At 44.2% G+C, this 142,175-nt stretch overlaps 6 protein-coding genes across 18 annotated transcripts in view; 3 read left to right on the forward strand and 3 right to left on the reverse strand.

Annotated features, from left to right (window-relative positions):
* Positions 1-4,135: 4,135 nt before the first annotated feature.
* On the reverse strand, positions 4,136-14,195 carry ube3d (ubiquitin protein ligase E3D). Its single transcript, XM_057044246.1, has 10 exons — positions 13,918-14,195; positions 13,122-13,330; positions 12,637-12,727; positions 11,811-12,033; positions 11,107-11,179; positions 10,945-11,023; positions 10,190-10,298; positions 9,564-9,730; positions 7,622-7,760; positions 4,136-4,365 (listed from the first exon to the last, which is right to left on the reverse strand). The coding sequence occupies exons 1-10, from the start codon at positions 14,007-14,009 to the stop codon at positions 4,345-4,347; spliced, it is 1,203 nt and encodes a 400-aa protein (XP_056900226.1). The 5' UTR covers positions 14,010-14,195; the 3' UTR covers positions 4,136-4,344.
* A 449-nt stretch (positions 14,196-14,644) lies between these two features.
* Positions 14,645-33,209, forward strand: dop1a (DOP1 leucine zipper like protein A). Of its 4 annotated transcripts, none has more exons than XM_057044230.1 (38): positions 14,645-15,008; positions 15,825-16,022; positions 16,240-16,421; positions 16,507-16,677; positions 17,437-17,626; positions 17,775-17,873; positions 18,143-18,242; positions 18,787-18,896; positions 19,673-19,787; positions 19,909-20,029; positions 20,252-20,371; positions 20,465-20,582; positions 21,258-21,287; positions 21,950-22,189; positions 23,167-23,680; positions 23,762-24,045; positions 24,120-24,272; positions 24,370-24,470; positions 24,682-24,947; positions 25,034-27,155; positions 27,377-27,488; positions 27,611-27,793; positions 28,460-28,585; positions 28,673-28,807; positions 28,924-28,979; positions 29,075-29,179; positions 29,386-29,452; positions 29,555-29,699; positions 30,041-30,120; positions 30,664-30,773; positions 30,921-31,070; positions 31,221-31,282; positions 31,483-31,635; positions 31,741-31,877; positions 31,957-32,012; positions 32,103-32,267; positions 32,406-32,535; positions 32,613-33,209. In XM_057044230.1, the coding sequence occupies exons 2-38, from the start codon at positions 15,885-15,887 to the stop codon at positions 32,913-32,915; spliced, it is 7,449 nt and encodes a 2,482-aa protein (XP_056900210.1). In that variant the 5' UTR covers positions 14,645-15,008; positions 15,825-15,884; the 3' UTR covers positions 32,916-33,209. The 4 variants fall into 4 exon arrangements, with proteins under 4 accessions (XP_056900210.1, XP_056900211.1, XP_056900212.1 ...); XM_057044231.1 differs by having other exon boundaries at positions 18,814-18,896; XM_057044232.1 differs by lacking the exon at positions 21,258-21,287.
* Positions 33,210-33,649: 440 nt separating this feature from the next.
* snap91a (synaptosome associated protein 91a) lies at positions 33,650-56,224 on the forward strand. 10 transcript variants are annotated; one of them, XM_057044235.1, is made up of 29 exons: positions 33,651-34,000; positions 34,114-34,405; positions 41,772-41,917; positions 43,508-43,583; positions 43,893-43,995; positions 44,266-44,359; positions 44,456-44,567; positions 44,642-44,748; positions 44,832-44,873; positions 45,827-45,888; positions 46,543-46,555; positions 46,670-46,854; positions 46,951-47,042; positions 47,962-47,976; positions 48,075-48,290; positions 49,341-49,418; positions 50,163-50,420; positions 51,175-51,258; positions 51,541-51,609; positions 51,888-52,013; positions 52,196-52,267; positions 52,389-52,625; positions 53,583-53,765; positions 53,867-53,885; positions 54,090-54,180; positions 54,317-54,361; positions 54,445-54,579; positions 54,686-54,774; positions 55,011-56,224. In XM_057044235.1, exons 2-28 carry the CDS (start codon positions 34,276-34,278, stop codon positions 54,764-54,766), a joined length of 2,871 nt encoding a protein of 956 aa, XP_056900215.1. In that variant the 5' UTR covers positions 33,651-34,000; positions 34,114-34,275; the 3' UTR covers positions 54,767-54,774; positions 55,011-56,224. The 10 variants fall into 10 exon arrangements, with proteins under 10 accessions (XP_056900216.1, XP_056900219.1, XP_056900221.1 ...); XM_057044236.1 differs by having other exon boundaries at positions 33,650-34,405; positions 53,598-53,765; XM_057044239.1 differs by having other exon boundaries at positions 33,650-34,405; positions 49,362-49,418.
* Positions 56,225-56,400: 176 nt separating this feature from the next.
* Positions 56,401-60,817, reverse strand: prss35 (serine protease 35). Its single transcript, XM_057044245.1, has 2 exons — positions 60,607-60,817; positions 56,401-58,755 (listed from the first exon to the last, which is right to left on the reverse strand). The coding sequence occupies exon 2, from the start codon at positions 58,734-58,736 to the stop codon at positions 57,474-57,476; it is 1,263 nt and encodes a 420-aa protein (XP_056900225.1). The 5' UTR covers positions 58,737-58,755; positions 60,607-60,817; the 3' UTR covers positions 56,401-57,473.
* A 7,173-nt stretch (positions 60,818-67,990) lies between these two features.
* Positions 67,991-115,738, forward strand: me1 (malic enzyme 1, NADP(+)-dependent, cytosolic). Its single transcript, XM_057045295.1, has 14 exons — positions 67,991-68,207; positions 87,374-87,507; positions 89,976-90,125; positions 104,027-104,102; positions 105,155-105,316; positions 108,879-108,982; positions 113,535-113,644; positions 113,738-113,835; positions 113,914-114,027; positions 114,575-114,680; positions 114,744-114,886; positions 114,952-115,125; positions 115,253-115,351; positions 115,424-115,738. Exons 1-14 carry the CDS (start codon positions 68,079-68,081, stop codon positions 115,589-115,591), a joined length of 1,767 nt encoding a protein of 588 aa, XP_056901275.1. The 5' UTR covers positions 67,991-68,078; the 3' UTR covers positions 115,592-115,738.
* Positions 115,739-142,061: 26,323 nt separating this feature from the next.
* Positions 142,062-142,175, reverse strand: part of prdm13 (PR domain containing 13) — a 6,034-nt gene continuing 5,920 nt past the window's right edge. The window contains exon 4 of the mRNA XM_057046272.1: positions 142,062-142,175. This exon is cut by the window's right edge and continues 2,407 nt beyond it. The gene's annotated coding sequence lies outside the window, so the exon portion shown is untranslated.

Below are 142,175 nucleotides of genomic sequence, written 5' to 3' on the forward strand. Positions count from 1 at the left end.
AAAGTCGACACAAAAGCGCCACCAGCTCAGCAGCTGTTTCTATAGCCGAGAGGGCGGCGGAGAGCAGCCAAGACCACATTCGGGTTAAAACACCTGAACACAGCAGCTTGGATTCCACAAACCACATACACCCATGCAAAGATGCCTGTGCTCTCATGGAAATGTGATGTTATAAGTATGTTATAATGTATTATACTGGGAAGTTTTCTGTGGCTCAAAGTTGAATTTGAAAAGAAACTTGGAAAACCTGGAACAATTAGGATGAGGAAATGCATGAAAAGGGGGTATTTTTCTCTCTGAGCTGCAGGGAGACATTAAAAGAGACAAAAAGCTCGCTGACAAAAAGATGAAATGAAGCTTTCAAGTCGTCAAGTCGTCCCGCACCTGTCCCCTCGGTGGGATACCGGGGGTCTTTGTTCCACCTCTCCAATAAACCCTACTTTGATTAAAGCCTTCTGTCTAATGAAATGAGCTGCCTGAGAGACTTTGTGGAAGAGGAGCTATCATTTGGAAGCAGCTACGGGAAAGTGGGGGGGGGGGCTCTCACACCTTGAATTCCTCAGAGTCACAACGTGAAGTCCTGGAACCATTCAGAAAACAACGAATCCCATCTAAAGATAGATCCTGTGGAATATGATTTAACGGACAAAAAGCCTTTCTTTGGCAAGACGCGGTGGGCAACGTACAAACTGGCACAGATGCACACGGGAACAGTGGAAACCGTCCCGGTTGGCCACTGGGAATATGTCTCAGCCCATTATTCACTTCCCTTCCAGATTTCTACTCTCCTCGGCTTCATCGTGTGAGGGTCACCCTGCAGGGGTCAGGTCAGCCACACAAACAGAAGGCATCTTCATCCTGAAGCAACAATCAGTTGAAGCCCTCCCCCCTGCAGAAACAGGGAAGGTCGAGACAGGAGAGAAATGGGAGCAGTAGTTTTGTGCCCCAGTCGCACTTCTGTCCTTTTGTACAATTTTCTTTGGATTCCAGAAATGGCGGAAATAACGATGCTCCAGCTTTAGCCGTAACTGGTTTTGTAGAGAATGAAATGTTTCATCTATTCCACATTCCAAGTAATATTTTCCAGCATCACTTCAGGACAATTTAAAAATGTTCAGGTATTTCCCATCAGCCTCAGCTGCGTAGCAAGAAATGAGGACATTAGCCCCATCAGCACCTCTGCTACAAGTAAAGTGATGCTAATATGTTCATATCACCAATGTTAATATACAGAAAGCTAGAAATGTTCTGTGATACTACAAAGAAAGGAGCATTTGCAGTTGATGCTATATATTTATCTGTGTTGGACAGCTCACACACAGGAGACTTTGAAGATTGGTCCATTCGTCTTATCTGTAAGTGCCGTATCGTTAGCATCCTCACCGTCTCTTCCGGTTCCCACATCTATCTGGCTCTCCTCTAGATCCTCCCTGAAGAAGCACTCAATGGCAGCGCGCTTGTTAAAGGGACGAGGCTGAAACATGAATCTCTGCTGAATAGTTGTCAAATGTTCCTGACGCCACAAAAAAACAAAAACAAAAAAAGCCAGTCATTGTTTTTATGACCAACCAAAAGTTGCAGTTGAAGCCCACACGCTCTACACCACCTCCCCCGGCAGAGTCCGGATTAACCACCAAAGGAAATGTAAGTTCTCATTTTCCCATAATACACGTTGAACATATCCTCCGATAAGCGTTTTGCCCCTGAGAGCGAGCTAAGAACTCCTCTGTCTCTGCGCTCTGACGTGGCGGCTGATTCATCTTCCCAGAGACGGGAGGAGATAGCGGGCTGCAGTTATCCGCCTGTCAGCCCGTTTCCAACAGGGTGTCGCGCTTCTCTGTCAGCTGTCAGCCCCAAAAGTCTGCTGCCAGTCAGACCACGTCTGACACCATCCGAAGTCTCAGTGACTGACTGCCAGCAGAAGTAGAATCTGGGTTTGAGATAATAGAAAACAAGAGGGGGAAAAACTAGATTATGTCCTCTAAACAGGAATATTGCTGACCAGTTCTCACACTGGAACTCATAAATAGATTTTCCATGTCATTGTGCGATTACAAGCGTTTTAATTTTCAGCTTAATGTCTGTTTTGGCCTGGCGCCGCTGAGGCAGCTGGATCATTCTGCCCCGGGAACGGCTCGATCCCGCGGTCTGCGTCTGATTAAAACTGCGGTAAAGATTTGGCTCCCTGTTGCAACAGTGGTTTGCTGAAACCAGTGGATGTGCTAATGAGCCCCTGAAGGCCTCACTGATATGCCCCATGGCCTTGTTAGAAAGCCAAGATGGGGAGAAGAGCAGAGGGAGCGAGGGGGTATTTGTCGAAGTTACGGGGCAGCTGAGGCTGAAGATCACTTTCTGTATGTGTGAAAGTCGCAGAATAGCCACACTTTTTGTTCACGCACGCTGAAATGCCGCGTTAGCAGCGGCGCCTCTGCCTGTTGAACCACTTGAAGGGAAGCTTAAAATGAAAGAGTGAACTTTTCCCACTTCCTGTGAACGTCGACTGCTGAATTTGGCCTCAGGGCGATGATGCGACAGTGGATTCAAGGCCAAACATGAAATCCTTTTAGAACAAGTTTTCACAGCGATCATTCTGCTCATCATCAAAATAAAATGTCTCACCACATGTCAGAAGTGCACATCTCCTTAGAATTGGTTATTAAAATGACAGAGAAGTCAGTGATCGAGGCCTAAAGACTGCCTACCGCACCTTGAAACTGCAGTGGAAACGCTAAAATATGCTGTGCATCTGTATGGAAATGATATTTTATATATATATAAAGTTACTATTTTTTTTCACATTCATAGTTGAATTGCTGAGCTAAAAAAAGGAAGCCCGAATCGTGCAGCTTTATGGGATAGACGAGCCATTAGGCGTGGGTGACTTAAACAGCGACTCAATCTAATGCCTCATTTCCTCTCAGAGATGAGACGAGCTTTGTGACTTGACCTCGCCAAAATGGATCTCTTTCTTCCCACGACGGGCCACCTCGTAATCTCACACATCACCGTCCAGCTTAATCGGAAAATAATATCAAAAGGCGTCAGGAAAAACGAGGACCTGGAAAAATCCAATCTAGCTGGGAAACTGTGGAGCTCCCGGGCTTGATCGCTCCATATGTAGGACGTAAATAAGTAAGGTCACATGTCTGGAAAACCGTGCAAAAACAATGCAAACGAAGTGAAAGACTTAAGAGTAACAGGGGGAAGCAAGACAAAGTTGTGAAGAATCAGGACTGTTGAATATGTAGCAGACCTGTGTGGATATTTTCCTCATCTGAAAAGGCTAATGAGCTCCACACGGCCTAAAGAATCGATCTGACAACTCCGTTGTCGATCATTAAGAGGAGGACGACTCCTGCAGGCTGCTGGGCGGCTTTGCTGTTTTTGAACCTGCAGCAGCGACGAGGAGTCGCCCCTTCTGCTCAGCCGACTTGAAACAAATGGGTTATTTAGAGCCGACTTCATTTGCACTTGTGGAGAAAGGGCAGCGGGGAAATGAGGGCACCCCCCACCACCAGCGGTTCAGCATTGGGTAGCTTTAATTAGCCAATTCACACTATGCTTTGCTGCTTCACTTGGTACAATGCGATATGAAGTAATTGTCGCTGCCGCCTCAGCGTTCAGCACGTACAGGCGACCAGTCAAGAGCGGGGGACAAAAGAAATTGTGGTACCCAATCAAGACATGACGCGGTCGAAAGGCAGGATGCTGCTGATCATCTGGATTTTAGGTAGGAAAAAAAAGCCTTTCAATGTTATAGATGCTTATCTTTTCAAAAGCTGAATTTTACTTTTTAACGTTATTTTTAATTTGAATAGTTTTAGATTCATAATAATAAAAAACCCAACAGGATTTAAGAGATTTTCTAAAAACTGATGATGAGTCAAGTCGCCAGCTTGGTTGACAGTGATGATGCAATTCTGTGAGAACTCTTCAAAGCTGTCGGACCAAAGTAATAGTTTTACCTGATATTTCTCCTCGTTGTGAAATACTGATGCTAAAATAATCATTCTGGAGAAAACAAAAGTATCATCAGTCATGGACACATAAACTGGACTGAGACAAAAAACACAACAGGAGTTCAGATTGTAATTACAGCACCCTGAGCTAGCACAGAAATAAAACAGATCAGATGTGTCTGACTTTAAAACTGTTTATTCTAGTTCTGTATGAACAAATACATAAACTATCAATCAATAAACATTCAAAAAGGCCTCATTTTTTCCAGAATCCTATTCATAAAAAAGAGGAAGTCATTCTGGAGATGAACAAGTGGAGGTAACGTGGTTCTTGTGTTGAAACACGTTGAATAACCAGTCACGCTTCAGCTTCATCTCCTCTGGCTCAGAGTCTCAGGTACGCCACCTAAGAAAGGCAGAAAAGGCCAAAACCGGATCAGCGTCAGGTCTGAACAGACTGGAGAGAAAAGAAATATATATTTACGTAAGACTGCTTCCCCCAATCAGCTCAGAAAACCAATTAGTGTCACGGAACACCAAAGCTAAAACAGCTCATGTGGTTGAGATTAAATCACGTTGAAAAAAACATATTCGTATAAGCAGATCAGAGAGAATAATCGAGCCCGGCGCTGTCCGCGCTCCTCCATCTGCTCTTCCTGGGTGTCTGCCTGCTGCAAACAATGGCTCCGCTCCACTGAGGGCTCCAAACTGGGATGATGGATGAGGGCATTTGCCACACTCAAGGCCCGGTCCGCTCACTCTCCCTGCCTGCTTGGCGCTCAAGCGCGTCCACGCTAATTCAAACAAATGATAACAAACAACAATGAGACACCAGCTCCTTCGAGCCCGACTGGAGAGGACTCACAAAGGGCCCGAGCTTAAAAAAAATAAATAAAAAGGAACCCCAGGTTGAAAACGGGAATATAAGTTTAGGAACAGCATGTCTGGAGTTCCTGAGTCGATGAAGACTTATCTGTGTGGCTGCTACAGATTTCCTTTGTGTCCTGGCACCAGCGCAAACGACCACACAAACCATTGCTTTAATTAAGGATGTAATATGTGGGAGTTAACTGCATCAGCCTTTGTGGTTGCACCTACTCGACATCTGCTCGCTATGACCTTCCCCTAAATTTACTGCTACAAATATGAAAGGTCCCGGTTTATAGATTTGGTTTGTTTGCTCGGAGCTTCTGTGCAAACACTGAGGGGCTCCATAAAGGGCTCATTCCTAACAATGGTTACTTAAATACATTTGCCATTTACTTAATAATCTAATCGTTCTTAATACTTTAAAACCTCCAAAAAGCAGAAATAGGATAAATGTTATAAATTGTGACTTTATAAAGCGTAACTCCAGCAATCACCTAAAAGGCCATGCTAATTGCTAACTCTGATAGCTGCAAATATGCACTGCAAGAACAGCTGCACCAACTCATAACTGCAACTGTGCTTACAAAAATAAAAATCTAAATATTAACATAGCTCACATGTTATCCCAAAATAGGCGTACACAGTGCAGAAACATGTATGGCTAGTTTCAATACGTGCTAAATCAGGCCAGTGTGCTCAGACTGTAAGCAAACAGTCTGAATATTGAGGTACTGCCGCAACATTAAACACCCTATATATCACATGTATAAGAAGGTGGTATTAGTGCACCAGATTGCCATTTGATTCCATCTACTTGAGGCTACTGCATCGGTGTGGTTCCTCACACTGAACATCTGCTCATAAACTGCTCAAAAATGACAGCAAAGTAAGAACAAAAAAGCTGTTGTTCTCCTGTGCGTTAGAGAATAGGCAGCATTGTTCATATCTGCGGTAACAGCACGACAGTGATGGACAGGGGGAGAAATCAGGGCTGCCGAAACAGAGGCAGCTCTAAAACCAGACATTATCCATCCGATGGTGAAAGCGGTTGCGGCACTCTAACGACGTGTCACAAATTGACACACATTAACACTTTCTGATGGCAGCAGCCCGGGCTACGGGCGACAGAGCGTAATACGATCGCACAGGCAGTCTCCGCTTGCTGGAGTCGGGCTGGCAGGATCACAGGGTGAAAGAAATACTTTGGCCGTTCAGAGCGCAGAAGAGCAGCATGCGGGGAGATGACAGGCTGCGTCTCTGAAGAGCTCGGCAGGTTCTGAAGGCTCCACTGAAGCGTTCATGGACAGCGTCTCAACCTTGCTCATATTTTCACCAAAACAAGCTCGATAAATTCCACTCACCAGCTCTTAATCATTGTTTTTTTTTACAGAAATTGAAGGGTCCTCACTCAGCCGTTGTGGCTGATTAGAAGGAGCTGCACTAATACTTAACTCTAATAAATGTAACTAAGTCTTCTGAACCCACAACTGCGCATGGTTGCCTTTCTGCTGTGTTTCCCATCATCACTGATCCTGACAGCATGACAGCCCCACGAAAGCCACGAAAGCGATCACTTCAGTGGAGAAGCGGGACATATCGATCAGACATCGCCATGGTTGTCCTCTGCTCCGCACCGCCGTCCACTGTGACCCGTTGTGCTTTGCCAAAATAAATTACTTCCCCCGCGATGCATCCGTCTGGATCCATCAAACGTGGACCAATGGGTGAGATGAGCCATTTGTTAACAGAGCAGTAAGTCCGTGGTGCTGTTCCCCAGCTTCCCTCCCCTTACCTATACAAATGAGTTGTTTCCAGCATGCTTATTAAAGAATAATAATAAAGAATCCTTCCTTATAGAGCACACATTTGCCCTTTCACGGCCAGTATGTTTCACTTTGCAGCCGTTTCATACTCTGTTAAATCATGATTATGTGAGCACTTGCAACAAAATGTGCACTCTCAAAGATGAAGTCTTTTTTCATTTTCTGCTTCATTATCTTTGGAAACAGCTACACTGTACCGAGCGACAATAAGCCTGGAGATACACAACGCGTCATCATCAGGAGTTCTGTGCAATCCTGCTGTCTACATTACAACCACTTCAAACACTTCCTGTTATCTTAAGACTTTTAAACACCAACTGTCTCAAAGCCCGATGTAGAAATCATGCTGCCCAACATGATCGAGTGGAAGCATTAGAAGCAAAAAAAGTTGCTAATCTACACGCATTTGTTTTTACTATTGTTATTAAGGAGCAGCTAAAACAAGCTCAGCACACCAAGAATGTCGTTATGAAGCTGAAATCAAAATCGAAAACTTCTAGTACAGTTAAAGTAGACAATTAATTGTTCCACCTCGTAAGTTTAAGCTGCGGATGAAGGAGTCGCTAAACCGAGCCAGGAGGCTTGTTAATTGCACTTTAAAAAAGACCCGGAGCACCGTGCTGTCAGCGACAGTAATTGTGCTGATTTTCTAGTCAGGATTTTCTTTTAGCGCTCTGTGCTACATATCACACATAATTTGCACATTCCTAGCTGCACAGAAGTTGGACTAAGGCTGAAAAAAGTAAAAAGCCTTTTTGTGACCCACATAATCACTAAAGCGAGCTGTTAACGAAAAGCTCGGAATCACAAAAGCAATTAATGTATGATTAAAAATGTTGTCACGCCTGGCTGAAAGAAGGTGCTGAAGGTGAAGGCTGCAAACATAAGTTGCTGCTATGTTGCTATACAATAGTTTTACAAGAACAATAAAAAATGTGGATTCCAACATCTTATTTGTAAGTCTCTCACCTCATAGGACCTCATGCAGCGCATGGACGCAGGAAGTGTCGAGTTGCTTTCCTCCATCACTTCCAGCAGCTCCTCGCACACCCGCAGTGGCAGAACCACAGGATGTCCGATGGCGCTGACCTCCCAACTAGCTACAATGCTGAAAACACACGACGTGGGAGTGATTTGTAGTGGCACGGCATGCGAGAGCGTTATACAACCAAAATTAAGCCGAGAATAGCTGCTGTAAATCCCAGAGTGAGACATTCATCTTGACAGTTTTAATCAGGTATTCTCTCCTGGAGTCGCAGAACTTGATGAACGGACAAATAAAAGTGGATTCATGGGGGAAGGGTGTTTAGAAAATAAACAAACAGGGAGGAGAGAGTGAGAGGAAGAAGACTGATGCTCTGTCAGGGAGTGGTGCTGATGCAGTCTACGGTATTTGGGCAGCGTTCAGCCATCTGGGCAGCTCCTGAGAGCGAACCAAAGTTCTGGCAGTCCTTCTAAAGACTTCACCCTGAAGGAGCTGCTGCTGGAGCTCTGGTTGATGCAGGGAAACTCACTTTCACAGTAAATTTATTCACGTTGGAATGTATACGCAGATGCTTCTACCAAGGTTTTGAGTAAAGAAAAGTATACACATCAAAACACAAAGTAGACTATTTTACCACTGTTGTATTGTGTGAGCTTTAAACAGTCACACAGCAGGTGATGTTGAAGGTTTACCTACTCGTGTGGCCAAATTAATTCTATGGCCTGTACATTTTCCCATTAGATTCAATTTCCATATCTATGAGCCCTTAATTCCATTCTAGTGGACTCAACTCATAATCAAGTCACTGCCATTAGTGACAAGTGTAATCCACTTATGTAGTGGCCCACTGATTCTCCAGCCAATTATTGGCACTTTTAAAAGCACATCCTGCAAAATCCCTGGCTGCTGCCGAAAAAGAGGGCAATCAACCAGGGAGTCGGGCTCCCCGGGCGCAACACTTCATTTAAAATGTCAGAGAAGAGTGACGAAGGATGAATGGCAAATGACGTAAGCGAAGGGGCTGGTGGGAGTAAAACTGGTGTTTAACTTTGCAACTCTGCGGGGAAATGTCAGGAAACGCCACTGGAATCCCAGCTGCTGGAAGGTGAAGCATTTTAAGGGCAAGGTCACATATAGAAGGGACGTTAACGCTGGTAAATGCCAACGTACACATGCCGACTTCCTGGAAGGAAATCAAAAGGAGGGCCCCTCCCCCCACCATACTTACTAAAGACAAACGCTGCCTTGTCTGCAGCACTCGGCGGCTGGTGGAGCCCGTTCGAGCGGGACGTTTTACCTCGTACCGGCGTCCACCTACAGTGAAACTCGGGTGTTGTTGTTGTTTCTCGTGCCATTTAAGTGCGTGCGGGCCGCTTCGCCTGAGAAGACAAGCCTCTCTTTTCATTTGGCTTTTCCCTCTAATTACCCTTTCTCCATCAGCTGGTGGGGGCTTGTCAAAACAGCAGAAACATCAGAACTTCTATGTTCTCTTCGGCTGCGGGGGAGAAAACGGAGGAGGGGGAGGCGGGGGGTGTGTGAGTGCAGTTGAAAATAATGAGGGTGGAAGGGTGCTCCGGTGGGGCTGCCGTGCTGCACGTGGAGAGGCCCGGACGGCGTGTCCACCTACACCTCTCGGAGGCATCGCAGCCAGGTTTGCTCTCAGTCAACATCCTCCCGCGCGTGCAGCACAGCCAGCGCTCGGAAGATTAACGTTCCTGATGGCAATCTCATTTGCAAAATAATTGAAAGACTCCCGCTGAACAGACACCTCGGCGGAAAGCGTTCCATTAAAATCTAAAACCTGCGCGCCGATAACGCAATCTTTCATCCCTCGCAGTCAGCTGAGGCAGGCGGTGATGGAGAGGCTGGGATGGAGAGATGATTAAAGGGAAAGCAGGGATCGAGAGGAGGGGGGATGAGACTTACTCTCTCTGCTGGGGGCCGGGGTGGGAGCAGGCGGTGTACAGGAGTTTCAGGGCCCTGACAGCTCTGAGCGATGGGCCGCCAGGCGCCACAGCAGCGGGCGACCTCTCAGCCTCGACGCACGTCTCTGGGACCGACGCTACCACGGAGTCGCTGTTGAGCATCCAGAGCTGCAGGAGGAGCAGAGGGGTCACGCAAAACCGACTTGCCAGAGCCGAGGCAATAGCTGGGTGAACTCACTGGAGCGCAGCACGCAGAGCATGTGATGAGACGGTAATGTGGTTTTAATGAGCCCCCTGCTATTTTACTCGAGGCCCCTCAATATACGTAGTTAACATTGTTTTTATATTGCTTTTATACCTAATGGCTTTCCCAGACTTCATTAAAATCGGAGTCATCACAGACAATGAAACATTCCATTTGTAAATGGTTTTGTTTTGAAGCTGTTATAAAATTTAACTGGATCGGATGAGAGGTAATAACATGACAAGTGTAAAAAGGGCAATGCAGAGCGCCATTTAGCAGTAAAGGTGGTTTAATAGCATATTAATGGAGTCTAAAATCATTGAGTGTCTAGTCTATTTTTGGAAAATGGTCTTAAATTTGTCTGATTACAGAGCTGGACTTACCAATAAGAAGGGTTTTCCATCAGGAGTCTGGACAGAGAAGTGGAAGGTGCTCAGAGAGCTGGACAGCTCCACCAGTCTGGCTGCTATTGTCCTCTCTAGGAACAGAGATCTGTCAAATCAAACGCAAATTAACCCATTAACAAAGCCTGGGTGACGGCCGCTTTAGAGGTACACGAAGAAAACAGCAACAACTGCAACATGCAAGAATATGGTGCAGGCAGCTTTGAGCCTGCCGGAATTGCTTTAAAACTTGACTTTAAATGCAGCATGGCAGCACCAATACACAGCACTTTTTCCACAGGTGGGAGTTCAGCAGCTCCTGGGTGATGTCAGAGCCAGGCTACAGTTTGGAACTGATGGATTTTCGGACTTTTTTCAAGTGAGCTCGAGGTTCAACCATCACAACCCTGCAGCAAGTAATCACTCATGACCGGTGGAACCAGGCACGAACGCTCCGGAAATAGCAGCGATCAACACTTGTTCCTATTTGCAGAATCTCCTAAGATTGATAGCCAGTTATTAAAAGGTTTATTTCAGCCCTGCATTTGCAATATTTGAAATTACACGTCGCTGATATGTATTACTCCTCAGTGTTGTAGCAGACGTTGGGCAAAAGTGAGGCAAATTATGCTTTTCTTACATTTCATTGGCCTCCCAGGAGACGCGTGTATTGCAGTCTACACAGGAGAGATTCACAGACAGCCTGTATGGTGCTCAGCCTCTACATTTCCATAACAGTGTGGACAGAAACCTGCCTGCTGAGTGAAGCCTCTGGATTCCTGTCCCCCTCAGCGGGCTCCACAACCACCTGTGTGATGTACAGCTTCAACGTCTCTGACGCATAGAAACAAGGAAAAACAATACAAAAATCAAACGTTCATTTCAAAACTCCGAGCATCTATCAAGGAAAGGCATACCTGGTGAAACGGCCTCTCCTACCCCCGACGAGCAGCTCTTGCAGGAGACGAGTGCCAGCCGGCGGCAGGTTTTCTGTCGGTAGCGGAGTTGTAGACAAAAACACTTCTTCACATCTTTAAATTGGCTTTTGTAAAAATCAGCCATCAGCAGAGGAGAACGATGTTTGACAGGTGTCTGTTGTCATTCGCTCTGCATTTCTCTATCGCAGTCAGGCAAAAAATGTCATAGAATGAGTATTTGTTGCGAGTTATGGGTCTACAGCTCCAACTTTTTAAAGTGCTACATTATCTTACATTACTTGTTTAATGCATTTGGTTTTTTACTGTGTGACAGGAGTGTTTAAAGGATAATAAGCCCAGGAGGACTGTCTCCACCGGGAAAGTCATGTCTCTCAAATTATCACTAGAAAGTCATTATCAGGCTCTGTGACAAGGTGATGGCTTAAATTAGGCGGAATGGGAACGAGGCAGCCACAGTGTGAAGCAGAGCTGGGTGTCCAGCACGATGCCTGATGAGCTATAAGATGTTCATGTGGCATCGCCAGAGGCTGCAACTTGTTAGCTCGGCTACTGAGAGCTTCATCTCACTCAGCCCCCCGCAGAGAGACAAATCAGCTGGATTCATGCTATTAGAACTTCTATAAAAGGTGAATTGCTAAAAAAGTTCAGATGAAATTGTCCCAAAAAGGGCTTTCACGACCAACCTTTGGATCTTGAACATCTTCTGAGCCAGCGGGCTTCACTTCCTCAGTCAGAGTTTGTTCACAGCTGCCGTCCCGGTTCAGGAGGAAGAAGGTGTCACCCAGTAAACAGTCGTCTACGCGGGGCAGCAGCTTCCTGTTGGCGAACGGATCAGCGTGGCAGCACCAGTCATCTACCAGGGCGCTCCAGTTGCCGTTGGGAAGGGGAAGAACCCGCTTAAACTCTCTGTAGGAAGGAAAAGCAATTATGGGTGATCACGTTATCCCTGTCCAAGGACATTGGGGATTTGAAATATGTGAACAGTTTTTTGAGGGCTAGAGAAGCTCAGAAATCACAACAACATTTTCATAATAAGGTTTTTGAGCCTCAAAATTAAAACAAAAGTATTGTTTTGGCCTCCTCAAAAAATACTCCAGTGTTCTAAAATGGATGAAGCCAATGTTTGAGAAGGAAAACCAACTTTTCAGGAGCTTTTAGTGAGAAAAGTCCATGAGCCTGGGTAATGGAGGTACGGCAATTTTCAGGACTTCACAACACTGACCAGAAAGAGCTACAGGCTTAGAGCAATAAGAGCAATATTGTCCAGGTGAACCACCTCCAGGGTAGAAACACAATTGTTTTCTAATGGGCAGCACAGACTCAGACGTCACACCAGCTCCAAATCTCTAACCCAGTCAGGTTTTCAGATGAGGACCTCTCCTCCATCCATCAATTTCTCTTTTTACTGCTGCACCGGGTTAATAAACAGAAGCTCCTCTTCCTGCAGAGGAGGGAGCAAATAAAACCCCATTTGCTCTGAAGCTGCTCTTTGTCTTGACTGCTCCTCACCTGTCTTCCAGCAGTCTGGTCATGCAGCTCTGGCAGTAGAAGCAATAAGTCCGTTTAGCCCGAAGTGTCTCCTTTGCACTGTCAGAGGCCTCTATTACCAAAGACAAAGACACAAATGACCCAAGAATATCAGTATACTTGTATCAAAAGCAGCAAATGTTGGGTAGCAAAGCTGATGGGGATGGAGTTCACATCCATCAAGAAAACTTCACCACAGCAGCTGTAGGTTAGCGCGTGACAAAAATGAAGCGTCCTCATGACTGATCGGTTATTTGTAGGCCGTTGGAGCTCCCATGAGCAAAGTTTACACATTCGCTGTCTCAGATGACCAAGTGACTCAGTCCAATTAATTCAGAATAGACAGCAGGCTTTAAATAGAGACAAGATCAAAAGACATCCTCGGCTCAGGGGGGGCGCACATAAAGCTGAGGGAGACTGCAGAAGTCTGGGCATACTTTTCCATCCGTACCCTGGATTTATCTTACCTGGATCCATGCTTTTAGAAACAGTGATGCGCAGTCTGAAATGCAGCTCTTCACATGATTCCCCTGCAGGAGTTGGAATACAGGATCCCTGCTCAAAGGCGACCCCTTCCGGGAGGGCGAGACTCGTCTCCCCTGAAGAGGTCCGGATGTTGAGGCAAGAATCTTCACCAGTCACGGCTACATCTCCAGGATGTGTGGTTACTTCTTTCCTATAACCACAAAACAATGCATTGTGGGTTTGTTGTGTTAGATATTTTTTTTTAAACTATAAATCTCCATCGTTTAGCCGGTTTTTTCAACCAATGCTAGCTTAACACCCAAATCTTTATTGTTTTGTTTGAAAAACAAGTTAATAATTTTTGTGGTGCTGTTGAAAGACCAAACTACACGAAAATCGTCCCTGCACTAGTTCCACAAACGTAGTTATATAGAAGATACGTATAAAATAGTGGCCCATTTTGCACGCTCTCGCATCTCTTACGTATGATTACCCCATCTAGTGGTGGTCAAGATGTATTACACATTTCCTGAAAACAACAGAAAGCGTTATTACACGCAATTATTATAAAAATACTTTTCGAATATAAGGTTTTTAAACACGGAAATTTGGAAATACTACTAAATATCTTGTATATCACGATATGAACTAAAAAGCGTCTGAACTGGGGTTAGATGATGCTCATAGTTGGTGAGCATCAAGCTAGCAATATTAGTTAATGTTTTTGATTAAACTAAATAGCCAACCGATTAACACCATTTATCTAAATCTATTAAAATATTCACAGAAAATAGTTACCCAACAATAATTAGTCCAGTCTGAAGCCTTTTTCTTAACTCAACGAACACTCCGAGTCTTTGGCTTTTAGCTGGCATCTTTAAATCTGACATCCAAACGGCACGATAAACAGAAGATAAACCCACAAAAAGAACTAGTGGATGTTAGAAAAACGCTCACTCCGTTCAGTTTATAAGATAGTATAATTTCTCCAGCAAACAGCAAAAAAACAAGACTCCATATTTCTCTTTCAGCACAATTGCTCTTCTGCAACGTGACTGCTTCAGAAAACACAAAAGTTTTAAGAAAAGAGCATCCGGTGAGACATTTCAAAATAATACATTGTTCTCTGACACGCTTCACCGTTAAAGGTGCATGACGTCACCTATTGTAAAGGATTTGTAAAATTTTATCCAATTTAGCTATGAAGACTGTGCATTTTACATCACCCTCATTATTTGAAGAAATCAGTTATAATTATTTGAGTTACAATCATTATGACTGCAAGTTTAGTCTTACTGTTAAAGTATAATTTTGCATTCAAAACGAAGAGACATTGGGCATTTTATGTTAACGACACAAAGAATGTTATACCTACAAACATATATCAGTGAAACATTTCAGTTATATAGAATAAAACATGCTGATTTTGATTGGGGAATCAAGTTTCAGGGACAACAAGCGTTTTATTTTGAAGGTGAAGAAATGGGAAAGAAGACGTCATATCACTCTTCCATGCGGAAGTGCTGGCGGAAGCTGTGGCCGGACGTAGACGGATCTGCAGTGCAGTGTGGGAGCTGTCAATCGTCTCTTTTTGTATCGGTGACTGGAAGCTACCGATGCGCCTATCACTGTTTATTTACATACAGCAGTTTAGCACTACGGAAAAAAACCCGAAACCCATAGACCACCATTATCTGCTTTCAAGTGCGTTTTGTCGTAAGACGTGACTGAAATTAATGATTGACATCAAAGCCGGGGCCCTGCATCATCTCATTTAAACAAACTGACATTAGCTATAGCTCGCTAGACACCCTGTATACGCCAAGCCGCTTTTCCCGTCTAGCCGACTACAAAATCGATTGACAGTAACCGACATGAATGGTGTGAAGGTAAGCTTTTGGAACCTATTATACTTGCATCATTAGCAGCTACCCGCTACGTTAGCTGAGGTAATCTATTGGCAAGTGATAGCTCCAGCCTCTAAATAACGCGATAATAAACTGTCATCTCCGTGCTGCGTTTACAGTTATTATCACCGTACGTGTGTATTGTGGCTGAGCGTAACAAAGGAAGGCAACAAGCAGGTCTTAAAAAAGACATATAACCCCAACCAGCTCCGTTCTGTGTTGTTGTTCCGGGTGTTTTGCTTGTGATTTTTTTTACTTTATTGACAGTGAACGCTGACGACAGACTAGCTAATACATTCTAGCTTTCCTACATTTTTGTGACTGTGAATAGGTTTCCAACTGCTAGGCTCTGTTCATTTTTCTATCTGCCTGCGCACAGGTGTGTATGAGAAAATCTAAAAAGGCACGGTCATGGTTTTCCTGTAATCTGACTTTAATCGTTATCTTAATCTTTAGTGTACTGGGGTGTTTTGGAATCCTGATAACAACAGGCCATTTGTTGATAAAGGTTGTAGGACTGTCTTGTGATGCTGATAACCATAATCAGACCAACATTTCTCCCATTCAGCTTCGGACACTGAAAGTCTTTCTCAAATATTCCTGGAGCTACTCTGTTGTTTGCAAAACCCCAAATGGGAATTATGTTCCTTTGGAATTTTCTGAATTTGTTCTGGGTGATGAATCAGCTCCACAAACCTGACATGGGGAAGGACGCACCTCATTGATAAGATGGACTAGGACTTTTCACTCTGCTAAATAAGGAGATAATGATTTTATTTGTCTCCTCTTTCCTTACAGGTGTCATGCACATACACGTGCCTGGTGTTTGATATTAGTGTGTAATAACCACTCAAGAGAATGAATACTGAAGAGGTGGAGCTGTTGAGTGATTCCAAATACAGGAACTATGTTGCAGCTGTGGACAAAGCCCTTAAGAATTTTGAATACTCCAGTGAGTGGGCAGATCTCATCTCTGCACTGGGCAAACTCAACAAGGTAATTGTTGGCAGATACGCAGCTTTCCAAGACTAACTACACCATGTTGTTACAGGCTGTGTAGTTCTGACACATTTTTGCCCAATTTCCTGCTGAGGCCAAATTTAGGAAAGCTGCAAAACTTGTATTTCTTTCTGTATGAGCACAACCATGGCTTCTGCTACTAATTTTGTAATCGTAACAGTGTAATTGCAACATCCTTCATCTCTTACCCCAGGTTTTGCAGAACAATGCAAAATATCAAGTGGTTCCCAAAAAGCTGACAATAGGCAAAAGACTGGCCCAGTGCCTCCATCCTGCACTGCCCAGTGGAGTCCACCGCAAGGCCTTGGAAACATATGAGATCATCTTTAAGATCATCGGACCAAAGAGGCTGGCCAAAGACCTCTTCCTTTACAGGTAATATGCTCACTCTTCTTACAGTCATCTGGACACATTTTTATAAGTATTAACAGACCTCGTTGTGACTTATTGTTTCCTGCAGCTCTGGACTCTTCCCTTTACTCTCCAATGCTGCTATGTCAGTGAAGCCTGTGCTACTTGGGCTCTATGAGACCTACTACTTACCACTGGGAAAGACCTTGAAACCAGGCCTGCAGGGGCTGCTGACTGGTGTATTACCAGGGTTGGAGGAGGGCTCTGAGTATTACGACAGGTAACATGAGCCCAGATGAAAGGAGCAGCACTTTCGAGTGATGCACTTGTTGGCTCAGCATTAAGACAATGCTTCTACCAGATAATGTGGAATGAGATTGATTTCAGATCTTGTGAAATATATATGAGATGATACATTTTAAAATGGAAATGGGAAAAAGGAATGGTCTGGCAACTTAGTTTAAGTCATACTTGACAAAAGGAATAATCTAGACTTTTATACCGCACAGTTTTACAAATGTATTTATTTTAAAGTGGAAAAATAATGAGCAGAGGCCCTATGTCATCAGTGCTGCCATGTACAATGTTGAACAACAGAGGGCGCTCTAGCTACATTATAATGCCAGGGTGACGTTGAAGAGTGTGTGTGTGACTAAAATGGGATTCATTTCATGACCCACTGTTAAATTGATTAGAAGGTGAGGCCCAGGTGTGACTAATGATATAAATGAAAGCTCTACTGGAAATGTCAAATTTAATAAATGTCATACGGGACAGCTGTTATCTTCACAATATGACATCAGATATGTTCAGATGTGAAAACAGCCTGTTACAGGTCAATATGTACTGAGGCTGGAGACAGTGGTGTCAAAAGAGAACGTCACCTTATCTGTGCTGTAGTCTGGAGTTTTAGTTTGTAACACTTCTATTTGACATCTTCAAAAGCCCTCTACTTGTAGGGACGAGCATATCCTGTCATGTCAGGAGCCTTAAATGCTGAGCAGTTGACTTGATGTCTGCTGTGTCTTGTGTGCCGAAGGACAAACACCCTGTTAGAGAAGGTGGCTGCAGCAGTGGAACAGTCGGCCTTCTACAGTGCCTTGTGGGGCAGCATCCTGACCAGCCCCGCCGTGCGTCTCCCCGGGGTGTCCTTTGTTCTGCTGCACCTCAATCGCAAGCTCTCCATGGAGGACCAGCTCTACGTCATGGGCAACGACATTGAGCTGATGGTATTTGACAGCATGCTACCAGACAACGTCAACAATACTTTGCTGTTTCATTTGAAATATTGCAGAATAAAAAGATGCAGTTTTACTGTGTTTCGTCACACTTTGACCGTACTAAAGCTGAATGATGATGTCTCTGGGTTCTGAACAGGTGGAGGCCGTCAGTACCTCGGTCCAGGACTCGAGCGTGCTGGTACAGAGGAGCACGCTGGATCTGATCCTCTTCTGCTTCCCCTTCCACATGAGCCAGGTACACAGAAAATTCAATCTACAATCACCCTTGAATAATAATAATAATAATCTTTACATTAGTTGGCGTAAACACTGGTGCGCTCGCTCTGTATGAATGTGCATGAGTACTGTTTGGCGGTAATTGTTTTTATTATCAGCTTTATATATGATACCTGTGAAAACACACACACACACACACACACACACACCACACACACACACACACGTGCTTGTAATACTGTGAAGTGTGAACAGTGACAAACGTTCTGCTCTGTGCTGTGTCCTCAGGCTACTCGTCCTGACATGATTCGGATCCTGTCAGCGGCTTTGCATGTGGTTCTAAGAAGAGACATGTCCCTCAACCGCAGGCTATACGCATGGCTGCTGGGTACAAACACACTCTGACAGTGACTTTATGACCTACCAGCATTCCCAGTTGCCACATGATCTTTAGAATATTGTCAAAATGAAAGATTTTGCTATTGGAAAGCAGGTTGATCATTACGTTAATTTGCTCAAATATCGATTCATAGGTGTTGCGTACACCTGAGCTCATAAATCCTATTCCAATTCAATCTCATAAACACTTTATTCATTCCTGGGGGACATTTTAAAAGGAGTATCAAAGTAGCTTTAAAGGCAGCACATGTCATAGACTTAAGGGACACTGCAGTCCAACACAGGTAATACACAATCACACACGCTAGTTGCCTTTAAGTTGTATTGTTTACAGTACTCTTGTAGTTGCTCTTGCCAATTTCTTATTTCTTCCTTGTTTTCAATTCACACGGATGACCACGCTGGTAAGTGTCTGCACAGCTCAAGATTTCAAATGACAAATTTGTAGATGAAGTTCAAATCTGGAATAACATCATTCTAGCTCGGTTCTCTCACTCTAATCTCTGTGTGTTTATGTCTTTGTGTTATTTCAGGATTTGACAATAACGGGGGGGCAATAGGACCTCGCAGTACTCGGCAGAGCAATCCAGAGGAGCACGCAAGCCAGTATTTCAACATGTTCTCTAAAGATATGTTGGTCCAGGTGAGTCTTTGCGTAGTTTAAAATAACCTCAGGTTTTATGGTGAGAGAAATGAGAGAAATGGTAAAAACACCAAATCAAGTAAAAAAATGCATCAATCATGAGACACTAGTGCTGCTATCTCTGGTGAATATTTGAAGTGAAGCAACTGAATCACGTGTAACATAAGGTGGAAGACAGTATTTGTGGGGGGGTATTTGTGACTTTTGGACTTAAGTCTGACAAACCCCAGCCTCAGTTGTCTTTCGCTTAATAGTCCCTTTTCTCAGCGTTCTTTCCTGTACCTCCCACGTCCTCTCTGGGGTGTCATACTCCAGCTTGTCCTTTGAAGACAGCATCCAGTACTTCCAAAGACTTTCATGCACACACACATAGAAAACTGCCTTTGTCCTCCAAGCGTCTGATGAGCGGTGGTACCCTAGGGGTTGAGGGAAACAGGCCCACAGAGCGTTTTGGAAGGGAAGTTTTGGGTTTTGAAATGTTTTTGTTTTATTTTTGTGTTTGCTCTCCTGCCATCTGCTCTGTCGTAGCTATTTGAGCTCCATCCACTGGGAGTGTAATGGGACAACAGAGACCGTCTGTTCCTGTTTTAGCCAATTATGTGGCAGACGAAGCGTAAAACAGATGAGAAAACAAAACAGACTTGATGCCGATATGAAGTCGGGCGCAAAATGGTTATGCCAAATATCACTCGGTGGTGATAAAACGGTTTTCTGCTAAAATTAGCTTTGGAACGTGAATATCGGTTAATTTATTCTAATATGTTTATGCGTTTTAGGCAATGGTGGGGATCTTGCAGGGCAAGGCCCGAGGTGGGGAAGAAGAAAGCATCCTGATGCATGACCTGAAGCCATTCCGCATCCTCATCAGTCTTCTGGACAAACCGGAGCTCGGTAACCTTCCTCGATACGTAGTCAAAACTGTGTCGTGCGCTGTGAATGACGTGTGTTCGTCACACAGGTGTCGCACATTCAGTCCAATCTACTATAACTATACTGTATATGTGTGTTAAAGGTCCAGCAATCCTAGAAGATGTGCTTATTGAGGTGTTTCGAACCCTTCACACACAGTGCCGAACAGAACTTAACCTCCAGAACCAGAGTCCGTTCAGTAAAGACCACACACACCTCAGCAGGTCGGTGCATTCCTCTGCTTTTATCTCTCCTCTATTGACTGCAGTACAAGTATGACACGAAAATGAATGTCTTGATGCTATTTTGGTTTTTTGGATGATGCAGCTCACCCTTCCTTTACCTGCACAGTAGCCAGAGGCTGAAAGAGGAGGAATGATATAAATGATTTATTGTCATCTATTTATAATATCTCATTGAGGAGATGATTTTACATTCTGTTTTAGTAAACTCAGAGAGAATAAGAAGACAGCCGAACTGATTAAAACAGCCAACCTCCTGTTCAACTCCTTTGAACCGTATTACATGTGGGACTACATTGCTCGCTGGTTCGAAGAGTGCTGCAGGTGTGTGCAAATGTCTGCAATTTAAAGGTGCCATAGTTTCATGTGAGGGCGCACATACATTTGAAAATAAACACAAATATGGCTTTGTTTTAGGAGGACAATGAACGGCAGCACTCGTGGACCACGGCATGCTGGGAGTTTAGATCCTCTCGAGTTCTCACTGGTGGAGTTCTGTCAGCTTGTTGATTTTCTGTTAGATATTGTTTCCTTGGTGAGTTTCTTTCCTCGTCTATCTGGCTGTTCCATTTCTTTTTTATCTCTTCATTTTCCTTTTGACTGTTGCTGTTGCTTTGTCTTCACTTTTTATTCTGATCAGTTTTTCATTATTTTCCTCACTTCTTTCAATGGTTTAATTGCCATCTCATTATTGGTTTCATCTTTTAGCCACTTCCCTTACTTTTATAGCCCCCTTTTCTTTATTCCATCTTATTTGTTTCTCACTTTTGGGTCAGACACACATCTTGAATCCCTCCCTCTATTTCCATTCCACCATTGGATCCATTTTGAGATGTGTTACCCACCATTAGGGGAGTGTGTCAGTGCATCACCTCTCTGCATCTTGCATCTCTCTGTCTGTTTGCAGTGCCTCCACAGGCTCAGACAAAGCTTGTGTTTAGTTGTTGTTCTTTTCTTTGCTGAAATTAGCATTTGGATCATCTCAGAAATGTGTTTGTTTTTACAATATTTTCAAACTGATGAGTTTGGAAATCCCCAACTCCTCTATTACCCCGTTTAAATGCTTGTGTGTGTGAGAGAGAGATAGAGTGTGATAGTGTGTTTGTGAGTGCTGAGAAGGACGTGTGAGGTCACCGTGTGTTTCTGGAAGGTATGGCCTGTGCTCCGCTTGCTCCTGTCTGTTCAAACTATCTGCTCTTTTTCCTTGAAGCCTACTAGAAGCATGAGGGTAATCTGCCAGGTAAAGTACTGCTCTTTCCTGCTTTTTCACCTCACTCTGCTTCACTGAGGCTATGATAACATTTCTGCAACATCCTGCCAGCATCCCTCAGGTCATCCTGGCCTGCTTTGAGGGATCATTTCTGACTAAGAACCTGTTACAAATGATCCAAAGGATGAAGAGGGATTATAACTGTAATTTCACATGGTATAAACTCATTTGGCTGGTGTTTTGGTGTGGATCTTGTGAAAATGGAATCTCTGCCCAGTGTGTGTCCCTTCATTTAAGCTTACATGCATTTATATGCTAATGCTGACATATTTTAAAGAAATATGTTTTGTTTTTTTAAAAATCACTTCATGTTTTAATGCTAATTTTATAATAATGTATTCCTTTTTGCTCATTTTACTTTCATAACAATTTTTGACTGTTAGGTCATAATAATTGTATAGAATAGCACAACTATACAGAGCTAAAGAGCTTTTCACAGTAAGGCCAATAAGTCTGTTCTGTTCATTTGTCATAAATTCAAGTCATAAATGTAGCAAGCTGTGTAAGAAATTACCAAAAAACATGTGGTTAGATGAATAACTGAGTCATAAAGTATAAAATGTATCATTCTCACCTTCACCCAAATGCAAGATAATCACATCTGAAATGTAAATGTTTACATACCCATCCAGGAGACCTACATAGAAATCCAGACAGAGCATCTTCCTCAGCTGCTGCTGCGCATGGTGTCGGCTCTGACCTGTCATCTGCAGGTCCTGGGCCTTGCAGAACTCACCCACTGCCTCCGTCTTTGCTCCAAGATCCTCAGCAAGGTGCAGCCACCGCTGGTGTCCCCTCTGACCCTGTCTGGCCCCCTGGCCAGCTCCACCAGCAACACCTTGAATTCAGCAAGGGAGAAGACCAAAGAGAAGGTGAATAAATAATTATTTTTTTGTAACTCTTTTGTATAATAGATTAAATAGAAATTGCTCACAGTCACAGGAACACAAGTGATGGCACTGCCTGGTCAGTCTCTTTGTAAAATACTGCCAGCTGATGAGTCTGTTCTTGCTCTGATCCTGTACAAGCTTTTGATGGGACATGACACATGTTTTTGCCATTATCAAACAAATCCCAGTTTGACCAACTTCCTATAAAGTAACACTCTCATCAGTCCCTGGTCGAGGGGTCCTATCACAACCTCAGCCAGCCGCCAGCCTCCTGCCCTGTGATGCTGTTCGCTGGTTGAGCCCATGACTGTCCCTGCCATTCCATGCCTTTTACATGTGTTCAAAGAGTGATATCAAATATTTATTTAATATCACTGTCCTGGTTCTCCCAGTCCCAGTCCCCCAACTTAAATGTGAAGTGTTCAGCAATTCACTGAGGTGGAAAAAAACTGGTCAGTCAAATATCCCCAAGCCTGAAGATGTAGAGCAGCTCAGTTCTTTGAGATGAGGCTCGTGGGGTAGGAAAGAGAAGTAAAAAGACAAGGTACTCTACTAACAGCTGAGCCCAGTGTACAGTTTCTTTTTTAGGAGGAGTAGGCATGCCTGAAAGGTCTCCTGGGTCAACCAACTATTGTAGTGGAAAATATTCCTCATGTATCAACTGAATATTATTCCACCCCCATACAGAGGGGCATATAGAGCGTGTCTTGTCTAGGCCATCTGAGTCCGCAATCAAAATTGTCAGGCTCCCAAAGGACTGCCACAAAAATGAGTAAAATGGATCAGTCTACATAAGTTTCTCATTCAAAAGCTAAAGGAATGGAATACCAATAGATACATCCTGATGACCAGCTAATTCAGCACATAGCCTTCTTGAACCTCTTTGGAAATACTAATCTACATTTATTTCTCATAATCTTTTATGTCTTCCTTTTCTGTCTCCCTCTACCCTCCTGTAGGCTTTGTCTCCACCTCTGGAGGTACCTGGCAGCGAGGAGGTATTTGAAGATGTGGAAAACCAAGCCAGCAGTCGCTCCTCTGAAGGTGGCTTCACAGATTTTATACAGTACCAGGGAGAGGGAACAGAGGAGACAAGTGAGCAGGCTTCTAATCCTCACCCAACAGTCAAAACAGGCCGCAGACCCTCTTCAGGGCCCATTCATAAAAAGGACAAACTGGTGATGCAGTGTTGCCTTGAGAACTTCCAGCAGTTTCTCTCTCGACTCATCACCCTGTATATTACCCCTTGTCACGTGGATAAAGTTGGAGGTGCTAGAGATGAACTCATGCTGCCAGGGCCTCTGGTGGTAGACGGCTGCCGGCCTAGTGGTCACACAGAGCCGAGGCCTGTCCAGTGGGAGTGTGTTGCTGCTTTTACTGCTGCCTGTCAGCTTTTCTTAGAATGCTCCAGTTTCCCTGTCTACATTGCAGAGGGCAACCTCAAATCATCACCGACACAGGAAGAGCCGTTTGGTGAGTACTTAATGCCGCTTTATGGGAGGTTCAACAACTTTTGAATGTTAAATATTTACCTACTCCCCTTATTCATTACAGACAGTGAGCAGGTCTGTTTACCAGCATGGCTTCAGACCTTGATGGATGCCTGCTGCTTTGCCTCTGACTTCAGCCTTCAGGGTGTGGCCATTTCCTTACTCATGGATCTCGTAGGGCTGACCCAGTCAGTTGCCATGGTGACAGCTGAAAGTGCAGCATCTGGCAACAGCTCTGAGCCCGTCCAGCCCATGAGTCCCAGTCAGGGTCGGGTAGCTGTCATCATCAGGCCACCACTCACTCAGGGAATCCTAAAGCACATCGCTGAAAAAACTAAAGTCTTCAAGGTAGAAGCTTTTGTTTGAGCTTGTAATACTTGTGGTATTTTTGACATCAACATATTCCTAAAACTTGTTCCCAGAGTGTAGCACTGATTCTGTGGAACCAGCTGAGTGAAGGAACACCTCAGCACCATCAGCGCAGTGTGGAGCTCTTCTACCAGCTCCACAACCTGGTGCCTTCCTCAAGCATCTGTGAGGACGTCATCAGCCAGCAACTCATGCACAGAGACAAGGTTACAACAATGCCATAGCAACACATATGCCATGTTTTTAGTTTTTTTTAACAGTCATACAGTCTGGATGAAATTCTGAAGCCTTTTTTCCTTTCAGAGAATACGGTTGGAGGCCCATGTTAAGTTCTCAGTGTTATGGCATTTGACAAGAGATTTGAACATGAACAAGTCCTCTCCCTTCATTCGCACATTTGACAGGTGGGTTAATACAATAAAACTCCCTAATTTAGTTAAAATCAACCAGCCTTTCACTACTTTGACGACAAAACCTGATGTTAGAGTATTATAAGACAATGTCATTCAGTCAACAGATTGAAGTCCATCAAGGCTAATTATTATTATGTTCTACGTAATACTTACATTTTCAGGACTTTAGGACTTTTGTGTTTCTTTTCACTTTGTCTTTCAGATCTCTTTACATCATGCTGGACAGTCTGAGTTATTGGGACCCATGTACCAGCGCTGTTGGTCGGGCATGGCTGAATCAGGTTCTTCAGAGGCATGACATTGCTCGGGTTTTAGAACCACTTCTCCTTCTGCTTCTCCACCCCAAGACCCATAGAGTATCCATTCAGAGAGTACAGTCACAACACCACTTAACCCATGGCTTCCCTGAAGCACCTGAGCAGGGACCATTGCAACCCATTTACAACAGGGACTCGGGCCTCTCAGACAGTGAGTTACAAGCAACACTTCTGTATTTTGACCCATTCTAAGAAATACTCAATTTTATTTATTTCCTTCCTTTGTCTTTTCTTTAGATTTTAGTCGAATCCATGGGGTGTGCAAAGCCAACCAGGATCTCCCAGGCCTAGGGATGGGTGACATGGAGCCAGTCTGTCTCACTGTCAACCCACTGAGTGACAGCCTTTCTGTTCTCAGCCTGAGCAGTGAGAATTTACAATTAGTGGGTGAATATCAGCCTGCCGAGCAGCAGGGGGAGCTCCAGAGCTGTGATTCCAGTGCTTCACGTTCATCAACATTAGAAAATGGCAGCTTTGAAGAGGCAGAGGGTTTGAGCAACACAGTCAATAGCTCACACCCTCAACCTGGTTGCACAAATGATGTTTCTGAGGACTCAATAGAGGAGGTTGTGTCAGCTGTAATGAAAGAGGTTATCGATAGAGTTTTGAGTTTAATAGATGAGGCGCCTCTTGACATTTCCCCTCCATTTGAAGTCTGGCCCCAGACAGATACGGACAGCACTTCCTCAGATACCTCCACTGGTCTCCGTCTTGATTCTGATCTGCCTCTTATCCCCCACCATCAAACTTTACCAGAGCTGTTAGCTGAAGGCACATTGGAGTTACTCTCTGTTACACCAGTGGACACGTCTAATGGGCAGCAGCACAAGGAGGGTATCACTCGACACAGCTCATCACCTTCCATCGTCACTCTGCCAAATGGCACCGAATCGGCCAACTCGGATCACTTGCTTGTGGATGATCCTCAGGCACGCAAACGTAGCCATAGCAGCACCCAGCTCAGCCTTAAAGGGAAGATCATGGAGAGGCTGGCAGACAAATCTCCAGGCGCCAAGCCCAAAATCAAAAAAGCCAAAAGGAAAGAGGAGGAGAGGCAGAAAAAGATGGCAAATCAAGCCGAGAAACTTCGGCCACCCAGCATTTTCTTTGGGGACAGTCTGGATCTGGAAAATTGGTATAGTTGTGGGGAGGGTGAGGTGTCAGAGATTGAAAGTGACACTGGCTCACCCATTGGGGGAACCAGTGGGGGAGGTGTTCGGGTGGCGGCACGCAGATCATCCTCTGCCCCGCCCCGTTTCAACATCCATCCGCTCTACCAGCATGTGCTTCTCTACCTCCAACTGTATGACTCCTCCCGAGCCCTCCACGCCCTCTCAGCCATTGTAGCAATATTGAGAGCTGCACCCTCAGGCTTTGTCAGTGCAATCTCCACTACCAGCATCAACAACACATACACTCCACAGCTCTCTTTGCTCCAAAACCTCCTCGCCCGTCACAGGGTCTCTGTCATGGGCAAAGACTTTTACTCCCCCATCCCGCAGGACTCACACTCCCATACATTCCGCAGTGCGATGTACCTTGAGATCATCATCTCACTCTGCCTGTACTTCCTAAGAAGCTATTACTCTGCTCATGTGTCAGCAGGCCCTCAGGACCTGGCAGGGAACCGGGCTATGCAGCTAACAAGTGTCGAGGTTTTAACTCTCCTGTTCAGCGAACTAGTCAAAGTCACGGGTGGCTCAGCTAAGGGCTTTGCTAGTTTCATCAGCGATGTCCTCTCTAAGTGCAAAGTTCAGAAGGTGGTTCTTCATTGTCTGCTCTCTTCCATATTCAGCGCCCAGAAATGGCATGACCAACGGGTGGCGGGCGTCAATATGGCTTCAGTGGAGGAAGGTCTGTCAGAGGACAGCATTATCAACCTTTCAGAGGACCAAATAGACAGTTGTAGCTCTGTCCAGTCCCAGCTTCTCAGGCTGCTGCAAAGTCTTGTTGTGTTGGAACACCGGGTTTTAGGACCAGCTGATGAAGGAGTAGACGGAGGGCCAGCCACAGGAGTAGCTGGTGGTGGGGGGACAGGAAGTGGTGCTGGGGCTGGTTTCGAGTTTTTGGGTGGAGAAGTGGAGCATGTCAACCCTCAGCAGCCAATGACATCCCTGCAGTACCTGCACGGACAGCCAATCACAGCACAGGGTATGTTCCTGTGTGCGGTGATCAGGGCTTTACATCAACACCATGCATGTAAGATGCACCCCCAGTGGATTGGACTCATCACAGCCACCCTTCCATACATGGGCAGGGTGCTCAGGAGGGTGGTGGCCTCGGTCACGTTGCAACTCTGCCGAAATCTGGATAATCTTCTCCAGCAGTACCGCTATGAGACTGGAATAACTGACAAAAGGTATCAGCATGAGTTTTCCCAACACGATGACTTGTTTTAAGTAGAGTGTAAGCGTTTAATTTCTTAGTCAAATAAAATTGTTGAGCCAGGGTTACATCACTAGAATGTGATCTCAGATTTGTATGGCCTCATCAACTTCCTACCTACCAATTGTGATTTCCTAGACCCAGTGATGCATTTAAGAAATTGTATACTTCAATAACTGTTATCTTATCTTGTAGGCCCCAGTGGATGGCCCTCTGCATCCCTCCTGACCTGATTCTGACGGTGCTGGAAGGGGTGACGGCCATCATCCATTACTGTCTGCTTGATCCCACTTCCCAGTATCACCAGGTGAGGGCACCATAACACCGGTTTTAGAAAATCTGACCAATTCGTTTAGCATATAACTTTTTTCCATTGGTGTGTGATTTGTATTGATTTTTTTTATTGCTCTTGTATATTCAATCTTTCAGTTACAAGTGAGTGTTGACCAGAAGCATTTGGCTGAAGCTCGACTAGGGATTCTGTCCATTCTCCACACCATTATGTCATCTGTGACCCTGCTGTGGAGCGTTCTCCATCAGGCTGACAACTCAGACAAGCCAGCTGCTGCCTCTGCTGCTTCCACTTCCAATATCAACTTGGGATCCACTAAGGTACCACACACAACAAATGTACACTATGTTGCCAAAAGTAGTCTCTCACCCATCCAAATCATTTAATTCAGGTATTCCAATCACTCCCATGTCCACACCTCTGTAGAATCAAGCACCTGGGCTTCCAGGCTGCCTCTACAGATGTTAGTTAAAGAACGGATCGCGCCCATGAGCTCAGTGACTGTGCAATTAGTCCATTTGTGAAATTTTCTTGCTGCTTATATTATTATATTATAATATATTCCACAGTCAGCTTTAACAAAGTGGAAGTGATTGGGAACAACAGCAACTCATAAAAACTAAATCTCAGAGCAGACTGGTCCTTGTCTGGCTGCACTGTGCCAAGTGTAAAGTTTGGTGGAGGGGTGGATTATGGTGTGGGGCTGTTTTTCAGGAGTTGGGCTTGACCCCATAGGAATTCTTAATGCTTCAGCCTGCCAAGGCATTGTGGTCATTTTCATTATCCAAACTTTGTGGGAACTGATTGTGGATGGCTCTTTCCTGTTCCAACATGACTGCACACCAGTACACAAAGCAAAGCCTTCCCAGAAGAGTTGGAGCTAGCAAAAACACTATTCCATTCTCACACAAGCCCTTGTCAAAGCGATCACAATAGCAGTTAATATAAATCAACCTAAAACTTCCTTTCTTACATCTGTTTTAAAGAACCTCAGGCAGCAAATCCTGGAGCTCCTGGGTCCAATTTCCATGAACCACGGCGCTCACTTCATGGCAGCAATTGCGTACGTTTGGAATGAGAGGAAACAGGTCATGACGGCTGTCAGAAATAAGGTTGGCATTTCAGCAACTTATTTTTAATATCATGAATATCCCTTTAGAGCTATTTGCCATTTATCACATTATTCCCACATATTCCAGGTAATTCCTTTAGCCAGTGAAGAGCAGCTACTGCTGGTGGAACTGGTTCGTTCGGTGAGCGCCATGCGCACTGAGACGGTCATCCAGACAGTGAGAGAGGTCCTGAAGCAGCCCCCGGCCATCGCAAAGGATAAGGTAGGTATTTGCTTCTGAACTCTGTTCCCATCTCCTTGGCCTTTAGCAGCTACTGTATACTAACTTAGGACTGTTTGAACATTTTACATTTAAAATTTCTTTTTCAAACGTCCCAGAAACACCTGTCCTTGGAGGTCTGTATGCTGCAGTTCTTCTACGCTTATGTCCAGCGGTGAGTCCACTTCTTCCTAACTACAGTACATGCCAGTATCTGGTGTGATGATAGTATTTTAATATACCGGTTTTGTTCTTGGTTTTGTTCCCTAGAATCCCTGTGTCCAGTTTGGTTGATAGCTGGCCATCTCTGCTGGCCCTACTTAAAGACTCAGTGCCTTTAGGTCTGCCTGCCCCTGGACAGTTTCTGATACTGGGGTCAGTTTCTCTTCATTCTCTCATAAATTGTCTTTTTAACTTAATGCTAACTGGGGAATAACTTAAAACAGTTCTGGTTAATGGAAGTCAAAGTCTTAGTGAGACTCTTAAATGATCTTATTGATCTGTGGAGGATACTCCTTCTTTTTTGAACCTTTTGTTCCTTCATTTATTTAACACAGTCCATTTGTCTTTGCTTCCTTCAGGGTTTTGAATGAGTTCATTTTAAAGAATCCGAATCTGGAGAGCAAGAAAGATCAACGGGAGCTGCAGGTCTTCTTCTCATTGAGTTTATTCCTGGATAATGGAATTTTGAGCCGCTTGGGGGTTTTCGATCTACTGTCATACGTAATTCCAAATTCCTTTTTTCTTTAGGATGTAACCCATAAAGTGGTGGAGGCCATCGTCACCATTGCAGGCTCCTCTCTGGAGCAAACCACATGGCTGAGAAGAAACCTGGAAGTCAAAGCTTCTCCACAGATTATTGTGGATGGAACCAACCTAGAAGCTGATGTAGAAAGTAAATTTATTTTGATTTTAAGTTGTATGTTGAAAGTGCTTTTCCTTTGTTTTGGTATCATTTCAGGCAACTTAAGCTGCCAGTGAGGAAATGTTCCATGTTTTTTATTGTGTTTTTGTTGGATATGTGTTATAATGTAAGGGATTATTATAATCCAGCTAAATTGCTTGTGACAATAATCTGCAACTTTGTGATTTGTGATGCTAAAACTGAATACAGACTCCTTGCAGGCATAAAACTGAAGGCAGTTTACAAACATCTACCCCGGGTGTTTCAGTATTAGAGTATTAGTGTTTCCTGTATTGAACATGCTGTTAATCTCTGCTAATCTCTTTTTGTAGATTTAATGTTCACAGTGATGGAAGCCTCCAACTTCACTCCGTCGGTCTACAGTGTTCACGCTCTCACACTTTTGGCTGAGGTAAAACATTAACCCATCTGTTGTTTATCGGGCAGCTGTCAGCAGGTGGTCCTGATGTTGTTTTTTTCCTCTTCATTATGTCCCAAGTTGCTCTCACTCATATTTAACAGCAGTGTTAAGGTCGGTTGTGCCCAGACATCCCTCTGCAGGGTGATAACACGCCCTTAGCGAGCAGTTTAGAGCTGATTTATGACCTGATTGCCTCCCACTTCAGTCATTATCAGTGAAACGATGAATCAAAATCTTAGAATCATTGACCATTTTGTTCTTTTCTTTGCTACTAGTGGGATTGCGTTTTAAAAAAAATTATTCTAGATCACGTTATGAATTTTAACAGTTCATGCTTTGGTTATCAACCCTCTGATCCCAATTTAATGATGTGAAATATCTATATTGATATCACGTCATTGAATCATATGGGACTGCTGTATCTTAACTGTCACATGTTGATTTGCATATTCTGCACCATTATTACGTCTCTATAATAAATGCATCAGAATTGTCTGTCCTGTTGAAAATTGGCTGATTTTTTTTTCCCATCAGGTGCTGGCTCATCTGCTGGACATGGTGTTCTATAGTGATGAGAAGGAGAGAGTGATTCCCCTCCTGGTTAATATTATGCACTATGTTGTGCCCTATTTGCGTAACCACAGGTGAGAATAATCACAAATTCTCACAGAGTATTCACATTATAACAGCTTTGATCTATATATTATAGCTTACAGCAGGTGAAATGTTAAATGCAAAGATGAGCAGCATGCACTGAAATCACAAGTCTGTTTCCCTGCTCCTCCTGACAGCACTCACAATGCTCCCAGTTACCGGGCTTGCATCCAGCTGTTGAGCAGCCTCAGCGGGTACCAGTACACCCGCCGTGCCTGGAAGAAGGAGGCCTTTGACCTCTTCATGGACCACACCTTCTTCCAGATGGATTCCTCCTGCGTCAGCCAGTGAGTGGACAGAAATGATGATGATGATGATGATGATGATGGATTGCTTTTGTCAGTTCTGGATTGGTCGTAGAGTTGTGCGTGCTGTTGGCTTTCTTACTCCTAGCAATGCTGACCAGAGTTTGACCGTTGATTGTTGTTTTTTTTCAGCTGGAGAGCCATTATTGACCACTTGATGACCCATGACAAGACCACATTTAGAGACCTCATGAGTAAGCTTTATTATTTATAAACTGTGGGTGGTTCAAAACCAGTTACAATACTCTGCATTTCTTTAAATGTACCTCTGTAAGGTATGTTGAGACATAATAATGTTTTATTTTTAGTCCCTCTCTGTTCAGATTTGCCTCGGGGGCTTCAGTCAGTGAAGCTTTATATCCTTAGACCTAATTATACCTTTGCTTCCCTACAGCCCGGGTTGCAGTCGCCCAGAGCAGCTCTCTGAGCCTGTTTACCAACAGAGACGCCGAACTGGAGCAGAGAGCCATGCTGCTCAAACGTTTGGCTTTCACCATCTACAGTAGCGAAGTGGACCAGTACCAGAAGTACCTGCCAGACATACAGGGTAATTTGCCTACACACACACACACACACACACGTTCATCTGAGACTAATTTCCCAAAAATATAATCGTCCTTTGAGAAGCTAAAACGCGTGACTCTGTGTTCAGAGCGCCTGGTGGAGAGCCTGCGTCTCCCTCAGGTGCCCATCCTCCACGCTCAGGTGTTCCTGTTCTTTAGAGTGCTGCTCCTGCGTATGTCACCTCAACACCTGACCTCACTGTGGCCCACCATGATAACCGAACTGGTGAGAATCAGACCTCGCTGCTCTCAGCCTCACATACTCGCTGTGGACTGACAAACACTCTCGCATATACATGTTACAGGTTCAAGTCTTTCTTCTGATGGAGCAGGAGCTGACAGCAGATGAAGACATGTCAAGGTAAATCCGTTGACACTCCAAACCAGATTATTAGAGCAGATGAACAGCATGAAAAATATATTGAGTTCTCCTTTTACTTTCTGTTGGCAGGACCTCAGGGCCTTCTGTGGCTGGGTTGGAGACAACCTATTCTGGTGGAAATGGCTTCTCCACCTCCTACAACAGTCAGCGATGGCTCAACCTCTACCTGTCTGCCTGCAAGCTCCTGGACCTGGCCCTGGCTCTGCCTCCTGAGAGCCTGCCTCAGTTCCAAATGTCAGTAATAGACTCGGACAGTAGCCTGATCAAGAATCAGTTCCTCAGGAGCTTTGAGGCATTTTTTGTGATTTATTTTTTTATTTTGGGGGTATTCTAAATGGCAGAACTGAATGATCGCATCTAACCTAATCACAGGTACCGCTGGGCCTTCATCCCAGAAGCTTCTGATGATTCAGGGATGGAGGTAAGACGTCAGGGGACTCACCAGAGAGAGTTTAAACCCTATGTTGTCCGACTGGCCAAGCTTCTGAGGAAAAGAGCCAAGGTAGCGTTCCTTTGTTCCCACTGATATCCCATCTGTATCCTTGTTATCCGTTTTTGATATACTTATGATTTCTTTAGAAAAACCCAGAGGAGGACTTCTCCACCCGAACCCTGACGTGGGAGCCAGGTCACCTGATGCTGACGCTCTACGTGATCCGCAGCATGGAGCAGCTGCTACCCTTCTTCAACATGCTCTGTCAGGTTTTCAACAGCAAGAGTCGCTCAGGCCTGGCCTGCGCCCACAACCACACAGATGTCGCCATTCCTGGTCGCAAAGATGGCCACAAACTCGAGAGCCAGAAAGTCTTCTGGAGTCAAGCGAGACAGACTATTGAGGAGATGGTGGAAAAAGACTTTCTAGAGGGGCTCATCAAGACATGAGAGCACTGCAACAGGACAGGGGCATTACCACATTAACACTAGTGACAAACCTCAACTTGTACATTTCAGAACAAGGGAACCCTAATGGGATAAATAGTTTGTACACTTTTTGTATTTATATTGATAATTTTACTTTTCAAAGCCTATTGTATTTAATTTCAACAGTTTGTATATATTGTATCTAGCAGCTTTGATGCCTGACTTTTAACATTACACGTGGCTCCATTTGGACAAAGTGAAGATGCTGTGCCATTCCATATCTATGTGAATTAATAAAGATTTCTAACGAGGTTATAGGTGCCCTTTTACTCCTGTCTTGACATTCAGAATATCAACAAGAAAAAAATCTGCTGTGGAGATCTCTTGATTTGCAAGAAGAGATATAAATGAAGATCAAGGGATAAATCAAACCCTATTTGTTCTGCTTCTATTTAAGGCAGATTTTGACTCAGTAATTTCAAGAAATCTTGTTTCAAGCATGTCATGAATATTACTGTGCTCTCCTAGCAGGACAGTGAGATCTAAGGCAGCACACTTTATATGACCTTCACAGCAGCAGAGAAACGTGAGAGGCGTCAAGCTTGATTTAACCCTTCGTGTGTTTGTAACGACACCGTCCTTGCCTGTTCTCGTCTCCGGCTGAAGTCTCGCGAGAACAAAGAAAGCAGCGAGGTTGGTAACCCTACGTCACCTGACTCGGAAGGAGGGGGGCGGGGCGTGGTGTCGACCGAGATCGATAATTTAATAATTTAATAAACAACGACGTAAATCCGCCGGGGACCGTGCCATCCTACAAACCGGGTCATAGCGCGCATCTCCGGGGCTGCGGGGCTGACGGTGGCCACGGCAGAGAGGACTCGTCCTGCAGGGGAGGTGGAGGAGGGGACACCGCTGTGCTGGATGCTGGGGGATGATGATGCTGATGGTGCTGACGATGCCAGCCAGGTCCTGACTTTTCTATGAATGCCGGGCTGATACTCGGGAACTGCCGGAGTGCTGCGGCCGTGATAGAGTGAGGATTATCCCGGGGGCTGGGGCACACGAGGCGGCGACGAGCGCAGCGATTCGTCCGAGGAGCTGGACCAGTTAGTAATAACGCTTTAAAATTCTGTCCTGATTGTAGTGAATGCAAATCATTTTCTGTGGACACTGCGTCCAATTGGATTTTTTTCTAAAATCCTAAATTAATTTCATCCAGATCATCTACAAAAAACAAAATCTGCAGAAAGTGCCCCCTTTTCCTTTCCCTCGGTGCATTGAAGGACAGCTGGGATTACTGGAGGCGTCGGGTTGTTATTTGAGGGGGCGATAGAACCATATTGGACGCCTGGGAGTCGAGGCTCATCCCCTCAGAAAGAAGATGTCGGGTCAAACGTTGACAGATCGGATCGCCGCGGCCCAGTACAGCCTGACGGGATCCGAGGTGTCCCGAGCGGTGTGCAAGGCCACCACGCACGAACAGACCGCTCCTAAGAAAAAGCACATGGAATGTAAGTCTATCTATCTATCTATCTATCTATCTATCTATCTATCTATCTATCTATCTATCTATCTATCTATCTATCCATCCATCCATCCATCCATCCATCCATCCATCCATCCATCCATCCATCCATCCATCCATCCATCCATCCTTTTGACCCTCATGTTCTCATGCACAGTTAGGCCATCATAGTGCCTCCCCCCATGCTTGTAGCTTCCTTGGTGCTCATGGACTATTACAGCAGGGCATCTTCCTCCCTTTGGAGCTGAAGCTGAGCACCAGTGGTTCAGTGTGCAAAGGATAACAGATATACCCCAGCTCTTCATCTTTGAAATGAGGTCTTGTCAAAAAGCACACATGGACTTCACCAGTCGCCTGCCTGTCAAGCGGTCCCACATGGTCGGACACACCAGCAGAGCGCTGCTGGGTTTGCAGGTTGCAGCTGCTGACAAACCAGGCCAAAGAAGGGCAGGGATGCTTTAAAAGGAGCATAATGCAAGCTAACTGCAATTATAACACACACACTGCTGCATTTAGATTATACTGGTATCACATTTCATACCATCTAGATAAGAAGTTGGTTGAATTTATAGATGTGCCCCACTGAGCACCGGCATACTGACTGATGGTGACCACCTATATCCACCTCCATTGGAATATCTTAAGTAGCGTAATGCCGTAACATCAGTCTTTCATCTTCGAGAGCCATTTGCTCTCTTCTATTTATATATGTATATATATAGAATATAAGCCCAACAAGCTCATTCAAGCCTGATGAAGATGAAAAGTAAAGGATAACAAGATCATTATGACTCATTTAATGTCATGGGAAAGCATTTGATGACATTAGTAATAGTCAAGTTTTCTCACATTGCTTCGGTGGTTGTGTTTTAATTAACAGGGTCTGATTGATGTCCTACTGATACCCATCAGAATTCCACAGAGGGATGTGTCAGTCATGCTTCTCTGAGAACCTGGGTTACAAAAATGTATCCTGTGCCCATTAAGCTCACCATTGCTAATGGAAGCGACCTGTAATACCTGTTAGCGCACTTGTTGCTAATGTAAAAGGTCATCACATGTAAACAGGACTCCTGTTGGCTCAGAATGGTAGCAGATGCTTTTATAGACCAAATTCCTTTAAAATAAACATTATGAAATAATTTACCACGTTTCATTCTGAATATAATGACATTTCTTAGTTTGTCTTCATTTAATTTATGGTTTTATGATGATGAAACTGTTTAGCCCACGATCAAAACACACACAATTCTTTGTCATTTTTACTCTGACTTTTCTCAAGTACCCAGCGTTGTACAAGCATCTTAGATCCCGGCAATCCTCTAAAAATAGTCCATCATGGATTTTTTTTAATATACTTGCATCCAAATGCGTCTCGGTCCACTGCTCAGCTGATCTACTTTGAGGGACATCCACACTGGAGCTGGGTAGTAAACGCGTCGCAGTGACCCAAAAGCTCTTGAGCAAGCAAATGCAAACGTGTTGGAATATCAGAGCTAAACCGACTCAACAGTCTCAACAAAATATTAGTAGTTACTGAAAATAGTCGATGTTTGTCCTGCAGAATGGTCTCATTTTAGGTAAAGCAGCTTGTTTTAGGCAGCAGCTTTGAGAGGCAGAGAAACCCAGACCACAGCACCAGTATTTGTTCTAAAGTGCCAGCAATGGTCCAGATAACAGATGGAAAACATCCACCAAGAGGGTCTCTGCTCAGGCCTGACAGTCATCTGCATGCACGTGCACACACACCATTGTCTTTGTTTAGCTTGTATGCACAATTACTAAAAAATGGTTTTGGATTCATGACCCTCAAGTATGTCCCCGTGATTCTATCCCACAATCCTGACACATACTTTTTTGATGCAAGAAGGCAGATATTTGTCTGTATTTTTATTTTTAGCAAAAATATTAGACGCTGTTCTGTCATTTCACCTTCTGTCTGTGGTGCTGGTGTGAAAGTCCTCTCAGCAAGATTAGAGCTCAGGCAGAAGTGCAGATGTCTGACACTCCACACAGCTCCAGTGTTACAGAAGGCTCTTTGTGTCTCAGAGTACCAGCTGTACCAGTACCAGTGTGTGTGTGTGTGTGTGTGTGTGTGTGTGTGTGTGTGTGGTGTGTGTGTGTGTGCGTACACACTTCCTTGACGTCACTTGCAGCGATGCACACAAGCGACATGTGACTGATGGCACTCCACAAGTGAGGAGAAGCATATTGTGGAGGAGAAGGTGCAGCTGCGAGTCAAGTTTCCTAATGCCTGGGGGAACTGACGTTTTTGGATAATTAATGTGAGCAAAGAAGACTGTGATAAATGAAAGACAAAAAAAAAGGATTCTTCCACATTTCGCAACGCAGCTGCTGGGAGCTTGATTGCTGTGTTGCCCATCAGGCCACCTGAGGTCGCTGAGGTCAGCTTTTACAGTTAGTTATGTTGTGGTTTGTTGTGGTTATTTTAAAAAAAGATGCCGTTTCAACCACAGGCAATGAGGAATTCCAAAGGACATTTTAAGGAGTATGTGCAGCCCAGAGGGAAACAGCTTAAGGACGAACATAAGAGAGTGTCTAACAGAAGCCGCTCCTCTTTCTCTGCTGCTGCTCACGTTGCCCTAACCTCTTAATCCTGCTGTTTTCTTTTTTCTGATACTGCGGAGCTCATGACATTGATCTTTCATTCCTCAGTGTCGCAGTTTGGAACGACAGACTGACAAAATATCGCGACTGAAATTCTCAGTGCATTTTTTAACAGTGATTATCACCAACAGCCATGATGTCATCACACCAATCAACATGTTTCCCTTTTTTCCTGCTCAGGGGATTTAGAGGATGTATGACCAGGAGTGCGTGCACTCCGTGAGGGTGGGTTGAGACACAGGAGGAGAAGCAGTGTGAAGTGTAAACAGCGTGCTGGGTTCCGTTTTGGCTGCCGAGGTGTTGTTTCCACAATGTGAGTCAGCGTCAGCGGCGTTACCACATCTGAGAGGCCGACTGGCACCCCTGATATGGGTGGTGGGGATCCTAGGGGTGCAGGAGCTCGGCCTGATGTTGAGGTTTTGAGCTGATGTTTTTTTTGTTTTGTTTTTTCAAAATTTGCTTCAACACTTTGGCCTACAGTGACAACACAAGCGCGCAATGAAATTCCATGCAAATTCCTGGATTCATCATTGTGCAGAGCTAATTCCACAATTGAATATTCAGATTACAGATTTTTAAACGTTGGAAAAGCACTGTTATCACACAAGAGGAAGCAGGAGGTAAATTAGAAATCACTGCCAGACATCTACCATCTTAACTGCTTAAAGACGTTGTGCATCAGCTGCTCTGTAGAGGAAATTTCAAAGGTTTGATGCCTTGAGAGGATCGTAGTCTGCTCTCCAGCAGCAGCATGGTTGTTTTTAGTCAGAAGCTGGTGAGAGAAGGCTGGTAATGGAGCACTGATCGCTCCACAGGGGTCCCTTTATGCTTTTCTTACATCAAAGACTGTGGGAGGCGAAGTATAAAAACAGTATTTGTGTATCCAGGTTACTCTTCTGGGGGCACGATCACCCATACTGTTGCCATCAGACCATTTTCCACTCCATAACTGCTTCAAGTCACTTTAAGACTATTTTATAAAAATCCTCCCACCTCTTTGTGCACCTTGCCGTTCTTTTTCTGATGTTCTCAGCAGGTTGTCAAGTCGTCAGATCTATAAATGTCCCTGATGTCATAGACTGTACAGTTCTAGCCTGCACGTAGGGGAGCCTATGCAGGATCATCTGACAAGCTAAATGCCATTAGCAGCAGGATAAAAAGCCCGTCATTAAAACTGCGCTCATCCCTGGTCACCAGCACAGACATTTTGTAGACCAGCTTCACCCTCAGATGTCATTTCCAGCCTCCACCGTGTGTGGATCTCAAGGGCTTCCTCTTTATTTGACTGCCACACCGCGGTGGTATGGGACAGAGTGCATTATGGGTTTTTCCCCCTTCCTCCTGTACATTGCTAAAGGGTGAAGCAGCTATAAATAAACCCAGTGCATTCATGTTCTCTTCATGTGTAGCTCAACAAGGCATCACTCATGCCTCTTTTGCTCTGCCCTGTTACATAAATACCCTTTTTAGAGAACGCAGCTAGCTGTGCTATTAATGGAAGCATAGGTAAACATATATACGGTAAGTAAATATTGGTCTGTACAGTAGACGAACAATTGTCAGGGACGTTACAGCTGAATCACTTAATACATGCGTTTCCTGACTCTTTACTGTTGTTTAAGTATGTTGGATGGAACTGTAAAATAATTAGAGTGTATGTGGGAGGTACTTTTATACTAATGTGGTTTTCACAGCGCTATGAGTCACATACGTGTGACCCCGATCAGCATTGCTCCTGTGAAGATGATTCGGAGGGAATTTTGCTCCCTCATGTCACTGCAAATGCAAAAGCTTGTTTCCAAGGAAACCACCTTGACGTCCCCCGTTTGGTTTTTATCTGTACATTTGAGAAAATCCTCTGAGCAGAACACGTCAGGAAGCCTTGCGTAGATGCTAGACCGCCTTAGCACACATTTACAGAAGCTGCTTACAGCTGTTGATACACTGACGGGGACTTTCGAGGAGCGGAGTCCCCGTGATCGAGGGCTGGGTCTGGCAGACATTGCAGCTCATCCTGTCCCGGTGTTAGATGACAGTAAAGGTGCAACTCAGTGTTGTCAAGTTTCAGTGACCTTGTCTTCAGATGCCTTGAGTTACAATGACAACTTTATTTTCTTTGGATTTGAGGGTGCAGTTCTTGTCTGGGGGAGATAAATGGTCACCGATGTAGTAAATATTATACATACTGACTGAAATAGATACACAACAGATTGTGTACATTTTTTCCTGTAACACATGTGCATGCTAGCATCATCACTGTGACCATGTCAGCATGCAGATGTGTTTAGCCTTCAGCTGAAAGTGCCCCTGTGTCGTGTTAATAACAGCTCTTAGCTCGTGAGCAACAGAGCTCTGTGCTGCATAGAAATGAGTTATTTTTGGCTTCCAACCTCTTGACTGTAACTATTATCCCTCTGTTTAGTTTCTTTCTGCAATAATCCATCACTGGCATGCTCAGGTGGAACAACGTCCCAGAAAAGGTCACTGAAAATGGTTGTCGCAATAATAATTTACAGAAATGCGGATTAATCACCTGCTGCGTCTTTCTAAGCTGATGTGAAATCCCTGTGCTGATACCATTATGCCACATCCTCCTTGCAAGACAGAGGAGGATGTGTATTATGCATGCACTTTGCCTCCCTCACACAGATTTTCTGATTCATGATGTTTGGTGTTTTGATCGCGGGAATGCGTCAAAGTGGGTTATTTTTGTGTATCAGTTGAGAGAGGCTCTGACTCTGCATGACGTCGTTGCACTGTGATCACATGATATCGCATCCTTCTGTACACAGGTTACCTCTGGGTGAGCATGCGCGCAGCTGCAGGAGGTGCCATTGACTGGGGGTCTGGCACTGGGCTGTTTTCCATTTTAAGTGCTCCACTACATTGAAAGACTCGCTATAAAGTTAAATGCCAAACCCAAAGTGAAGCTAAAGACGAATACCGGCAGGAGATATGCAGTGATGACCACATACAAAGAACCTGATTTGGTTGATTTCCTACGAGCAATTAAGAGTTTCAGCATCACAGGATATTAAGATTAAATGTTATTGTGAAAGTGTGTGAAAATTCAGAGAAAGTCTGTCGGTTTGGTACCGCTGGAAGGTTTAACTGCATAGATTAAAGGTTTTCATGGCGGTTCTGCACCAGCTCCACATGGAAACTTCCACCTGCTCGAAAAACGTTTCCCAAAACTTGAACGAACCTGTAAGAGAGGAGTATGAGACGTGCAGTCCTTGGTTTGGAAAATGAAGTAGTTAATCTTGTGCTAGTGCCGGTGTGATAAACCAGGAGAGCGACTGTGGGTATTAATCGAGCGGACAGGAGGTGACCTGCCTGGACGCAAAGCAAGTCACTGTCAGCCTGACTGTATCTGCACAGCGGGATGCCTCGCACGTTCCCTCTGCCTTACTCATGCTCATCCACATGAATAATTGAGGAGGAAGGTGGGGGAGACTGTGTGTCAGGGGCGCCTGCTGAATTCCTCAGCATCTGAATCGGACCAGAGACTCCCTGCCTGGTACAGTGTCTCGCCTGTCTGCAGCAGTTCGGCAAATTTGAATGACGACAGAGACAATTATGGCGCAAAATGTTCTGAGTCGATGGATTTGGAAAAGGCACGATGAGATGTGGTGCAGATTTAAGGTAGAAACTGGAATTAGGTTTACAAAATGTCAATTTCATGAAATTGTGGCTCTTGTGAAAGGCAGAGTGAGACAGACTGAGATGCGGACAGAGACGGAGAGCGTAGGATGATGCTGGCTGCTGACTCATCAGGCCTGCAGGGCTTATCCCATCCCCCCCCTCCCGCATGTGCGTGCGTGTGTGCTGCCTTACTACTGAGCACTACGTGCACAGGAATCATGCCTGCACCAGGAAAGCATTATGGGAAGGCAACAACCCTGACAGACTTGTAATGTGACCTTGAAGGCATTTTTTTTAATATGGCAGAAACAATTGGATTCCTCCTTTTTGTGACTGACAGATTTAAGTCGTGACTGTATTCATGTAGCACCTTTTTCCTGATGGCGGAAAATCCAATTCTGCCCTGTTCGTCTGCTGGGGTGGATGTGACAGTGCTGATGAGCTGGACCCAATAATGGTGTCTGCTCTGCTCTACTGCATCAGAGCGGTTAAATGATGTTCTCTCTCTGTCCACGTCCATCACAGACGTATGGGCATAAATCAATGCTGACTCTTTGAACTGAAGATTTTCAATTTCCTTCCCTTCTAATGGAAGCCATTATTGCACTTTCTAACCATCAGGCTAGTTTCTCACCATCTGTCCTTCCTCTACAAGGTTTACGTTCTGGTTGTCTCTTGCTTTCTGCCTCCCCCTCTGCTCATAAATGACTGGCTGCAGGACGTAGCTGAAGTCAATGTGAGTCACAACAGGCAGCCGTGACGTAATGTGAATACTTTGTCTGCATACATTTAGAGATGGAAAATGGCAGCTCTGAATAAACGAAGTGGCTCCCTCTGAGCTTGCATCACTTGGCAAAGTGGAAAACGTATAATCAGAGGCAGAATCTGAAGCAGCCACAATCTCCCAGGTACTTGAGGCGTGCTCAGAGGGAGAGATAGAGCTGTGCAGCAAAGGCCTGACCTGGCAGCACCACATTCGCACCATCACACTTCTGTTTTGCCATCCCATCTGTCTTCTTGTTTAATCAGCTTGTGCTCTGTTCCCTCGCTGATATTCTTCCCTGCTAATTTCTTCCCAGACCTGATCCAGGCCTCCCAGGACCAGACCAACGTGAACGTCCCCCAGATGGTCGACACGCTGATGGAGAGGGTCGGCAATGCCAGTTGGGTGGTGGTCTTCAAAGCCCTGATTACCACACACCACCTCATGGTGCACGGCCATGAGGTGAGCCCGAAGCACATCCATTCGGTCCCACAGTGGACGTAGATCCCTGTGTTGTCGGAGCCGGGGGAAGTGGGAAAGCATTTATTTTGCTCTGAGAATCGAAGCCAGATCAGGATGTATGGCAGCGCCCTGCAATGGTGCCTCTGCTCATTCCAATTTCAGGCCTGCAGTGACACATTCACTGAAATAGCAAGTGAAGAACTCCCAGTTGCACAGATTGCCTTTCACATGCATGCACATCTAAAGTGGAGGCTGCTTTTTTATGTTCATTCAGCCATGGTAGAACCATCAAAGAGGAGCACAGGTATGCAAACTGTACGTGGCGATGCACGAGAAAGCATGTTTTTATGTGCCCATGCCAAAATCGTGTCTACGGTAATTGTTTGCAAGTTATGATTGGAACCTTTACTCCTCAGGTCAAGATGGTGACAATCAAACAAAAGAAATGAATGAAATTGATGTACTTAATTAGACGAGATTATAATAAGCTAGCTAATTTACCTCGCCTTGTCTCTGCACCTGCACAGTCTCATTCCCTGATCTTTCCCACATTACTGTCATGATCTTTTGAGGCCAGAACGATGACTTGTTGTTATAGGTTTGTGGAGGAGCTCAGAAGAAGACAGAGCTCGAGCAGTTGGACAGAGCTGTGTGGTACCATTGTCAATGGCTGTGTTCTTCTTCTGGGTCTCGACCTCCTGACCCCATTTATGTCCTGTCCGCTGAAGAAAGGCGATAACTATAAACAGGCATCAAGAGCTCACTCGCAGAGATAAGCACGTGCTCCTTCAGGGTCACCGTTGCCCAGCTGTAAGAAAAGGGGACATTTATAACTTATAGATACAGTTCCAGTGAAATAAATATCTCAACAATTTCAGATTTCTATAATTCCATTTCCTACGCATGTGTGTTTTCTTACTTGATTTTCACACATGCCTTTAAAATCTATATATTCATAACTCTCAGCGCCTGACCGCATTAAAGTGAACGAGACGAAAGGGAGTGGAGAGGTGGCGTATAGTTCACCATTTCTCCTGGGAGTTATTCAACCTTAATTTTCCCTGAAGCTAAAATGCTCTATGGGTTGGTGTCTGTCTGTCTGTGTGTGTGTGTGTGTGTGTGCAGATTCTGCATAGGGGGCCTATTTGTCTTTCTTACGCTCTGTTTCCTGGTCCTGTCAATGTGTGGAGCTGAATGTGTTGCACACTCCCACTCACTGCTGCAGTCGTGCTGTTTAAATGCAGCATTTTTGTCTCTAGTTATGCAAAACAATCACAATCAGGCCCTGTGGGAGTTCCACTTCCTGCTGCAGACAATTGTTTGAGATGCTTAAAGTGCTGAGCATCCTCCTCATTCTTTAAGACGCGTCCACAATCCAGTTATCATCAAACTGTAATACTGGCATGTAGTCTTTGCTGTTAAAGCAAAAGGGGCAGTTTAAGTCTTTGAAGTCCTTTTGATGGATGCAGTTTGTATTGTGTCCACCTTAAACCCACCCAGTGAAGGGCAAGAAACCAAGAAAAAGAAGGCACCAATATCAATTTAGTGTCAGCTATAGAAATAAACTATGTCTGTTCTTTTCATTTTTAGAAATTCCTGCAGTTGCTGTCATCGAGGAACACTCTGTTCAACCTGAGCAACTTCCTGGATAAAACTGGTTCCCATGGTGAGCACTGCTTCCTTTCCTTATAAACCAAACTGCCAGTGTCTGTGTGGTCTACCCTGCCTCCTCTAATTAAAGCGTTTCCATGGTAATCAATTGCGGTGTACCCTAGTGATAAACACCGGGTTCGTGGCCTGGTGTCATGGGCATGTTGTCTAAAACAGGGTGTGGATAGAAGGCCAGATAACACCTATTTGCCTTGTCGCCCCTATGCTAAGCTATTTGATTAGCATTTTTTAAAGGTAGTGGTGTCTGTTTAAAAAAAAAGAAGAAGCAACATTCTTAGTTCATATTTGCTTGCATCTTCCTCAGGCTTCGACATGTCGACCTTCATCAGACGCTACGGTCGCTACCTGAACGAGAAGTCCTTCGCCTACAGACAGATGTCTTTCGATTTTGTCCGAGTCAAGAAAGGGTACGTTTTCCCATTTGACGCAGCACAGTTCCTTATGGCGCGTCCTCCCTTACCGTAAACATCTGAGTAACTCTGGAGTCCCAGTTGTGTGTGGGATGGTGCATGGTATGGCTGGAGCGAGCAGCAGCAGAATGCTGTTTCACCTGCAGACGATGTGTCACGCCAAGCCAAATCTTGATTAGACCGACTGGTGCAGCTGCAGACAGATGTTCCAGCGAAGAGACGAGGTGTGAATCGGTCTGAAACTCTCACCCTTCCTACTTTTATCAGAGCTGAGGGCGCCATGCGAACCATGACGGTGGAGAAGCTGCTGAAGGGAATGCCCATTCTGCAGAGCCAGATCGACGCGCTACTGGATTTCGAAGTGAGCCACACCCAGATTTTGGAATCCTTTTTGTCCCCCTTTTATCCATTTTATACTTATTTTCCTTATAATCCTGTGCTTTCTTTATGTGTGCAGGTGCAACCCAAGGATCTAAACAACGGAGTGATAAATGCCTGTTTCCTGCTGCTCTTTAAAGATCTGATCAAGTTGTACGCCTGCTACAATGACGGCATCATCAACCTGCTCGGTGAGAGCATTTCACTTGAATTGGTTCACAGAAGCCCACACATTAAGTCACATTTTACCCGCTCTGCCCTCCAGAAAAATTCTTCCAGATGAAGAGAAGCCAGTGTAAAGATGGGCTGGAGATCTACAAGAGATTCCTGACGCGAATGACGCGGGTTTCAGATTTCTTTAAGATCGCAGAGGTAGACCCCAGACCTCGTTTCTTTGCACAGCAGCTGTTAAAGGTTGTGCCGGTGGATTCTGACGGCTCTCTTTCCTTTCACAGCAAATGGGGATAGACAAAAATGACATTCCCGAACTTACTCAGGTAAGAATCATTCACAGGTGCCGATCGGTCCTGAGCTTTGGAATGATTCTGTTTTGGATTCGCCACTTGCCGATGAAGCGAGGGAGCGAGCGAGTGCACAAGCCAGTGGGGCAAACGCTGACGTGCTGAGTCATACAGCTGCCTGCACATCTGCTAAACCATTATGGCACAAATATTTTTTTACAAAGTGACAACTGATTGTTATCAGCTCGACCTCCCAAAACCCCCTTTCCGACATCCTCATGACAGGAATAACGTGTGTGCAGAGGGTAGAAGAGTTTTTCCGATGCAAAACTGCAAATAAGGGTGGAAAAAAGCAAATTCCTACTCATTTCATTATGTATATTCTGTATATCATAGGGATCTTAAAAATAATATTTGATACGGCCCATAAAATCTGATTAATGCATCCAGGGCAACAAAGTGCATCAATTGCTCAGAGCCCTCAAACAACGGTGGCTTAATGTCATTCTGCACCATCAGGTTGAGCCGATGATGGGTTTGATACGCGTGTCGTGAAAGGGATGTGTGTGTGTGTGTGTGGGGGGGGGGGTAACAAACACTATGACCGAGTTTATACTGATGCAACTGGAAGCATGACAACATCTGTGGTTAACACCTGTGGAATGACTGGTCTGACAGGGGATGGCAACAGGGAATTATTCTCTTAATAAATCCTTTAAGCTTGGTATCAGAAGGTGATCCCATTAAGTCTGGTTGAACTCGTTGAATATCACCTCATTAGCATCAAGAAGAAGCATTTCTGTAATTAATTGCTGTAGCTCTGTTTTTATTCAACGTATATGCAACATTCACTGATAGTGTTAATGCGTCTTAATGAGCTGAGACATTTAATGTTGCAGGCAAAAGACAATGACTCAGCAGTTTTACTGCAAGACATCCCTGGAGTTTGTGGGCCAATTTTATATGGGTGAATCTGTTTTCTTCTGCAGGCCCCAGAAAGTCTTTTGGAGTCTTTGGAGACGCATCTTAACACACTGGAGGGGAAGAAACCGTAAGTTGTCCACTACATCTGCAACAGCTGTAATGCAGAGTGGAAGCTGCGTCAGAATAGCAGAAGGAAGATGCAGACCTGTTTAAAAGTATCTACTTCTTCAGCCTTGAAAATGCCTAAATATGTTTGACTTCTTTTAATTAAAGCCAAATAACTGTTTTTAAAACAAAAGAGTAGTGCCACATCGAGTACACGCTTCACCAATGATAACGCACACTTTTCTCTTCTTTTATTGACCTCAGTGAGGATAAGTAAGTATCCTTTTACAGTGGAAATCTCCCAATACCATTAAACCTTTGATTCTATAGAAAAGACATCTGAACAAACACTTGGTGTAATGTTCAAGATGCACTTCTATGGACACACATCATTGCATCGCTGTCGTACAGTTAGAGGTCCTGTTCATCATTGAAGCCTTCCTCTTCCTGGAACAATCAACATCCATCTCGATGTATTTAGATTATTTATTCTGTCTGACATTTAAAGGTTTTGTTGAGGAGGAGTTACTCATCAGTGCAGTGTGGGTCCATTAACTGCAGATGCAGCCTGAGTAGAATTAACTGCCCACTCACGGTGTCACCTGACTCCCATTTCATACGACTCAGTATTTATGTCATGGAACTCATTAACTTGTTGTTGTTTTGGATTTTCCAGGTCTCCCACTAAGGTAAGCACATTATATTTTCATGCACAACCTCTCAGTGTTTAGCTTGTGTGTGGGGAAAACCTGCTGAATCACTTGTGACGCTTGTGTCGTCACCTCTGGTCACTTCTGTCGCAGGACGCAACAGCCAACAACACCTCACCGGCTGCCGCAGCTGCTTCGGCTCCTGCTGCACCGCCAGCCAAGCCTCCCCCGCCCGCTGCCCCCGGCGGTCCACCAGCCCGCCCCGGGCCACCTGCCAAACCTCCCCCGCCCTCTGTTACACCCACGGCGCCTATCCCACCCGCCAGAGCCACCAACAAGTGAGACTCGCTCTGCAGTATAAGAACGTGTATAATGAGCTACAGTGACTAGCCAGAATGTGTCCTCTATGTCAATGTTCCCTCTTTGTCTCTTAGTGCTCTCGATGGCTTCTTGTTGGACCTGGACCCCATGTCCTCCTCATCGACAAAGGGGGCAGCAGGAACTTCCTCCACGACTGGCTGGGGAGGTAACCTGTCTTCAAAACAGTCCCTCCTTCCCCAAAAAACACCCATAGGACAGTTTCTCCATGTAATAGGTCTCTATTACAGATCGATTTCCTGCAATAAATTATTATTAATATTAACCTTTTCATCTGATAATGAGATCAATATTCTCAGCAGAAAACAAGTGATTAAAAGAATAGCATGTAACACCAAGCTACAACTGATGGTTGCGAGCGAGTCCAGTCCTCAAGGGCTGAAATCAAGCTAAGTTCTGTGTCTTACCGGGTCGAAACTACGTTCACCAAGTAGAACCCCAGGTGAAAATGTTGTCTAATTGTTGGACAGAAAACTCAGCTTTAATCCAGCCCTCAAGGACTGGAATTGCCCATCCCTGCTCTATAAGCTATCACGGAACTTTGTCATCCCAAGATAAACAAGTTAACTTGTGATCGCCACCTAATGGAAGATTTCAAAAGTCATGTGGAGCAGCAACATTCAAATGGAGCATGCTGTTGTCATATTTCATCCCCTTAACTGCTGAGCCTTTTGCTCCTCACTACCGAGGGCCATTTTCCAGAGCAGTGAAGTGCAGTCCCACCACAGCCATTTTATTGCTGCAGTAAAACAAATGGCATCGAGGAAGGCAAAAGAAAATCCACGGTCCGTGCTAAGAGAGGTTGGCGGGCACGGAAGGTATGAGAGGCAGGGGTTGAATAATCAATTCCTGAGCAGAGGAAATCTACACCAATTGATCCAGTTTGAATAACAAAGTGTGCCATGCACAAGTCTCTCGTCCGTCCTGAGCACGGCAGGGAAGTTTAGCTGTGGCTTTTTTAGTGGCTTAAAGTGTCAAATGAAATATTTTTTAGGTCTCATCAGACCATTTTATTGCTGCTTTTGGGCTCATTCTCTCGCATCTGTGTCTCTTTCCATTTCTTGCAGATCTCTTGGCTGAGAGTGAGTATCCCTTTCATGGCACCACACACTAAATGGGATTTTTTTTGGGGGGGGGGGTTGCTTTCAGCAGCCATGTTATTTTCATGCCATTGCTCCAGTTAATCGGTTTGTTCACACAGCAACCCCCGCTGCCTCTGGTGGAGCCTCCGAAGCTTCGCTGACTAATGGAAAGTCCGCTGATGCTGCAGCTCCAGCAGCTTCCACAGCCGCTCCTGCTGCTCCCGTCACCGCTGTATCCGCCCCAGCCGCTCCTCCCGCCTCACTTCCTGTTTCAGCTCCTTCCGCCGTCTCCACGGACATTGATCTTTTTGGAGGTCAGTCAGCCTTGGGGAAACGATAGACCAGGGTGATAGAGCAAAGGTCAAAAGCAGTCACACTGTTAGAATATACATACGTTTTCAGTGTCTTTCAGTGGTCAAACATCAAGATTTGGCCCCTTTGTGAGAACATTCTCAGAGATTTTGCATATTCAGTTGTTATAAATAAAGGATAACATGCAAGGATGCTGAAAGATATTTGGATTAATAATAATTATGTCAGTGTTATTATTCAGGTATGTCTGTCAGGTATGGCTGACAAAAAATGTCTCAGCAGTTATAATGAGCTTAGAAGGAGAATAAGAGCATATAGGTTCTGGGAGATTATTGAGAGATCAGTTTCTACAACTTTTATGTGTTTTTGTTTTATTTTCATCGCAGCGATTCAAATGTAACCATTTTGAATCCGCACACTTGTCCGATGATGTTTTTCATCCTGTTTTGCGGCAGAGAGCAAAACATTTGTCTTTTGCGACAGATTCCCAAAAGAGCCGAGGGAATAAAGTTGCTTTTGGAACTACATTCGGAACATGATCTCATGCACGTCTGTAGGACAATGTAGTTCCTTTGCTTTGATGACATTTCCAGTGCTGCCCTTGTTTGTTCATGGCCCTGTTTGGTTTACACAGTTACTGCCTCGCAAACATATTCTGATGGATTTTAGTTCATGTTGAGACAAAGAGAGAATCTACCCCATCTTTCCCTGAAATTTGCCCCTCTTGTCACAGAGTAAAAGCGACTTGTGACAACTTGCCTCATCCCTCACTCTTGCACAGGGTCTGTGCTCACTGAATGCAGCATTATGCAGCCCTTTCACACAGTTTTTTTGAGAACTTCGGGTACTATTAAATCCTCTGCAGTCACTGGGTTGCATATTTCTTGTATTCTCTGAATTTTCCTGACGCTGACCTCTCATTTTTTCTGTTCCCTTCCATTCCATCTACTGGCCCACCTTTTCTTTGTTACATCCATGTGTCCGTCGGTGTGTTGGCTTTCGGTGTTCTGTGTGGTGTTCGTGTTGCGGCTGTTTTGTCTATGATGCCCTAGATGCCTTTGCGCCCTCCCCAGGAGACGGTCCTTCCACGGTAGCTGCGGCCCCCGCTGCTGATGCATTTGCTGGATCTGGTGGGTGACAAAACAGCTCAGTAGGTTTGTGTGCGAGAGAGAAATAGAGAGAGTGTGTTTCAGAGCTGTTGTTGCATTTGTTAAAAAATATGGCTTCTGCTTCTGCTTCTTGAAGACAGTAGAATAAACATGCTCGCAGGGGCTACTGTCTCACTCCAAATCCTGCTCCAACACCCCAGTCATGGACCCTTGCCCCTTCATCTAAACAACATTTCTGCTGCTAATATTCACCAAGTGAATACTGCCATAAAAACAGCTGATACCTACACTGATCCTCCCCCACCATGATGATTATTATACTAATCATTAATGAGCTTTTCAAATACCTCCATTAGTCTCTCTCTTTGGCCAAGGTAAGTGTAAAAGGTGCCTTTAGCAGTTCATAGCACAAGACTGCTCCAGAGGAGCATAAAGAGTGCTTTGAGTGATTACTGGCTTCACTTTTCCTCCAGGTGGACCCTACATTGTTCATTGAGAATCAATATCAAGGTCATTTAGTACTCATGGTTTCTCTGTGGAGAAAAATAGAAAAATGTGAAACCCTCAGAACTTTGCTAGCTAAGAAAAGAATTGTCCCCACAGGTGAACAACCCCCCCGTACTTGTTGTTTTATTCTCTTCATCCCTAAATTTCTTTCCGCTGCTCGTGATGCAAATATATTTCTACTACTTGTTGGTTTAACTAATGCCTTTTCCTTCCTTGTCTACCTTCTACCAACCCTTCGACACCACCCGCCACCCAAAGACCCCTTCGCTACAACAGAGGGGAGCGGCAACATCGCTCCAGAGCTGGACCTCTTCGCCATGAGGCCGAGCAATACCGGCGCCGCCACCCCTCCCGCGTCCACTGAGGAGCCACCTGTCGTCACCCCCAACGCTGCCCCCATCCCTGCCCCCACCGCCTCCTCCACCACCATCACTACCACCACCGCTGACACCGCAGACACCACTGACACCACCACCACAGAGTCTGCAGCCGCCCCGCCTCTGGATATCTTTGGTGGTAAAAGTCCTCTCGCTCTCGTTATGCATCTCACTGCATTATGACAAAGAAAAAGTAGCTCTGGATGATGACGATGATGAAGAAATTAACCTGCGTGACTTTCTTTGCATTTCCCATGATACTTTCCCCTCAGTTATAGTCTTTAACAGTCAAAGCATCTTGACCTCCTCTGCTGGATCAAAATAAGATCACAAAATCTGTTGTTGTGGTGTTAAATCCTCAATATTTGTGTCTATGGAACTTTATCTCGTTCATAACAGAGGTGGCTCAACATGTTTTGACAATGGAGTACTAACAGATGAAACTTGGAAGAAAAGCATTTTTCTTCCGCTTGTATCAATTGTTCGAGACCCTTTCGGCTTTGAATGCTGTTGTTGCAGATGCAGCAGAGTTAAATGGGAATATTCCGCAAGGCCACACAGCTTTGTGAACTTGGATACTCGCACACTTGGCCCCAACTGGCACCCTGTGCTGTTCCAGCTCATGTCACAAGCATTTCTATTTACAGAACTTAAGATCATGGAATCATGGATGGAATTTTCATGCTGGGAGTTGAATATATTGGAAATATTCCCTTTTAACCTTTGCACTGTTTCATTTCGCATCGCACTGATCAGACACACGGCAGCGTACCGGTTCAATGATGAAAATGTTGCTCTCTCTGCTTTGCCGCATCTCTCTTCTTGACTCATCTTTGTGAATGCACAAGACTTGGAATCTGAATGTACATATAATTGTGTGTCCTTATTCTTAGATATGTTTGATTCTATGCCTGCGCAAAGTCCTACCACTGAATCCAAAGCTGCTACCACTCCTAGCGTAGACCTTTTTGGTGCAGGTACCAGAGTTGAAATCCATTTCTCTGTGTGGAACCTCTTCATCTCTCCTGGTTTCTGTGCCTCCACTCCTCTGCCCCCCCCCTCACATGTCTTGGTTTGTCTCTCATTGTGGTTTGGGAATTGTGCATGTGACCCACTCGTCAAGTCGTGGATTCTCCTCGTAGCTGCTTTCTTCCGGCTGCAGCTTTTCTCTGTGCCGTGCTAATAACTTTCTTTGCTCCCCCACCTCCACGCTTTTCTTCTTTCCTGTATCCTGCCTCACGCTTGCGTCGGTAAATTAGATCTTCCTGCTGTTTCACGAGGGCCTTCTCCATTGCCCGAACTGGCTGCGGCTGGAGACATCGTGACAGGTGAGTGAAGCTGCTTTATCTTTCCCGCATCACTCTTTTCCCTTCCTCCCCTTCTGAAGAGTGCAACCAGCCTCGCCCTTCAGCGTAGAGCTCTTCTGCTCTTCAACTGGTGCACACTTTAAGGATGCGGATGCAGGGATGCTTGCCTTCACCTTCTGCTGCATGTCTGTGGGCCTTTTAGAAAATCAAATCAAATGAAAGTAAAGCGTTTGGTCTCAAAGAGATTTATTTAAAGTTGTAGGTAATAATACCATTTTACCTTTTCGCCCCTGGTTCAGAATCCTATGCATCTCCAGATCCTGCTGCTCCAGCTCCTGCACCTGCTCCTGCCCCTGCTCCGTCTCCAACAGAGGCTTCAACTCCACCCAAAGCAGCAGAGCCATCACCTGTCATTGACCTGCTGGGTAAAATATTACAGACTACACACACAAGCACACACACAGACTACATGCTACACAAGCTGACAAAAAATAAGAGAGGGTCCTGTTAATGTACTTATTAATCACCCTTTTTTAAAAGTCTTTCCTCATGAAGATGATCTTGCCTCCCTTCATGCTGCGTTGTACATAACTGGACAATCCTACAGACTCCTTCGGAGGTTCTGTGGAGGAGACACTGACCCCAGCACCTGCGGCACCTGAAGATGATCTGCTAGGAGGTCAGACCCCTCTCCTATACTGCAGTGTAGTGTTTGTAAGGTTATAGTCATTTAAATGAGTCAGCAGGAGAGTTTTGTACTTGTTAAAACAGTGCGAATAATGCTTATTTCCCTCTGTCAGGCCTCATGTCCCCCACCCTGGCTCCCACTGCTGCTGCCCCAGCTTTGGCTCCAGCCATGGCTCTGGCTCCGGCTCCAGTGCAAAATGACCTGCTGGAATCAGGCTTTGACAATCTGGGTTCCCTCCCTTTCCCGGCAGCACCCGTCCCTGCTGCAGTAGCGGCTGCGCCTCTAGTACCTGCAGCGACAGACCCCCTCCCCTCCGCACAGGCGCCCCCTGGTGGCTTCAATGCGTCAAGTATGAAGATTTCAATACCTTGCCCTACAAACGATAGGTTCTTGTGGAATGTCTTGTTTATGTTTGCACAGATCTCCTGATTGATGCACAGTGGGCTGCTAAGAATTCTCAAAGTTGACCAACTAACTAACTAACCTTTTCTTCCTCTGGAGAGCTTAATGCGTGCATGCTGGACACATGGATTTGTGCTGCTGTGACAGTCCTCCTTATTTCTGCTATCTGCACACCTCAGCACCACTCGCTCTCTCTTATTCTGATCTCTTTCCTTGTTCGTTTCACACTTTGAAAATGTGTTACTTTCTCCACTTTCTGCCCAACCATCCCCTCTGCAATCTTTCTGTCCCTCTCTCTGATCCCATCCACACCCCTTCCACTCTGCCGGGTCACTGCTTGCTTCTTCTAATCTGTAATTGGTGAGTTGGACTTCGCAGAATGTTGCAGCATGTGCGGTTTTGGCCAGTCACCCTTTTTCCTCCTTGCATGAAGGGACAACCTGATGACCTCCTGCATGAGACGGGACCAACTTTATTGCTTGCAACTTCATCTACCTTCACCCCCTTTTAGCAAAGAGGGCTTTATCTGGTCAAGTCACTGAATCTTGAAGGGGAGTTCCCAGGTTTTCACCTCTATCCTAAAAATGCAACACATACAAGTCTCTTTTTTTGCTCATTTTTTTGTGAAAACCTGAAAACTCGTTGCCCTCAAGGATGAAAATGGTGCTATCCTCACAAAAATGCACCCGGTAAAACTGACACAGCAGGTCCCAGTTGCGTTCCTTTGAATGCTCCCGCGTGTTTTACAGCGCAGTCCTGCATTGTGCATGTGATGCACAGCTGACTGGATTGCCCTCCCCCCTTCCTCTGCGCTGTCTGGACATGGCAAGGCTGGATAAGACATTTGAGAGACTGTAATCTGTGTTGTTTGTCTGATGTTGTGCCATTTCCCCCCCATCAAAAGTGTTTGATGGATTAGGCGACTTGCTGATGCCTGCTGTAACACCTCAGAGCACTGGGGGCAGCACTGCTGGAAGCATGGGCACTCCCATGACGCCAGGCATTGCAGCTGTGCCTCCTGCCACCCCACCTCCCGGCAAAACCATTGGGGGAGTCCTGGATTCTGCTCTGGACAACCTGATTGGAGGTAAATGGCAAAATGTCCTCAGTGGAGTGAGGTCATTGTGATTTATAATACTAGATAAAGTGAATTTTCACTCTTAATTGTAATTTCTTTCCTTTTTTCAGACCTTGGAGTAAAGAAAAAGTAAGTATGCAGCAAAAAGTGTAAAGTTTACTCACAGTAGCAGGATAACATGTAGACTGTGAAACTCTAAGCACAATATTTAATACAATAGAATAGAAATACTCAGATTTAATGACCTTTTTAAATGTTATTTTTTATAAATTAGAAGGGTTTCAAGGATTTTTTTGGTAAAATCTAGTTTTAGTTACACTCCAAATCTTTTAGGGATGCACAGAGTGAGAAAAAGCTCACTGGAGGTGCCAACTGGACCCCCCAAGTCGCTCCTACAAGTTGGGGTACACCGGGGGCCTCCATGGTGAGTACAGCAAGCCTTCGGACATGCACACATATTTGGCTAAACAAGGCTATTTAACTATCTCAGTTCTAAAAGCTAAGATGTCCACATGCTGCAGTTTTGGTCCCAGGATTTAGTTGTTGTTCTGTGTCTCTAGGCCGGTTCTGCTCCTGTAGCTCCCGGAGCACCGGGCTTTGGCCTGGTCAGTTTAATTTCCTTTCTTCGCCTTCATTCCTCAATGTTTTTGTTTGTAATCATTATTGTCTGTTTACCCTGCATTACCAGCCTCCCACAGTCGGGCCTGGCGCTCCCATGATGCAACCCATGATGGGGCAGCCTATGATGGGACAGCCCATTATGAGACCTCCCTTCACTGGGATGGCTGGAGCTGCACCTGGAGCTGCTGCACCAGGAGCACCGGTACCGATGTCCACTGGGGCTACGATTGAGCCATTTTTACCTTGATATAAAATCTAGATGATATCTGTTTATGCTTCACTGATCACTTTTTGTTTTGGAATTTAAGCTTTCATCTGGACCTGCCACTCAGAGCCCCAAGAAGCCCAAGGACCCACTGGCAGATCTCGACCTCAAGGACTTCTTATAACGCCCCGGGTAGGAGCTCAGAAGGGCACTTCTATTGCTTTCACTTCACCACAGGGCAGATAATTAGAAGATATGCAAACTGCTTGAGAGCTCTTAGCAGAAGCACTGAGTAGATGGTAATTAGTTCAAAAACAAACGCTTTGAACGTAATCTGATCTTTGCCTAATAAAGTGCAACAGTTGAAACAGCTTGTATCAAGAGGCGCATGACTCTTATTTTGAAATGCTCTCCATCCTTTCTTCCAGATGCTGTCTTCAGCAGAGCAAACACCCCCTTCACCTTATACCTGGTGTCCATCAACATCTGCAGACGCCAGCAGTGTTTATATACTCGACTTTTACAAGAGCGCCTCCTCCCCGCCCTCCTCCTGCTTCTCCCGCGTGACGTTGTAGCACAAACTGTGAAAGTGAAACATAGCAGATCAAAATATACGTATACATAGGGGGAAAAAAAACACACGCCTGTGCTTCTGTAGATGTACTAAACCTTTGTCTTAACAAAATGGGTGTAAAAAAACAGAAAAAATCCACAAGGTTCAGAAAGAAGTGACGTGTCTTAGACTTATTTCTAGTGTTGAGATGAATGATGGACGTGCTGTCCTTAAACCCCACCCACTGTCCCGTCTGTGTCCCGCCTCTTTTTGTGGGAGGAGGAGCTCTTCTTCTTCATCTCTCCCTGATTGGCCGGGAGCGATGCGGAAGGCCCGGTCGCTTTTTGAAGAAACGTTGTGTGTTGTTTACAGGAAGGTCCTCTGTGATGTACATATATTTCTCTGGTGAGGATTGCGTCGCTGTTCTGTATGTCCGTCGAAGAGCTACATAAATGTGAATCTGACATGAAATCGTAAGATGTCGTGTGAGTATCCCTCTCTTTCCCGTCACCTTTTGAACATATTTGGAAGTAAATATTACAGTAAGATTGATATACATTAAGACACAACTTGAACTCCATCTGATCAGGAAAGCTTCGTTTCCGTTGTGTTTTATCACTTGTGATTTATTTGTTTCTTTTGCCGTCTTTTCGTAGAATATTATTTATATGTTCTGTTTATCCAATAATCCTCCATAACACGGGAAAAAATGCCCATAATTTGCGCTAACAAAGAGATTAATTAGCCAGACTGCTGTCGGTGTTAGTAAACAACAGGAGCGACCCGTCTGGATTTGTCTGAACTGGACCAACATGTCTGAGTGTATTTGGGCAGCTGCTTGTTCCAGAACTCCCAGTCCCGTTCTGTAAATTAATGTAAAGCCATGTGTTGTCAATGCAGTGGATCCAGTAAGCATTTGTTTGTGTGGAAAAGGGACCAAAAAAGCGAGATTGTTGACATTTTTTTCATGACTGGATTATTAAAAATTGTATTTTTGTTTAGTTGTAAATTTATTTTATTTTTTGATGACCCTGCCCAGTGCATGCAAGCCCCCTGAGGTGCAATAAATTTAAAGATGGTTTGAGCCAATTGTGGATTCATTTTCTTGTTTTCCATCTTTTAAAAAGAGCTTTTTTATCCCCCCCAAAAAATACCTCAGAGTTTGTTATGATGATGGAGAAAATGACCTTCATCTCAAAGTAGGCGTCTAAACCCCCATCAAATAAACAATTAGGATTCATTCACATTCATTAAAAACACACAAACACATAACAAGTTTGTTTTAATTGATGTTTTTTTCAACCTGCATCAGTATTTCTGTGTATTCGGCTTTCAAAATGACACTCCTTTGCAATTTGGGGACCACAATGTGAAGTAAAAAACATCACCCAGATGTAAAACTGGTAAATCACAAGTTTTGTTTTTTTTTCAATCCAGCCTTTACCATTACAGACACATCGACAACTCAAGTAAATGTTTAAATGGTTACAACCCATCTTAACGCACCCCAAATATGTAACTCCAGTTTAAATAGATTCAGCACTACACTACCAAAAGACCCCCCCCCCCCCCCCCCCCCCCACAAAAAAAGAAGAAATGTTTACAAATCCATAAATTAGCACCACATCTCCTGGAAAAGCACCGTTCAAAGTATGTGCACAACAATGAAACCACATTTCACTGCGTGGCAAGAACAGAGGAAAGATGGTGATCCTGGGATCCTGGAGGAGCCACGACTCTGTTTGGACCGTCTCTTTTAAAACAAAAGAGCAAAAAATAAACCTCACTATACAGTATACAAAACACTAGCTTGGACACTGAGTGTTTTTAAAAACAGTTTTAGCTCAGTATCTCTACATACATTTTTATTTTAAAAACGAAGCTGATGCATGCATTCGTTTTTATGGTCGTGGAGAAAACTTCAAATTAAAAGTCTCCATGTGAAGAATTAAGGGACTATAAAGAATATCTGAAGAATATGAATATGCACGATTTCCTGTTATGTCTTTTGGAAATACATTCGTGCTTTTGACCAAAAGGAAGATTTAATTGATCAGAAAACCCACAGAGTTGTTTATCTTCTCCAATCTTTAGCAAAATAAATTAGGAAATATGAAGCGTCCCACAGGTCTCCTTTACTGCAGACAAGTTCCTGGTGAAGCTGGGTCTGTACGGCCGTGCAGAGGTTACGCATGTGTGTCAGTGTTGCAGGAGTCAGTGGGGGCACCTGGGAGGAAGGAGGGCAGTCGTTGGGCCCCTGCTGGATGACGACAGGTAAAGGGAAAGTGTGGGCGGGATGCTTCTAACACAAAAATCCAGGAAAAGGAGGAGTGCTGGTTTAGGCCACCTTGCACTGGCTTGTGTCCCCGTTCACCCAGTAGCAGATCTGGGCGTATTTGAGAGGCGTTATCCTCACGGCCACATTGTAATCCTGCTGCGTCCCGTCCCCGTTCACGTCCACCCACTGATGACCCGTGAAGACCCCGATGATCTTTCTCTTCCACTTCTTCTTGCCGGGCTCTTTGAGGCGGATGTAGACCCCGGAGCCGCTGGAACCGGGCTTGGCGTCGCAGTACTGGTACACCAGGTCGTTGGATTCCTCTGAGACGGAGCAGAACCGATACACCAGGTTGCCGGGGCGGTCGTCATCGAAGCCGGAGAAGTGGATTCTCCCTGCCGGGATCTTCTTCAGTGAAGGGATGACTCCCAGATCCATATGCTTGACCTTGGGGGCCTTCTTTAACTCCAGAACAGCATAGTCATAATCAGCGTTCAGTCCTCCAGACACACCTTTGAACCAGCCCTTGGGCACCTGGGTCTTCTTGACCCTGGTCCACCTAAATGATGGTTTCTCTGACTCCACACTCCGACGGCTCCGGTTCCTCCTACCCTTTCCTCTCCCCCTTCGTTCCCCTTTTCCACCATTCTCTTCCTTATCTGCCACTTCCTCTTGTTCCTTGTCTTCCTTCCTCCTTCTGCCTTTCCCCCGCCCTCCCCTCCTTTCTCCTTTCCCTCGCCTGGACTTCTCTTTCAGAATACCAACCCGCAGCTTCTGCGCTCCATCCAAGTAATCCTTCCCATCGTGGATGCAGTGTGCAGCGGTAAGAACGTGTTTGGGCGACACCAGAACCCCGGAGCATCCTGTGGATATCTTCACAGAAGTTGAAAAGGGGTATTTAGTGGAGAATTGTTTATCGGAGATGGTGAAGCGCGTATCTGTGCCGTACACCTCCCGTTTTTGACGGGATCTGGATGAGACGTTCCTGGGCCACGCGGTGACCTCATTCAGACCTTCGACGGCCACTGAGGTGTATGTGCGGGAGCCGTTCTCATACACTGTCTCATAGGACAGGAAGTGCTCCAGGTCGTCCAGAGATGCGGCGGGCAGGCGGCGCTGGCACTCGATCCCGCACATGCCGCTCCGCTGAGGTTGGGGACGAGCGGAGAAGTGCGGGCTGCTGAGGGGCACCGTGCGCCTTTTTCTTACCAGAGGCACCTTCCACTGAGGCCAGGTGTACTCATCGTCTTGTGCGGCGGCGGCGGCCACCACTAGAACCAGCACCGTCATAGGCAGCAGGACACGGAGGGGTAGACGGCCCATCGTTAAGTTGGGCCTGGCTCTGAAATGTGAAGTCATAACAAGCAATTAGTGAAGTAATAAAAAAATAAAAACTCACCATATATAAGGTGTATTAGCTTGACTCTGAGACAAGATGGCTGCCAGCCTCGCTGCCTTCCCACTGGCTCGCCCTGACTTCCTTGGCTCCTGATATAACCCCTGAACCCTTGTTCCTCCCTCCAGGAACAAAAAGAGCAGAACCAGATGCGCATACAGTCGTGCAGAGGCGGGTTAGGCCTGATGGAGCAGACCAGGAGGAGAGGCCAGAGCACAAAGCTCTTCTGCAGGAAAAACCGCCTTGGCGTGATGGAAGAATGAGCAAAGTAAAGGATATTTAGTCTCTAGAAACATGCTGAGAGCAGATATACGTCATTCAAACGGAGAGGATGCACACCAGTCCCCTACATGAGCTGAGACAGTGGCTTGGAGGTTTGCCACGCTGGTTAACCTTCTCCCCCAGTAATGACCATATCTGGTTTCCTCAGCGCCGAGCTCGTTCGAGTCGGTCGTGGAGGCTTTGTGGGCTGCTTTGATAATAGCACAGAAAATTACCTTGGGGTACATTTTTATGTATTCAGCAGACCATCAATAATGACAGAACGGCAAGTTCATTTTGTCAGCAAGGTCGCTGTGATGAAGTCACAGATGGAGAGAGAGAGCAAAGAGAGAGCAAAACCTTGGTGACTGTTGAGTGGGGAGCCATGTAACAGGAGTGCTAATCCAACAATTCATTTCCAAAAGAGGGCCGGAATGAAAACACCTCAGTGATTCATTTGTTCCAGCTGTCTGAAGGGTTTGAAAAGGGACTGACAAGATCTGGGTTCTCCAAAAGAGGCCGTTTACATTGGCCAAGAGGGCTCGAAAGCATTTTATGGTAGATGTACGTGCAGCATCACCGGAGCAGCAGTGTGTCGTCATTCCGTTTGCTTTGGCCATAGTATTCCTTATTTTAGCTAAAGATTCCAAACTGTATTGTCCTCCAACTGCAAATAAGTAGACAGTTTGGCTTGAGTTTGCCACACAATGTCCAATAAAAAATATACCATGTGGCTAACATCTAACCGGTGGTCATAAAAGACGAGCCCACGAGACCTGTAAAACAGTTTCAATAAATAGGAATGTAAGAAAAATGACCCTTAGTCTGCTCAGCGTCACGCTCCCGCCACCAGACTCAGACATAACACCAATCCAGAGTGGAAACTGATATGCTGCCATGTCAAAGAGCTATTTTCCACTGCAGTCAGCTGAATAAAAAGCTGTGCCCTCGCTGTCCTGAGGGAGTCGCGGGAGCTGCATGAATCCTTTAAATGACCGCAGGGTGTCGCTGTTGTCCACCTGCTCCTGGCAGATCACAGTCCTTTATTGAGATCTGCACTTTACATATTTTTCAATTTCAGATGTGATTTCACTCATTTTAATCTCTCCCCCAACCTTAAATTTAGACATTTGAAGATCACGGTTACCTGGAAATTAATACTTTCAATGTTTTATTATTTCGAAATGCTTGATTTTGATTTTATTCACTGAAATGTTTTATCACCTCTTTTCTTCCAAAATGACAAATTTGCGTCTCTGTGACAGAAGTTTGAGAAGCTGCCTGTCTGTTTTATACCGTGATGCGGGTTAATCAGAATATGCTTGTAATTATTAATCCAATAACGCCTTTAATTAAAAACAATCTTAATTTTTTGTAAAAAATCGTTTTGCATAACTTGTCCAAAATACACGAATAGATTTGAAAAATCAAAAAGTAAAGAAAAAAGAAACATTTACTATAAAAACAAACTCTTCACGGAAAAATAGTCCTCTGGTGTCAATCAAAAGATCGTCAGAAGTGCGCAGAACTTCCTACCTGCTTGCATCCGATTACTGAATCCCCCAGATCTGCTATGTGCTGTTTATTTTTCAACAGAAAAATACAAATATGATCCCGGCAGAAAACAAACGGAGGTTAGTGCATCCAGACTTCTCAACAGGGCTCCCTTCTCCTCATTGCGGAGAGAAAGTCGCAGCCGGGACGCTCCGCTCGCGCCGCACTTGATGCTGAGGAGGGAGGGAAGGAAAGAAGGAGGCAGGGAGGGGGAAAATGAAAAAGACTTTTTCTCTCCCCCCCGCCTCTGACAGAAGCTGTTCACAGATGGGTGGGACCGGACCGGCCGAGGGCAGGCTGCATCAGTGGTGGATTGAGCAGGCTGCAGCCGGAGGAGAGGCTCGCTTTGTGGGGATTTTGATGGAGTCAGCTGCTCTCTGCGAAAAGTTCTGAGGTGTTTACATTTCTGATCCATGTGAGCCTCAACATCTGCACAGGCCTGCTGAACTGAGACCAGAATTCAGCTGGTGCTAGGAAAAACAATGCAATCAATACCCGATTAGGGAATTATTTTGTTTTAGCTTTAAGGTCATTTTCACAGCAGGATTAAAATATATATTAAATGTTTGGGGGTTACGGGCATTTATTTGTTGATTACTTCTGGGATTCTGATATACATCCTGTCATGCTGAGCTGAGGTGTCATGTTGGATTCTGCTCCATACTATTGAAGGTAGTTGGAAATTTAAAAAAATCAAGTTCTTTGGCACCTCTTGATGTCAATAATAGGAACAGTGGACATGCGCTCATTTCTTTTGAACTAATTAAGGTAACCAAGGTGAAATGAAACAAAAACATGGTGGTTGGTCTAGTTTGTCTTTCTGTAACAAACCTTTGTCACGGCCCCTCAGGTGGGGACTGAAACACAGCTGAGGTTCCTGTTTTCACTTAAGTTTGAGGTCAAAAGTCACATGTGAGGAGTCAAAGAGTGGAGAGAGGACTGCTTATGTATTTTTGGCCCTGCAGCTACCAAATAGAAGAGCAGTGAGTGATATTTGTGGTCGGGGGGCTTGGAGCTGTGAAAGCTGGATAGAGGGGCTTTTGTATGTGGCGTCACACCCTCATGGGAAGTGCTCCCTCTGCACTCTGAAGGGGTGGACAGATGCCTATTGGCAGGAGCGAGGAATTTCATTACTTGTGTTTGGGTGCGCTGGATGAGACCTTTGTGACCTTTGCGGCAGGAAGCCAGCAGATGGGTGCAGGTTCGACAGGAATACAGTGAATTTGATCCATTATCTCACCTTCTGGTAATCACGAGGGAGCATCTCTGAGGACCCCGCTGCTCCCTTTGCTGTACAGTATGCATTAAAGGCTACCTACTGTGCACAGACCATACTAATAAATAAACTCAGAGGGTCGCAGTGGCCCACAGTTCACTCCCGCTGACTTTATTTTGACAGCGCAATGGTCTCTTAGCTCTGTTGCGTGCTAAACAGACCACCATTGACTTGATAGGACTCTCTACCTCACTGCCTCTCTCCTTCGTACATAGACAAACATTAATAAAGTATATATAGTAAAAAGATACATAAACAGTAATGGGATAGTGAAGGTTTAGCTTAGATCCACGTACAGTTTATACCATCTTTTAATAATAAATATTTGGGTAAATGGTCAGAGAGGAGGCTGTGTGCGATGAAAGGTTGACTGAAGCCGCACCTGAATTACATCCGCAAATGAACAGCGCTTTAAAGTGCAGGTGAAAGAGGCCGAGAGGTACAGAAGATTGTATTCAGCTGCCTCGGTGTTAAAAGCGAGTCCGTGTCGCAGCTGAATATATGCGCAGAAGGCGTCAGGATACCAGTTTTGGTCTGTGAAACCATCAGACTAACACCATATGCACTGGTGCTGGTTTCCATTGTGTTTTCTGCGTCGTGGTGAGGTTTCCTGTTTCAGGTCTTCCTCTCCTGCCTGATTACACTGACATCTTCCATTTGTCCTTCCTCACCTGCTCCTTGTTGTCTCCTCCTTCTTCTGTGGGCTCTCGTTCCTTTCCTCCACCTTTGTCAGAAATCCAGCCTTTCTGCTTGTGTAAGTGTGATATTTTGCCTGATTTTGGGGCTGATTGTGAGCTGTTTTAGACACCGTTGATTCACGTGGACCAAAATGTTAACCAGAATTCCTAGAATGTTCTCCATGTTGGGTTCTCTGTGTCGTGAACCCCGACAGGTGGAATGTTCTCATCTCTCGAAAATCATCTCTGTTGCCTCTTTGGGCTGCAGACACTGAAGGAGGTTAGTGCATCTGGATATTTTGGAACTACTAGATATGACAACATTTCTATCAATCTGTATTTAAAACGAAGGGTTCCAACATTGGCTAATGTTTTTAATGTATGTATGTGGGAGTAATAACATGAGTTACATGACATGGCACCCACTGCCACCAGATGATCTGCAGCACTGCTGTGTTAGGATCCATACCTCAGTGATCGCAGACTAATTTGGGTGTAAGTGGATCATATGGGGAGAATATTTTCTGCTTGTCTCCTTGACGTCCTCCAGATGCTCTGTCAGATTTATGGATGTTCTCCATGAACAGATGGCTTCACTTGTTGGTGAGCGTTCACAACTGTATCGGACTCGGGTGGCCAGATGGTGACCTTAACACGGTTGCAAACCGGAGGTGACTTCTCTGGCAGGCAGGTTGCTTGATGGTGCAATATTCTGCCTGCACATTCTGGGTTCTGGGGTTAAGAGAAGCAACTCTGCGCTAAATTCCTGTCAAGCCTCCACGTCTGGTGGAGGGATGGTGGTATGTTGTTTCGGAAAGACCACGATAACTCACTTTTTCGCAATATTTCATGATATATTTTGGTATATTTCATGATATATTTGCTTTAAAATACTTGTCTGACATATTTTTTCTCCCTATCATTATTTATTAATTGCTAGAAGCATTATAAAACACAACATTTTCATTCATGGGAATGGTTCACATGCACTGTTTTATAGAAAAACATGACTTTCAGTCTGTAAAGGGGCCTCAATATGAGACCTCCATTGTCTTTGAGCTCTAATAAAGTAGATTTGAACTTCCATGTGTACTTTCAATCCCTAAAAATCCCCAAATAAACTTCAATAGACAATTGGATTGAGCACAAGATTGTTGACTTTGTGCTGTGGCCCAGATGTTTTTAGTCAAGATGTTTAGCTCAGACGCCCTGACGTGTTGAGAAGGAAATGGCATCCTGAAAGCCCCCCTGTAAAATCTTGGAATTCATCTTTTCAAGTGTCAAAACACCGGGCACAGCCAGTACCATGGCGAAAAAGGCTGTTGCTGCAGGAAGTTTTGCACTCATCCTCAAACCTTTGCAGGGTTTACAGAAGAAGCCGTCTGGGCACGCCGAGACAAACACGGGGGAATCTGACATTTATCCCTGACTCTCTTGTTTACAGCCAAGGCTTGGATAGAAGAGGTGTTTTCATTTCACGGTGTGCTGCCAGGACGCGAAACATGCGAAGGGAAGGAGGATATGGGGAAGAGTGGGAGGTTTTTAGCTTGGATGTTGAGGATGTTTATCTGAGAAAAGCAGCTGATGGTGCTTGGTCCAACAAGAGCAATGTAGGTCTTAATTGGAGAGATGAAACGGTCAGATACACACTTATTGGACAGTTAATGCAATTATGTGGGTCTTTTTGATATATTTCATATTTGGACTGTTTCAGGTTTTTTTAAAAACACATCTGGGAAGGGAACAGAAACACAAACATGCAAAACAAACAGGTTTGCAGTGATTTCATACAATAAGAATGAAGTGAGGACAAATGCGTCTGTGTGGTTGCACGCTGGAAAACAGAGACCCCATATTCTGAGGGGTCAAAAAGGTTACATAAACCAACCGTGTGACTAGGTTAACAAACTAATCTCTGTCCTATTTCCTGGAGAAGAAAGGGGGTTTTGTTGAAGTGCAACCATGATGCCTCTGTGGCTCATTCTGCCAACTGCCAACGACTGGTTGGACTGGAGAACATCCCTCGTCCCCCTGGATAGTTCTCTCGTTACTGGGTTTGGGTCTGGCAAATGTGGAGTCCGCTCGCCACTTTTGTTCTCTGGCACACCTTGCTTTGTGGGCGAGCCGGCACAAAACAAAATGGGCCAAACACGCACCCACATGCTCATGCAAGCAAGTCAAAACACACCGATTCTGTTAGAATTCTGTCTCCTGTGATGGTGGAAAAGTTTATTTCAAAGTAATTCGCTTTGCCCCACAAGGACGAGCTGAATTTCAAATTGCATTTGTGCAAAGAGCTTCAGCATTTGCAGCAAGATTAAGATTATTTTCACATGCAATGATCTGAGCACCCATTGATGCCCATCAACGCGTATTATTGCAGTGGCTCAGTAGCACCTTCCTCAGGATGTGTTGTGGGGCTCCTCGACTCGATCTGGTCCTTTATGATCAAACCGCCACTCATGTCAGAGCAGCCTTCTCTAATAATGCAAGACAGACACGCTGCTGCTTAAACTTCTCTGTTTTTCCACCTCCACAAATATCCGTGGGCTCAAACAGTGGGTCATTATAAAGAGTGATCAGTGAAAGGGCCCTTTGATTTGGGGGGCTGGGGGAAGGTCATGGAGAGAGAGAGAGCGAGAGAGAGAAAGAGAGAGAGAGAGGCCAGTCGTGTATGTATGTACGCATATATATGGTGGAAAAGCAGCGTCTTTCCTTGTCTACCCATTTCCTCTGTTGGTGCTCCTGGTTCTCAGCAGGCCCGACACCTTTCAGCTCTCTAGTGTGTGTGTGTGTGTGTGTGTGTGTGCCGCGGGCTCTGGATCCAACCAAGTTACGACTTCATAAAATTACCTAAAGAGCGGAAATGTGGTTTGCTTTCAGATTTTCCTCTTGCCAGTCGTCAAACAATGTGCTGCCAATCAGTGCGCTCGTGCCCACAGCCGCATTACATACGTTAGCATTTTAGCATCCAAAATAGTTATGCTTAAAAGGTCAGAATTCCTTTGGCTGTGGTAAAGTGCACACACGTTTGAACACTTGGGAAAGATTCTCTCACCCCCAGAACTCCTGGTACCAAATACTTTGACCTCTGTACCAGTTCACCATCTGCTCCATACATTCAAAGCCTTCATAGTCAAGTTTATACCTTTCAACATCTATAACATTTCCTTTAACCACTAAAACATACCTCAAATTTATATTATAATAAAACTGAAAATGAACCCAAATAAATGAAATTGTTAAAGTAAATGTCATTAAAGGTGGTACTTAAATTTAATTTTCTGCAGGTTAATGTACTTGAACATGAGTTTAACACATCACATAATATAATCTCTGTTGGTACAAAGACAAATTTCAACACAATCACACACTGTGGTTACTCAACACTGTAATCACATATAATAACCACATTTTGGACTTCTGTCAAGTAGAGGAAGACCTGCAAGGTGTTGCTCCCAGGTATGCAGCAGAATAAGCAGAAATAGGAGAGAAAGCAGGGTGATTCAGCTCTCAGGCACTTGGTTTTGTCTGCTTATCTTTCCTTTTCTGACCACAAAAATCCCCGCAGGGCAAAGGAAGAATTTATCCGAAAGGGCACGCGTGTCAACAGAGATTAACAGTCTAAAAACTGAAGGCAACAATCCAAGAAAAACTTTCCTTTTGTTTGAGCCTCCAATGCATAATTAGTAAAAATTCTTTGTACATCACATTTGTTTGTTTTCAAAGCAGCTGTTGAAAACACCAAGATCTGGTGTGAAGTACTGTATATAACTGAGTGCACCTTGGCACGTGAATAACAGTGTGTTAATAATGAGACGGGTGCTGTGCAGGCACGTTTTGCAGGTTCATCAGGAAGAGCTTCGGCCCGTGTTCTGTCATCAGGTGGGAGACTTCCCTGAGCACGTGCAGCCCTTCCGGCAGCTCCCGGGATCACCTCCAGCAGGTGGGCAGACAGCACTTCCCAAACTCTGGCTGCATTCCTCACACCCTCCCAGTGCCAGTCTCCAAATAACCTGCAGTCCTCTAATGCAGAAACAGATGGTAAATGTTTGCCACACAGATTACTCATTCAAACACACCGATGGATGACAGGTGGGCTCGCTTTCACCCAGACACACGCATCAAAACACTGACGACAGCCCCTCCAACCCTGCAGGAAGACTCCTTTTGTTCGAATGAAATGGTAGCTATATGTTCTCTATAACATTACCTGAAGCATTATAGGAATTTATCAATCTGTGATAAATCCAGAGACATTAGACTTTAAAAAAAAAAAAAAATGCAGCCAGACCAAAGTGAACTGGACAGTCTGACAGGATATAAAAACACACACTCCTCTGTCTTTAGTCTGCCCTGCACACACACTTGCCTTGATGCTTTTATCGGTCTGACCATCTTTTTACACTCGGCTCAAGCTCAAGTGCAATTTAAGTTTGCAGAAGGGTTCACAAAGGGTTCAGGGCCAGCGTCTGTGGCTCTGAGACACAGAATTATCCTTGTGCAAACACCCTGACAGATGTGAAACCCTCAGGTGCACCCGAAGCCCTGTGTGGGTGCAGTTGAAGAAGCGAGTAACCAGAAGGATTTGAGGTAACCAGTGCCAGTGAGCCGTCTTGAATAACCTTTCCTGGCTCCTTGAATTTCAGTGTATTTCTGTCAGAGGTTGCTGACTAATGTTATGTAACTTTGGAACAGACAGTTGACCTTGGCTTCAAATATCCTTACCCCTGCCACAGCTTTCACGCCCTGGTGTAAAATGACTTCACACACATGCAACTAATAGATATATGGGGAATAATGTACATAAATATCTTGTATATCTAAATAAATCAATATGTAATGTGTAGGGTTTATGTCCATCACGCCTACGTTAATGACTGATACTGATTATTCACACTTGATGGAGATGGAGGTCTAACAAGAGAATGAGGGCCCATTTGCATGATTCAGCCACTCACCTACATAAAGCTCATGTCAACTTTTTTACAGTGTAAATTATTTCTTCAGTTACATATAATTAAAAAAAAAACCCACCTCATTCCATTGTATGATTAAAACAGTGCGATTTATTAACTTTAGTAAGAGCAACATGGCTAATTATATGTAGCCACAGAACAAGAGTATATTGGAAAGTATTCAAATTGCAGTTTAAAAGGAAAGACACCTATAAAGTGTTTTATTCAGTTTTTAATATGTCACCTTTCATACAGTTGACTTGGTTTTTACTAATAGGTTTACACGCAGCGCCAGTTTGTTGCAATACAGACAAATGAAATGGAATTTATTTGACAAAAAAATGAATAAATAAAACCAGAGAGAACTATTTAATTTTGCTTGATTTGTACGATTCGAACCACGCAGCATTTGGAAAGACTTGTGTGTGTAAAAGAAGCGTCTGAGAGGAAGTGCAAGCTTGATAAGGACTGACAGCCACACTTGCGTATCCACTTGTTGCATTCATGACAGTTCACGCTCGCTCTATTTAAAGAGGCAACATCATGGAACACGGCTTGGCCAGACGGGAGTCTGTGGACACGGAAATGCACAAGTCCGAGGAGAAGAGAAAAACCTTCGTCTACACCAAGAAAAGGGGCTACGATGTCACCAGAAACCCCCACCTCAACAAGGTAACTGGTGGTGCGATTTGAGGAGTTTAGCTTCAATTGTAAACAAGCTAGCTGATGCCTTCGAAGACTGTAGGAATTTTTACCGCCGTCATGGGACCGTGTGTGTTTAATGAAATGAGTTTTGTGTTGATGCTGACAAACAGCGTCAGTTTGGTTAGTACTAACGGTCTCATAGTTTACTATTTTGTTTACTCCATCGCATATGTTAAACACCAGGGATGCAAATAAAGACGACATGTTTTCATCTTAAAATTATTTTAAGGCTCTATTTATGTTTTCTTTTGGCATGGTAGAGCCCTAGCAGGAGCTCTGAACGCAGCATTGGCCCGGAGGTATCAGCTTTGGACGCGGTTATATTTAGATTTGAAGATCTGGCCCGGTGTTGTCACGCAGTCGCCTGGATTTACAAAAGCTGCAGCTATGGCAGTGGCCTAAATGAATGGCTGAATTGAAGACTGTTCTGCAAATTGTGACAGCAAAGGACCTTGCCCTAAAACAAATCTCTCCAGTGCAATTGATTTCAAAGAAAATGGGGAACAGTGATAGAAGTTGCTTCATTGTGGGGAAGAAAATGCTGGTCAGTTTCCCACTACCGTAGGGATGAGTTGATGACTGTGCATCTTCTCTTGCATAACAACCAGCCATTGTTGCGTTGTGAGAACTCCCTCAGCCAGTATTTCCTGTCCCCCCCACCCCATGTAAAGGCATCCTTTACAAAAGTGCCCCTGGCAGCCTCTGCACCTTTCCAGTGTTTTCTCATGGTCTGTGCGATTGGACGGTGGGGGGACAGAGGTCAAGCTTGATCTCTGTCCATGGTGCTGACTGACCATCCAAACAACTGGCTGAGCTCTGGGCTGCTCTCATGCCAAGTGTTTCCTAACAAGCGTCAAGTCTGATTTTGAATTTGGGTTGATCTGTTTCCACCCTCTGTGCTGTTTCCACTGATATTCCCCTTCTGCATAACTGTGATCTCAGGGGCCTCGAAAGCTGAACCCCCACCTGATACGTTCTGATAAAGGCTGCAGTCAGTTGAGCGTCTGCCAGGCCCGTTGGTGTGGAGAGGGAGCTGATAAGTCTGACGGCGAGGTTCAAACAGGCCAGTGTCTGTGGAGAGGGGCTGCTTGGCTGCACAGAGGCCTGTTTGTGGGCCAAAGTTAATGACTCCACTCCTGAGACCACCGCGTGCTGCACAGTCGCAGTGTTTGTTTTCATGTGTGTGCAAGTGTGCATGGTGTCATAGGGTGAGGCGAGATGTGCGCGTTACAAAAGCTCGCGCATGGAGCTTTTGTAATGTGCGCATTTTGACGCAGAACAGCGTATTTTGTTATCATCATAAGATTGTATTATTGGGCTGGTATTGATGCACTTATCACCCTTTATTTTAATGAAATTAAAAAAGGCTAAGTTTCATTATTTTGATATTGTCGTCAAACCGGTTTTGCTTTAAATAACCTGACGTTTTTGTGTTTATGGTTCTTATAGAACACAGAACACATAAAAGACTGATGATGCTGAGTTCAAATGATTCGTAAAAATGAGTTGAAACATCTTCAACATAGCTTAAACTCATTAACCTTTGCTACCAATCCAGAGCAGACTGTAAATTTATTACTTAAGATGAACTTTATCCCTGGGCTGATCATAGTTGATAAAGTCAGAAAAAAAAGGAAGCGAGGCAGGGGAGCGGTAATAAAATGATACGTTTTCTGCCGTGTCAGTTTAACAAGAACTCTTACTTCGCAAAAGCTGAGCCTGATAGTTACATGATAAGATATAAACCTCCATCTGTGTTTGATTATATAGAGTGACATATAAACCAATTAAATTTATTGTCTGAGTGGCAACACTGATATATAGCAATAAAGAAATACGCAGATATCATATCTGGGTTTAAATAGGTTAGCACTTTAGCCTTTTTTAACAGAAGTCTTCTAAATCAATGTATGCAGCAGCCCTCAGGGACCCATGGCTTTGGCACTTAAACCTGGCCCTGTAAACTATTTGTTTACCTCTCAATTTACACTCTGGAGCCCTGAATGGACCCATTGTACCAAAGGGCCCTTAAAGCGGTCTCGATCCCCACGAGCCAAATTTAAGTGAAAACATCAGCGGATGTTACACTTGAGTAAAAACCTGATGCGTCACAGCTTGAAGACCAACACTTTCTTCTTCCCTTATTATGTGTAAGCATCATGAAGGGCCAGCCTCGTGTGATTCGTGGCGCCTTTGTTCCCCAGTTTACAAGTTTGCCCTCTGCTCTTTCCAGTGATCTTAAATGAACTTGTAGTTTGTGCCATTTCATTGTTTTGGGGGAAAAAAGAGTGGTTTAAACCCTCAGAACCCTGAGATATGTTCTTGGCTTGCTAGATTTAGAGTTGGAGATATCCTGACCATTGTGAGGATTACCTGAAACGGAGTCCCATTAGAAGATAATACTGAGTGAACCATAAAAAAAAAATATGGCTCAGATCAGAGACCCAACAGTACTTACCTTTTTGGTAGAATAACACAGTGGTAAGAGAATCAAATAAATAAACAGCTGCTATTTTTGATCCAAGAGCATTGTCAACAATGATGCTGCACAAGGGGGGAATCTTTTTGCAATAAACAACTTATTCTGACAGTTTATTCTTCCTAACAAAAACAATCCTCCCAATGTTTTGAGAACTTATCCCACCATTTTAAGGGCTAAAATTACCTTGTTTTGATGTTTCTTTGGCAGTTAGGCTTGAATATGACCCCCACTCATCAGCTGGCTGAAGTGACCCAAAAAAACAGTTTCCCTTAAAGCAGGTCAGAGCCACAGAAACTTTACCTATATGGCCAGGTGAACCGTCCACTGTACGTGAACCAAACTCAGGAAATTGAATGCGAAGGTAGGAAATGGCAGCTAAAGCGCGTCAGAGACCAGGCACAGGCGAGCTTCTGTAGCTCAGGCGGAGGCACAACGTTGCCCTCCATCTGATTTCATAAAGCCCCGGGGATGAGGTGTGTTTACTTCCCCCAGCTGGCCCACTTCAGCCCCAGTCGGAGCTCCAGTAGGAGCCAGTGGCAGCACAGCCTGCTAATTGATGCTGAGGGATGCGGTGCTGAAAGCAGCCTGTCCTCACGCTGACTGGCTTTGATTTCCTTTTAATCTCACCACTGTCACTCTTCTGCGCGCAGTCAGTACTCACACACATGAAAAGCTCTCTCTGTAGCCCCCCCTTCACACACTCCGCAGAGTCGGAACCCGGATATTATGGGTTGTTTGGTGTGCTTGAGGTGCGATAAAGCGATGAAGTGGCGTACGAGTCACAAAAAAAGGGTTCTCTGTGAAGAGGAAGAAAACTCTGGACGCACTCCACAGACCTCCTCTGTCTCTCTGCTTGATCACACATTAATGAGGCATCTGTGTGAATCCTGAGCTACAGCGAGTCTCTCTGACGTTGGTTCCTCCTGTCACGGCCTCGCATAACAACAACAACCTCTTTAAATCAAGAAGTCAAGGCACTGTTTTTCACTTTAAACATGGCTCTGAGCTGCCGGTGTGTGACCAACAGATGCCTATTCAGCAGCATTCTGCTGCAGGTGGAGGTAACCGTAAAAAACTGCATGGTAAGTGACCAGGAGCGGTCACTGGCCTGTTGGAACCGCTGAGATGACTATAAGTGGAAGACACAACTGCTAACATTTTGTATAGATCTGCCATTATTAGCTGGTGATGTCATTTGTGCAGAACATTAGCCTGCCACCAGGGGGCGATGGAGAAAACTGACTATAATGAAAATATTTTAATTATGACTGTCTAATTCTAATTTTTACAGTATATTTGCCAATGCACCTTGCACTTATAGACGTTCTCTATTGCACTAAAGTACTACTGATGTATGGTTTAGGAAAGGGAATCCTCCTCTTATGTTTAGCTCAGTGAGGTTTATTATGAACCATTAAGGGCTACAGATGTGGAATAAAATGGAGACGTGAAATCAAACGCTTCATTTGCAGCCACAGGCTCCACATATGATACAAGGTTGGAATCAAGGTTCTGTGATCTTGGCAGTGCAGCTGATTGGGCATCGAAGGCGTGCTGGAATGCCAAATGGCCTGCGTCCTGATAGGCCCCTGCAGCAACTGGAAGTGATTAGCTGTTAGATTTTTGTCAGGTTTGGTTGCTACACTCAACTCAACTCCAGTTCCCAGAAAAATATTTATATTTTTCCAAACTAGCCTTGGATTTTCCTTTAACTAAGACTGACATTATTGCATCCATCAACAAACAAAATGGCATTCTAGAGGCTGAACGGTAAAATGTAAATGTTTGCATGTGGTGGACCAGATCCTTTTCATTTCAAAGCACGGACATCACGCTTTGTTGGTTGCTGCTCAGTGACTAAGATTTACCGTAGAAACCAAACTGGTTTGCTTCTTTTTCTGTGCCCAATAAGAGTTTTTTTCTCACTCTAATCAGATTATGTAATAGTTGGAACAAGCGCCAATCAGAAAATGTGGACATTGCACTCTGGAACACTGATTCCTACTGAGTCACTGAGTCTGTTTTTTGCACAGTCATGACTTGGGGGAAAAAGAATACGCTTGCAGTTTTCTGTGTGAAGCAAGATTCCCATGCATCTGTGAGTCTCACTGCTGCATTCCCATGATCAAGGTTAATCAATATAAATGAATTTGCATGTAAGAAAGAGCAAAAATGAATCCTTTGGTCAAAATATAAGAATAGAATAATCAAATAACAACAAATACCTTTTAAATATCATCAACATTTTCTTCCAGTAGTTCAGGCAGGGGAAAAAATGCAAAAAAAGTTGTAGACATTCAAAATCATTCTCAACTGATCAGATTTATATGGGTGTATGTACACATTAGCAGTCCAAATTTCAGTATTCAATCGTTCAGTGTCTTTGCTAAGCTAATTGGCTACACACTTTCTTGCTGCATTGCTTTGCACAATTATTCCTTAAGTTTCTTTAAAGGTCGAACCACAGCATTTACTGAAATAAAATGTTATCAACTACATTCCTCTGATCTAATCTCTGATTTCCATCTGAGCTGTGATCATGGAGAAAGTTCTTTTCAAAGACGGCCCGATCTGACCGCATTCTTGGTACCGCTGATATTAGTAGAGCTCAGAGGTGGGTGACAGCAGTTATGCGAGGTTGAACCCAGTAATGTTGCCAGTCAGATTACAAGCCCTCGTTTAACTGAGCGGTGAAAACGGGACAAAACCTTCTCTGTTTAGACACTAGGCCGAGCAGCTGCACTTGTCAATCCTCCTCGTACCGGGGGGACCACAGAACTCGGCCTGTGTGTGCAGTCCCAGGTGTGGCCAGGTGTTTCGGGGTAACTGCATGCACTGATGGCGACCAGACATTCCTCTAATGGACTCGAGCAGATCGGCCAGATGGGCAGAAGGCTGCACCCTTGCTCTGCTTTCACAGCCGACCCCTACACGAGGCCTACGGCCCTCACGTATGCACACACACACACACACACACACACACACACACACACACACACACACACACACACACACACACACACACACACACACACACACACACACACACTCATGATGCCATATATCTTCAGCAGCAGGTCCTCCTTAATCGCTTCAATAACTGCACTGTTGTGTTCCGTTGCTAAGGTGGTCCTCATTCATCAGGACAATCCAGAAGGCATTAACTCTCACCGCAGACAGATTCTGAGTCTCATCACCTCCCTATGAATCTTCATCTCGGGGAGCTCCCCCCCCCCACACACCATATTTTCAATGCCGCCTTTGTCTATCAAAGGTGGTGGATGTTCTTGCGTGGTTACACAATCACAGAGCGGCGAGAGTTCAGTGGAAGGATTGTGTTGTAGCATTCTGCTACAGCGGGGATACATGACCATTGTGAGCTGGTCCTGAGGTCAGACGGAGGGTTATCATCAAAACTGATCTGTGCTGATGGCAGCCTCCATCAGCAGTTTTATGGCTTTGGGGGTTAGAACCCCCAAACTCTTATTATAGTTACTAAAACGAAGAGCTGTGCCCTTTAGCATTAAAGTGTGACAGCATCGCAGCCTCCCCTCTATGTTTTAACGGCACCTTTGTTTGCTTTTTCTGAGGTCACAAATTCCTTTCTTCCACGTGTTTACAGTCTTGGTGTTTTTAAAGAATCCGCTGCCGTGTAGGTGGTCGCCGGGGCAGAGGAGATTTTCCCACGTGTAGGATCAGAGAGCAGTGAAAACAAGAAAACGCTTCAGTGCAATCCTCACCCGAGCTTGGTGTTGACACTCTCTGTACCTGCCGGCAGAGCAGTTACGAAGATAAACGAGGGGAAGTCGCCCGTTATCCCCACCGATTACGCAATAAGCTATTTAGAGACGCCGTCTTAATTGGATCGACTCCCTATCATTGCGGATACATTAAATCAGACCACATTTACTGACATCAGTCACATTTAAGAGCCAATTTTATGAAAACCAAAGGTATCTGTCAATCCGTGGCCGCTTTAGTTTACTCCAGTAACACCTGACTGCGCAGGTAAAAAAAAAAAAAAAGGAAGAAAGATATCTGTCAGTGCATGTCACAGGTGAATATTTGGACCCAAATCTTGACACATTTGCAACCGCCATCAGAGTCTTGGATGCTTTCCCAGCAACACTCAGGCTCCTGAGGGACCGGGACTCTCATGCATGAAAAGAGCACCTCAGGGGGATTGGCTGTGTTTGAGGAGCCCTGCGTGTCCAGCACCACCCCTCCCAACACACACACACACACACACAAGCCTGGCCTCCTTAAGTCAACAGCAGCTCGTTTTTCAAGGCTGTTTGACCAACAAGCATGTCTGTACATTCACAAGTTGACACCTCTTGATTTAAGAAACCCTCGCGCTCGCATATTTTCTCAGGTTGAGAAATTTCATACGGTCTTTTTCGTGAGTGTTGCTTCGTGGGGATCAAGAAAATGAGAAGTAAATTAGATGCTGTCTGTAGTTCGTCAGTCTGTCGTGGAATGGCAGATTATAGAGATTGACACGACTTATTTTCTGGAGCTGCTCCCTCATGAAGCCGTATCTCTTTTAAAAGCATGTGCGTCATCATCAAATAGGGTGTGTTGGCTACAGTTGTGTGACCAACTGAATTCTTTGGAGGGTTTTTAACCAACAACTGGCTGCAGTTTGGTTACATTTGATTACTGTATCTACTTAAGACACCAAAATGACTAGTTTTATTCTGGGAAAGCAACACAATTCGGTCACATTAGAAGTACTGTTATCACCAAAAAACTGAACTTTGCCAGCAGAAAAAGAGCACGGCTGGCTTGTTTCAGTGTGTGTTTCATACGAATATTTAGCATTAGCATTGTGCTTGCGCTGCAGAATAAAGAGGAAATGCCCTGGATAATATGCAGAACCCTTTCCTGGGGATGGAAACAAACTAGTTCTGTCAGTACAAAGAACTTTGGTTCAGCACTCACGTTACTTTTTACACATACTGTATCCGCCAGCATTGTTTTGTGCCGCTGCAGTGTTGAAAGAGAAAACAGTTTTGATTAATGAGCGCGCCCATGTGAACAAAGATTGAATACTGTAGTCTTCAGCTCGCTAATGACTGTGTACGCTGAGGAATGAGAGCGCACACGAAGGCCTTACACGGCACATTTGTTGGGAGGCATTCATTGGGAAAAGCTTAAGAAGGCAGTTTGGAGCTGATGTGCGCTCTTTCTCATCCTCCTGAGAGGAAAGGATGGATTTGAAGGGCTGTTTTTTCGGGACAAATGCTCATGAACTCTGTGGCTGCCATTCTAGTAGGAAACAGATGGGGGATATCAGGGCTGTGGCTATGGGATTTGAACACAATAGAGCAACCTGTTGTTCTGTGGCTTATAGCTCACGTAGTCAGAAAATATTGTGCTGAGCAGTCAGTTATGGTACTTATCGCGCCAGAAAATGTCTCACCTTTTTCTGTTTAGCGTGAAATTAATGGCTATATTCATCACAGCTCATTTGCTTTCCAAACGCTAGTGTCATGTGGCCTTTTGCTGAACTCTGTGTAAATTATGTATGTAAAATACATAGCTATGTGAACATGGAGGCAAATATTTGTACAGGTTGCTACCACATTATTAGAGTCTGGGGGGTTTCTGTTCTGCTCTACAAATTATTAACAGTTGCTTTGTGGATTTTACGTGACATTTTGCCAAATATGTTCCTGTAATATGTAGGTAAATGCCTATAAACCACAGTCAATGATATACTTATATGGGTTGGCAGGTTTTATGCTTAGACATCGGCTAGCATATATGTGATGTATAACTTAACTTTGTTCCAAGGATATTTCCAATGATTTTATGACATGTTGAGTGAGGAATGTTCCTGAATATCACGTAGGCCTTTTAGTTGATGGCTCTATAAGTATTAACCAAGACTTAAAAGAGAAAATGAGCTTTTAAAATCACAGAAAATGACATTTTTTTGATGCAGTGAGAGCACATAGACCAAATTGTAGATGATATTTCAAGGAAATTGCTATGACATTGTTATTCCTGTATGGCAAGCATTAAGAACTAATCGGCTGCTATTAGGGTATTATGGTTAGTCCCGCTGTTAATTGAAAATTCCTTTTGTCATGAAGCTTGTGCAAAGTTCACCGCAGCTTCAGCGTGCGGTACCCTGATCTATCCGACAGGAAAAACTGAAGTAAAGTCTCGAGTTTGATTAGAGATGAGGTCATTTTCAACTTCTGTCCTACTTGAGATCATCACTGGTATCTGTCCTATGCAGAGTTTGAACTGGTGACCCCTCATAGCCAATTCAGAAAGCAAAGTAATTATTTAAGTAATTATTTCTTCGCACTAATTAAATGTTAATCAGCAACTACACGGATCCTCGTCTCCTTGGGGTCCATCATACATGTTGACTTAATTATAATTTTCCAGTTTCTGACAGAATCTGCTGGCGAATAGGTGAGATTTATATTGGATCAAGATTCCATTATTTCCAATCAGGTGCTGTGCTCACTTGGGATCCGAACCTATGACCTCTCACAGAACCTGTACCACCGGCTTTGGAGTGAAACCCCACATGCAACTATTGTTAGATGACAGTAATGCATAAAATGGAACTTGGCTCTTCTTGCAGCCCACCTGGAAATGAATAAAGCACCTCTCGCATAATGTAACAATTTTCACATTTGGTGTCCATTTCTTGGATTATAAGTTCAGCAAATGAATGCTGCAGGTATCTCATTCATGCAAGTTTTTTGGAGGGGAAAAAACACTTCGCAGGTTACAGAATATTTAAAATCATCAGTTTTTAAGGCTTCAAAGTTGAAACTCTTTGCCAGCGTCTCCGTCCTTGGACTGGATGATTTCATTCTTTTATATGTGACTCTGATGCCACATTGTTGAAAGAATGTGGCCACATGTGACCCGGGGCCACCGCTGGCTGTGGTCTGAGCTGTCAGTACTCGTATGCATCTTGAATATATTCACATCTGGCCTTCGAGCCACCAGACTGTAAATCAGGGCCTGAGCAGAGACAGCGTGTCGGAGCTCGTTTTATATTCCACTCCGTCTTCTGAATGAGGGTATCAGGCTCATTCATGATTTCAATCCCAAAGTGAGAATATCATCTGCACTCTAGAAACTGGCAAATGATCCCTCATGACCTTTGGGGTGAGCCACAGGTCATTTCTTAGATGACAGGGTGAAAGAAGTTAGTCTGAGTTGAATCGAGCGTTAGTTTTTTATATTTAGGGTCGGCTGACGGTCACAGGCTGTTTGCTATTTAGTGATTCTTACATTACATCGTCAGAATTTTATTTGTCAATGGTTGAATTGGGTGTCAGTTTGAAAATAAGTTAAACATTCCGAACCACCTTCTCATCATTCCGTTCCCATATGACTATTTGACTAAACGACCACGTCTGTAAGGTCCCTTCAGAGATATTTATGCAGGCCAGAGAAGTTAAATAGGTGATATGAAAACCACAGACCAATATGTCACCTCTCCCTTTCATCCAAGTCCTTTACGATGTGTGTCTCTGTTGTATAGTAGCGTAAAGTCATGACCAGAGATTCAATCGTAATGGAATTTCCACAAGAGATGGTGCTGAGACTGACTTCAAGCTCCACTCAGTACCTTGTAGGCAACCAGTCGCGCATACAAGCGTGCATGTAAAAAGCTAATTAAAAAGATTTCTGACCACATTTACTTCTATTAGCAAGAGTACATTAGTAGTACTACCATTCTTACCATCAGAGTGAGGATTGCCAGCAAGAATTCATTCCTTTTTGATTGACGCAAAAAGCTGCATGTGCTCTTAAGCTGTTTCATTAAATGCACAAAGCTGCCTGTTCACCTGGGCTGCACATCTTGTTTGTTTTTGCTTTACTCTCAAGCCTCCTGATGACACGCGGAGAAAGAGCCAAGTGTCAGAGAATTAAGAGAAGCACTGTTGCAGCTGTCCTGTGTTAAAGGGAAAACGAGTCGCGTCTGACTGCAAAGTTTAACAGGCGTTCGCATTCTGGCATGTGTGGAAATTTCACGGTGTGTCCAGAAGGACCGGGTCATGTCAAGGTTTTCGTTTCTTTGCCATTTAGGTTCATGTCAGCGGTCCTTGGAAAGTTCAAACATCTCACACGTCCAAACTCCAAATGCTTGAAGTCGCCTCCTGCCCATGCACTTACAATAAACAATTATATTATGACTTATACCTAATGGACCTGTCAGTCAAATTTTTCTAAAAATTCAAAGGACTTTGGCAGCCAAGGGCTCACGTTTACTTTTGGCTTTTTCCAACAGGCAGTTAATTTGTTTGAATCGTTTGGCAGCCTCACTGACGTGCCTGGTCCTTCGCTGGGACATGCCTTTCTGGCTTTAGTCTCAGACTTAATTGAACCGTTTAAGTAACAGAAACACGCAGAAGAGCGCGTCAGTCATCATCCTTTGTGTAACGTATATTCTCCAATCTTCCAGCTGTAATAATGACATCAGTAAGGGACCGTAGCTACCGATGCTATGTCATGGCCGCAATGGGTATTTGGCTCTCCGTGAGGCCACACGTGAGCTTCAGCACGACTCTATTTCAGCATAGATGGCTGTCTCATATTGCCCAGGTTTCCACTTGATTGCTGATCCCTGTATGATTTATAGCGTAAGATAACTGCCGTGGCCTCTGGAAACAATGAGCGCAGTGATGCCGCATGACAAGTTCCTCCAGAATCAGTACATGCATTCCTGCAACGCGAGCATCCACTGAGCAGATCTTGAGGAAAAATGTGGTTTAGGTTTCCAGTGAAACCGGCAGACTTTTCTTTGTTAGAGGCCCATCTGTGTTTCCATGTGTGTGTGTAATTTAAATGACTGACACGCTGATCCTCAGACCTCCACCGTATATCCATGTTATATCCCATCATTCAGGGCGAAGGACACAGGGCGCAGGCTCGACTATGAGCATACACGCACGTGCACTCCTTCTATCTTTATTCAGATACATCTTCCCAAATGGTTCCTGGAAATAGAGAGGAGAAGATGGATGGAGGCGAAAGCATCTTTTTAATGAAAAGAAAGAAAGAATGGATGGACTGTTTTCCCTTCACTCCTTTTCGTCACTTTTCCAACACCTACTTTGCTGCTTCCATTTATGCACAATGCAAAAGAACATGGAAAAACCGTGAATGAAAGGATTGTTAGCCCTTCACCCCTTCTGTCACTCTTCCAACACCTCCATGAGCCCTTACACGCATACATAATGCAAAAGAACATGTAGAAACACGTCAAGTGTTGTAGAACTGGGTTCCTCTGTTGTACAGTGGAAACCATGAATGGCCGCTCTCTCGAGGGTGAGCACCTGTTTTCTTCCACCAGCTCTTGAAACACTTTTTCTTAAATTTATTAAGGTTGAATTTCAGTATTCCCGTTGCTGAATACTCATTATTCACAACTGATTGATTGTTTCATTGCCTTTTGCAGCCGTTTCTATACTTTTGCCATTTTGAGGCCGTGACTTCATTTGCAGCCGCACTGTTGACATTCCTGGTTCAGTATGAACAGCCTGCCAATCATATGTTTGTAGTTAACCTGAAAACCAGAATCTTTAGCATCATGACAATCATTTAGCGTCGTTTTTAGAGCTTAGTTTCTCAGTGCAATCAGCCACCAGAGGGAGATCGACTAGATTTGACTCCACCTTTGAGTTGATACATCGGCCATATTAATTGACTGTCTGAATCAACAGTAATGACTAAACGCTGCTGTACTAATACAGGAACAGTGAAATGAAAGGTCGAATTGATGAATACTACATTGTGGAAATTGTTGAGATCAAATTTGATTAAAAAGAAAACCACAGTCGTGTTTTATTGCGTTCTGAGGGAGACTGGGCAGTTCTTTGTCTGCTTGAACAAACTGCAGCCTGCTTTTAGCTGTTCTAGTGCAAATGTGAGGAACTGGTGGGAAACCGTTCAGGCTGAGTCACTCCCACACAGAGACATTAAGCAGATGAGAAAAAGGCTCCTGGGCCTTTTTTTTTTTTTTGCTCACCAAATTCATCAAAAGCCTGACAACCTTAGAGTTCTCTTTTCTTTACACGTTGAAGGTTTTGAAAATGTGTTCGATCTTTCTATTTCCAGCTTTTCTTCCTGTTTTTCATCTGAGGTGAGGTGCTGGTGAGGGGTTTTTCGGTGGTTTGAGCTGTTATGTAAGACCTGCCACCTAAATGAGGTGACTGCTGGTCCCACCCAATCCAGCGGTCGGACCCTGGCCTCCTGATCAGTCCGTCCCTCACCTTCGTCTGTCTCGTTTTCCCGCTCTACACCCCGTGCTTTCACCCATCCCACCCTCTAATCCCAGTTATGACAACCATGGGATGAATCTGTCATTCCGCCGGCCTGTGCCCTCTTACCACCACCAGATGTTTTTACAGAGTCTAGACAAACATGCCACCCTTGATCAAACAAAAATACGCCCCGGTGTGCAGCTGGACAATGAGAAAGTCGTGGTGTGTGGAGGCTTCTTCTGCAGCGTGATCAAACGGGCTCAGCTTTTCTTCTTATAAACCCACATTAGGGAGATGTTACGTGTGTGGCTCTGTGATGCGTTTGTGGACCTCTGTGATGTGTTTGTGGACCTCTGTGATGCGTTGGACTAGTTTTATCCCCCATGGGCATAATGTGTTTTGCTAGAAATCAGCTGGTTTCTTTTCTGCTTCAGAGTTGTGTATGGTGTTTGGATTCAAAGTGAGCATGATAAAGGTTCATTGAATCACATTCTGGCGAAAACATGAAGCCAAGAATTTGGGAGGGAATTGCTGTTTATCCGAGGAATGAAGCTAGATTAACTCGAGTCGTGTGACCCAGGCGGGATCAACCCAGGCCTCAGTAACAGATCTCAGGTGGAGGTGGAGGCATGTCCCGAACCATATGATGACTGTAGGTTGAATGTGCATGCGTGCACGGATGGCGGCATCGCTGTATGTTTATAAACGGTGGAGCGGTGGATGGAGACCTGTGAGTCATCCTTTCCTCCAGCTGTTGGCCAGAATATCCGTCAGTGTGGGTCGCCGCCAGCTGAACGACTAAACTCATTTGAGTCTTCCTCTGATAGCGAGTTTCGAGTGCAGCTTCCGCTGACCTAAAATATTTCTGGACATGTGCTCTAGTTTTCAAGGGTCTAATTGTTCTTATTGTTGACTCATTGTTTCTGAAGCCGTTATTACCCTCAGGTTCACTGATTTGGTCGTTTGTGTGGACATGTCTGGCCCTGTGAGGGAATAAAAGACTGAATCAGCTGATCTGGTTGCAGCCTTATGATGCATAAATGCCTCTTCCCTGATGAACACACTGATGTAATTAAATCATATTAAATCATCTCTCTGCAGCAGTCCTGAGCAGGAGCTCTGGTGGACTGTGAGAGCGAAGAACACGTGGCGGTCATAGCGGGAACCACCGCAGCGATCCTGCGTTCCCTGTTTGGTCAGCTGCATAAAGAAGCTCTGACCTCACCAGCAGAAGTGGATCCAGAGCCGTTGGTGTGCGGCACAGCCAGACTTTGACTTTCTCACAGTTAAATTAAGTCAATGTTGAGTTCGGAGCTCATATTCTACTTCTTATCTTTGAAATACTCACAATAAAACAAGATGGTTTGATCACAATGGAACAGCTTTTAAAGTCCTGTGGTTTTTTGAGGGGTTTTGATGGATCCAGTGAAAGACACCAGTATGAATTTCCCGTAGTGAAAGAGTGACTGTGAAGTCGGCAACAAAGCGAGGACTTGTCTCAGACCTGAAATATAGTTGAAAAACTTTGACTTCCCTCATAAGCCAGAAGCGTCAGCCCAAAATAACTACATTTAAAGTGTTGATTAAAGCCTTCATTACCACATTTTAAACCTCTTTATTGGTTTCCTGTGTAAGTGATGCGGTTTTACCTGGGTTTACTGTAACTCTACTGTTCCCTCTGTGGAGGAGGATGTAACTGAAATATTCACCTGTGCTGTAAATTAGCGTGCGGCGGTCCTTGTGATGTATAGACTGTTTGTTGCACATGGGCACTGAGGCAAAGCACAAGTACATGTCGGTTTCCTCTCAGCGATTTGATCAGTTTTCTGTTAGCCATTACATGTGAAGCATCAAATGCAGCATGTACAGAAAATAAAAACAAGCCTGATAAAGCAGCGGTGACACTCCCGCGAGCACGATCGCCACGTCAGATAACCCAGGAACAGGAGGAGGCCTGATGGCTATCGCCTAGATCGCTTTCAGCACGTTGTTCTACTGAAAAAAAGCCACCTCTTAGTGTTCGACTCGGCCTCCTGTGAAAAGAAAGCGTTCTCTCCCACAGAGCGCTGAATAGGAAAGTGCTCTGTGGCCACACACACTCAGCTGGGCCGTATCTCAGCACCAAACATTTGAGCCCTCGGCCCTCTGAAGAACTGTGGGGTTTTGTCTCCGCGTCTGATCTGCAGCCGCGGTTGAAAGAGGTCTAATGGGGGGGAACCTCTTCATCGTGCTGGGCTCTGGTCTTTCTCAAAAGAGGTTTTTTTTTTTTTTTTTATCCAGGGCAGAGGGCACCACTATTGAGGGCTCAGGGAGAGAAAAGGAGCGCAACATTTAGGAGATTTTCTATTCGGAATTGGGATTAGCGTGTTTGACGTTGGAGGACTGGGGGAGGTCCGCTCCTCGGGTTCTATCTGGGAATCTCGGCATCAATCACCGCTTGTTTCTTTTGGCACCGGGTCATTTAAAAATTCTTCCATAAAGCTGAAAAGGCTTTTGAGGGTTTTCATTTGTGGTTCGGGTTCCTTTTGAGAAACTGTCTATCCAAACCAGTTATTTAGTCTCATCATGAGTCACCAACCCATATTCTTGTCACCAACAGCAAACACAGATGATTTCATTTTCCTCCGCTGTTGCTGTTTGATATTTCACTGGGGTTGCATCAGGGTATTTTAATGCAGTGATGTAAAAGACTTAACAGTTGTGTTTCGTGACAGTTGATTGATTTTACAGATGTGAAATGAAATGTGTTTACTATGGCATTCAGAACATTACTGCTACCATTATTACTGCAAAGATAAGTGCAGAAATTAGAAGATTCTCTATTCAACACCAGCACAAGGCTGTCTTACCTGGGGAAAAAAGTGCAGTTTTTTGAAAATCCCACTTTTCGGGTCATTCAGAAGACAATGCATTACTTTTAAACATGTTTTTTTTAGGGGGGCTTCCAGTTTCTTACTTGTTTACTCTTTATTGTCAGCTATGAATGAGAACTAGCAGCTGATTTTGGGTTTCTTCATCCAGTCACACGGTAGTTAAACAGAAGCTGCTCTTGCGTATCGACCTGTCCTGAGAGGTAAACCAATGAACAATGGTCAAAGCTAGTGGGATCTGTCATCTGTGCTTCATAATGTGGAAGAGAGTTTAGTATAGCCAATTCAACCATTGGAATATAAGCTTATCAAATCTCCAAGGATCACTGTTCTTGCACAAATCTTCAGGGAAAACCTGGAAAAAGGGAGCTTCCCAGCAGCAGGTTTGGTCAATTGCAGCATTCTGATGTTGTCCCATTGAGGTCACCTCGCAAATTTTATTAGTGTGATTGTTCCTGCCTATGAATCGGATTCCCTTGATGAATTTCACCCAAGTCACAGAGGGTCTTAAAGGAGGTGATGTGTAATTCATTGTAGGAGGAATTCAAGATCACTGGCATTAAGGGATTTAATTTGAGGAAGTGTCACACTGTAATGAAAGGAGTGCCTCCCCTGTGAGATTTGTGTGGTTACAGTAGATGAAAATTAAAAGCCTTAGGTAGCAGAATGTTTGGAATTCTTATCTTTAACCTGAAAATGTAACAAACACACCCTTTGAACCTCCTATGCAGTGGAGAGGAAAGGAGGCAGCGATTGCATTTCAGAAGTTCTCCTTTCATCCTCCTTGTTTGGCCTTCTGGTGAACTAATGAGCTGTTTCCTGTCTAAAAGCAGCGGGTCGGGCTCGGCAGCACATCGAGGTTAAGGGTGGCACTAGTCGGTACGCAGATTACAGGTTTGGGCCGTTACCACGGCTTCTGGAACACGAGGCCGTGGGCATCATGTGTTGGCACAGGGTGTGGGCGCTTTAAATGTGGTCAAAGACATGTGGAAGCGCTCTTGGGTTTATCCTGCCCAGCCCGGTTCAGTGCCTGCGGGGGGAGAGAGTAGGCATCAGGATGCTGAAACATGTGTTCAGAGGGACAAACATGGAAAACCTGCATGTGTTGTGTGTGTCTGCACTCTGATATTACGTTTAAAAAGGCAGGGTCATACTGTAGGTCGCTGTATAGCGCAGCTAAAAATGTACAGAAAGCCTCTTCCCTCCCCCCAGTTGCAAAGACCGGCAGCGCCGTTGACAAGTTGGGAACGAGGGCGTCGAAAAGCCAGCGTTCGAGTCAAAAGTCAAAGGGATGTCAAAACTGGCATCAAAGGTTCCCACGCTTTTTTTTTTTTTTGGCTAAAGCATGCGAACCGTGCACGGCTAATCTGACCACAGAAACCCCCACCCCCGCTCTTTTCTCCTCTCCATCATCAGTACCCAGCCCCGGCGCAACCAACCGTTTCCTCAGTCGCAAAGTTGATGGCCAAGTCGCCTCCTCCTCTGTGGAGTTTGTTAATTGGTTATTTTGGGCGCAGTTCCATGGACGGTATCTGTTTCGCATGTGACAATGGCGGCATTTGAGTGTCCATAGGTCTGTGTGGGTAATTATTGTTAATGAGGCATAGAAGACTTTCGGGCTCCTTTTAATTCATGCTGTGATATCATATACGTGTGATATAAAGGCCACTTTTGTCCGCTATTTTCATTAAAAAGCTAAAGAAAAATACAGCATGATCCTTCTTTCAAAAAGGAATAATTTAATTATTTTAAGAATTGTGCTAATTGCTGGGTCTTTTAGCAGTGTTTGTGTATATGTTAGCAGTAGCATTAGCAAAAAATCAAACATGCAGGAAATGATTTCAGAGGGGAAAAAACCCCATTGATTTACAAAACTACAAATCCTCTCACCTTGCATGAGTAAATATTCTGATAGGCCAACAACATCATTGCTAGAATCAATCTTTATTTTGCATTTTGTTGGATGTCACTCTGCTATTGTGCAGGTGGAGGTCAAGGAATCAAGGCTTGACCTTTGTTTTTGCCATTGCAAGGAGAAGTCGGTGACCTTCGGCTCAATGTATATTTACGAATATATACATTTAATGGTCATGAACTTGTGAAAATGACAACCCCCCTCCTTTTTTTTTCTCGCCACAAAACAGTAGTAGAAGATTCAGAAATAATGTTGTGTATTACAGCTGTTCTTACAGTTCATGTGGAAGTGAGTGTGATGGAAATAGCTGGAGGTATATTTCAGCTAATGAAAGAGCGTCGGAGTCTAATTTTACAGCCTCATATTGAGCCCAGACTGTATTTTAGGAATATTTTCCCATATTTCCCCCATGGTCAGTTCTGGAAGCAGCTGCCTTTTCCACACACACACATGAACTGCTTGCTCCCGAAAGAAAAAATAAAAAAAACTTTCCTGATAATTGGAGAAGGTTATAATTCAGGGCCAGTTCTGTCCGTTTGAGGTCCATTTAAGTACAGACTGCAAGAGCAACGGATGGATCGGGAGCTCAGGCTCTGAAAAAACTGCCTTTTTCCTCCAACATGTGCTCAGAAGATTTGGCGCGCCGACTGAAAAACACGTGTGAAGTTTACACCTCGCTCTGTGTGAACTTCTACATTTCCATTCAGAAATTCCAGAAGGCTTCCATAGGTTTCTTCAGATGTTGGTGCCAACAAGGAAGCTGGTTTCGCTGGTTTGTCCGCCATAACTCCCTCTGATTTATTGCTATTTTCCCTCAGCAATCTCAAATCTGCAGTTTAAAAGCAGTCTGCTGTATTATTTCACAAAACACACAGCGAAAAACAGATGTTTTTTGCAACGTCAGTTGTTTTGTTTTATGCACAGTGGAGCATTCAGGGTAATTTGAGGGCAAATCTCCAATATCAGACCACGCTCTAGCTTAAATAGCTCATTCCGTCAATGCTTTTTGACAGCAAACACATTTCCTGAGTGAGCTCATTTTTTCCCCCTGTGGAACAGGCTCACAGGTCAGAGGTCAAGGTTTTTGAGTGCCACAGCCTTGACAGTAAACGTATACTTGCTTTCCACTGTTTCCATTCAGAGTTCAGGGCAGAGAAGATGAAAGCCATAGTGAATGTCAGAGTGACGTCTGGACCTTGTTGCAGGTCCAACAACGTTGGCTCCGCCCACAAAGGTCGACTCTTGGGCTGCTGTATCATGTTGTCTGCACAGTAAAGGAAATATCACTTACTATAAGATAATGATAATTAATTAAGTACTTATATTGGTTGGAACACATCTTTAAATAGCTCTGATTGTTACAAAAAGACAGCCAGTGACACAAATTTTACTGCTTTCCTTTGAAATCTTCGAAGAATACGTGTCTGTCTTGTGTTTTAGGAACCTGTTCTAACTGTCAATTATTCTTCTTTTCATTCATATCGTGCAGCCAAAACATTATTGAATTTATTTTTAGATTTCTGGCTCTGAGCTGGTCAAATACAGCCTGAGATCTTTACTTCCTGGACCGTGTACAGTGGTGACGTGACACTGACAGCCTGCTGTGTTTGTGTTTGCAGGGGATGGCGTTCTCCCTGGAGGAGCGTCTGCAGCTGGGCACCCACGGCCTGCTGCCCCCCTGCTTCATCAGCCAAGACGTCCAGCTGATGCGGGTGCTCAAGAACTACGACATGAGGCGGGACGACTTGGACAGGTGAAGCTTCCACAAATACAGCAACAGAGTTTAATTGGTTCCCTGGATCGATAATGTGGGCGCCTTCTGTGTCAAAAAGCCTATTTAATGAGCGTCGCAAAAGATTTATTTCCTTCTCCTTTTTCCCTCATCCCGCTCCATTTCATGGGTGTTTTTGTAAAGTCCACTGTGACCAAAAGACAACTAAAGGTTCTGCACTTTATTAGACTCTGAAGACTCATAGCTTTGAGTATTACGTAATGAATCTTCTTTATACTAATATTTGAGTCCTGGCTCTTTAAAAGACCTGGCCTTAAAAATCAAGCCACAACCTACTTTACTGCTTTGAATGATACGTTTTAAGACCGACTTTTGGCTATCCGAGTTATCATCTATTGTTCCAGTCTCGGTTCCATTAGCCGTCACTGATGTCAGGGGTGAGTGGGTTGACTTGTGAGACAGGATTTGGGGTCAACAGGAACTTGACGGGCTGCATCATTTTCCACCATAGCAACAGGGAGGGCTAAACAGTCATTTTGCATATTTCCCATGCTCAGTTAATGTCACCAACAATCTGTCTGAGGGCCTCCAGCGCTCTCCAACTTTGGGCTTTGCTCCTCCGTATTAATAACAGTTATTTGGCTGCTTCGCACGGACCGGCTGTGTTTACTTATAGTCTGCTCCCTTCCCTTCTCTCTGAATTTCTGCGCTGGTATGTGTTGGACGGTCTCATGTCATTGTTTACAGCCATAACTAAACTTTTGCTGCCTCCTGTTCTATTTTAATCATCCGTCTGGGCTGCACGTGAGCGCCTGCTTTTAGGCTGATGCAGCGACTGTGTCAGCAGAGGAAATGGGTGTTCAGAAGCAATATCAAGATGAAAATGAGCCATTTGGTCAGCCAATAGAAATGAAAATGGCCTGAGATTATGGCCTGGCCTCATCTGGAGGCTGCCTCTAGAAAAGCCACGGCTCTCGGGGTGAATCCAGCCTTTCAAATACTGTGTGTACTCCAAATAGGCCTGTTTCCTGAATGTGGGTAGTCAGCATGCCTTCATAAGTTAAGAATAGAGGAAAAACCCTCCATAATAGCGCAGTACAATACGACGATGTGGAGATTATAGTTTTGCTTTGTCGACCCTTTGGACTACTCACAGTCTATATTCACCTATTCCAGGGTGTAAATCCATGACATTTATACCTCTCTACAGTCATTTCTTTGTAATAGCATGTCTGACTTGTCTATAGCGATAATTTTGAAAGCTGCTGGTGACCCACTCAGGGTGTTTCCTTGAACCTCCAGCATGTAGAATTTAGTCACACATAACAGAAAATTAATTACTGTTTATTACAGTATTTCTTTGGTGCAAGAACTGATCAAACAGATAAAAACTAGGAACGCTTAAAGACAATGATTTTTCATATTTTTTTAAGATAAAAGATTTAAATGACTTGTCAAAAGGTTCTATCGGAATCATCCGTACAGGGAAACACAGAACCGGCCCATATGGTGACAGTAAAAAGAGAACTTCTCCTCCCCTATAACGCTTCAGGTCATTAATCATCAATATGAGCTAATAAATCCAGAAACTGTGACATTTCTATCGCTTTGCAGGCTGGTTCGCTGTAGTCAGACAGCAAACTTTGACCTGGAGTGTTTCTCAGGCTGAAGAGTGGTTATTATTTTTTTTTAAATAATTTTAAGACAAATGTCTTAAAAAGGGAAATCAACAATGGCACCAAATTCCGAATATTTCAATCCGGATGTTTTGGATAAAGTGCCGCCCGTCCTCGGGGCGTGTACCGAGCCTACCTATGAGATGTGGGCAAAACAAAGCATCCACTAAATGTTTACGTCCAGATAAATCCATTTCTAAACACATTTAACTCAGTGGTGAGGAACACAGGAAGCCATTATTTCGCAAATTGTTTTCTCCAGTAGCCAAACGGTTTACTAATTGAGACTCCCCAAGAGCAATCATCTCCACATGTATTGTGTAGCGTACCTGCAGCAGAGTGGGGGGGCACGCTCCGCATCCCTACAACAGCTGCCTTGTGCTCGTGGCTTTATGGAAACTTCCTTGATTGGGAATGAAGTGTTCTCAGGTTTGTTGTGTTTAATTTGCTTCATGTGCCACGTGTGGACTTTGCTTCATTCTGTGTATTTTTCCTACCATTTGGCGCACGAGCCCTTTTTTTTCTGCAATTATTGTCCACAAGAAGAAGGTTTCCTTTCCTTTTCCTTACCTTTTGTTGGAACCGCGCTCTTATTCAGTCGGGTAATGTTCTCATGACTAAAAACCTTTTTCCTTTCTCTTTTCTCTTTCCAATAATTCCCAGCAGTTTCTTCACTTTTGCCTGGCACATTTCCCCTCCAAACACTGGATTTCACATCTGACTTTAATTCCAAAAACCGTCCCTACTTCAGCAGGTACCGCGCGAGCCGTCTATCTGTTAAAGATTGACACGCGATGTTTTTACTCCCGTCAGGTATGTGTTTTTGATGGGGCTCCAAGACCACAACGAGAAGCTGTTCTACCGGGTCATCGCATCAGACATCGAAAGGTTCATGCCGATCATTTACACCCCCACCGTGGGCCTCGCCTGCCAACAGTATGGCCTGATATTTTCAAAACCAAGGTAAGATAACATTGATTGGTGTCTTATTATTATTTCTGTCCAAGTTACAGTTTAAGAAATAAATCAGAACCTGCACTCATCTGTGTGCTGGACCAGCGTCTCTTGCTTCATTCTGGTCTTTGTCATATAGAATATAAAAAAAACCTGCTGTATTAAAGCGCGGATGACTCGTGTGGCGTTCAAGAACAGTCTGAATTGGGCAGTTTTCAATCTGAGATAAGAGCCCCTGATAGTTGGCTTAGTTAATATGCGGGTAGCTTTGTTTTTTGCATCTGCTGCTAAGTGCGTGAGCTCATCAGGCCTGAACCAAAGTTTGAGGGTCTGGTAGAATTTACACGTGTCCGTAGGGAAGTGACAGCAGTGGTTAGAGTTGAGGGTGGATAATTCACAGACACTCAGGTGACGGTTGATTCTTTTTCTAAATTGGGCCAATCAAGACCAAATTCTTTTTTATCTTGGCCCCCCTCTCCCTGTGTTTGAGCTTTAAGGCCAGCAGCTTTGGCTCAGTTTCCTGTGGACTGATATGAAAAAGACCACCCTGGCCTTCAAAGGCTCTTAGGCTCATTGGTAAGCACCTTTAGCGGTAGCGTTATCACTGACGGACCCAAAAGGATTCATGAAAGCCAATTAATCTTAGAGCAGCCTTCCCTGGCAGCAGGCGGGCATTTTAAAGTTTTAATAACCGTCCTAGAAGAAGAACAAATAAATAATAATTAAGCACAAACAGCAGTTAAGAGCATTTTTTAAGGTTTTGTGTCTTGAGCATATTTAAAAGACCTCAAAAGGTGTTCTTGTTACACCTCAACATGCTTCCCTACAGAACTATTTGGAAAATATTCCTTACACACTCCCTCACACACGTCTTTTTTATGCACTCCTTTGATTTCACAGCACACTGGGGCCAAACTTGCCGTCAGAGGCCTCAGAGTTGGGAGTCGGGGCCTCTAAAATATCTGTGTCAAGACGGCTCCGTTATCAGAATCCGTGGGGATAACACATTCTGGGTTTTAGCCAAGATCTTTCTCTCTATATGACGAGAGAAGAAACAGATTGTTTTCTTTTATATCGTATGTTACAAAAGAAAAACACTCGGGATATTTTTCAACCCTCGGTGGCCCCCAGAGGATGGAGGCTCACATGTACCAGTTTTTCTGATGAGCTTGAACACTTTTGGTGCTTTTCAGCAGGTTAAAAGATTAAGTTAGAACAGATGGGCTTTCTTGTAATAGCCCTAATGATTTAATCTCAATTAGACAAAATTTCCAGCACTCTGGAATATCAACAACAACTTCAATGCTCCGTTTTATTGCGTGTTTCGCGCTTGTAAATAAGCTTTAGCGCAGCATGGCTCTCCCCGTGTCTTTTTAATCTTGAGTTTGTGTTTATGAAAGCATTGTTCTCTTTCTTACTTTCATACCAGGAGGTTTTCTCGACACCACCCTCTAAACACGCCATTTACTGATGCAACATTGGGTGTGCTTTTCGCCGCAGAATGCGCGTTTTCCAGCCAGACCACCCCATGAGCAGATTAGCTCTCTAATCACTAGCTTTCAGGTATAAAGACACTCTGTGTGGAAGCTGCAGCCTCTCCTCATCTTCTCTGACTTTACCCTTCTAATCTGCTTCATGGAGACTAAACACTCCGACACCGGGCTCTGTACCCCCGGCCAAAGGTCAAGCGTCGTTAAGTGTCAAAACACGGCGGACTCACTGATCTTTGGAAGGGGCTGAAGCAGGAAGGAATAGTGGAAAAAAGGAACACATTCACCTCATGGGAAGATTAGTACACACACTTACTTTTATTGGTTTGCAAGCTCTTGGGCAAACAGCGCATTTTGGCAGAGAACGTTGTTCTGTCCCCGTGACACACAGTTTGTTTCTGTTTTTGCCGTAAATGCAGCGTGTGTATTTTGTTTGACAGCTGAAGTTGGTCACTTGTGATAAATGATAATGTTTTGTTGCAGAAAAATGACCCCCAACTCTACCACTGAGCTCCTTAGTTTTGCTTCATTTGGTGCTAATGTCGCCATGTCCTGTGCGGTGCTGTAGAGTATCCAAATAAACTTGGAAAAGGCCCATTTAAAGGAAAAGCCTTACTCTACAATGATCTCTTGAGGCTAGCGACACCGGCTAATTTATCTTCCTGAGGGAGATTAATGATCTTTTGTGGTGCATTGGTGGATGCCTGGTAATGGGCCAAAGACTCCGTTGCTCCGACTGTCAGGAAGTGCAAATTAAAGCTCTTGAATTCTTAAAGTCCCTGGAGATGGATAAGTTTAGGAATTAGATGCTCACCTTTGCTGCTATTTCTTTAGTGCATATATAGGTGCTTTTTTCGCCTTTAAAATAGAAAGTTCTGGGCCCATGAAAACCATGTGTTAGCTTTAGCATTAGCCCAGTAGGTTTCTGTTTCAACAATGGAGGTACAAAAACTTGGCTTTGACTACAAGGTATGCCACTTCTGAATAAAATAAAAGACAAATTGAGCTCAGTATTATTTTTGGGGAAACAGGTTTTGCTATTATCACGTTTCTGGTCAGGTGGAGTTTGGATTTGAGCTGTTCATCAGATGTGAACACTTTGAAAGTAATACTAAAATGAATACTTTGTCTGAGGACAGAAAAACCACACAGAAATACAGTAAACTGCTGTTTCAATCATCATGGCCTGCATAGAAGAAATATAATTTGAAGACCGTGATGGTTTGGACTGCTGGAGAGCATACTGCAGGACTGAATAAAGGCCATTGTGGAAGGCACCAGCTGTCCCTGGGGTGGCACAGGCTGAGCAATGAAGTGCTCCATGTCTGTAGATTAGGGGCTGTAGAGCCATGATCTCACTTCACCTCAGCCCACACGCAGCATGCCAGGCTGTGAGAGAATCTATTTCATTTGGATTGATGAGCTTTCAGGGTACACAGAGACTGCTGCTGCCACGACACGTGATCATTCAACAGTGATGATTTAGAAAAGTCCACTTCTTCCAGATAGTTAAAATCCTCAAAGAATGTCTTCACTGATCACAGTATGTGGTGCAATGTGGCCGTTTGCCAGATTTTTACTGTTTGGTAGACCACAAAAGAAGCTGTGACGCCTATTTCGAACAAGAGAAGCATTAGAGACGTAGGATGGGGAGAAAAGAGTTGTAATTATGCTGAGCTCATGTGGAACGTGGCATTTGATATCAAGTCCACACCAGGATTTGAAGGTCTTTCATATCACTATTTCTATTGTCCATGTTACACCAGCAGCTTTACTGTGTGGACATAATGTGGTATTGTGCTGGAATAAAACCCTCTGAAGTCATGCAGCCACCTTTTTCCATTGCATCTTAAAGGATGAAGTACTTGCAAGACATATTGATTTAGGCTGTTGGTCTAACAGCTATTAGACATTACCGCACATAAACCCACAGCGGGTGAACGCCAACTGTACTAAAGTATATGAGATAAATAATCCCAAATGTTGTCAGCAGGATTAGAATAGTTTCACTGGGCAGAAGCTCTGCTCAGGAAGCATTTATCTGCCATTTTTAATCCCTGTCTGCACCCTGGAGCCAGCATTTCGGAACATTTCTGTCCACCACACCCTTTCCGCCAGTAGGCTCGGTCTATTTGTGACGACCAGTTTGTGTTTAATATGGGACAGAATATTGTAACCAGTCAGCTGTTGTTCGTTAAGCCGCTCATAAACACCCTGACAGTGTCATTTCGGATGCTATAGTTGTTGCCCTTTACCACCCAAACACATTTTCTCTTGGCTCATAACACACACAGTTTTGGAGCCTCTCAGCTGCTGAGACAGAGTATTCTAACAGGTTAGCTTCACTGGTGCTATCTTATGAAGAAATTGTGTGTTTTTAATATAATTTCATGAGGTCCACATCGCAGAGACGGTTGCTGTGCCTACCAGCAAGTGGAAAACCAAACACAGACATGATAATTTATTTTTTTTCATTCTTTTGTATTTTTTTTTATTATTTTATCTTCATTGGATCTGTTGGCAAACTTGCTACAGGCGAAAGCTGCTATCAGCCAAACCCCTGTCCACTCAAACAATATCAGCCCACACTGGAAAATATGTCTGTCCCAACGTCCCACGGAGCTTATCAGCCATTCTGTGTGAGTCACGTTCCCCGTGTTCGGTTAAACCCAAAGGTGTCTTTATGAACACGCAGCAGGTACATCGCTCAGCGACTGTTGGCAGCATCTGCCTGCGCCGCTCTAATGTCAAACTCACGTGGTATACGCACAGAATCACAACTGAGTAGAGTACCTGTCCTGAAAGGACAAAATGCAGCACAACTTCCTCCCTGCCTCGAACAACTGCGACGTACACCTCAAAAGTGGGGAAGGTTTACAAGTTAAATGAGGCCTTATGGATTTACATCATTGCTTCTAAACTTTTTTTGCATCCTGCTCGCGGTCTGTTTTAACAGTGTTTTGGTTTCCCAGCGAGTCCTGCTGCACAGGCCCCGTAAATCCACTTGTAGCCTGCAAATTACAACTGTATAATTTCTTTTTTTGTTCCTGTCAGTGCTGGAAAGGGCTCGGGAGCCAAGCTACACTGTGACTTTGCTGACGTGTAATAGGGCATCTAAGCTTTCATGCATCTGGCCTCATCCCCGCCTGACTTGTAGCATTCAGGTGGGTGTACAGATGTAGGCTAATTTAAGGCCTTTTTGGGATTCTCCAGAGGAAAATATCCACTGCCAAAAAGCCCTGCCCACACCTCCCCACGTACCAGAGGTTTAAAGAATCGTAAATATGAAGGAGTTTAACTCAAGAGGCTGTGAGCTAAAAGAGATTTGACCCACCAACAACAGCCATGTTCGGGGTAAAGGTGTTTGACTTATCTAATTATCGATGCAGGGCGTTCTTCTGGGTCAGAGATTAGAGGTCAGGTGCACCGTCGTGTGGGAGTCTGACTTTAAGAAACTGTTCCTACCTCAAGCTGCACTCACAGGATGTTCTCACAGGATGACGAAAAAACTGGCACACGCCGTCTCTGTCGGCTGCCATCACTCCTGGTACGAGGTGCTCGGAGGTTACGATGATGGGCTTCGGCCCAACTGTGCATCTGGTTTTCTGCTCTGTTCATTTTCCAGGTGTGGCTTTGTACTTGAGTCAAAGTGATTTTGATTTTATTGACAAGTATTACCATGGGAGCTGGGGGTGGTACTAGTAGATACAGATGATCTCAGTTTAAGGGGGGTACCGTGTACGACCACAGACAACAATCAGTGTCATCTAATAAGCTCATGTGCCTTTTAGTTGCTGCCTCACAGATACTCTGTCTCTCTTTCTCTCTCTGCCCCTTTATAATTACTCTCAGGCTAATTGTGCATAACGCTAAAGAAGAAAATAAATATAATCTGCACTAGTTTACATCTGTGTCAAATAAAATCTCTCACATCTCAGCTCAGCTACATTTTGTACATTCTGCACAAACCTCTGAAATAAAGAGGAAAAACCAAATGCTTCAATGATGCGTGAAGTCAAAACCCTCACAGTCAGCCATTTTTATATGATACTATTGTCAAATATTCTGATTTTTTTCTTTTAAAAAGGTCAATAAATAAGTAAAATTCCATTTACCAACTCCTCTCACCACGTCTGGCTACTGAATCATGCCCCAGTGAAACGGTTTGGACTGTCTGGATCACTGAGCATGAGTGAGCTCCACAGCTTGCCGTCCTGAAGCCCAGCTGATCGTCTGATTTACTGTTGTGCTTGTTTATCCAAGTGTGGCTCATTATATTTCAGTTCCAGATGCATTTTGTTTGTTTTTTTTAGCTCCAGACTTTGCTGTGGGAGTAAGGGAGCAGGGCGGTGCCCTATATCAAATTCATCTGATGCAAACCAAAAAAAACCAACAGATTTTCTTTTATCTATGATCGGAAATGTTCAAACTTTACAGGCCAACAATAATTTGTCCCTCTTTGTGTTTGTTTAATGTTCAAGTTCACATCATTATGTCCTTTAAAGAAAAGGTCAGTACCCCTCTGATGAAAATCCCATATCATGAAAAGAAACTTCAGGGCTAAAGAGTTCTCCCTTATTTCTGCAGCCCGTAAACAACATTCTTCAAAATATGAGATCGGAACCTTTATTCTCAGTGAGGACGTGCATTCAAAGCTTCATGTACTGATTCCTCTTTTCGTTTTAAAGATGTTTTTGCCAGCCCTGCTCTTTATTTCCCATAAATCAAATCCTTTGGACTGTGCAGTTTCAATGCACACTGCTCAAATGCAGACTGCTCCAAACAATGAGGCTTGCAGCCCTTTCTTTACAGGGTGCTGGTTTACAGTGTCTGTTTAGCAAACAGGCCTAAATCGTAAATGGAACTGAATCAGCGTTTTATTGCAATAGGTCACTCCGCCCCGCAAGGTCACACCTTAATCATCAATCTCAGATAAGGACCCTGTAAACAGATACCTGGCTTAATGTATCCTTAGGGCTGCTCTTTTTGTCGGGTGTAAGTCAGAATTTTATCCATGTAGTAAACGAACGTGACGAGAAAAGGCACTAAATGCTCCTTTGTCTTTGTTTTGACATCTGCCTGGCCAGTTTTTGCAACTAAAGCTCGTAGCTCTTGTGTGCCGTTGGCCCATGGTCAGACACTGAAACCCTGAAGCTATCCATCCGCAGGGTTGTGTGAACTGTGGAATTACTCAAAAGGCTTTCCAAATATTGTCTAAATATATCATGGTGCTGCAGTCGGTTTCAACGCAGCACTGGAACTGGTAGGAAAGCAGACCGGTTCATGCTATATCCAAGGAACTGACCTGCTAAAGCTCAAACTCAAGCGCTGTATGAACAGATTGTAGATGTACGAATATATTTAAGCCAGTCATATTGCAGCAAATTGGTGTGTTTAAGCACGTACAGAAGGTCAGTTCAAACTGTAAACCAGACTGGAGAGACTAAAGGAAACTGAGCTAAATGCTTAATTGCCAATCTAATGGGATTCTCTTGTGAATCGCTCTCCAGAGGTCTACAACTGCATTTACATCTAAACACTAACATTTTTGTAAGAACATTCAACATTTTACACCCCACATTTCCATGTTACACTTTGCTTATGTTGGAGAATAGAAAGGCGACTGTGCCATTGATGATTGAGGAGTTACGTTTCTTTTCACTTCACAATGAAAGTCTCATGTCAGGAGTTTGGAACCAGGATTCTGTCTCATGGGCTCGAGTTCAATAGTTTATTAAACACATGTGAAGCTCACAGCTCATACTTTAGGACTAATAAAAGAAGCAAGTTCATCAAGGACAAGGGCATTTCTAAACAGTTAAAAGTCCAGAAAAGGCAAAGAAAACAATACTTAAATGCTGTGAACATAACTGGGGGAAACAGGAAGGGGAAAGGTGGAACACCGTGACCCGACAGAGGGGAAGGCGGCGACGATTGACAGCACACATGCAGCACATTAGAGGAGACAGCATCAGGTCAGGTGAGACGAATGAGTGTTGCCAAACTGGGGCCAGAGCAACACTCCTTCAAAACAAAACAGGAAACAGGAGAGGAATACGGCATAATTGGAGAGAACATGTGAACCCACTCAATGTCTTCTGATTGGAAGAGTAGAAAATGTAACAGGAGGCTCAAACGCCGTCGGTGTTGGGGGGCAAACGGGCCTGTTGTTCATCACCGATGAGCTCACTGTCTGGTCTCTGCCCAGTCACTTGACCCTAGACTTTTGTATTTCCCTTCTTTTCACTTGGGGAGATTTGTGACGTTCTCCTGAAACCATCTACCTCCATGTCGCTTTAAGCCGAAGAGAGAAATTCCCACATTCACAGAATTCAGAAGCAAGAAAAAGAGCTGAGATTTACCCTTTTGAACCATGCAAAATTAGGCAAGAATGTCTATGAAGTCTGTGGAGCAGAGAACAACGAGTTCCCGGCTGCATCTTTTGGATGGACGGACAGACACCAGTCACTCATTTAGGAGGAACCAGACAGATTATCTAGATTGTGGAACATATTTGGTCTAGAATGAGGAAACCTCTTGGTCCATCTACTCCACAAAGTCCCATTTTATCATTTCAGGTTACACTTTGGGCTGAATATTTGTCTCTCTACTCACTGTGTGATACAATTCCAGATTTTTCCTCGTCTCTATTACTTTTTTAATCTGAAGGCTCATCATTAAAGCTCTCATCAACATGTCGGCACGCATAGGCAGACTATAACTAAATGACAAAAGTCGTCATGGTTGGGAGATCAGAAAGTGACCATCAATCATGGCTTGACTGGACGTTCCGAGGATGCTAATATTCCTTAAATGTGGCTCTAATCTTCATAATAGATTCGAAGAGAGAAACTCTTGTCCAATTCCAGCCCAACTGGTCTGTGCACATGTAGGAGTGGATCCGCTTCCAATCACATTTTCTGGCAGCATTAGCTCGACCTTCAAAGCTTTGGAGCGAAGGTGTTCACGCACACGTTTAAAGTCAGACATATTTCATAACATCTTTTCAATTGAATTGGAAATTTTGGAGAATTGGAATGTTGTGATGCATTTCAGCCCTGACAACTGTTGCTAATAAGAAGCAGCATTCAGCATTTTCTGGCCAAGGTGAAGCGTCAGTGTTTGCCCCAAACGTCAGCAAGAAAACCTGGTGCAGAGGACCCAAACTCCTGTCTGCCAGCTGGGTTCATCAGGTCCGGTGTGACTCATTCAGCGGGGGCCTTTGTGATGGCATCAGAATTTTCCAAACGTTTGTTGCACCAAGTTATGTAAGACTGTCTGAGAAAGACTTTGGACTCCTGGCTCTCTGGACCGGGCCTCCAATTCTCAGGAGCAGCCTCCGAAACCCCAGAATCTGTCGCTCTCCGGTGGCAGCTTAGAGCCGGAACGGACCCAGCTGAAGATTCCATGGATTTCCACAGAATTTCCTTTAGAATTCCTGAAAACATGCTCTATTTTGATCAGGGAAGGTTAATTATGGCCGGGCTTGAATTCAGTGGGTTGCAGAAGAATGACACAGGGGGCGGATTCTGGGCTGTCGGAGACCAGAAACTGGACGCCGGTTCTCGCTTGTGTAAAAAGAGAGGGTGATTTATGTGTTGAATGGCTGTAATGTGATGGAAGCTCGCGCCTCTGAGGGTGAGAGGCAGAAGAAAAGTGCTTTGTTTTCAGAGATCCGCGCATGCGGGGCAGAGGAGCAGGAAGCCGAGTGGACGGGGAGGAGAATTCCTGCACATCTCACTTCATTTCTAAGTGATGATAGCTGCGTTGAAAGAAAAAAAATGGAACAGCACAGTTGCTTCGTGCTCGGGACGAATCCCCGGAAGGGATATGCAAATCAGCACTCATCCACTCTCTTGGAAGTTTAATTCTTCCGATTGATTGATTAATGGGTGCAGGGCAAACAGCCCTGATAACAGTTTTTGCATCTGTGGTTTAAACTACATCCCTTTTAGATGGATCCCTTTCTCATTCTTTCCTGCAATGTCTTATTTTATGCATATAGAGAAGCCTCTCACGCATTGCTTATTTTGAGGCTGCAGCCAGCTGGAATGCGAGTGTTCATATTGTTCTTTCCTTTACCGTTCCAGTCAGCCTCTGCGCTGTCGCGTGGCATCAGGATTCTGTTATTCCTGATTCCAAGAGCGCAGCCTCCCTAACTTCATTTCCTTGGAAAATGATCGGCTATGAGAGAGAAAAAAGACTTGCTGAAACGGCGCGTAGATGCTTCGAGTAACTAACAGTATTGAGATAACTGAAACGGAATTCTCCCCCTTCCGTGGGCAGCCATTGAGTTCGGGAATTAGAAACCACTTAGCAGGGAAGCTCTGCTGACTGTTTTTTTTTTTTTCCTCGGCACTTTGTGGTCGGATACCACATCCAGGCGCAGACATGACTGTTGTCGATGAGCGTCCTGTTCATCCTGGCCTGTGTTGACTCGACGCCGTGCGGGTCCTCAGATGACACCATCGGCCGACGTGATGTCAGGCAGATGTGCGTTGCACGTCCATCAAGATCGAGGCGTTGGTTTTTTATGATTCAGCACAAATCAAAACATGGACCCAAACCCAGAATGGTGGCTTTGTTGGGATCCAAAGTTTAGCTTGATGCCAGATAAAATAACTCTGATGCTCGTCAAATTAATTCCAATAATTGGAGTCACTCTTTTAATATGTGAAGCTCGTATTTGACTTATTTCATATTGGATGTTTTAAAATCACTTCTTTCCTTTATGAGCGCGCAGGCATTCCTACAGCTTCATTTTAAGATGACATTTATGGTTTTGCTTCATTTTCTCTAGATTAATTGATTTTTGTTCTTACCTTTCTTTGGTTTAAGTTTATTTTGTCTTAAAAAGGCTCCACTTTAACCTTGAGTTAAAGGTACTTTAGTCAGTTTCAATCAAAATGCTGATCTTTTCTTTGTATGTTTCTGTGTTTTGTTTGCAGAAAAAGGCTGTAAAACTTTCCACCTTTTGATAAAAATGATCATTCAAACAGGTCAGGTCATGATTTAAAGGGGAAAAAAAGATTTCTAAACCTTTCCTCTTCCTTCAGCTTTACGTTGGCGTGTTCCACATCTGAAAGACACTTCAATTTCACTTGTTTTGCAGGAACTTTCTTGTTAAAAAGGAAAACTTCTTTCAATGATCTTTGTATTATTTATTTATTTTTAACATTATTAGGGTTAAATCACCCCCTCAACCCCGTGATCATCGGAACTTGGTGTAGAGACTTCTGCTATGTTGTCACACTGCTGATTCAAAGTTTATTGGATTCAGCAGATTGGCTGTGGAATTGCCTGAATGTATCAAATATTTAACCTTAATAATGGGTCCAAGCTGCCAGGCCAAAAAGATCGCATTCTCGTGGTCTCTGAGTGGTTTCTATTCTGGGACTGAGCTGATATCTCTCTCAGAGCTGCAGGAAACCTCTGGAGTTCAGGTCAATGTCTAGACTCAGTGGTCATGAAAGATCTGGTTTAACACTTCCAGTTAATGCCGAAGGAGATGGAAGACACTGTTGCGTCTGCATCACCTGCAAAGCGACTGGGGGACCATCCTGAATGAAGTTAAAGAGAAAAACCCAACCCAATTTGCTATAGTGGGACTATTTTCACAGGCCAGATCACAGATGAAACAAGAAGCATTTTCTCTCCGCTTTAAATCAATCTGTTCCCTCTGTGGAGCGTCTCATTTCAAGGTTCTGGTTCCAATTACAGAGTTCCAAAGAAAACCAGTGAAAAGAAAAAAAAAAAACCTCCCTGTCATATCGAGCTCAGAGGACACAGACGGATCAGTAAAAACTGTCTGCTGGGACAGCGTCTTTACTGCTTTAGAGCTCTTCTTGTGCATGACACTTACGCTGGTTTCTTTTCCCTGCGGTTTGCAACTGCATGGAGTCTAAAAGCCAAGTACATGGCTGCTGGGGGAATTGTGTGGACGGCGGGCAACAATCGGCGACCTCATGGGCTTTCCACTATTTTAAAGATACGGTGTGGAAATCGATTCTTGCACGTGGCAGCCGTCGCGGCCTTCCGCAGACCCGCAGGTTGGATTTTTGTGTCAGCGGTGAGGCAGTTTCAGGTTGTTTTCTTTACCACGTGTGCTCACCACACTCAGAGGAGTCTTTAGGGTTTCATGGCCTGTTTTCTGCTGGACAAACTCATTTCACCATCCAGTGGCGACAGCCTTTGGTCAAGCTGAGATTCTAACCCTATTGGTAGATAAGAAATGTACACCTCATGGGTTTATATCCCATTATTTGGATTTATTATTGAGAAATCAACCTTGTATACCCTTAAAATATTGTTAATATTTAAGATGATTGATTTCAAAAGCACTTATTTATTGCTTGCGACGGCGCCGGGGGGGGGGGGACTTAAGAAATATTGATCTGTTCCTTTTCATTATGCTGGCAGCGTGTGTCGTGACATCATGACACTGTGGACGAGCTCTGTTGCTGCTGCAGATGCCTGATGAGATTTAGGTCAAAGTCCGTATGTGTGTGTTTTTAGGTATAATAACTCACTGCTGTAGCAGTCCGCCGTACCTCTTAAGGTCAAAGGTCACGAGGGCAGCGCTCATCTGGAACTGCAGAGTGGCAGAAAATGGGGAGTGGACGGCTGAAGAAATAAAGTGGAAGGGAGAAATAAACATCTCTGCAGCGCTGCCTGTCTGCACTGATCATCAGGACAGGCTTTTTTTGCAGCATTCAAAATGTGGGGTCTTTAACCTTATTGACCCTCTTTCCCATAAATACGTCCTTCCACGTGCCGGCAACGGCAAATGATGCTGCAGCGTCAGGTGAACATTTGGAAGGGACTATTTTTTCTTTGTTCTGGACGTCTAACAAGGAGAAATCGACAGCTGCGCAGATGATTGCTCACGTGCCTTTCAAGTCCACCGCTGGCACACTTCTAGCTGCACATTTTTGTCACAGATGTATGCAGATGTGTGTTTTTGTGTGGCCAAAAAAGTTGAGTTCTTTGAATAAACGCATGCCAGATGTCTGTGGCCAAGCAAACTTTACGCGACCCGCTGAGCCCTTTGTGAAGGGAGAAACACAAGTCTTCATAAAAGGAAATCCTAATTAGTTGCCCTTTTTTGAAACCCCCGTTTGTTTGTTTTTAACCATGAATCAGGGTTGCAACTACAGGGGACCTTCAGTGCTAATGAATCTGCTGGCTATTAAGACAATTATTCTCAGTCAGGAAAAATCGACCATCTGTGTTCAGATGTGGTCTCCTGGCCACACCTAAAGACTTTGCTTCCCACTAATATTTACATAGTATCACATGCAGATGGCTCCAACAATCAATAGGCACAAAATAAAGTCCAGATTTTATTTCTCTCTTCTTTGTTTTGCCACTGAAAACCAAAACACTCACTTTTAAAATCTGCACATAGAAAATGAGCCTAGAAACATCACTTGCCTTAGTACATTTGTCTAAATCTAGAAGAACATTTTCAATTCAGTGCTCCCATATGTATATGGAGACAAACTCGGTGATGGCCAACACCTATAACCTACTTGGTGAAGCTAATTAATGCAGATCTTGTATTTATCACAAACCTTAGCATGCCAACACTAGCATTTGTTATCTTACATTAAAATTTACTGTAACTAATGTAATGTCGGTGCACATGTTACAATTACAACAAAAAGGTCATTTGAGGTATAGAAATTTACATTTATATGATAAATTAATTCAATTATTGCTATAGAGCTTATCACAGGGACATAAGATTTATGTGCAGTGGGCCAGCTAGCTTGGCTATCTTCTTGTTTTTGTTCGAGGATGTTTGCACTCCCCTTTTCGTACCACATTCCCGACTTATCAAAACATGTTTAGGTGAAACCTTTATGTCTCTGTCTTCATCTCACTGTCTATTTTTTAACAAGGTGTCAAACTGGATTACTTTTGACATGTTTTCATTGTCTTCAGCCCTTCACCTGCCATGCCTTCCATTTTATGAGCAGATTCCAGGCAGAGGGCAATGTTTTTACTATCACCAGCACATGTAGGAGGTGTTGCCAGTGACGGTAACCAGATGCTTTTGTTGAGTATTACCGGTATATATGATGCGGGTGGTGAAAAAAGGGATCTTTTTCATCCGGAGATTATCCACCAGAGAAGGATGTCCATGGTTTGGAGATAAAAAGGGAATGCTTTGTAGAAAGGAGGCGATAACTATGATTAATGATTATTTGGTGAGGCTCAAGGCTCCGAAATGAAGCAGCGTTTCCTCAGAATCTGGGGTCAACATTAAAATCCCTGAGATCATCATTCTTTAATCAAGTCCTTGTCGAGGCCAGAAAGAGAGAAAACCCAACTGTACATACTCCAAATAAAGAACAAAAGTTTACTTCTTGATCCTTGATATAATGATTTATGGTGTTTGTTTTTCTTGTGTTGCAGAGGGCTGTTCATCTCCATTCACGACCGTGGTCATATTTCCACATTGCTCCAGAACTGGCCAGAAAAGGACATCAGGGTAAATCGCTGCTACTCTTGTTGTCACAGTGACTAAAATATTGACTAATTGGTATTGAATAATTGGATATTGGTTCTACACAATATATATTACAATATATTTGTACAGAAAGGAAGTAGTCAATTATCTTTATTGAGGTGCAACTAAAGATGATGTCTAAACTATTTTCACACCTTTGTGATAAACTATCTGGAGTAAAAGCGTTCCATCTTATCACAAGGCTGAGGACACAAAGACTCAATGTACACAACCATAAATTGCATATACTGACTCTATTGTGCTGGGATGTTGATATGTGTCACTCTAAAATACTCGCGGAAGAGTTGAGACCCAGTACAGACGGTCCAGGTGATCCAGGACGCGCTGGAAGAGGTGGGTACTGTTCGGTAAGGCTTCACCAGCCATGGCTGGAATGACGGAACCAGTTGGCATTCCTGGCATGTCAGATATACCTGCAGCCTGGGCCACCTGCTCATAGCTGTCAGCAACAGGGGCAATTAGCTCAGCGCTGGCCCGCTGCCCCTCTTTGTCAGGGCCATCTTATCGTAAAGTCTCCTAATGCTGCCTTTTTACGTTCAGAAGGGCAAATGGGAGCCAAAGTCATCCGCAGATAAGCCCCCGGCTGCATGGCTGTCATATTAATGAGCGATCATTGGAAAAATGGGAGGGCAGTATTAACAGTAATAAATAGAGTCATTATAAATTTTATATACTGAATTGGGAGCCTAGTGACAGCCTGCAGGAGGGACAAGGCTGGAAAGCTGTGGCACCATCTGTAAAACACTGGAACATTTTAAATCAAACACTTCTGCTGGTTATATCAAGTCTTACATAATTGATTTGTTTTACGGTGTGGAAATAACCTGGAGTGTATTTGCAGCCTAATAAGTAAAGTGACTTTTGAGTGGAAAGCCAGGAGGGTGTGGGAGGTTCTGGCTGGCCCTGAGGAAACAAAAAGGGTTGTTTTTGTTGAACTATACCACTCAGTCCAGCTTTTCATCAGATAAAGCATTTCAGAATATGGATTGTTTATGTTGTGTTGGTTTCTGCAGGCTGTCTGTGTGACAGATGGGGAGAGGATCCTGGGGCTAGGAGACCTGGGCTGCAACGGAATGGGCATCCCAGTAGGCAAACTGGCCCTCTACACAGCCTGTGGAGGGGTGCCACCACAGCAGTGTCTGCCTGTCATGCTGGACGTGGGCACAGACAATGAGGTATGAACCAGGAGAGGAACTTTAATGACACAGTAGAACAAGTGTTCTTTTATATTCAATCTCCAACACGTCAAATACATTTTCACACGTTTAACAGCACATGGCAGCTTGAACAACTACCTCCACAACTTTCCAGTGTTCTCTGGAACAGATGTGAAACAGCGTCATGTTTTCAGCCCGGGCCGTTTCTGGCGCACGTGTCCTGACCCTGTTCAGTTGGCCTTTTCACCAAATGAACGGAACGAATAAGGCAGATGTGAGAGGACCTTCTTCACCTGGAGTCTTATTATACCTCTACATATCATCCCTGGAGGGAACTTATGGAGCTGCTCACGTAGTGCTTTTTCATAGTTTTCCTCACCTCGCTCGTCTCGGCTGCCTCAAAGAAATTGTAAATGTTAAAAATAAACGAACCTGACATTTATAAGTAAGGTGCTCCTCCACAGCAAGGGCCTTAGCAGTCAGGAAACACCCTTTACTTAAGCAAAGTAAGCAACTCCGCTGAAGGCTGCCAACAGGGAAAGCACCTTTTCTCCCCTGCCAGACTGTGAGAGCAGCAGCCAAAATATCTGCCCACCTACACCTCCTGTGTGGCCTCTGCTCTCAGTGACGACTTCTCTGACGGATGATTTAAACTCTGGCTTTAAAACACTGTTCCTGGATCCTTAAACACACTAAAATTAGTCTGCGCACACTTCTATATATACTCTCTAAGTCTTGCTGATGGGTGTGGCGGCTTTATTCTGCCAGCACAGCTGAGCTCAGCTTGTATGCAACTGTCCACGTTTTGGTCCTTTAAGTTTTTGTCTCAGTGGGATTAAAGTCTTGTGAGGATGATTGTGGCTTCCAGGTCCTCCATCTCTGTATCTTTTACAGGCCTGGCCTCCACACTGTCCTATCGTACAGCCTATTCCTGCACTGTCATCAGAAAACTGGCTCCGTGTCGTTCACGTCACTGGGCTTGGGTCATTCCGGTTGGAGGTGATAGGCTCGTCTGCAGACGCTACGGCGCCCATTTTAGTCATTTAATTCGAGATTAGATGCACTTTTCTTGCATTTTTCCAGACAACCAGGACACGATATCTCCATCAGCTGTTGTGAATCAGTGCACGAGAGGAAGTGATGAAGCCAAGTAAACAATAGGCTCGCACCATATACCACAGAAATATGTTGTTTGGCAGATGTAAACAGCTGTCCTTTGTCTGCACGGAGCTCTACAGCATTTCAAAACTGGTTGCAAATCTGTCAGTGATGAGAGGAAATACAGAAGAAATGGGTTGTTTACAGCCTAGATTCTGTCGGCAGCATTCCCGCACATGCATGTCAGCGGGTCTGCTGTTGTTTTCCCATCTGTTTAGAGGTGAAACGTACCTGTTTGCCCCTCTTGCCCCTTGGAATCCCATCTCCTTCTGCGCCCGTGCCTTGATGACATGATTAATGCGAGAAGGTGATGGAGGTTGTGATAGCTCGCAGTGGTACCTCTCTATTATTAAAATAACTCTTATTATGGGATTATGTTTGGGTAAGATATGAAGGTAGATATGAAACATGAGGAAACTTCCCGTGAAGGAAGCAGATGGACCGTCTGACCCCTTTTCTCTAAACTACAGTTGCTAGATTACAGCTGGTCTGGGTCTGGTTAACAGGAACCAACACATCACTCTACACAAATGAGTGTTTCTTTTTTTCATGCAGATTAATATGAGAGCTGTGCAGGATTCTTTAAGAAGTAGTGATAAACCGTCACTATCTTATAGTTCTAATCTCTCTGGTGCCTGCTGGTGTTTATCCTTTATCCTCCTGTTAGCTCTCTGGAGTGAGAGAATCACCTGGAATAACCTCTCCCCCCCTCTCTCTCTCTCCCTCTCTCTCTTTCGCTCTCTCTTTCTTTCTCTCTCATACACACGCACCGAAGTGAGAATCCATGATGTCATCCTAGACAATGTGTCGTTTATACGCCTGACTTTATCTAGAACAAATGCTGGCTCCTCATCATTATTCATGGAAGGGTCCTGCTGAAATAAATGGCTGAACATTGTCACTGTGATTAAAAAAAATATCCAAATAACAATTATTCTACACGCTAAATACAGCAGAAAGAGTTCACACTGAATCTGCAGAGCCGTGCAGCAGAAGCTTCCCCCCTCAGCTCATATGAAAATGTTTAGCTTGTTTTGGTTACAGTTACACTCGGCTATTAGTGGCCATTAAAAGACTGCCAGGAAACGAGTCGTCAATGTCAAATAAATACGTCCTTAAATAAGCCTGTAGACATGGCAGCTCTTGACCCCGCCATGGAATGGTGACTGCTCCATTCTGAGGCATCCCAGTGGCAGCCTGTAATCACACACTGGAGTCAAAGTCCCAGTCCTGAAGCGTGACATCATTAGGGATACACTTTCCCATCCTCTACAGGCTTAATTTCCCTGGGAGCTAAACTGTACAGAGTCAAGTACATTAAGATTTGTCCTCTGCTGCTCCATACATGCAATACTGTTCAAGCAGGCACACACCAACCGAGCTCGGTGCCCTTTCCTGTGCCATCTCTATATATTTTATATGCTGAGAAGGAAAAGGAGAAATGTCTTTATTGGACAAGAATTCAAATAAAATGTTTATTGTCTCAGAGTTTAAAAAAAAATATGTGATCCATCCATCTACTGCTTTTTCCTGGTTTGGGGTCAAATGGGTTTATGGAGCAGGACGTGACAGGAATCCATCCGGACAGGTCATCAGTCCACATGGCAAAAATGTTTATTTCTTTTTCAAATTTGACATTTAATTATGACATTGACTTAAATACTTCCTAGAGTCAGGCCTCAAGAAGCTATTCAAGGAACTGAAGGTTTGGCACTTTTTCACCGGCTGTGTGTGTGTGTGTGTGTGTGTGTGTGTGTGTGTGTGTGTGTGTGTGTGTGTGTGTGTGTGTGCGGGTGTGTGTGTGCGGGTGTGTGTGTGGGTGTGTGTGGTATTGTACATGCTATGTGTTAAAAGATACACATTCTACTAGCAAATTGAGGACATTTTGACTGGTCCTCACATCTTCAAAGGGCTGTTTGAGGGTTCAGACTCTGCCTTAAGGTCAAGGTTTGCATTGGGTTTAGGTCTAGGTCAGGCTTAGGTCAGGCTTAGGCACTTAGCTCTGGTGGCTAGGGTTTTGGTTAGGGACTGGAGAATGGATTTTATGTATAATGGTCCTCACAATGATAGAAGTACAAAGATGTGTGTACATTCTTCTTTGAGAGAAAAACATTTCCTTACATTTCTTGTTTAACCTGCATTGAAAATTGATTTATTGAATTACAATTTAAAACAACAAAAGTACATATGCAAAAATGTATTGTTATTTTATCATCCTCATGAAACATATAGGGATCAAGCCTGTTGTACCTGCTCCCGCTTAAAGGATAGAATTCCTGACTGAAATCAGCAATTCCCCTCCATTTTCGATCAATGACCTCCACAGAGTAATCGGACGTTCTCCAGTAGAGATAAAACCTTCAAAGCAAAGCTGTCTCCTTCATCAGGCCTTGTCAGATTGTCTTTCCATGTGTCCCTGCAGGACCTGCTCAGAGATCCGCTCTACATTGGACTGAAACATAAAAGGGTGCGAGGCCAGGCCTATGACGACCTGTTGGATGAATTTATGAAGGCTGTTTCAGAGAGGTAAGACAATTCTGGCCTTAGATCTCCCACTGCCCACCGTCTGTGGGCTGGCTGCTGCTGGCATGTTAATGTAGACAGCACATGGTGCTATTGAGAGAAAAATGTTAAGCAGTTTAGCACAGTTCCTGCGTGCAAGGAGAGCCAAAACCTGTGCAACTGGACGCTCTGGAACTCAAGTCCAGATAATGGTTTGGTTTCTTTGGACTTGGTTTCTTTTGGTTGCTTATCGACGCCAATTAAAACTCAAGCTGATAGGAAAGATGGAGTCAGATGTTTTGAACTGAAGACCTGTTTCCTGATATTTGTCATATCTCTCATATATTGCATGATTCTTCCTACCTGTGTCATGCTTCCATCCCAACCACGCACACACATGGGCCTGGTTAACAAAAGTCCTAACCCGGAGAAACCAGACCCAGAGGGAGAGTCCTGGGCCTGGGCCCCCTCCAGCTGGCACCAGGAAGCCACGTCTCTTAACAACCGGGTAGCTTCTCAACTGCAGGGAGCAGTGAAGCTTTCTCCTCCAAGGAGCCAGAAATTGGTGGAAAATGAGTAATTATGGTTCTCCAGGATCAAGCGACTGATTACAGTTCTGCTTTCTCTTTAGTAATATTCATGTTTAGCTTTCGGAGGAACCAACCAAAAATATAACTGAACGGCTCAATACCAAAAGTCTGGAAGGAGCCGTGACTGGAAATCCCTCTGAATGGTTACTGATGTAACCTGGACTTGGTTCCAGGCCAGGCAGCCATTCTCCTGCTCTACTGTTGAGCTCGAACAACCAGCAGGTGTTGTTTGATGCTCTCAGGCAGAACGGAATTATCCCTAATCCCACGATTCCCGCACACACCCTGCGAGGCACTTTAAAAGTTTCTTCAAAGTTTACTGTCACATTTATCTTCCTTCTTGTTCTTTTGTGAGCTTTTTTCCCTTTTTTAATCCCTTTTCCAAGTCTGTAGAGTGGAAATATGGATGAATACAACTATTAAAGTCCTCTACCACCGTAGTTCATGCAACAGGAACTCTTTTCAGGCCAAGCATACACATAATTACACCCTAATGATTGAATAATAGCCCTAATTTTCAGGGATATAATTAATGCTCTTATAGGAGAGGTGTCAGAAGTAATTTGTGTTATTTGGCACAATAGATTCCAGGTTGTGTGGTATTTAACCCCGGCAGCCTGCAATCGTATGGCCTTTTTTAGTAACAGCACAGAGGTCCATAGATGGATGGATAGATGGATTGAGGAGGAGAGGAATGAAAGTAGAATGCATCTATTTTCCTTAATGACAGGTCTGGAGTTTGAGAAATAACGTGTGTTGAGAGCTGCTGGTTCTCCTGAGAATGGGTGCAGTTGTGGGGGTATATTAATGCTACTGCCACAGATTCCTGTGGGGACGGAGCTATAACAGAGACCCCGTGTGTGTGTGTGTGTGTGTGTGTGTGTGTGTGTGTGTGTGTGTGTGTGTGGTGTGTGTGTGTGTGTGTGTGTGTGTGTGTGTGTGTGTGTGTGTGTGTGTGTGTACACACCACTACACGTATATTCACACAGGTTGAACAGCTGTGTTTGGACAGAGCCAACCTTGCTGGTGACCTTCCAGCCTTGTTCTTTATGAATTTATATCCTCCCCTCTGGCTTCAGTCTTCAAGCTGCAGGTTTGTTTGATGGAGACCTTCATCAGACCTTCATCATGCCTTCATCGGGATCATTCATTCATAGGAAGACGCTTGTCATCTCCTGGTCCACCTTATTCAAGTCATTAACACCAAGTGGTCTTATCAGAAGAAAAGCCGCAGCATATCTGGGGTCTTTGTTGTCTTGGAGGTGTTTGCCAGAAGGTTAAACAAAGTTAAGGCGGCAAATGTCAGCGCCTGCTCTTGTCTTACTGCCTTGGTCGCTTCCCAAATCCCTCTGTGTGGTTTGGAATAAATCAGTCTAATGAAAACACAGGACTTATTGGATGTTTTGGAATGCGTTATGAGAATGTATGGAATTTTTTAACTTCTTACACAAAATGAGGAGATCTTATCAGGTCAAAATGAGAGGATAATAATGTTCACATGACAGAGCTCACCATGTTGCCTCTATAACACACACACACACACACACACACACACACACACACACTTGCACGCGTGTGGTTTTTCTGTGCGCCAGTTCTGGCAGGTCATGTTCTTGAGCTACACAGCTGTTGTATTTTGTTATATTTTGATGTGGTTGTGGTTTAAAATGTCTTCATGGCATCGTTCAGCACCTATGAACATGTACAGGCGGGGCCGTTCTTACCTGTTCGGACACGGTTGGGGCCGATATGAGTCTTCTGGCTGCGCGATCACACCCTCATCCTGTTTCAATGATTCAAACTAAAAGGAGATGTAAAAGAGTCTGAGTCTCAAGTGTTTTGAGGTAATTAAAAGCTACTCTCTCATCCATTTCAAAATATCAACGTGTTTGATTTTAGTCTGTATTCCACAAGAGGAGGTGAAGGAGGAAACAGAAAGAGGTTAGATTTAATACCCGTGTTAAAGTTGTAAATGGTGTAATGATAAAAGCACTGCTGTCTTTGGGTCTGTGCGTCCTTCCCTGTTACATTTTCCCATCTTTTATTGGATTTTTCTCTTCACAGTGGGAAATAAAGCCTGGGTTTTGAATCTCAGGGTGTGTCCGCTTCACTGCCCTTGATACTTAAGCATAGATACAAAAGCAAATCTCACTTTCTTTGTCCAGGAGACTCTTTTTCGCTCCTCTGCAAAAGAGAGTGCATTCTTACATTTCCGTCTGCCATTCAGGAGGTTGTCAAGACGAGGCAGCCGATTTTTTACGGTAGAATAGTAACTAAGGAACACATATGACCTTTGATGATGCTTTAGGCAAACACACACATTCACACAGCCATGAATCAAAGAGCTTTCTGTCTTGTTCTGTCTTTCCACATTTCTAAAACCAAAGCTAATCACTGTGTAGCTTCAGGAGTACGTACGTATGGAACAAAAGACACCAATTTAAAGAAATCCCGCTGACATTTCAGTTAGAGACAGGACCGGTGCTGCAATGGACTGGATGAGAGAGGGGGTTCTGTTTGGGATAAGCATGTGCAGATCTGTGTGAGGACTTGGATCAACCAATCAAGGGAATAGCTGACATCCTTGAACTGAGAACACACGCAGGATTCGGGCATGAATTGTAAGGCGGGGGCTCCACCGGCAGCTGGGCCCGGCCACCTCTGTGCCCGCCTGTCTCCATCTCCTAAAGCCCCAACACAATGAAAAGTTTACGGTTCTCTTCTTGGGCTCATTACTCATCCGCTCTGTGCAGCCTCTCAGTGCTTTAACGCTGCGCTCTGCTTGATAGAAAACACATTTCTCTCTGCAGCGTACTGCCGTGCTGGCAGGAAGTCATGGGAGCTGTGGCTCTCTGTACGAGAAATCCCTGTTTTCCACAGAGGAAAAGAATAAGATGACCCAGTGCTGACAGTACCTCACCTGGACATCCTGTTTTATTGCCATTACTCGGGCCGACTGTCTTTTCTTTGCCTTTCTTTGTCTCGCCTCCACTCAAGCGTCATCTTCACCCTGTTGAATATTGGCGCCGCTGCTACTGCAGCATATAAAACAGCGTCTGCGAACAATGACATTTCCAGGGCTGGGTGTGATTTGTGGTTTGACTGAAATGCAGAAGAAAGTAAAGGTTTGTGCAGGCTGCAGGCCCGGTGTTGCCACACAACACGCAGATCTGCAGCGCGATGTTACTCAGTATTTCATTTTTCTGCCACTTCGTTCAACTGGCAAACACACTGATGGCACAGATTCGCCCGGTGTTGATTTGTGTTGTGTCTGATGCGACGTGGTCCGCCTTCACCACGCAGAGGGCAAGGGTTACCTCCTTTTCCTACAGCTGAAACACAGCCGTCGCACAGCAAACATCCAGTAAATTCCTGAGCAAAAGTCCATCTGTTGAAAGGCACTGGAACTCAGATTCCACTTTGTTGCTGCTCAGTCCCAGTTACAGCCTCATAATTCTGACCTTAACTCTTATTTCTGTAGCATGATGTTTGCCTGGACTCCCTGGCATGAGCGTCGCCTCCTCTGCTAGGTGGTCTGAGCAGCATCTTGTTAATTGGAGTGCTACTTTTTTACTGAGAGACTGGGTGGGCTCTGTATTCTTTTCCATCATATGTGGTGTTTGGGGGGGGGTTCTGCTCTCCGTGACCTCCCTGACGGAGCCTCTTGTCAGGTGCCCCCGTAAAGCCACAGAAACAGGTGTCAGCTTGTCAAATGTCTGTTAAACAGCAGACAGTAAAGGCTTTTTAATTTCCACTTTTGACGAGACTTGTAACAAATGCAACATTTTAATGAGGCTGTGAAGGTTCAGGGAACTTGATGCACCCTGAGGTCACCATGACCGCCCCCGGGTTCTCACCTCTGAGCTTTGTGCTGCAGTGAGAGAGCGCCCCCTAGAGGACGGACATGTCTTACTCGCCCTCTGTGCGTGTGTGTGTGTGTGTGTGTGTGCAAAGGCCCGGTGAATGAATTCTTCCTGGTGTTTCAGGTATGGAATGGACTGTTTGATCCAGTTTGAGGATTTTGCAAACATTAACGCCTTTCGTCTGCTGAGCAAGTACCGCAACAAGTACTGCACCTTCAACGATGACATCCAAGGTAACACAAAACTCTTCATTCCTTAACCACCCAGGTATAAGACCAACTCCAGCATGTCCATCTGGAGGCCAAATTACTCTGAATTCTTCGCAGGCACGGCTGCAGTCGCGGTTGCTGGACTGCTGGCTGCTCTCCGACTCACTAAGAGCAGGATGTCTGACCACACCATCGTGTTCCAAGGTGCAGGAGAGGTACGTGTCACATTTCTGGTAGCAGAGAACTTTAGGGAAAAGCACAATGTCTTTATCAATGGACGATTTCCCATTTAGGCAGCCATGGGCATCGCTGAGCTCATCGCCATGGCCATGGAGAAGGAGGGCCTGACTGAGGAGGAGAGTCTGAGGAAGATCTGGATGGTTGATTCCAAAGGTCTCATCGTCAAGGTGCCTCAGTTCAGCACTGCAAATACATACCTGAGTATAAAGAATCTTACAGCATATTTGTTTTTGGCCATCGTAAAGAAACACACGTCGAAAGTAATGAAAAAAATAAAGGGAAGAAGATGAAAACATCAGGTTCCGCAATTAGGAAGACTTAGATTTGTTTTTCTCTTAAACGGTTGTTCCGAGGTTTGGCTTGGAATCTTTGTGAAAAAAAAAAGCAAGATGACCACTGACATCTGTTCCACATCTGCTTTGTCCACAAGATCTATGTTATTAATCCCACCTCCTCCTCCTCCTCCGCTTTACCTCCTGGCGTTTTTACTCTTCCTTCTTCTCTGCCAGCGGTGCTCCTCTCACTCTTCCATCCCACCTGTCTTCTGCACATTCTTGCCTGTGTTTTTCCAAACTGGATGGAGATGCTTCAACATTCCTTCAACATGGAGGGAAAAAAAACACATGTGGACCATCAACACGTTTGCTGTTTCCATCGCTGGTTTAATGTCTTTTTTTGGTCTCCTGCGTGATCATCCTGTCTCCAACTCATCAGGGCCGAGAACATCTGACTCACGAGAAGGAGAGGTTTGCTCACGAGCACCCGCAAATGAAGAAACTGGAGGATGTGGTTCGGGAACTGAAGCCCACAGCCATCATTGGTAGGATGGTACAGTTGGTGGTTGGAGAGAGGCGGCAGACAGAGTGACGTCTCTTTGTCTCAGGTGTGGCAGCGGTTGCTGGAGCCTTCACCGAGCAGATCATCAGGGATATGGCTTCCTTCAATGAGCAGCCAATCATCTTTGCCCTCAGCAACCCGACCAGCAAGGCCGAGTGCACGGCCGAGCAGTGCTACACGCTGACAGAGGTACGTGTTCCAAACACCCCCGAATCTGTTCCTGGAATGTGAATAACCACCGATATGTCCTGCAGGGTCGGGGCATTTTCGCCAGCGGGAGCCCGTTTGACCCCGTCACGCTGCCTGATGGGAGGACCCTCCATCCTGGTCAGGGGAACAATGCCTACATCTTCCCCGGGGTGGGCCTGGGTGTCATCGCCTGCTCCATCAGACACATAACAGAGGAAATCTTCCTCACCGCAGCAGAGGTCAGTCATTGACCTTAAAATTACGATACCGTCAAATGACTGACTTTCTATTTCATTTTCTACTCTTTGCTCAGCCGAATTACAGTTGTAAATTGTTGAAATATCCACCTTGTCTCCCTTTTTAAAGGCTCTGGCTAACCTGGTGACAGAGAAGGATCTAAATGAAGGACGGCTGTATCCTACTCTCAACTCCATCGGGGACGTTTCTCTCAAACTGGCCGTTAAGGTGAGAGAGTGCCCACACAGAGCAGCTGGAGGCTCTGGAACCGGTAAAATGATATTTCTGTAAATCTTACAGATCATGGAATATGCCTACGGACACAACCTGGCCACCCTTCGCCCAGAGCCATCCGACAAGGAAGCATATGTGCGCTCGCTCATCTACAGCACTGAATACGATGACTTTACTGTGGACTCGTACCGCTGGCCAGAGGACAGCATGACTGTCCAGTCATGCAAACTTTAATGTAGATTATGAGAGATTATATAAAAATGTTCCAGGGATAGGTTTCTCACAATATTACTTTTTAAAAGAAAGTGCTCCCTTTAGTTCTACTTGATTGTACTGACTATAATCCAAAATTTTATGTGCAATAAAATGTTTTGAGTAATACTTTCTAACTCTTATTACATTACTTGTGTAATATTATTATATAGGTCCACATAAATTGTGTATGTACAATGAAAAGAAATACATGAAACAAAAATATCCTTGTCTTTTAACTCCCCCTATCGGCAGAATTCTATAACTACTATATTGATATATTTTTAATTGTACACACAATTGGACTGTGAATGTATGTGTGTTTTTGTGCATAAAACCAAGGATGATTTTACATTAATTAATCGATCGCTGGCGAGACAGGACAGGACCAGAGGCTTTGTTTGGACTGCTGCCCATTCCAGTCTGAAATCAATAGAGGAGCAGGCAGACCAGTCAGCGTCCAGTGTTGGGCGTCTCACCCCGGGCAACATTATTGTGAGAAGAGCTTTTGTTTTCCTTCTCGCTCCAAAGTCCCGTTGAATTCCACCCCGGGCAACCACCCCTCTGACATAATGATCAATATGTCTCAATGTCAACACATGCAGTCAGACCATTAAATGGCGCATCTCAGTTCCATCACTGCGGTCGTCTGCACTTAAAACAGTGAGTTCTCGAATTAAAGGCCAAGTTTTCCAGAGAAAGTCATCTCGAACCAATCACAAGCCCCAAACAAACTTCTAAATTTGACTTTGTTGCAATTAGTGACCTCATCAGGAGCAGATGAGGTAGAAATCAGCTGTTTTTGACTCTTTAGAGTGTTTGTTGCTTCTCTTGTATCTGAACATGCTTGTAAATATTAATTTTAGAAATTGGAAATCAGCATGTTCCCGTTCTGAAGGGCTCCTGCATGCTGAGGCCTCTGAAGGGGAGCCCTGTCAGCTCTGAGAGGTCTCACCTCCCGTCACTCTCTGACGGGAGGTGAGACATGATTGGTAGATGTGACCCCTCATCATTTTGACCTTGTTTACACGTTCATTAAATGGCACATCGTTGAGACCTTGTGATCATTACCAATCAGTGAAGCCCCCTGGGGGTGTGTCAGCCTGCCTGAATCGGTCTACCCATCCTCCCTGATGCCTGTCTGACATTGAGCCCCAAACCCTCCCAAACTGCACACCCTCACATCCCCACCCTCCAACAGTAGTTCAGACTTTTAATATTGTGTCACAGTTAAAAAATTTAACTTATTCTGTGCAAAATTTGTACAATTCCACAACATTTTAAATTTGTTTTTCTTGAAACGATAAGAAAGAAATTGCACATTGACCAACAGAGGGCGCCCAAACATTGTGGGAGCAGAGAAAAACCACTGCAGTGCAAAGTTAGAAAGTAGTTTAGTAAATGCACATATTTATTTATGCTCAAGTTGAGCATAAGGAAATGTGAGGAGCTGCTCAATGAGCACTCCTCACCATTAACGACATCTCCTTGTGTTGCTAATGGGTGAGTCTGTAATGACACATGCAACAAAAGCTGTAATCACACCAGCTACACCTTCATACCCATGTAATAGCTCCTGCATTGTCTTCTGCCTTTGCAGTGGAATAAGATGGGTGAATGGTAGACTTTGCATCAGAACCTGAGAGGATAATTGGTCTAACTTATATGTATGCATAATTGCTTTTTTGAGCTAAATGGAATAAATTGCATAGTGATAACACACTATATACTGTAGATGCAGTCATTTCTGGTGAATGGCATGGCCTATTACTGTTTTCAAGAAGAGAATCAGATTCATACATGCATATAATTAACACCAATATATATTCCTGAGTTTTTAGAATTAGGGTTGGTTTTTTTTTTACAAAGTCCATTATTTGTTACCTGTGGCAAGATAAATGCAAAGAGGCACATAGCATCAGCACCCTCCGACCATTCGCTACACATATGTCTGAGAAAGAGAGAGAATTCAGTGAGGGTCACGTTTCTAAGTGAAAAAGTCTCATTAGAGGTTCTGGAAGAATGGAGGAACTTGTTGGAGCTTCCAGAAAGCAACGATAAACAGGTAACAGAGACAGTGTGCAGAAGCATTTTGAAAGTCAGTCAAACAAATTCATATAATATGAAAACTTGACGTGGAAGCTAAAACCTTTCCGGAGACCTTGATGTTTCGGAGGCTTTACCTGAGGGAAGAGAAAAATTTGAAAACCAAAGCAGTGGACTAATCAAATTTTGGAGGCAACGCCGTCCTTCACTGAAAAGGTTCAGTGGTCACTTTCTGCAAAATATGATTAATTATGCAGTTTTATGAAGTGGCGCATATCAAAGCTCAGTTTAATCTTAAACAAGACAAAATATTCAATTTGGGCACCTTTTCCCATTACTGTTGCACTGTTATGTCTTCAACGGCAGCCCAAAAAGTGCAACCTGAACCAGCCACTGAGCCCCACACAAGCCAGACAAAATCCACTACTTTATCCCAGTAAATGTGCAATGTAGAGGCAAAAAAATAGGGAAAAATAACCAAAAGTACACACCTGCACCTTTCATGGAGTGCAACAGGCTATGAGTTCCAAACAAATTCAGTGACCCTCGTACGGGGTCGCTCCTTTCAGATTAAGCCCGAGAAAGAAGGCAAAATCTTCACATCCTCCTTTGGACCTTATTTTCTGAACCCACCATGCATACTTGAGTGTGAGTCAGACAAAAAGTAGTTGGTGTAAAGTGGAGATGAGCTTTCGTTGTGGCGTATCGTGCATCACGTCCCTTCTTGGCAGACGCGTTGCAATGAGTGACCTTTAATTCTCGTCAACTGCGTCCCCTGCCTGGCTGGTGCTGGACTGAATGAGGACAATTAAGAAAACCACCTCTGTTCAGCAGCTTTGCGCCGCTGCTGGAGGCCCGTGAGTGAGCCCGGCTGTAATCCGAAGAGATGGCTCTTTTTTGGTGAGGCCTGCACGTTGCGCAGGTTTTGGCCCGAGAGGCAGTGGTGGGCGCAGGTTTCCGACAGCCTGTTGTTGATCAGGCGGGTACCACACGCAGATACCAAGCGGCAGCGCCAACGCCTTGACAACTTTTCCATAATTAGATGAAGCCCCGCACCCAACGTGGGGAATCTTGAGCTAAAATCCAACCTGACATGTGTGATCGCGACCCAAAGTCGCGTTTAATTAATTTTTCTTGCAACGCGTGGCGTGCAGACGTCATTCCCCGGAGCTTTCATCGGGGAATAAAAACATCAAAAATGGGCCACACGTTGATGAGCTGAGTCTTTTCTGCGTGCATAACTCTCCCTTTCTTTCCCACTGAGACACGATGTGGTTAGTTTCCCGTAAAGGGCGGCAGGATTTTTTTTAGCTTTTTTTTTTTTTTTAGCTCCGTTTGTTCGAGCTCGGCAGCACGTTGCCCGTAGCCTTTGAGCATGTCTTTGCCGCCTTTTCTATGACGGCACATGCTAGTCGGTCTTGTGCTTATTATTCCGCTGCGCGCTCCAGATGGATCAACACATGGTGAAAATATTACAACAAGACATTTGCATGTGACCTAAATCGGTCACTTCTGCTCCACCGTGCAGAGCGAATCATTCCCAAAGACATTATTTCATGAGTCTGGTTTTCCTTTACTTCAAATAAAAAAGCAAACCAAAATGGTACCAACAGTACAGAATTAAAGCTTCTAATCATATAAAAAGATTAGAACCAGGTCTTAAACAAATGTTTTTGACTGACTAACAAAGAACCGCGAGCCCTTAATATTCCACTTGAACTGCAGGTAGGAGAGCATCTACAGCAGGCTGATGATGCTCTGGCTTTAGTCTGCATGTGTTTTCAGATATGAACATGCATGGGTCTGCCACAATGGCCACGGTCATTGTTTGCTGCATCTTCATTAATTCTGTAATTGTTCACTGGCAGTGATTTACTGCCAAGTTTTGTAAGCATCAAAGCCTTCTGTCATGCTTTTTTGTTTTGTTTTTTTCCTGAAACATCATCCATTAAGTTAACATGCATATTAGATCTTGAGCTTAATAAGTTGCCTAATTAATTGTGATATGAGGCAACAAGCTTGTGGTTGTTATGGCTCTCAGTATGTGTGTGTGCTTGTGATTGTAAAGGGGGACAGCGGAGTGTATGTGATGGTAATGCCGGCTCCAGTGCTCTCCCTGCCCATTAATAAGCGGGCCCTCTTTCATGTGGCCGTGATGAGCGAGGTGGCCTTTTTCTTGCATCAGTTGCGGCATGTAAATGCGCCTGCTGTGTTATCTCTTCAGGCGCTTGAGAGCCCACCTGAGTTCATCCACCTGACAGATTAAAGAGCATGCAGGCCCGTGTATATGTCACATGTCCCCCTGCACCAGGATATCACTCACTGGACCAGTTAGTCATGGATTCATTTGTAAATATGACAAAAGTACTAAGAAGACGCTCTTAGAAATAACAGCCAGGTTAGAGCTGTAATCGGTCGTCAACGGGGCCTTTTTAGTTGCCCATCGAATCCTTTTTGTAAAACGGAGTTCGTTAGCATCAGCAAATGAACACTTGGGTTTGAGGTTCAAACACAATCTGACAGAAAATCCAGAATGTATTTGACCATGCAGATGCTTCTGTGCTCAGGCTGGAATGGCTGGAGGCCACGGAGACAGAGAATTCGTCATATTTTCATATCCATGGGCAGCATTAAAAAGCTATTTCGGAGTTAAATTATGAGCCCAAAAGGAGCTTACCTGAACATGAACTCACCTGAAAAACACCTTGTAGAACATTTTTAAGCAGAATAATTCCAATGAAAGCAGTAGAGGCTGAGAGATGCTGACCAAAAAGTCGTTTCTGTGCGTAGCGCTGGTGCATCGCCGCACCAGGCTGCTCGAGCCTGTTTGTAACCATCTGCTCAAGTTGTGTGCTTCAATGTCATCTCAAGATATTGAGGTTTTTCAGAGACTCCGCGTCCCTGGACTGAACAATGCATCGGCAGCAACCTTGTGATTATGATGTGATCATCAACCACGCTTTTTCCAAAACCTCGGCCAGTATCTGAAAGTGTAAAACCAACTGTGTGTCAGTAAACAGTCATTATGCTAATCAGGGTACTTGTGAGTCGCATTTGATAATACAGTGCCTTGCGAAAGTATTCGGCCCCCTTGAACCTTGCAACCTTTCGCCACATTTCAGGCTTCAAACATAAAGATATAAAATTTAAATTTTTTGTCAAGAAACAACAACAAGTGGGACACAATCGTGAAGTGGAACGAAATTTATTGAATAATTTAAACTTCTTTAACAAATAAAAAACTGAAAAGTGGGGCGTGCAATATTATTCGGCCCCCTTGCGTTAATACTTTGTAGCGCCACCTTTTGCTCCAATTACAGCTACAAGTCGCTTGGGGTATGTTTCTATCAGTTTTGCACATCGAGAGACTGAAATTCTTGCCCATTCTTCCTTGCAAAACAGCTCGAGCTCAGTGAGGTTGGATGGAGAGCGTTTGTGAACAGCAGTCTTCAGCTCTTTCCACAGATTCTCGATTGGATTCAGGTCTGGACTTTGACTTGGCCATTCTAACACCTGGATACGTTTATTTGTGAACCATTCCATTGTAGATTTGGCTTTATGTTTTGGATCATTGTCCTGTTGGAAGATAAATCTCCATCCCAGTCTCAGGTCTTGTGCAGACTCCAACAGGTTTTCTTCCAGAATGGTCCTGTATTTGGCTCCATCCATCTTCCCATCAATTTTAACCATCTTCCCTGTCCCTGCTGAAGAAAAGCAGGTCCAAACCATGATGCTGCCACCACCATGTTTGACAGTGGGGATGGTGTGTTCATGGTGATGAGCTGTGTTGCTTTTACGCCAAACATATCGTTTTGCATTGTGGCCAAAAAGCTCGATTTTGGTTTCATCTGACCAGAGCACCTTCTTCCACATGTTTGGTGTGTCTCCCAGGTGGCTTGTGGCAAACTTTAAACAAGACTTTTTATGGATATCTTTGAGAAATGGCTTTCTTCTTGCCACTCTTCCATAAAGGCCAGATTTGTGCAGTGATTGTTGAAGGACGACTGATTGTTGTCCTATGGACAGACTCTCCCACCTCAGCTGTAGATCTCTGCAGTTCATCCAGAGTGATCATGGGCCTCTTGGCTGCATCTCTGATCAGTTTTCTCCTTGTTTGAGATGAAAGTTTGGAGGGACGGCCGGGTCTTGGTAGATTTGCAGTGGTCTGATACTCCTTCCATTTCAATATGATGTACTCCTTGAGATGTTTAAAGCTTGGGAAATCTTTTTGTATCCAAATCTGGCTTTAAACTTCTCCACAACAGTATCTCGGACCTGCCTGGTGTGTTCCTTGGTCTTCATGATGCTCTCTGCGCTTTAAACAGATAGCCTGAGACTATCACACAGCAGGTGGATTCTATTTATCATCATCAGTCATTTAGGACAACATTGGATCATTCAGAGATCCTCACTGAACTTCTGGAGTGAGTTTGCTGCACTGAAAGTAAAGGGGCCGAATAATATTGCACGCCGCACTTTTCAGTTTTTTATTTGTTAAAAAAGTTTAAATTATTCAATAAATTTCGTTCCACTTCACGATTGTGTCCCACTTGTTGTTGTTTCTTGACAAAAAATTTAAATTTTATATCTTTATGTTTGAAGCCTGAAATGTGGCGAAAGGTTGCAAGGTTCAAGGGGGCCGAATACTTTCGCAAGGCACTGTATACAAAAATGAACAGCAGAGAGCTCCATGAACACCAATAAGGGAAGAACGCGTGACTGGTTCTGTTTTAAATAACCACCACTTGCTAATACTGGATTTGAGGATAAGTGGTGGGAATGTCTCCTAATTTGCAGGTTCTTTTTTGTATTTTTCCATCTAAGCAGTTGTGTGTTGTACACTGAGCTCTCTTGACCATTTTTGTGCGTGCGTGTGTGTGTGTTTGTGTATGCGTATGTTCTGGTCACCGAGTGTCTCACAGGCACCTCTGAAAGCTGTTGACCTTGAACCTTATTTTCCACTCAAACTCCAACAGAACGTCGGTTCGTGTTGCTTCATTAAAAGGAAACAGGAAAAAAAGTGTCAATCAATAACATGTGAGGACAACACTGCCGGCTGAATAATCCAGAATTTGTGTACCTGTTTCTGTAATATCACCACAAACACACACATGTGGACACAGACAGCCTATTATTTATTGTCTGTGAGCACAATGGTCTGAAGGCCAGGCTATAGCAGCCAAACATCCCCAGGTACAATACCTGTAAACAGCCAACAAAGCTAATTGAAAGCACAGCCCAGCGTCGGGATGCGGCCCTACAATGAGGGTAAAGCTCATGAATAAGGAGGTGGGCTTTGCAGCAGAGGAGCTTTTTGTGTTCCAAATAAAAGGTGGCAGCAGGGGATATATCTCGTATGACCTCAAACACTGTCTTTACCTTTCAAAATGGACAGGCATGCTTTGAAAGCAGAGCCGATATAGGCCGACTGGATAAGACGTCATTGATTTGGCGGCTTTTACGCCGTTGTGCAGCGCTTCAGTGAAGCTAATGTTGATTGGTACCCATGTGTCCCTCACATTAGCCTCTAGGCGTACCTATCACGGAGATAATCGTCCTGTATGCTCCAGATGGTGCCTCTGCATTCTCTAAATGACATAAACGAGTGTAAAAATATCCTCCATGTAGGTCAGGAAAGATCAGACCTCGGGTTTACTCACACTTGGATTGCGTGTGGTCTCAGTAACATTAATCCGATTTGATAAAAGACTAGTCAGCACACAAGTTTTGCTCGACGTCTTCGCCGCTGTGTTTCACTAGTTCCCTGTCAACATGCTGTCCTTCATGATGCCAGAACACACCGTTCTGACGCCGTTCTTTAAGAGGGTTATCTATCTATCTGTCTGTCTGTCTGTCCGTCCGTCCGTCCGTCCATCCGTCTGTCCGTCTGTCCGTCCGTCCGTCCGTCCAATAGCAACGGTAACTAAGGCAATCCATTGGTATTGAATTGCATGACCTTTGACCTGTTCCCATAACCGTGCACTCTCATCACCAACGCTTTCCAAAAACATTAACCTTCTGTTCCCTCGGCATTTTCTCGATAGTACAAATGTAAGGTCTCTTCCACAATTACAGGATCCCACGTTCAGGACCTCTACTGCTCGCGCTGTCAATCAAGACCGAAATGAATGCTTGAACTTGAAAATTCTCTGATTAAATCTGGCCTTCCCGTGACTGTGTTGTTCTTTTTTAATAACAGGTATTACTAATAATTTCTGGTTATTAAAAGGCCAACAAGGATAAAAATGAAGCGGCAGTTAACCATGAAACATGTTCTTTTTAGTCCTCATTACATCGTGAGGAGGTCTCAGTGTGTCTGAACATGCTGGGATTTTTTAGGTCGACCATTCTCCCACCGCTGCCAATGTTTCTGTTCCCCGGGGGCGCAGGGTCTGGTCAGTCAGGCCACATGACTTGAGGGTGTGGGTAAACTCCGGCAGGTCTCTGGCCCAGAGGTGCCACCTCAGATTTGCACTTAGTTGGTGTGAGGGGTCTCTGAGATGGGCCTGGATGTGATCAGATCCGAGTTGCACTAATCCACTGGGCTGGTTGGTGCGGGTTGGAACTCTGGTGTCCCATTAAGTTTGGCCTGGAGGATCATAAGTCTGGGCAAGCTTTGGGTGATATGATTGGACGGGTTACAGCGCAAAGAGACTCCGAAGAACACCAGATAAAGAGGAAACACTCAGTGGTGAGTCTCAGTGGAATGATTCTTCAGGTCTGGAGCTGCAGGAAAGACACAGACGTGTTTGCTAACTGATGTATTAGAGAAAGTCATAATGGAGGATGCAAATAGCACAGCATAAAAACCAAAAGAAAATACAATTTCCTGTCTTATATCATTTTCAGACTAAAGAAGATGCCCATATTCTCAAGTTTAAGCAGCTTAAGCTCTATAATTTATTGTTGGAATCAATCATTCTTATTAACTTTGAAAGATTCTTGTATTTCAAATAATTAATTGGAACAAAAATACAGGACAGAAATACTTTGAATGATGTTTTATCGCCTCTGCAGATTCAGCGAGGTTTACAGGTGTGTGTTAAATTAAGGAACAGCTGAGTGATTTTGGTAAAGGAAGTCCAGCCCTGCAGGCAACGTGACTCAAACTAATCCAATCAAATCATATTTAATTACATCCACTGGAAAATGTGTCTGTTAGGTTCCAGCGTTTCCCCTTGCTGCTTATAATACCAATTTATTTATGGGATGTGACATTTGAATTGGGCCTTGGATGTGATCTAATATGCAGGGAAAACTGGACCGAGAGAAACAACTGATTAAGATTGAAGTTTATTGGTAAATGAACTAATTTATTTCACCTAATTTGGGCAGTGGGACAACACGTGGTGGTAAAGTGTTAATGTGACAACACGAGAGGAGTGTTTTATCCAACAAATACATAAGAAAGACCCAAGTGATCTCCCACTTCCTCCAGTTATTTATATTTAATTTCTGATGATATATCTGTCACTCAAACGTGTGACATCACTGTAAAAATGTCACACTTTTTATAATAAAATGGACCAGTTGTTTACATCTGTATGAATGTTAAAAGTTTGAGAAGTTTACTTTTGGATGATTGTGAGCTTAGAAAACGAACCCTCCTCCGCTTTAATTCGCTTGTGTATCTGTGTGTTCCTGCCGCCTGTTGTGGATCTACGTGTGTGTTTTCAGTGTTTGTCATTATCTTTTACAATACCATGTAATTTTTTCCTTTAAATGGGAAAGTTACCCAAGGGCTGATGAGGTGGAACAGGGAGCGAATGTAAAGAGAAGCGCGACAAAACAAAAATGTGATTCTAGCCGAGCCTTCGCCTGTGTTTGTTGAGGAGGGAGCTCAGTGTTTTTCCCGCGAACCGCACAGAAAACACGTCTCGCTACACACAAGTAACGCGGTCGTCGTGTTTTCAGGTCGTGCTGGGAGACAAAAGGCCCGGAACCTGCCGTGACAGAGGCGGCGCGGTGCGCTCCGTTCCAAACAGAGCAGCTTTCGTATGGCTCAGAGGTTATCGGAAGGATGAACGTTAAACGCTCCACTTCCCCGCAGTAACAAGCAGCGTTAGCTTGTCCCAGACGGCGCCAAGGATCCGGACTAACGCCTGAGTACGCACAGGCGGCCTATTAATTCCTGCTGGTGATTTTGAACGTTGAAGGCAAGTTTATCTCGCCGGCGTGCTCATTTCTGATTCCCCACACGACAAACAAACTGGGCTCGTTCCATCACCTCAACGCAGTTGTAGAGAGGTGGGGGTCAAATGGGCAAGGAGACTTTCCAAACATCATCGAGAGATACGTGTCCCATCGTCCACTTCAGACATCCCAACTTCTGCCAAAATAGTGGAATCCACCGTTATTGTACTTCTCTGCTGTGAAAACCTTGACGAATACTTGTGTCCCCAGACCACAGCGTGGCCTCCTCTGGGGCTTTTGTTCACAAGTTGAGTATTGGCAAGGCCAGCGCCGTTCGCTGTGAGTGCTTTGACGGAGCAGCGACAGCAATTATTTGCCCTGTGTTTTTTTTTTTTAAACAGCTCAAGGCATGCTTCAAAAGGGGGTGATTCTTTTTTTTCTTTGTGGAGGTCATGTCCATAAGTCATTTAAATGATTTTTGTAAATCCTTTAATGTTTCAGTTAAGGTCATTTTGATATTTCCTGTCTCCTGTCAGCTGACATGAAGGGAGCTTCATTAGATCTTGTTGAACTGAAAAGTTCTCTGTTCTGATCCTCTGACAAATGTCCATGTGAAGTTAAACCTTGCGCCGGTTCAAAAATATAGAAACCTGTCAGGGAAAGGAATCTCAAATGGCAATAACAACGAAATAGCAGGAGGTTCCACCACCTGCATAAATGCTGCAACACAGAAGAAAGGACACGATGAAAAAACGATCGGACGCGAGATTTGCCCTTCACACACCTGAATAAGCCAAGACACACTTTCTGCTGCTCGGTTTGTCCAGGGAGGTTTTAAAGTAGTTTAAAGGAGGGGGGAAAATGATCTAAATGTAACGCCACAGACCAAACAGAGTAATGTGTAGCTCAGGGTTTGTTATCAGCTGTAAGGTCGAGAAGTTTGCAGTTTTTAGTTTTAATGGAACTCTGTGAAAACGGAGGGACTGACGGCCCGCCGTGCGAGGATGGCCAATGTCGCCCAGTCGGATCATCTGAAGAGCCAATTAGAATGATGAGACGCAGGTTGTAAAGCTGGTCAGAGTTACTACGAATCACGAAGGTTTGAAATTCCTGCGAGGTAAAAAGGAAAACTGGAGAACCAATTATCATAACAAGAGCACTTCTTCAAGAAAGCCATGAAAATAATGACAAAGAGGCATTCCGTGGCTTTATTCCACATGATTTGCTTGGTTGGCTGAGGTCAAGATGTTCAAAAACAGCACTTATAACCTCAGGCGTTATTGTTAATTCATAATAAAAGAGAGAGAGAGGGAGAGAGGGAGAGAGAAAGATGCAAAGCAAAGCAGTGGTTTTAAGATGTTTCCTTGAACATGCATTTGAATCCAGTCCAATGCGCTTTTGCACAGTACGGTGTGCATGTCTGAATTCGCAAACCAATCCTCCCTCCAGGTTAGAGAGCTGCATTGGCCTCTCAAAGAGCCCAAGGCCAAGCATTCAGAGAGCGGGCGAGCGGCGTATTAGACACATATGGTGCCGAAACAGATTTATGAAATAAGCTGTCATCAAATAATCAAATCATTCATGTTTCAGGGAGCAATAACGGAGGTATGTGAGCAGGGACATCCAGGACCTTTCCTACTGAGCCTTCTGAGTGAGTGTGTCTGTGTGTGCGTGTGTGTGCGCCCGCGCCTGCGTGTGGACACAAAGCTCAGTACGACACTGAAAAACACACAAACCGGAGAAAATTACCAGACAAATTACTCTGTTAATGATGCAGATTGGCTGGTTTGCATCAGAATTAGATCAGTTTCCAATAACGCTGATGAGACAGTCTGTCTCTGTCCTATTTCTTTGGAATACATGTAATTTTAGTGGCACATAGACTCCGTATTCCTGCTGTTCGGCCATATGAAATCAGTTGGTTATGTTCCACCAGAGTTTCTTGTCGACTTACTTCTTTCTCCCAATATGCATATTCTTCCCATCTTCTTCATGGAATAGAATTTTGCATCATGCTCTATAGATAAACTCTGCATTAATGCTAACTTGCATTAGCCTACTGCTAGTTTAGCAGCCATGCCTTTATGCAGCCTGAATGCTTCGAAATACCGACTGTGTCTGTTTTCTGGGGCAAAAGACATTTTACAAGCCTTCATCTTTCTTCAAGTCAGATGCAGTTCAACACTTTTCTTTGTGATAAGACAGGCGCTGATCAATTCCCACTGATCCAGATAGGCACTTAAATTAATTACATAGAGCTTTAGCCAAGCAGTGGCCGGATATGATGCACACTATGCAAGCACTAGAAAAGACAAGCCGACGCTTCCTGTGCCCTGTCTGCACTCATCGCATCAACGTCGGCAGATCGCAGAGCCGACCGGGAAAAACAAGCCGGCGCGGAGGGAAAGGGGGGAAACAGCACGCACCACTCCGCCCACCAAACCCCAGGCTCTGCTTTTTTAAACCCGCGCCTTGCGCTCGCCTGCTGCCCCCCCCCCCCCACCCTCCGACTCATCCACCCTCCGCCTGCAACCCTAGGCCATGAGTCCAGGCTGTGCGTGACAGCTCACAACATCCCCTGCCACAAATGTCTTCCCAAAGCATCCACTCTCGTGACCCTATCAGCAGCTGAAGAACCTCCCCACTATCCCCTGATGGAGTGTGCGCCTCACTTTTTGCAAACGTGTCAACAATTTCTGGCTGGCTGGCCAGGCACGGCGGCCTGGCAATGTCTGCGCTGCGCGTCTCCACGTGCGCCCGCACTTGCTTACATTTATGTTTGAATATATTTATGTCTTTTTTTTCCCCCTGTCATTTTCATATAAGACAGGGGGAAAAAAAGGTTCATGTCATTCTTCCACAACTTAATCAGGAGCTACACACAGGAGGGCTGCTGCAGCATGGACCTCCCTGATCATGTTAATGAGGTCCCCTGGCTGTGCAGTCATTGAAGTATAATTGACTTGTTCGTCTCTTATCTGCCTAATAGACACTCTGACCCAGAGCACGTTTATTTCGCTATGAGATATGTCAAGAAGGATTGGAAGTTTCCTCAGTGTGCCCATTAAAACTGAAGGCATGCCACCCTGTCTTCAGCCAGTAAGGGCCGCCATTGGTTCCCTGCCTCATTATGCAGATGCCAAATGTAAATAAATGATGTGCAGCTCACTGCTGCCTGCGCCGCTCTTGGCCCCTACTCTTCCCAAACTGTGGTCTCCTGTAAGGAGGACATGAAGGAGGGACAAAGGGAGGGACTAGACAACATCCAGGGAACACCATGATGATACACTTCTCTGGAGTATGTAAATAATGTATAGGTAGCAATTATCCAGAGACGTGTCTTGAAAACCTGGTGAAGCGCGTTGATGTTGTTACAGCCACGTATGTCTCCTGGCTTTCAGGGCCCATCAGAATCAAACCGCGGCCGTGTAAACGTGGAGGAACCGAGAGGCAGCACACACTCACTTGTGGACGTGAAGGCAAACATCTGTGCACATCACCCCTGTGCGTCCACCACATCTGTCCGCGCAGCATCTGAACAGTTGCTAACCCCACTTCTCTTTACAAGTTCATCACACTAAACTTTTATTTGAAGGATTTTTCATGCGTACAAAGGAGGAGCCATCAAGTTATGATTATAATTTTATTCAATTTTGTATTGTGTCAAGGATTCTGAACTGTTTCTTGTTTGAAAGGTAATTTCTAACAGCTCTAAAGGTTTGAGAGAGCATCTATGAAATTAATTAATTAAACAGAGGACTCATTAATACAGTTCAAATAATTGCTTTTTTTTAAAAGACCAAAGGTTAAATCAAAGTCAGAAAAGAGACAAACTCGGATGAATGTTATAATTTTTTTTGGGATCAGCCTATGCCACCTTTGCTTGAATGCTATTTTAGATGCTGCGCAATTTGATATATCACCATATTGTATGCTTATATAGAATCTGAAATCACCCCAAAAAAAATCAGTAACGAACCTTTATGTGATTCTGGTCTACAATAAGGGCACGGCTGTCTACCTCCCTTTATATTTGTGAGGCCAGTGCAGATCTTTTTGTCATTTCCCCTTATTTAGCGCGCTCTAATGAGATGACTGGGGCTGCCTTGTGTGCCCCCTGAAATGTTTTATTTTCTGATCAGCTCCTGTGTGATCGCGGCACTGGCTGTGCCTCCATTTGGAGACATCATTATAGTAATTACCACAAGCTCTAGTAGTTGCAGGCAAATAATTCTGCTAGGTTCTTTCTTTAACCCCCCCCTTTTTTTCTGCAGCTCCACAGATGAGGGGAAATTACATTTTTCACCAAGCCTCTCTGTTGTCTGTATTGTGACAGCGGTCATACTTCATCACATAGCCCCTCTCTCGGCTACAAATACGCCACAATCGGAGTAATGGTGAAAAAAAGAGAGGGGAAAAGCTTCAGAGCAGAGGAAACGGTTTATTTACTGCACAGTCCTGCAGCACCTTTAGCTTGTGAATAGAAAAATTGTACAACTACCTTTTATTTCCAGTCAACAGAGAAGTGGTTCAAAGATCAGTGTTAAATGAATGACTCTTGATTGAGGGATTAATTAATCTTTTACAGCAATGACGTTCTTGACTGAATCTATCAGCATGAAATCAAACTCCCTTAGTGACTCTGATAATGTGTGCTTCAAGCAACCACTCAATGACCTTTTAACTTCACTAATGTTCTCCCGATAATTAAAATATAGCATACAGACCTGCACAGAACATATACTGTAGGTGAAGCACTTTAGAATCTTCTGCCTGAACACAGCAGCATTCACAAAGACTGAGTAAATATATTCATTTTACCATAGGTTTGCTGGCACCCATTCAACCATCAGTAACCGGTGTCCCTTAAACCAAATAATCCTTTAATTATTTAGCATGCATAACATGTCCTACCTCTCTCTTTAAAATTATTTATGGAAAACGCTTTTTGTCAATGCACTAAAGTTTACTCGAGCACCAGCTTGTATGCAATGCGGATGAAGAGCCATTGTCATTTTATTCAAACCGGTGCTCTAATTCACATCAGAGTAATGAAGAGAGATGCAATTAATGCAAAATAGATAAAGAAGAACTGGTGAAGAGAAAGATGTAAAGAAAACCGTAAATAATAGTGGGGCAAAATGGCTGAAGAACACAATGCAGGTCTGAATATCAGCACCCCCCACTTCACTCCCGCTTGCTTGATGTGTAGCGCATAAAATATACAAATTGGGACTCCAGACGGTCAGGATGAGAGTTTGTTTGTTAAACCTGACTGTAATTTTGGAGTGCATGCTGGGGGGAAAAATCCACTCTGTAATTAGGTATTCAAGCCAAGGCCGGGCTGGTCACTGTCTATAGCTTCTGTTCTAATTAGCACAAATTGAACAATTTGTTTCTCCTTTCAAACCTCCAATCATCCCCCATTTAAACATCAATTTATATTCAGAGGACTGACGGCAAGTGACACAGACCTTCACAGGCACATCAGAATTATAGCACTGGAGACTTAAAGGTACTTCTAATCTGGAGTTTCCTTAAAAAGTTCATTCTTTAGTATATTTTCCTATATAAAAAATGAATGCACTGCACACAGATGTGATCATCAGTGTGGACCCTTTAGTCCAGTGTTGATATCTTCATATTAACCTTAAAACACATATATTTACTATTAGGATGAGGATCTAGTACGTGGTAATGGGGAATCAACATAGCATCAGTGTTCCATACAACTAGTTTTGGTTAACTGCTGCTTTTTTCGAATCGGGCCGGCTGGGTGAGGGACCCTATCCAAGTGGTGACTGAACAAGAAGCAGCAATGGGTGGCAAAGAGTGTACTGTATATAAAAGCACTTAGAATAAAGAGTGATTAAGGGTACCGGTTAGCAGCTAAATACAAATGCAGTAAATTCTAATTATTAATGTAAAAAAAAAAAAGATATTGCTTCACTGATTAAATCAGCTTGAAATGTGGTGAGGTTTTAACACAGAGACGTCTGAGACATTGACCTCTGACCTTCATTTGCTCACCATAGTGTTGCCACTGGTGTTAGCGTGGTGTGTTCACCGCTGCCAAACCCTCGATCCAAAGAGCGTGTTTGTTTCTTTTTGTGCGTCTATGTGAGGGTGTTTACATTTGTGTATGAATGGATTATGACTGGGGGGGTGCACGTGTCCTTCGGTGTATGTGTGCATGTTTGTGCCTGTGTGTGAGTGGCAGCGCGTGTTGAACATGTGCTGGCGTTCTCAGAGGAACAGCGGGGCTCTAATAAGGACTAGTCCTAGATGGCAGCTGGTAAACTCTGTCCTCAGAAAAGGTGTCCTTTATTCCTGCACAAAGGAATGCAAATTAGTCCCAATGCTGAGTGGACACTGAGAACAGATCCACATGGCACACACTCACTTTATTCTGAAATACGCAATGAGCGTTCCACTATGATGCAACTTCCTAAAAGAAAAACAAGCACAAATAACAAGGCCCTCCCTTAGTGTGTGTGTGTGTGTGTGTGTGTGTGTGTGTGTGTGGGTGGGTGGGTGTGTGTGTGTTTGGTCACGGCTGGGATGTGTAGCTAGTATCACAATCACTAGCGCGATCTTTTAAAAGGCTTTGTACTGATCTAAACACTTCTGTGGGTTTGTTTCTTAAAAGAACTCTCACACTCTTCCACAGCAGCAGTGGCAGGATGGTAGATAACTCAGTGAACTTAATGAGAAAACAATGAAGTTGCTACCACTTAAATGCAACAAAGGTGGTGTATTCCCCTTTAATCAATTACTATGTACCAGAGAGAAGCACCGGGTTCTTTTGGCTGATACAAAAATGGGTACCCAGTGGTCCAAGCAAGAAGAGAATTTCAGTAATTTAGATCTCCAGCAAAGAGATATCAGTTTCAGGGTGTTAGGGAACAATAAAGGAAGCCTGTGATTGGGATTGGGAGCATGGTGCTGTATAGAAAATGATTTTGGTACCCTGAGAAGAGCGTGAATAGATACCCTGTCAGAAGCAGCAGTGAATATGATCCAATCTGAGGATAGTCATACATCAAAGGGGGCCAGCTGTTTCCTCAAACCAAAGGGCCTGGAGGAGAAGAAGAAGTGGGGCTGAAAAGGAAGATTGAAATGACACGTCGGATCTCCAGGAGTGTCACTTTGTGTAATAGGTGAGTGGTGGGTATTCATCTGCTGAGAAAGGGAGAGTAGGAGAATACTCTATGTGGACTTCAATGAGACTTCAGTAATTACTTATTACTGCACATATGGATAAGATGGCGGATGAGAGGACTTGAGGCGTGAACGGCTCTTCCTACATCTGAAAACTACCTCCAGGGTGACTTCAAGAACATCCCTCTAATGCTCCAAGACAAAAGTCTCATTACAGGTAATTATGGACCGCCTATCCCCACCCTCCCACCGCAACCGCAACCACCACCACCACCTCGCCTTTTTTTCCTTGCTGAAAACCCTCCGCCTCACCCTCACCACTTTTATCCTCTCATTCAACAGGAGGAGCAGCCTGGGAGAGGGACCAGGGCCTAGGGAGGGGGGTAGGGGATGAGGCTATTACCTGGGAGCAGACAGTGATCGTGGCCGCTGACGCTTTACTGCACTTCCATTCATGTGGAGTGGCTCACTTGTGGGCAGCAATTACCAACCAAATGATCCAAACTGAGCTCTGTGATGAAGTGGCTGGGCTGAGTGAATATAGCTGCACCGTGCTTCTATGCTTGTGTGCCCAACATTGGCCTATATGCTGTGAAACAGCATGGAGCTGCAGCAGGCGTTGGGTATGTGTTGAAGCTTTCTCAGGAAGAGACTCGCACGTTGTGCCGTGTAACTGCTGTTATGGTCGATCCATAATCAGTAATAATCTTGAGACCGGTCTTTTTGCACCCTCAGCTGCTTTATTTTGGGTGTAGATTTTGAGGTAGCAACCAAAAAAGAATGACGTGAAAACACGCACATGGATCCAACCCTGGCATTTGCGTGGATGCCCCGCTGCCCTCGCATCCGCCAGTGTGGGGCTGGTGCAACAGGCAGGCCTGTCATCCACAGATCAGAGGCAACAATGCTGCCTTCCTCAGGCTGCCTTTGAATATGTCACTGTGGGAACAGCATAATCAACCCCGTGTCACCACCAGCTGCTCCGTCCAGGCCGCATTGGAATAAAGAAGAGGCGGGCGAGACAAGTGGCCTAGAATTGTCTTATCTCACTGAAGCAAGGATGATATTGTTGTGGGTTATTTGGCCCACTAACAACAGCGTGCTCCATCTGAGTCCCCTGAGGTTCACAACTTAAGGTAGAGACTGATGTGGAAAGCCATTAAAATCCTCTCTGTGTTCAGGTGCAATCTTTCAACGTCTGATTCCAAGTTTCCTCAACTTATTTTGTCCTTTACTTTTTTTTATGTCCATCTTTTATCAATAGTTGCAGTTATCACAGCAACACTTTAACAAGGTGTCCTTGGACCATGAAGAGGATTAAATGGGAGCACTAATTAATAAGATTGTGATGACCATCTTTTTGTCCTTCATTCATTTTTTCAGATTTGAGACAGAGATTGATGATACATCCCATGAAAAATTAAGCACGATATGAAAAGAGGGCTTTTAATTTGCAGCTTACCCACTGACAAACGCAGACCTTGATCATTTTGAGGCAAATCTTGGACTCAAAAAATGTATTGAAGCTACCTTTGGATAAATATTGGGGGCTGGGGTGAAATCTCCCACCATCATTTCCCATAGGAAGGAAATTGCATTAAATATAGGTTGCGTGGTGCATATAACGGTCCCTATTCAGTCTGTCTGAAGTGGCCTCTCTCACTAGCCAACATCCCCTCTCATCTTCAATACTTGTGAATTATACAAAATGATGTGTTCGCCATTGGTTTTTATCAGTGCACTGTAGTTGCTAGTAATCCCATTATAACATGTCTTTTAGTACAATAGTCAGATATGGCACAAATAAAGGAAGCCTTTCTTTGCTTTGTCAAAGGTAGCCTGTCTTTCAAATTACTTCTTCAGAAGTTAAAAGGCCCACTGCCTAATCAGTCTATTATACCAGACTAATAGATGACCAGTAATTGCAACTAATAACTTATTACTCATCTACAAAAATATTCTAATAGCTTGTATTTAGAAGCCATGGACATAGTATGAAGGTGGGGGTTCTATTCACAAGGCAGACAGGCAACTACACAAAGAAATATTCCCTCAAAGGAAGCTGAGAAAGCAACCTGTAGCATGTTTTTTTTCTTCTCTTAGCTGGATTAATATCTAACCTTATTCATGTGGATGTGAAACCACAGCTTCATCTTCGGAGCTGTCTAGCAGCAGGGCTTTGTTTGGTGCCCAGGCCCCTTTTTGAAAGCCAGACAGAACAAGAGAATTATAGATAATGTCCTCTCTCCGCTCCCCCTGCTAGCTTCAGGCCCCAGGCGCAGGGCTCCATTGGGACCAAAGACATGGACTCACTATACACGATTTGAGCCACAGCAGCCATTATAGGCTCAACAGGGCTCACAGGTGGAAATACAGTCAGTCACAGCCAGGAATCAAGGAATTACTTACATGACATTGTAAGAAGGGCTGAGGGTACAGTGCATGTTGCTGACAGTTGTGCTGTAATATCAAACTAACAGCTAGCGTCCAGCATAACAGTGACTTAGTAAACATGGACTTGTGCAATTTTGTAACAAAACAGGGTGCATCTACAACATATAGTTTCCATTCTATTTGCAATATGAGAAGGGGCTGCCTTGAGAAAACACTCAACTCTTTCAATCGCATCAGTTTCCGATGTATGAGCAGTTTCGGAATAATTAAATTCTTTCTCCGGACAACAGTGACCAACACTGCATTGCGTTAAGTTTTCCAACACAACTGTGACACATCTACTGTCACAGAACATGTCTGTGTGTGAAAGATGCATGTGAAATACTTTCACCTGTAGTTACACTTTAGAGGAAGCGCCGTCGACAGATATGTTTATTGACTGCGGTGAGCCGAGGACTGAATGGACGAAGCACAATAGAGGTAGTTAAAGGGGCAGGACACACAAAAACCCATTGGGAGTATACAGCCCCTGCTGATCAATGACCTCATCCAGAGTCAGTTTGTCTTTCAGAGGCGGCGACACCAAAGAGCAGCGAGGCCTTTTCAGCCTCGCAGATAACAAACCAACACCAGACACCCAATAAAGGGACTTCCACTTCATTTAAAAGCAATTAATATTCTTGGCCGGCTGGCATGATCCCTTTGGTGTGGCAGGTCTGTACACGCCCCCTGCACTGTAATGGAGTTGACTGGTTAACTCTGAGTCTGTGGCCACGGTGTTGGCTGCCTGGGTGAGAGCACTGATGCACAGTGTGGGACACAGTGTTTAGTTCACTCTGAATGGACCTGTCTCACACACCAGTGCACCCCAATAGAGCCTCTTCTTCATCTCTTTCTCTATGCATGTCTTGCTCTTTCCACGTCTCCCTCTCTGTGTCTTTGCCATCCTTTTTCTCTCCTCCACGTTCTCTCAGGAGCCATCTAAGCTTTTGTTTCCTTTTTTCCTCCCTTTCTCTCTTTTATTTAAACTTCTCTTCTTAGGTTTGTATGCATTGCCCCTCAAAGGGAGCAAGGGTTTAAATACTAAAGTCTTTGTGACATTTGGTAATGATTGCCCCTGGAGGATGTGAAAGGCAACCTGCAAGGGAAACGATCTTTTTTTAAAACCACACAGACAAACTTTACCATACATTATGTTTATTGATTGGATTCATGCAAAACTACTGTGTGTGTTACACTGTGTGAGAACGGACTTGCATAGAAGCGTCCAGTTTAAACACCAGTTTGTCAGCGTAGATGAACTCTGTTAACTCTACCTTCTACCAGGCGAAGCCCTAAATCCTGGAGGTGAGGCCTATCTGTCATTTGGTTGAGTATCCATCGCTGGATGTTCAGAGAAGCCTGGATGTTTGATTAGATTCATTCTGGTAAAAGGGGTTAGATTTTCAACTATCTCTCAAGACTGGTGATTTCTTATGGCTCTTAGTAGCTAAACCTGCAGTGCCTTTTTTGTAGCCCCAAGCAAAGGTTACCAGAGGTAAGAAGTGTCTCTGAAGGCATGTGGTTGACCATAAAGAAATCCTTCCTCAGAAACACCTGCACAGATTTCCATATACCAACATTAACGTACATGCGACCTTTTTCTTAGCATAGGAACAAGTTTCCAATACTGGCCTGCACCATTTCAGCGGAGTGATGTCCTGCTGACTCCTCCCTCTTTTCAAATAAAAGTCTTCCTGCTGATAGAAAACCTCCCACCAAGTCTCCACGCTCCCGTCTTGTATTTGTGTGACTCCCGAGGCTAGCATGGAGGGACCTTGTGCCAGCTGATGGTGTTCGCATGTTGCAAGGACACCAGTTTACCGACGACCTTGGTCATTTCGCTGTAAAGGACCTTGTCCAGTAAATTAGTGGAAATGACTAGTGCATTAGCTGCTGCAGCTGTTGATCGTTTAGTAGGCTGGGGGGGATGAAAAAATCAATCAACTGCATTTAACATCTGTATTAACAGACTGATCAAAAATAAGAATTTTCCAGCAAAGGGTCCAGTGATCTCCATCGCCCTCAGTTCTGAGATGATCTTTCTTGTGCTCACTGATGACAGAGAATAAGAAACCTTGTAGTCACAACTGAACACCCAGGACAACACTGATAAGTTGGCTGTTGCTCCCTCATAGACTAATGTAAGCAGCCGGTCGATGGGAGCTTGTAGAGGCCTGTGGGCTTCGGTTAAATCCAACTTTTAACCTGCCTGTTAGTCGATGAGAGCCAGCCCTGCCACTTTTACTACATCACACATCTCATCTCCTCTGTCTCCAGAAGGTACGCTGGATTCGTTTTTACAGCTTTATGCATTGACATGAACAAATAACTCACAGAGCTGGGCTGGCGAGCGTGTAACTTGACTTGCTTGTGGACCGGACTGCTGTATGTGAGGAACCAAAACAATCAGGCATTACAGTTTTCAGCAAGCTGCTTAAATGAAAGTCCGCCCTCATTATTCATGACATCAAACAAGGCTGGGACCCAGAGCGGGCTCATTTGCAGCTGAATGCGGGGGGCAGTGGAGACAGCGGCCTGTTTAGCATGTGTTTGGCTAACGGAGTTGGTGAGGGATGGAGGACGAGAGGGCACCAGTGGACCGCAGCTGGTGTGCCACAGTCTCAACCTTCTACCTGCTGCTATCAATTCTGACAGACCGGGCCAGGACCAGGGACTAATAATCTGTCACTGACTGAAATCATGAAAGTGGACTGTACCTACGCACACATTCTTTGACATGTGTCTGATTCCTTATCCATCTGAACCAAACATGTCACATGGTTAGTGTGTCTTTTCCCCACTTCCACCGGTCTGCTCACTTGTTTGTCTAGATTTGTGACCAGGAATAAAACCAGTTCTCCCTTTCCTTGTAGGCAGTCCAGTGACGAGCTGTCCATCGTTCTGATTACAACTTAGGCTCTCATTTTGTGTGTATGCATGTCACCTTGTGTTAGATTGTCTCTTGACATCCCGCTCTCCTTCCATGCCTTTAGTGTGTGTGTTGTCCTCAGCAGCTCCGTGGAACCAGCTGTGTGTATCTGCTGTACCTGGTTAACCTGCTCCAGGAGAGCAGGCTGCCAGCAGAAGCCCCATCACTTCACATCACCCCTGTCAGTCTCACATCCTTGCCAGGAGGACTGCTTGTCTGCCTTAAAAACACACCGGGTGCACAGCTGGGTTATCTGCGACTGAAGTTTGCGTGTTTTGTGTACATGAGCGGCCATTTGTTCAATTTCTGCAAAGCTTTGTCTGACCAGTCGAGTTTATCGAACGTACCTGCCTCCATCGCCTGGAATACCTGCTCCAGGAGAGCAGGCTGCCAGAAGGACAATGGTGGCACTAAATCAGCTCTGACAGACTAAAACAGCTTTAGAAGCTGAAACAAATTCTGTCAGGTTTTTGTTGGGTTTTGAAACATCAGTCTAGCTTTGCATTCTAAAAAGTGTTTTTTGTCTTTCAGTTTGTGGACAAAAGGTGGGTTGTCCTTGAAATAACACTCTACTGTAATTGTATTGGTATTGTAATGTATATTTTGATAGATAAGTCACACCATGTGTTTAAATCCCATTTAATGAAATTATACTTTTGTGAAGATATGAGGCTCCAGCAACTAAATCCTCCTATCACTTCTATTCTATAAAATTGTTGGGTACTTGTATGATAACAAATTAAGGAAAATATTGTGACACGGTCATGGTTAAATATATGGGGATGATACAATGGCTGGTTTTAGTGGCAGATATTTTTGACGTTTTAAAAAATTCTCAGGCCTCAAATCTGCATTTAGGGTTGAGTTCTTCAGCGAGTCTTTCATAGCGCTTCTACACGGGAATCTAGAGCCGTCTTTAAACATGAGAAAGTTGTGGAACTGTGTGGAACTTGTGTGTGACCGACAACATGGTTGGGTTCATATTTTCAGGCTGTTTTGAAGGGCATCACGACTGCAAACTTCAGATTTTAACTAACTTTGAGCAAACTAACATGAAATGCTCAGTCTCTCTAGAATCCTTTTTTGTCTGTGTGTTTGTTCAGTTTTCATGTTGGAAATTGCGTTTTATTCAGGACTTCAATCCCCCAGCAAAGATTTCAATGAAACAGCTATTTTCCCATAATATTCAATGCCGATGACCTTTCCAGTGAACGCAACAAACAACACAAGTGTTTCAAAACTTGAAATAATCTTTATAACCCTACCCTGAATTTCATCATCTCACATGTTTTATGTGCTTTTACTTACTTCCTGAAACCAACCAAGGATCCGGGCATCACACTTGGAAAGACATGAGGGTAGAGGTCTGTACACTGGTTCGTTTCCCAATGTTCCGCTGAGAACTTTCTCAGTCTCCTCTTCATTATTCCAGTGCTGCCGCTAATAAACGGCACTAATTGATTGAAAACGCTGGTGTGAGGGAATGATTGAGCAGGGTGTCCCAGTGTGAGAGAGTATAGGGGGAGGCCGGCCACAAATAGTGACTGTATTGGGTCCAGGCTAATGTGGGGGATAACAGGGGAGGCAGCAGGGAGTAGAAGGTATCAGACACATAAAGAAGGGCAACACTGACTCTCTGGAGCTACGCTCCTGCTGAGAGTGAAATCACTTCACAGCTAATTACAATAATTCCCGAGGGTTGAATCATGGTTTGCATTTATGGCCAATGGTCATGACAATACATGTTTAGCATACATTGGAAAAAGAAAGATTGCGTGAATGTATCACACTGACCCTTTTCTTCTTTTGACAGCAAATGCACCATGTTGCTTTAAGATGCAAGAACTGTGTGTCTCCATATTTAAAAATCTTTGCGAATTAATGAGCTTGTCTATTGAAATAAGAGGGTGACATCTGGGAAGGTCTTATAGGTTGCTAATGCGTGGCATCATCGTTCATTCCCGGGTGGTTTAAAGTTTTTGACCGCAAGTTGACCAAGATAAGAAATAAAAAGCTCCATTGGTGCTTTTTTTTGCCGTCTTTCTTTGCCGTCACATCTACTTTGCTCATACTCAGCCTCAATATCCTTTTCATCCTGAATGTTTGAAGACTACAATATCTTTGCACTTCTCCACTTCGAGCAGTTAACATAGAAGGAAAAAATGTCCCTAAACCTCTGCTTAGATGTCTAAATCAGGGTGATCACCTAAATGAAGTACTGTCATAAAAGACTTGACATAAAAGAGGCTGTGTGAGTGTGTGTGTGTGAGAGAGGCTGTGGGAGTGTGTGTGTGGGTGTGTGGTGTGTGTGTGGTGGTGTGTGTGGTGTGGTGTGTGTGTGTGTGTGTGTGTGTGTGTGTGTTTGTGTGTGATTGTGTCTTTTCTTGTCTGTCCTCATTTTGGTTTACACCTGAAGCATTAATATGTCCAACATCAACCTTCTGAACGACAATGTGGCTTCATCCCTTAATGTTTATGATGCATTTTCTTCATCAATAAGTTAAGGCTCATCAATGTCACAGATCCACACATTGTATGTTTTTAAAGACGTAACTGTATTCTGTCTGAACAATTGAGCTGAATCCTTTTCAGGGTTGAGAAAATGTTCATAATTTGTATTAAAACATATAGGATGCGTGCAACTGTACGGCCCCTTTTCTAATCTGATAAAGTCACAAATGAATTTCCTGGACTCTCCTGTGCACCAGGCAAAGGGGTTTATATGCAGCTGTTGTATTTTACCAGCTTTCTGAAATGTGAATGATGAAGGTCCTGACCTATTTTGGTCAGATTGACTGCTTTATCATAAAAAGTATACATTGTTAATACAGAAAAAATGTAATAATGCAATAAGTTAATTTTATTACTAATACATTCATGTTAAAAGCTTCTGTAAACACAATGGTGTGAAGTGTCAGTGTGCGTATGTGTGTGGGGTGTGGGGAGTTTGACTCCTGGCATAAGTAATTAGAACTTGAAGGACCATAGACAGTCTCAGTACCAGAAGACTTAATGCAGCAGCAGAAATGAAACTATCCAAAATGCATTCAGTGGTCACACATCCAAGGTCACACATCTTACATTAAGCATCTTTATGCTGTCTAAATAAAACGTTGTGGTCAGCGATGGCCAGGTGAATGTATTGAATTACCTTTAGCTGTCAATGAGACTTTTTTCTATTTTCCACACTGCCTGACACAATTATGGCAATTCTATGAAAAATGCATTTACTAATGTGGGGTTAAAATGTCACATATTTACACGGAGTCAGTATCATGCAGAATGGCCTACGTGAAATGCAAGGATATCTGTATAGAAAGGGCCTGAAGAACTACATTTCTATGGGGTTCAGATTTATTGTGATTATATTGAGTCACAAGTCTGAAAGTGGTTCAAATAATGATGGAACCAACCGGATGAAGCGTATTTGTTTATTTATATCGACCATTATTATAAACGTCTAGTTTGGAAGGATGGATGGAAAATTAAATGTCAGCACTAAAAGACACAGTCCCTTCTAAAACATTAACAATTTGAGCTAATCTTTTTAGAAATATGTAGTTTGGTGCTTGTAAAAAATGTCTACATTATTTTTCTGCTCTGTCTGTTTTTTAAAAAAAACATTTCATACATTTGTTAATTATTCTAAAAGATTCTCACTTTATTATCCCAGTTGCATTTCTAATTAAAGTTGTAATTAGCACAGCCATAACAAAATATAAATTGTGTGAATAACTATAAACGCAATCATCTCACACCATTATTTATTTTTCTCACGTCATAACGATATTTTTCTATAAAGAAATTGTTAATATTTCACTTTTCCACAAGGGTTAAAAATGGGAAATTATTGTTATTTGT

Source organism: Takifugu flavidus, chromosome 10 (genome assembly GCF_003711565.1).
Source record: "Takifugu flavidus isolate HTHZ2018 chromosome 10, ASM371156v2, whole genome shotgun sequence".
Classification (NCBI taxonomy): Eukaryota; Metazoa; Chordata; class Actinopteri; order Tetraodontiformes; family Tetraodontidae; genus Takifugu; species Takifugu flavidus.

What these genes read in the sequence shown, in the direction of transcription:
- snap91a (XM_057044234.1), top strand. Translation starts at nt 34,276, where the DNA reads ATGTCGGGTCAAACGTTGACAGATCGGATCGCCGCGGCCCAGTACAGC. An exon ending in CCCGCCAGAGCCACCAACAA is followed by an intron (nt 46,855 to 46,950) that starts GTGAGACTCGCT and finishes TTTGTCTCTTAG; the next exon opens with TGCTCTCGATGGCTTCTTGT. An exon ending in GCCTCTGGATATCTTTGGTG is followed by an intron (nt 50,421 to 51,174) that starts GTAAAAGTCCTC and finishes CCTTATTCTTAG; the next exon opens with ATATGTTTGATTCTATGCCT.
- me1 (XM_057045295.1), top strand. Translation starts at nt 68,079, where the DNA reads ATGGAACACGGCTTGGCCAGACGGGAGTCTGTGGACACGGAAATGCAC. An exon ending in ATGAAGGCTGTTTCAGAGAG is followed by an intron (nt 108,983 to 113,534) that starts GTAAGACAATTC and finishes CTGGTGTTTCAG; the next exon opens with GTATGGAATGGACTGTTTGA. An exon ending in CCAAAGGTCTCATCGTCAAG is followed by an intron (nt 114,028 to 114,574) that starts GTGCCTCAGTTC and finishes CCAACTCATCAG; the next exon opens with GGCCGAGAACATCTGACTCA.
- dop1a (XM_057044230.1), top strand. Translation starts at nt 15,885, where the DNA reads ATGAATACTGAAGAGGTGGAGCTGTTGAGTGATTCCAAATACAGGAAC. An exon ending in CCACTTCCCAGTATCACCAG is followed by an intron (nt 27,489 to 27,610) that starts GTGAGGGCACCA and finishes TCAATCTTTCAG; the next exon opens with TTACAAGTGAGTGTTGACCA. An exon ending in CTCTCACACTTTTGGCTGAG is followed by an intron (nt 30,121 to 30,663) that starts GTAAAACATTAA and finishes TTTTCCCATCAG; the next exon opens with GTGCTGGCTCATCTGCTGGA.
- prss35 (XM_057044245.1), bottom strand. Translation starts at nt 58,736, where the DNA reads ATGGGCCGTCTACCCCTCCGTGTCCTGCTGCCTATGACGGTGCTGGTT.
- ube3d (XM_057044246.1), bottom strand. Translation starts at nt 14,009, where the DNA reads ATGTCAGATTTAAAGATGCCAGCTAAAAGCCAAAGACTCGGAGTGTTC. An exon ending in ACTGGACTAATTATTGTTGG is followed by an intron (nt 13,331 to 13,917) that starts GTAACTATTTTC and finishes TTGTGGTTATAG; the next exon opens with GAAAGAAGTAACCACACATC. An exon ending in ACCAGACTGCTGGAAGACAG is followed by an intron (nt 12,034 to 12,636) that starts GTGAGGAGCAGT and finishes TCCTTCCTACAG; the next exon opens with AGAGTTTAAGCGGGTTCTTC.